General features: G+C 38.9%; 1 protein-coding gene and 1 pseudogene across 3 annotated transcripts; one reads left to right on the top strand and one right to left on the bottom strand.

Annotated features, from left to right (window-relative positions):
* Positions 1-27,989: 27,989 nt before the first annotated feature.
* LOC308346593 (translocon-associated protein subunit gamma-like) lies at positions 27,990-28,575 on the bottom strand (annotated as a pseudogene). The gene has a single exon. The product of its transcript is annotated as a translocon-associated protein subunit gamma-like (transcript).
* Positions 28,576-34,981: 6,406 nt separating this feature from the next.
* On the top strand, positions 34,982-113,726 carry TUBGCP5 (tubulin gamma complex component 5). 2 transcript variants are annotated; one of them, XM_080809542.1, is made up of 23 exons: positions 34,982-35,166; positions 37,528-37,581; positions 37,698-37,806; positions 43,460-43,556; positions 44,009-44,088; positions 44,493-44,628; positions 71,905-72,019; positions 72,830-72,919; positions 79,920-80,013; positions 80,495-80,741; positions 88,326-88,528; positions 90,227-90,342; positions 92,025-92,293; positions 92,651-92,849; positions 93,491-93,679; positions 94,467-94,649; positions 100,278-100,362; positions 100,470-100,590; positions 101,118-101,296; positions 102,444-102,569; positions 103,185-103,273; positions 112,128-112,228; positions 113,422-113,726. In XM_080809542.1, the coding sequence occupies exons 1-23, from the start codon at positions 35,021-35,023 to the stop codon at positions 113,466-113,468; spliced, it is 3,075 nt and encodes a 1,024-aa protein (XP_080665668.1). In that variant the 5' UTR covers positions 34,982-35,020; the 3' UTR covers positions 113,469-113,726. The 2 variants fall into 2 exon arrangements, with proteins under 2 accessions (XP_080665668.1, XP_080665667.1); XM_080809541.1 differs by having other exon boundaries at positions 71,902-72,019.
* The last annotated feature ends 30,453 nt before the right edge of the window (positions 113,727-144,179 follow it).

The following is a 144,179-nucleotide window of genomic DNA, read 5'->3' as shown; positions in this document are numbered from 1 at the left end:
GCTGCCAAGGGGAGAGAAAACAAATGAACAAACAAACAAAAAAACCTCCATATAACAAAAGCCTGAAAAACCGGTTTCTTCAGAGCCCAGCCCCTTGATGGGGGTAGGAGGACTCAACTCTAGCAAGACTGCCTGAAAAACAAAGCGGCAGGCCCCTCCCCCAGAAAGCCAGACCAAAAAAAAAAAAAAAAAGAAGAAAGAAAGAAAGAAAGAAAACAAAAACAAAAACGAAGAGGACAACCACCACTACTTCATAGATACAACTTTTATTTTCAATTCATTCCCACTATTCTGGTTCTTTTCATTTTTTTTATATAACTTTTTAACCTATTTACCATCACAGTGAGATGTTCAGTACATCAAATTCCATAATAACCTTTTAACCTGAACTTTTTCGATACATATACCTGTGTTTTTCTTTGCTTTTCTATTTTTTATTTATTTTAATTTATTTTATTTTAATATTCATTTGGAGACAAGCTTCAAGGTAATCCTCTTTCCCAAATAAATGCTACCCCTATATGTAAACCAGTTTTAATCCCCTTCTATCTCAGGAAAGTTGAGTCCCTTAACAAAGATATCAAGATACATCAAGGAAGAATCAAAATAACCTTCCTCGCCCACAATGAGAATTTATAACCATTCTCCCATCTTTTTCTTCTCTCAGTGTTTCTGTGTATTTGTTTTTGTTCTGGTAGTGTATAAGTCTTATACTTGGGCTCCATTTTGACAGGTTCCTTTTTTTATTTATTTATTTTTTGTCATCTACTTTTGTCGATCTATTTGTTTGTCTGTTTTTGTTTGAATACTTTATAAATCTTACCTTTGGGGCCTATTCGGGCTGGGCATCCTCTTTTATTTTTTCTTTCTTCCTTTTTCCTGTCTCTCTCTCTCTCTCTTTTTCTCTTTTTTCTTTCCTTTTGGTGGGGACTCTCAATTGCTCAGAAGTGTACCAGAGTGCACATTGCCTGCACCATGGTTGATACATTCAGTTACACATCCGTTCAGCCATCTCTCACCAAAATGACTAGGAGGAGGAATGCCCAACAGCAGAAAAATTCAGAGACTGTGCCCTCTCTATCAGAGCTATTGGGTGTGGACATAGACAGTATGTCAGAAAGGGAATTCTGGCTAACAATTATCCAGGCAATAGCTAGGTTGGAGAAAGCCATGGATGACAAAATGGAATTGATTAGGGCAGAAGTGAAAGCCACGAGGGAAGTGAGTTCCAATCTAATCTAAATTCTCTAAAAGTTAGGGTAACTGAGACAGAAGATAGAATTAGTGATCTGGAGGACAAACAGAGAAAAAGGATCTGGAGGAAGCCTGGGACAAACAGCTTAGAAGCCATGAAAACAGAATTAGGCAAATAAATGATGCCATGAATGTTCCAACGTCAGAATTATTGGAATCCCTGAGGGGGAGGAGAAAGAAAGAAGACTGGAAGATATAGTGGAACAAATTCTCCATGAAAATTTTCCCATTCTGGTGAATGGAACCACTGTTCCTCTCCTATATGCAGAAAGGTTTCCCCCAAGATCATAGATTTTAGAAAGACCTCGAGACACCTGATTGCGAAAATGATGAATCATAATTGTAGACAGGAGCTCTTGAAAGCAGCTAGGGGGAAGAGATTACTTACATACAGAGGAAAGCCCACCAAAATAACATCAGGCCTGTCCACAGAAACCTGGCAAGCCAGAAAGGGCTGGCAAGATGTATTCAGGGCACTAAATGAGAAGAACATGCAGCCAAGAATACTTTATCCAGCAAGACTGACATTCAAAATGGTTGGAGAGATAAAGAGCTTCCAAGACCAGCAAGGTTTAAAGGAATATGTGACCACCAAGCAGGCACTACAAGAAGTATTAAGGGGGGTTCCATAAAAGAGGAAAAATCCTAAGAATAGCATTGAACAGAAATATATGGAGACAATCTATAGAAACAAGGACTTCACAGGTAACACGATGTCAGTAAAAACGTATCTCTCAATGATCACTCTCAACGTGAATGGCCTAAATGTGCCCATAAAATGACACAGGGTTGGAGATTGGATAAAACGACAGGACCATCCATATGTTGTCTACAAGAGACCCATTTTGAACCTAAAGATACACCTAGACTGAAAGTAAAGGGATGGAGAAGCATCCTTCATGCCAATGGGCCTCAAAAGAAGGCCAGGGTACCGATTCTCATATCAGATCAATTAGATTTTTAACTAAAGACTGTAGTCAGAGATACAGAAGAACACTACATAATTCTTAAAGGGACTATCCACCAAGATGATCTAACAATTGTAAATATCTACACCCCCAATATGGGAGCAGCCAATTACATAAGAAAACTATTAATCAAGATGAAGAGTCATATTGATATGAATACATTAATAGTAGGAGATCTTAACATGCCTCTCTCAGAAATAGACAGATCATCCAAGCAGAAAATCAAAAAAGAAACGAGAGCATTGAATGATACATTGGGCCAGATGGCCCTCATAGATATATACAAAACATTCCACCCTAAAATAACAGAATACTCCTTCTTCTCGAGTGCACATGGAACCTTCTCCAGAATAGAGCACATACTGGGTTATAAATCAGGGCTCAACCAATACCAAAAGATTGAGATTATTCCCTACTTATTCTCAGATCACAATGCTTTGAAACTGGAGCTCAACCACAGGGAAAAGTTTGGATGGAATTCAAACACCTGGAAGCTAAAGACCACCTTGCTTAAGAATGCTCGGATCAACCAGGAAACCAAAGAAGAACTTAAACAATTCATGGAAACCAATGAGAATGAAGACACTTCACTCCAAAACCTATGGGATACAGCAAAGGCAGTCCTAAGGGAGAAATACATAGCCATCCAAGCCTCCCCCCCAAAATTTGAAAAATCCGGAATACACCAGCTGTCTTTACACCTTGAGAACTGGAGAACCAACAACAAATTAAGCCAACTCTACACACAAGAAGGGAAATAATCAAGACTAGAGCAGAGACCAATGAGATAGAAACTAGAGATACAGTAGAATGCATCAATGAAACTAGAAGCTGGTTTTTTGAAAGAATCAATAAGATTGATAAACCATTGGCCACACTAATCCAAAAGAAAAGAGAGAAGGCCCAAATTAATAAAATTATGAATGAAAAGGGAGAGATCACAACTAACACCAAGGAAATAGAAACAATCATCAGAAATTATTATCAACAGTTATATGCCAGTAAGTTAAACAACCTAGATGAAATGGATGCTTTCCTGGAAAGCTATAAACTTCCAAAACTGAATCAGGAAGAAATGGACACCCTGAATAGACCAATATTTAGTAACAAGACTGAAGCAGTGATCAAAAACCTCCCAAAAAACAAGAGCCCAGAGCCTGACAGATTCTCAGGGAAATTCTACCAAACTTTCAAAGAAGAAATAACACCTATTCTCCTGAAGCTGTTTCAAAAAATTGAAGCAGAAGGAAAACTTCCAGACTCTTTTTATGAAGCCAGTATTACCCTGATCCCCAAACCAGGCAAAGACCCCACCAAAAAGGAGAATTTCAGGTTAGTATCACTGATGAATATGGATGCTAAGATTCTCAACAAGATCCTAGCTAATAGGATCTAACAGCACATTAAAAATTATCCACTATGACCAAGTGGGATTCATCACTGGGTTGCAAGGGTGGTTCAACATTCGCAAATCAATCAATGTGATAGAGCAAATCAATAAGAGAAGAGAGAAGAATCACATGGTCCTCTCAGTTGATGCAGAAAAAGCATTTGACAAAATCCAGCATCCATTCCTGATTAAAACACTTCAAAGTATAGGTATAGCGGGAACATTCCTCAACTTCATTAAAATCTATCTATGAAAAACCCACAGCAAATATGGGAATGGGAAAAAGCTGACAGGCTTCCCTTTGAGATCAGGAACATGACAAGGATGCCCACTCTCACCACTCTTGTTCAACATAGTATTAGAAGTCCTAGCAACAGCAAAGAGAAATAAAAGGCATTCAAATTGACAATGAAGAAGTCAAACTCTCTCTCTTCACAGAGGACATGATACTTTATATGGAAAACCCAAAAGACTCCACCCCCATACTACTAGAACTCATTCAGCAAATCAGTAACATGGCAGGAAACAAAGTCAATGTACAGAAATCACTTGCTTTCTTATATACTAACAATGAAAATACAGAAAGGGAAATTAGAGAATTGATTCCATTTACAACCAAGAACCATAAGATACCTGGGAATAAACCTAACCAAAGGGGTAAAGGATCTGTACTGGAGGAACTGCAGAACACTCATGAAAGAAATCAAAGAAGACACAAAAAGATGGAAGACCATTCCATGCTCATGGATTGGAAGAATAAACATTGTTAAAATGTCTATACTGCCTAGAGCAATCTCTACTTTCAATGCCATTCCAATCAAAATTCCACAAGCATTTTCCAAAGAGCTGGTGCAAACAATCCTAAAATTTATATGGAATCCAAAGGGACCCTGAGTTGCTAAGGAAATGTTGAAAAAGAAACACAAAACTGAGGGCCTCACGTTGCCTGATTTCAAGCTTTACTACAAAGCTGTGATCACCAAGACAGCATGGTACTGGCATAAAAACAGACACATAGACCAGTGGAACAGAGTAGAGAGCCCAGATATGGACCCTAAACTCTATGGTCAAGTAATCTTCAACAAAGCAGGAAAAAATATCCAGTGGAAAAAAATACAGTCTCTTCAATAAATGGTGCTGGGAAAATTGGACAGCTGTATGTAGAAGAGTGAAACTCAACCTTTCCCTTACACCATACACAAAGATAAACTCGAAATGGATAAAAGACCTCAACGTGAGACAGAAATCCATCAGAATCCTAGAGGAGAACATAGGCAGTAACCTCTTTGATATCAGCCACAGCAACTTCTTTCAAGATATGTCTCTAGGGACGCCTGGGTGGCTCAGTTGGTTAAGCGGCTGCCTTCGGCTCAGGTCATGATCCCAGCGTCCTGGGATCGAGTCCTGCATCGGGCTCCTTGCTCCGCAGGGAGCCTGCTTCTCCCTCTGCCACTGTGTCTGCCTGTGCTCGCTTGCCCTCGCTCGCTCTCTCTCTCTTTCTCTCTGACAAATAAATAAATAAAATCTTAAAAAAAAAAAATATGTCTCCAAAGGCGAAGGAAACAAAAGCAAAAGTGAACTTTTGGGACTTCATCAATATCAAAACTTCTGCACAACAAAGGAAATAGTCAACAAAACAAAGAGGCAACCCACAGAATGGGAGAAGATAATTGCAAATGACAGTACAGACAAAAGGCTGATATCCAGAATCTATAAAGAACTCCTCAAAGTCAACATACACAAAACATATAATCATATCAAAAAAATGGGCAGAAGACATGAACAGACACTTCTCCAATGAAGACATACAAATGGGTAACAGACACATGATAAAATGATCATCATCACTAGCCATCAGGGAGATTCAAATCAAAACCACATTGAGATACCACCTTACACCAGTTAGAAGGGCCAAAATTAGCAACACAGGAAACAACGTGTGTTGGAGAGGATGTGGAGAAAGGGGAACCCTCTTACACTGTTGGTGGGAATGCAAACTGTTGCAGCCACTTTGGAGAACAGTGTGGAGATTCCTCAGGAAATTAAAAATAGAGCTTCCCTATGACCCTGCAATTGCACCACTGGGTATTTACCCCAAAGATACAGATGGAGTGACAAGAAGGGCCATCTGTACCCCAATGTTCCTAGCAGCAGTGGCCACGGCCGCCAAACTGTGGAAAGAACCAAGATGCCCTTCAACGGATGAATGGATAAGGAAGATGTGGTCCATATACACTATGGAGTAATTATGCCTCCATCAGAAAGGATGAATACCCAACTTTTGTAGCAACATGGACGGGACTGGAAGAGATTGTGCTGAGTGAAATAAGTCAAGCAGAGAGAGCCAAGTATCATATGGTTTCACTTATTTGTGGAGCATAACAAATAACACAGAGGACACGGGGAGATGGAGAGGAGAAGGGAGTTGAGGTAAATTGGAGGGGGAGATGAACCATGAGAGACTATGGACACTGAAAAACAATCTGAGGGTTTTGGAGGGGTGGGGTGTGGAAGGTTGGTTGAGCCTGGTGGTGGGTATTAGGGAGGGCACGTATTGCATGGAACGCTGGGTGTGGTACAAAAACAATGAATTTGGTACACTGAAAAGAAATTTAAAAAAAATAAATAATTTAATTTTTAAAAATGTGGTTCATACATACAATGGAATATTGCTCAGTCATCAGAAAGGATGAATACTTACCATTTGCATTTATGTGGGTGGAACTGAAAGTATTATGCCTAGCAAAATAAATCAAGTTCAGAAAGACAGTTATCATGTATGTTCAATCATATGTGGGATATAATAAATAGCACAGAGAATCATAGAGACAGCAAGGGAAACTGAATGGGAGGAAATCTGAGAGGGAGACAAACCATGAGAGACTCCTGACTCCAAGAAACAAACTGAGAGTTGAGAAAAGGGAGGTGGGTGGAGGGATGGGGTAACTGGGTGATGGACATGAAGAAAGGCACATGGTGTCATGAGCTTTAGGTGTTATATGAAACTAATGAATCATTGAACATTATGTCAAAAACTCATGATGGCTAATTGAATTTAAATAGCATTTATTTTATTTTATTTTATTTTATTTATTTTTATTACATTATGTAAGTCACCAAAAAGGAAAGGAAAAAAAAAATAAATTACCTAGGAATAAACCCAACTATAGCAGTAAAGTTTCTATACTCAAAAAACTACAGAACACTTATGAAAGAAATGGAGGAAGACACAAAGAAATGGAAAACTATTTCATGCTCATGGACTGTAAAAACAAATATTATTAAAATGTCTGTGCTACCTAAAGCAATCTACACATTCAATGCAATCCCTATCAAAATACCATCAATACTTTTCATAGAGCTGGAACGAACAACCCTAAAATTTGTTTGGGACCAGAAAAGACCCCAAATAGCCAAAGGAATGTTGAAAAAGAAAACCAAAACTGGTGGCATCACAATTTTGGACATCAAGCTGGAAGGGGAGGTGAACCATGAGAGACTATGGGCTCTGAAAAACAACCTGAGAGTTTTGAAGGGGCGGGGGATGGGAGGTTGGGGGAACCAGGTGGTGGGTATTAGGGAGGCACGGATTGCGTGGAGCACTGGGTGTGGTGAAAAAACAATGAATACTGTTACGCTGAAAAGAAATAAAAAATTTAATTTAAAAAAAAGCTGTAATCATCAAGAAATTATGCTACTGGCATAAGACCAGGCACATAGATCAATGTAACAGAATAGAAAACCCAGAAATTGACCCTCAATTCTATAGTCAGCTGATCTTTTCAAAGCAGGAAAAAATATCCAATGGAGAAAAGACAGTCTCTTCATCAAATGGTGCTGAAAAAATTGGGAAGCCACATGCAGAAGGATGAAACTGGACCATTTTCTTACACCATACTCAAAAAATAAACTCAAAACAGATGAAAGACCTCAATGTAAAACAGGAATCCATCAAAATCCTAGAGGAGAACATAAGCAGTAACCTCTTTGACATCAGCCACAGCAACTTCTTTCAAGATATGTGTCCAAAGGCAAGAGAAACAAAAGTGAAAATGAATGTTTGGGACTTCATCAGGATAAAAAGCTTCTGCACAGCAAAGGAAACAGTCAACAAAAGAGATGACATATAGAATGGGAGATCTTTGCAAATAACATTACAGATAAAAGGCTGGTATCCAAGATCTATAAAGAACTTCTCAACCTCAACACCCAAAAAACAAATACTCCAGTCAAGAAAAGGGCAGAGGACATGAATAGACACTTCTCTAAAGAAAACATACGAATGGCTAACAGATGCATAAAAAATGTTCAATATCATTAGCCATCAGGGAAATTCAAATCAAAACCACACTGAGATAACACCTTACATCAGTTAGGATGGTAAAAATTAACAAAACAGGAAACAACAAATGTTGGCAAGGATGTGGAGAAAGGGCAACCTTCTTACACTGTTGGTGAGATTGCATGCTGGTACAGCCACTCTGGAGAACATTATGAAGGTTCCTCAAAAAGTTAAAAATAGAGCTACCCTATGACCAGTAATTGCACTACTAGTTATTTACCCCAAAGATACAGATGTTTTGAAAAGAAGAGACACCTGCATCCCAATGTTCATAGCAGCAATGTCCACAATAGCCAAACTGTGGAAGGAGCTGAGAATCCCTTCAACAGATAAATGGATACATATGTACAATGGGCTATTACTCAGCCATCAGAAAGGATGAATACCCATCACTTGCATTGACATGGATGGAACTGGAGGAGATTATGCTAAGTGAAATATGTCAAGCAGAGAAAAACAATTATAATATGGTTTCACTCATATGTGGAACATAAAGAATAACACGGAGGACATTAAGAGATGGAAGGGGAAAATAAAAGGGGGAAATCAGAGGGGGGATAAGAACCATGAGAGACTATGGACTCTGGGAAACAAACTAAGGGTTTTGGGAGGGAGGGGGGGGTGGATTGGCCCAGTGATGGGTATTAAGGAGGCACATATTGCAATGAGCACTTGGGTGTTATATGCAAGTAATGAATCATGCAACACTACATCAAAAGCTAATGAAGTACTGTATGGTGACTAACATAATAAAAAAAAATGGATGAAAGAGTAAATATGAGAAAGGAATCCATCAAAATCCTAGAGGAGAACACAGGCAGCAACCTCTTTGATCTCAGCTGTCACGAATTCTTGCTAGAAAACTCTTCAAAAGCAAGGGAAACAAAATTGAAGTATTGAGACTTCATCCAAATAAAAAGCTTTTGAAGCAAAGCAAAGGAAACAGTCAACAAAACTAAAAGACAACCTACAGAATGGGAGGAGAGATTTGCAAACATCTTAATAGATAAAGGACTAGTATCCAAAATGTATAAAGTAGGAGGGTCTAAAGAACTTTGGGCCAGGTGGTGCATGAGCATGGTGATGTGTAGAAGTGCTCTGTTCTTTCATATCATCCTCCCAGAGTATCTGTCTCCAAGGCCCAATGCAGCAATAAATGTGAGAGTCCTTTTTCTGTTTTTCTAAGTTTAGATTGGCAGGAGAAAATATTTGTGAAACGATTTCATTGGGCTTAGCGACTTTTGGTAAATTTGGTACAATACTCTTGGTTTTACTGATCCATTTTCTTCCAGACCTGATTTTTTGTTTTTCCTTGCCTGAAACCACAGGAGTATCCCTTGGACTGGTCCCAGAGTTTGGACTCTTCAGGGCTCATTGGGACCATAGGTGGGACCGTCTTTCAGGAACTGCAGGGGACCACCAGGAGGAGGAAGCAACAGACTGTGGCCTTTGTGAGTGTTTAGACTGCCCTCAGGAGCTGCATTGCCAGCTCCACCAATGCCCCAAAGTTGTTCAGACCTTCCCACTGGAACCCCAGCCTTCTACCATCACCATTGCAGCTGCTTCAGCTTGAATTATTCAGTTTAAATGGGTGAAATGTATGATATGTTAATTGTATATCCATAAGTTGTTCAAAAAATGACAGACCAGCATATGAACACATAAATAGATTAAAAATAGACAGATGGACATAAAGATAGTTTGAAAGACAGACATACAAATAGTGAGAAAAAGAAACAAAAAGACAAAGATGGAAACACCTAGGAAAATACATAAAGAGAAATAGATGACAGGTAGATAAATGATGGATGGATATATAGATACATACATAGGGAGATAGGGAGATGATAAATCAATGGCCAGGTAGGGTGATAGGTAAATATATATATAGGCATTCATATGTCTAAACATTCATTTGTCTAGAAAAACAAATAGGCAAAAAAAAACAGATAGAAAGATAGAAAAACAGATATGATAGATATAGAAATATAAATATAGACAGAAAAGGAGGTAAAAAGCCAAAGAGACAGTCATACAGATACACAGATGAACAGTTAATTACTAGGATTGATAGAGACGTAGATATACAAGTAGTGCAAAGACAGACAGACAGATGGACTAATGAGCACCAAGAACAAAAAGAGAGATGATTTATGATAGCTGTATAGATAGATGATAGAAAGATAGATAGAGGCAGACATATAAACATATTTAAATACATACCTACATAGATGAAGGGATACATAGGAAAATGGATAGAAAATAGAAAGATAGAAAAATATAGAGACAGGCTGTCATAAAGACAGACAGATGCATGGACAAATAGCTAATTAAAAAATTATACTAATAGTAGTAATACAGAGAGAGATACACAGAGACAGACAGAAAATCAGGGAAAAGACCCAGAAAGATATTATTAAGATGGAATAATAGATGATGAGATGGATAAATTGATATATTGACAGACAAACTGACAGTTTGATACTGTCTGATACGGTCAGAGAGCAAAGAGGTAAACTATAGAAAAATAGAGAAACAGAAAAACAGGCAGAAAATCAGACAGAAAACCAATAGATAGACTGACAAACAATCATAAAAGTGAACAGAAATTAAGACATCTAGACAGACAGAAAACAAGACATACTGAAGATTATATAGACAAGTAGAAGTATATATGAATAGTTAGATAGGAAACACACCATAGACAGAGAGAAATGGAAAAAAATAGTTATGTATTCAGACAGACAGGTAGAAAGATAGATAAAGCCTAAAAAATAGAAATGGAAGGAAAATTTCCAAACTCATTCTATGAGGCTAGCATTACCTTGATTCCAAAAATGGAATCCACATTAGTGGATTCCCCCAATTAGTATCCCCCCAATTAGTGGGGACAAAGACCCCACTAAAAGGGAGAATTACAGACCAATATCCCTGAAGATAGTGGATGCAAAAACTCTCACCAAGATTCTAACTAAAGGACCCAACAGAACTTTAAAAGGATTATCCGCCATGAGCAACTGGGATTTATTCCTGGGCTGCTGGGCTCATTCAATATTCACAAACCAGTCAATGTGATACACCACATTTAAAGGACAAGAACCATACGATCCTCTCAGTAAATGCAGAAAAGCATATTTGACAAAATATAGCATCTTTTCTTGATAAAAACAATCAAGAAAGTAGGGATAGCTGGAACACACCTCAACATCATACAGGCCATATGCAAAAGACCCACAGTGAATATCACCCTCAATGGGGAAAAACTGAGAGCTTTTCCCCTAAGGTCAGGAACAAGACAAGGATGTCCACTCTCACCATTACTCTCTTTTTTTTTTCTTAATTTTTTATTTCTTTTCAGCGTGACAGTATTCATTGTTTTTGAACCACACCCAGTGCTCCATGCAATACCATTACTCTTTAACATAGTACTGGAAGTCTTAGCCTCAGCAATCACACAACAAAAAGAAATAAAAGGTATACGTTTTTGTTGACATTGTGTTATCTTTGAAGTCTTTCTTTCTGTTGATTGTCTCTATATTTCTGTTCAATGCTATTCTTAGGATTTTTCCTCTTTTATAGAACCCCCCTTAATATTTCCTGCAGTGTCGGCTTGGTGGTTGCATAGTCTTTTAAGCCTTGCCGGTCTTGGAAACTCTTTATCTCTCCATCCATTTTGAATGTCAGTCTTGCTGGATAAAGTATTCTTGGCTGCATGTTCTTCTCATTTAGTGCCCTGAATATATCTTGCCAGCCCTTTCTGGCTTGCCAGGTCTCTGTGGACAGGTCTGACGTTATTCTGATGGACTTTCCTCTGTACATAAGGAGCTTCTTTGTCCTAGCAGCTTTCAAGAGATTGTATCTACAATTATGATTTCTTAATTTTACTATCAGGTGCCTGGATGTTTTTTTGGAATCTATAATCTTGGGGGGAGACCGTTCTGCCTCTAGTACATGAACGCTGGTTCCATTCGCGAGGTTGGGAAAATTTTCATGAAGAACTTGTTCCACTATATCTTCTAGACTTCTTTCTTTCTCCTCCCCTTCAGGGATTCCAATAATTCTGACGTTGGAACGTTTCATGGCATCATTTATTTCCCTGATTCTGTTTTTGTGGCTTCTAAGCTGTTTGTTCCAGGCTTCCTCTTGATCCTTTCTCTCTATCTGTTTGTCCTCCAGATCACTAATTCTATCTTCTGTCTCAGTTACCCTAGCTTTTAGAGAATTTAGATTAGATTGGAACTCATTGAGAGCATTGTGAACCTCATCCCTGGTGGCCTTCAGCTCTGCCCTAACATTATGAACATCATCCCAGGTGGCTTTCAATTCTGCCTTAATCAATTCCTTTTGGTCATCCATGGCTTTCTCCAACCTAGCTATTGCCTGGATAATTGTTAGCCTGAATTCTCTTTCCGACATATTGTCTATGTCGATAGCCGTTAGCTCTGTTGCAGAAGGCCCATCCTCTGTATTTTTCTTCTGTTGGGGATTCCTCCTCCTAGTCATTTTGGTGAGAGATGACTGGACAGATGTAGCTGGATGTATCGACCGTGGTGCAGTCAAGGTGCACCCTGGAACGCTTCTGAGCACTCAGGATTCCCCACTCAAACGAGAGAAAAAAGAAAAGAAAAAGAAAAAAGAGAGAGAGAGAGATAGGAAAAAAAGGGAAGATAAAAGAGAAGGTTCAGCCCAAATGGGCCGCAAGGTAAGATTTATGACATATACAAACAAAAACAGACAGACAAAAAGACTGATAAAAGTATATGACAAGAGAAAAAATATATATATATATAAGCAAAAAAAGTAAGAACCTCATCAAAAAGAACCCCAAGTATAAGATTTATATACTATCAGGACAAACACCAATACACAGAAACACTGGCGGAAGTAAAAGATGGGAGCGTGGTTATAGATTCTCAGTGTGGGTGAGGAAGGTTATTTTGATTCTTCCTGGATGTATCTTGATATCTTTGTTAAAGGACTCAATTTTCCTAAGATAAAGGGGGATTAAAAATTGGTTTACCTATAGGGGTAGCATTGATAGGAGAAAGGGGGTTACCTTGAAGTTTAACTCTATATGAATATTAGAAAATAAAAATAAAAAAGGAATAAACTGGACTAAACTAAACTAAAATTTTTAAAAAAATAGAAAAGCAAAAGAAAAACACAGGTATATGTATCAAAAAGTTCAGGTTAGAAGTTTATTATGGAATTTCATGTACTGGACATCTCACTGTGATGGTAAATAGGTTAAAAAATTATCTATATAAAAAAAGAAAAAAAATGAACCAGAATAGTGAGAATGAGTTAGAAATAAAAGTTGTATCTATGAAGTAGTGGTGGTTGTTCTCTTGTAGTCTTTTTTTTTTTTTTCCTTTCCTGGTTTGTTTTCTGGGGGAGGGGGCTGCCACGTGGGTTTTCAGTCAATGATGTTCCCTGAGTTAAGTCCTCCCGCCCCCCTCAAGGGGGTGGGCTCTGAGGAAACCGGTTTTTTCAGGCTTTTGTTCTCTGGAGGTTTTTATGTTTGTTCACTTCTTTTCTCTCGCCTTGACAGCTTTTGATGGTTTTTGGAGGTTTAGAGGAAGGCAAACTGCACCCCAACCTCCCTCTCAGAGAGAAGCCTCAGTCTGCTCCCCTGTGGGTGCTGCAGAGCGCATATAAATTCCCCCTTGGCTGCTGGCAGAGCAGGTTCCTAGTTGCAGTCCCTGGGGATGCAGGATCTCCTGCTTGTACGCAAAACCACGGCAGTGGCGGCTGTCTGGGCAGCTCCAGACTGCCAGAGAGGTTCCAAGCAGCAATCGCACACTGAGATTTTCCCGCTGGCCAGGGCTGGGGGTGCCTGGTCTTTCCGGGTCTAAGAGCCGGGCTATCACGCACCTATCCCAGGGGAGTGTGTGGGGCACGCCCATCTCAGGCTGGTAGTTCATGCACGTTCTGCCGTCCGGCGCGGCTCCCAGCCCCTCACAGGAGCCGGACTCCATGCGTTCTCGGGCGCGCTGGTGGCTCAGGGACCAAGACCTGGTTTCTCCGCTGCACTCTCTCTGGCTCAGCGCCAGGGGAGGCTGTCCTGGGTCCGGGGACTTAAGCCCCTGTCCCCAGCCACCCCAATTCCCACAATTTCCCCCCGCGATCCTTTGCTCTTTTGAGTGCTTTCAACCAGACTCCAAGTTAATGCTGGTCCCCAGATGCAGGGCACTCTCGTATTGGGGTATTACTTTCCAATCAGTCTCCTCTGGTGGCTCCCTCCCCCTTTTGTTTTTCTTCTGATATCAGTCCGACGTTCCCACTCCACTTTACCTGCCCACCGGCATCTTCTGCCCCCCGTAGAGATCCAGACGTGTATAATTCTGATCTCAGGCTGATTTCATGGGTGATCAGAGTTCTTTGGTAGGTAATCAGCTCACTTTGGGGTACAGGTTGAAACGGTGCCTCCACCTACTTCCCTGCCATCTTGTCTCAGCAGAAATAAAAGGTATACAAATTGGCAAGGAAGAAGCCAAACTTTCACTATTTGCAGGTGACATGATACTTTATATAGAAAACCTGAATGACTCCACCAAAAAATTACTAGAATACATGAATTTGGCAAAGTTGTAGGATATAAAATCAATGTTCAGAAATCTGTTGCATACACCAATAATGAAGCAGAGGAAAAGAAATCAAAGAACTCGTCCCATTTGCAACCACCAGAAACAATAAGATATCTAGGTATAAACCTAACTAAAGAGGTAAAAGATCCGTGTTCTGAAGACTGTAGAACAATTACAAAAGAAATGGAAGAGGACACAAAGAAATGGAAAAGCAGTCCATCCACGATCATAGATTGGAAGAACAAATACTGTTAAAAATGTCTATATTACCCAAAGTAATCTACACATTTAATGCAATCCCTCTCAAAATACACTGGCATTTTTCACAGAGCTAGAACAAACAATCCTAAAATTTGTATGGAACCACAAAAGGCCCCAAAGAGCCAAAGCATTTCTGAAAAAGAAAAACAAAACTAGAGGCATCATGATTCTGGATTTCAAGCTATCTTATAAAGCTGCAGTCAAGACAGTATGATACTGGCATAAAAACAGACACATAGGGGCGCCTGGGTGGCTCAATGGGTTAAAGCCTCTGCCTTTGGCTCAGGTCATGATCCCAGGGCCCTGGGATTGAGCCCCACATCAGGCTCTCTGCTCACTGGGGAGCCTGCTTCCCCCGCCCCTCTGCCTGTCTCTCTGCCTACTTGTGATCTTTGTCTGTCAAATAAATAAATAAAATCTTTAAAAAAAAAACAGACACATAGATTAATGGAATAGAATAGAGAACCCAAAAATGGATCCACAACTAATATGGTCAAATAATCACTGACGAAGCAGGAAAGAATATCTGATGGAAAAAAGACAGTCTGTGAATAAACAGTGGTGGGAAAACCGGACAGATACATGCAGAAGAATGAAACTGAACCATTCTCTTAACCATACACACAGATAAACTTTAAATGGATGAAAGACCTTGATGTGAGACAGAAATTCATCAAAATGCTAGTGGAGAACATAGGCAGTAATCTCTCTGGCACTGGCCACAGCAATGTCTTTTAAGACACATCTCTAAACACAAGGGAAACAAAAGCAAAAATGAATTTTGGGGACTTCAACAAGATACATAGCTTCTGCACAGCAATGGAAACAATGAACAAAACTAAAACACAGCCTATGGAACCAGAGAAGATATTTGTAAATGACATATCTGATAATGGGCTAGTACCCAAAATCTATAAAGAACTTATCATACTCAACACCCCCCCCAAAAAAAATCCTTAAGAAATGGGCAGAAGACATGAATAGACACACTTCCAAATAAGACATCTAGATGGCTAAGAGACACATGAAAATATGCTCAATATCACTCATCATCAGGGAAATACAAATCAAAACCACAATGAGATACCACCTGTCAGAAAGGGGTAAAATTTAACAACATAAGAAACAACAAGTGTTGGCAAGGATGAAGAGAAAGGGCAACCTTCTTGCCCTATTGGTGGGACACTGGAGAACAGTTTGGAGGTTTCCTCAAAAAGTTAAAAATAGAACTACCCTACAACCTAGCAATTGCACTACTAGGTATTTACCCAAAGGATACAAAGATGCAGACTCACAGGGGTATGTGCACCCCGATGTTTATGGCATTATCAACAATATCCAAACTATGGAGAGAGCCCAAGTGTCCATTAACTGATTAATGGGTAAAGAAGATGTGGTATATATACACAATGGAATATTATTCAGCCCTCAAAAAGAATTAAATCTTGCCTTTAGCAATGAGGTGGAGCCAGTGTATCATGCTAAGTGAAATAAGTCAGTCAGAGAAAGATAAATATCATATGATCTCACTCATAAGTGGAATTTAAGAAGGAAAACAGATGAATATATGGGAAGGGGGAAATGAAAAAAAGGAAAGAGGGAAACAAGCCTTGAGAGATTCTTAATGACAGAGAACAAACTGAAGGTTGATGGAGGGAGGTGGGTGGGGGATGGGTATTACAGAGGGCATTTGTTATGATTAGCACTGGGTGTTGCATATAAATGATGAGTCACTGATTCTACTCCAGAAATTGATATTGCTCTGTATGTTAGCTAAGTAAATTTTTTTAAAAGACAAAAAAGTGTTCCATTTATGTAATGCTACCATAAGAAGCTCCATGAGCCAGCAAAAGAAGCAAAGCTGTGAAAACTATTTAAGAAAAATACATTTTAAATACCTGAAAATTGTCCTAAGGGCACAAAGAAAATGAAGAAACATTTATTTTTTTAAATCTACTCACTGGGTGTTGCATGCAAATGATGAATCACTAAATTTAAAAATAAATAAATAAATAACAAAAAAATAAAAATAAAAATCTTCTTAAAAAGGAGTGCATTGCTGGCTCAATCAGAAGAGCATGTGACTTGACCTTGAGATTGTGAGTGCAAGCCCAAACTGGGTGTAGAGATCACTAAAAAATAGAAACATATATATTATACATATTATATAATATATACGTACGTACACACACACACTAAAACACAACAAAAACAGTGAGAGTCTGTAGCATTTGAGCCACAGTCAGCTCCCTTCCTGCAACCCCCCCCCCCCCACCTTCTCAATTTGCTGGAAGCTCTACTCCAGGTACTTATCGGCTTCCACTCTCTTCAGTTTCCCATTGATCTATCAGGCACCCAGCATTTCCCATCCGCTGCAACTTCAAGTTGAAAAGGTTAAATTCCTGGTTTATGCAGCTGAGCAACTGAGGGGTCCCTTTCTCTACCCAGCCTCTATAAGGCTGAGAATACTGGAGTCCTGATCACCGCCCACCATCACCCCCCACCCCTCCGCCCCACTAACCCCCCACCTTCAACCCTGCTAGCTTTAATGACTAAAGTCTGCTCAGAGCAGTAGCTAAGGGCCCTTGAAAACTATAAACCTCTTAAGAACAAAAGTTCACTGCAGCCTGATCACCACCCAGAGCAGGGTGGAGGTAGCTAAAAGAGCCCTCCTGGGGACAAAACAAAGTGACTCATAAATGCATAAAACCATTAAACAGTCTCCCTCTCTCTCTCTCTCTTTCATTCTCTTTCTCTCTCTCTCTCTCACACACACACTCATACACACACTAATAAAATCAGTGCCTTCACACAGACACAAAGCCCTAACTAACCTAACAGTGTCTGACACACACAATGCTAAACAAAATTACACACACACACACACACACACACACACATCTCTAAATAGTATTTCAGACACTCAAACCATTAAGCAAATTGTCTTACACCCCAAGACACATTGTTCCACAAATAAGCAAAACACCATGAAACAGATTATCACACACCGTACTGATGAAGTTTTAGTATATAGGTGAGGTTGAGTGGGGTGGAGTCTGAGGCTGATGACCAAGAAAGAATTCTTGAGATATCTTTGTTGGAAAATAGTGGTTTATTAAAGCATGGGGACAGGACCCCGTGGGCAGAGAGAGCTGCCCCAGGGTTGTGAGGGGTGGCAGGTTATGTGGCAGGTTATGGGGTTGGGGGAGGATGGGGTTGGGGGAGATAAGGAAAAAGGGATGTCTCAATAGAACTTTCACATGCTAAAGAGGACCTATAAGATACCAGATGCCTTGAGGCCTTGTCATTGTCAACGTTTTTCCCTCTAGAAAGGTATTAACATTAAGATAGTTGTGAGACTCCTAAAGCATGTCACAATATGTCCCACCAAGGAGTGGGGCTAGGGGAAGGTTTCAGGGTGTCAGCTTTTGCTTTGTCCTCAGCTAGCCTTCTGTTACCTCATCATTCCCCCTTGAACGATTTTGACCCTTGAATCTTTAAGATTGTTGAAGGTGGAAGGTCTCAGCTTCTGTAACTTCTTCCTGATGAAGAGGGGCATAGAAATGGGTCAATATTGGCCACTTGGGAAATGTATAGGGGAGTTGTGAAAGGCAGCAGCAGCTGAGTCGAGGGGAGACTGCTCAAGTGATCTTCCCAAGTGTAAAGGATCATCTGTAGAAGTTATGACAGTGAAGTAGTCAACACCAGATGGAGAGACCTGGGAGAAAACAGCAAAACATGATTAGTGTAACAAAAAGAAAATGAAGCTCAAATAACTTTTCTGTAGTTGACAAGTGTTCTTTTCCAGTCCAGGAGTTTAATCAACCATTAAAGGACAGAGGGACTGTTTAATGTGCCAACTTGAGTATGTCAGAACCCCAGAAATATTTTGTGATAATCTGGAACATATACATAGTGTTTTGTTTTTGTGATAGTGCAACTTCCACCTTGTGTAGCAGTTAAAACATCCAATGTCATTCTATTTTTGCAAAGCTGCTTCACATTTGTATTACCATAGCATTTTTTTTCACATTATTACATGATTCCATTTATATGAAGAATCCAGAATAGATGTATCCATAGAGACAAGAAAGCAAATTCCAAATAATTTGGAACTTGACAGAGGTAATGGTTCTACAACATTGAGAATGCCTAAATGCCACTGAATTGTATACTTTAAAGTGCATAAAATGGTGAATTTTATGTTATATGCACTGTACTGAGAAAAAAACCCAGCTAAGTCTTTTAGGACACATCATTGCAGTTATTTTTATGAAGCCAGAATAACTTTAATATCCAGACCTAGATGTACAAAAAGAAAATCCAGCCTTACTTGGGTACCCATGATGATTACCATGCCGTTTTTATCTCTGGTGAAAAGATGCTGCTAGTTCTTTTCACTTCCTTATGGTTCCCATCATTCATTAAAATTGAGGAGTCCATTGCACTGTTGGCTTCCCTGACCTGCACTGCAGCGCTTCCAGTAGTGCTAGGAAAGGGAGTATCCTCTGGATTCTCTCTTTGAAGATAGTTAGGGGTTTGGTGAGCAATGATGTACCCATTCCAGTATTTGATCTCCTTGAATCTTTGATCTCCTTCCTCTAGTGTATACCAAGGATCAGTGGCATTTCTACATAGGTCACTGTAGAGTCCAGGTTTCAGTTAACTAGCTGGGCATACTGTGAGGGACACTCCCAACTGTTTGAGATAACACAGAGTCCAGAATTTCTGGTCTTGCATCCCTATCAGTGAATTCCTTTCTCATTGGAAATCTTGGAATCCATTCCCACATATATTCTTTAGAATTTGGTGATAAAAACTGACAAAATCTTACCATAGCATTTTAATAGAGAAATGCTACTTTAAGGGTCATTTAGGGCGGACCATTTACTTATAAGAGCTTTCATGTGTCAAACATCCTCCAGTCTCAAAGAGGAACAAGATGGATGCTAGGTGGTCATACCAATGTAACAAAATCCGTGTCCACCATTGTTTAAATTGGGGAAATTAGCTGGAGTGGTGATGGTTTTAGAAATGCTTCCATGGGGGGAGACAAGATGGCGGGGAAGTAGGAGGAGGTGCTGTTTCAACCTCTACCCTAAAGTGAGCTGATTACCTACCAAAGAACTCTGATCACCCATGAAATCAGACTGAGATTAGAATTATACACGTCTGGATCTCTACAGGGGCAGAAGATGCCAGTGGGCAGGTAAAGCGGAGTGGGAACATCAGATTGATATTGGAAGAAAAACAAAAGGGGGAGGGAGCCACCAGAGGTGACTGATTAGAAAGTAATACCCCAATACGAGAGTGCCCTGCGTCTGGGGACCAGCATTAACTTGGAGTCTGGTTGAAAGCACTCAAAAAGAGCAAAGGATCGCGGGGGCAAATTGTGGGAATCGGGGCGGTTAGGGACAGGGGCTTAAGTCCCCAGACCCAGGACAGCCACCCCTGGCGCTGAACTAGAGAAAGTGCAGTGGAGAAACCAGGTCTTGGACCCTGAGTCGCCAGTGCACCTGAGAACGCGTGGGGTCCGGGTCCCATGAGGGGCTGGGAGCCTCGCCAGATGGCAGAACACTGCACTGGGCTATCAGAGCCTGAGACGCGCATGCCCCACACCCTCCCCTAGGAGAGATGCGCGAGGGCGCCAGCCAGGTGCTCTTGGACCCAGAAAGACCAGACAATCCCAGCCCAGGCCAGCAGGAAAATCTCAGTGTGCGATTGCTGCTTGGAACCTCCCTGGCCATCTGGAGCTGCCCAGACAGCCGCCGCTGCCATGGTTTTGGGTACAAGCAGGAGATCCTGTGTGCCCAGGGACTGAAACTTGGAACCTGCTCTGCCAGCAGCCGAGGGGGAACTTATGTGCTTTGCAACACCCACAGGGGAGCAGACTGAGGCTTCTCTCTGAGAGGGAGGTCAGGGTGCAGTTTGCTTTCCTCTAAACCTCCAAAAACCATCAAAAGCTGTCAAGGCAAGAGAAAACAAATGAACAAACAAAAAAACCTCCAGAGAACAAAAGCCTGAAAAACTTGTTTCCTTAGAACCCACCCCCTTGAGGGGGGCGAGAGGACACAACTCAGGGAACATCATTGACTGAAAACCCACGTGGTGTCGCCAAACTGTGGGAAGAACCAAGATGCCCTTCAACGGATGAATGGATAAGGAAGATGTGGTCCATATACACTATGGAGTATTATGCCTCCATCAGAAAGGATGAAAACCCAACTTTGGATGGGACTGGAAGAGATTATGCTGAGTGAAATAAGTCAAGCAGAGAGAGCCAATTATCATATGGTTTCACTTATTTGTGGAGCATAACGAATAACATGGAGGACATAGGGAGATGGAGAGGACAAGGGAGTTGAGGGAAATTGGAAGGGGAGATGAACCATGAGAGGCTATGGACTCTGAAAAACAACCTGAGGGTTTTGAAGGGGCAGGGGGTGGGAGGTCAGAGGAACCAGGTGGTGGGTGTTAGGGAGGGCACGGATTGCATGGAGCACTGGGTGTGGTGAAAAAACAATGACTACTGTTATGCTGAAAAGAAATAAAAAATTTAGGGCGCCTGGGTGGCTCAGTGGGTTAAGCCTCTGCCTTCGGCTCAGGTCATGGTCTCAGGGTACTGGGATCAAGTCCCGCATCTGGCTCTCTGCTCCACAGGGAGCCTGCTTCCTCCTCTCTCTCTCTCTGCCTGCATCTCTGCCTACTTGTGATCTCTGCCTGTCAAATAAATAAATAAAATATTTTTAAAAAAGAAATAAAAAATTAAAAAAAAATAAAAATACTAATTCAAAAAGAAAAAAAATAAGAAAAAATTAATTCCACCAAGTAGTAGGCTGAGAATAATTGGCAAGAATCTTTAAATTATTGTTGGATTTTGACGATTTTAAAATAGTGAATACATATCATGTACTATTGATATGATTATGCAAAAAAGATGTTAATTTTAATCAATAGAGAAATGTTTAGGACCCACATAAAAATTGTGAAATAAATATAGATTTATATATTACACAATAAAATAAGATATTCAAAGCAGACATATGTCTGTTTTTAAAATCCATCCTTTCATTTATCTTTTTATGGAAAACCACTTATAGAGTACTTTACCTTATAAACATTACCTTTTTAAAAATTATTAAAATTTGTTTTTAAAGTGTAAAAAAAAAAAGAAAACCCACGTGGCAGGCCCCTCCCCCAACCAGAAAAAATTTTTAAAAAGACGACAAGAGAACAACCACCACTACTTCATAGATACAACTTTTATTTTTAACTCGTTCCTACTATTCTGGCTTATTTTTTCATATAGATAATTTTTTAACCTATTTACCATCACAGTGAGATGTCCAGTACATCAAATTCCATAATAACCTTTTAACCTGAACTTTCTGATACATAAAACCATGTTTTTCTTTTGCTTTTCTATTTTTTAAATTTTTTTTAAATTTTAGTTTATTTTAGTCTAGTTTACTCTTTTTTTATTTTTATTTTCTAATAGTCATATAGAGTTAAACTTCAAGGTAACCCCCTTTCCTCAATCAATGCTACTCCCATGGGTAAACCAATTTTTAATCCCCCTTTATCTTAGGAAAGTTGAGTCCTTTAACAAAGATATCAAGATGCATTCAGGAAGAATCAAAATAACCTTCCTTGCACACACTGAGAATTTACAACCACTCTCCCATCTTTTTCTTCCACCAGTGTTTCTGTGTATTGGTGTTTGTCCTGATAGTATATAAATCTTATCCTTGGGGTTCTTTTGACGAGGTTCTTCCTTTTTTTTGCTTTTATATATATTTTTTTTTCTCTTGTCATATATTTTTATCAGTCTTTTATTTGTCTGTTTTTGTTTGTATACTTCATAAATCTTACCTTGGGGTCCATTTGGGCTGAGCCTTCTCTTTTATCTTCCCTTTTTTCCTCTCTCTCTCTCTCTCTCTTTTATTTTTCTTTTATTTTTTCTCTCATTTGGGTGGGGACTCCTGACTGCTCAGAAGCATTCGGGGTGCACCTTGACTGCACCACAGTTGATACATCCAGTTACACCTGTTCAGCCAACTCTCACCAAAATGACTGGGAGGAGGAATGCCCAACAGAAGAAAAATACAGAGGATGGGCCTTCTGCAACAGAGCTAATGGCTATCGACATAGACAATATGTCGGAAAGAGAATTCAGGCTAACAATTATCCAGGCAATAGCTAGGTTGGAGAAAGCCACGGATGACCAAACGGAATTGATTAGAGCAGAACTGAAAGCCACCAGGGATGATGTTCACAATGCTCTCAATGAGTTCCAATCTAATCTAAATTCTCTAAAAGCTAGGGTGATTGAGACAGAAGATAAAATTAGTGATCTGGAGGACAAACAGATAGAGAGAAGGGATCAGGAGAAAGCCTGGAACAAACAGCCTAGAAGCCACAAAAACAGAATCAGGGAAATAAATGATGCCATGAAACGTTTCAATGTCAGAATTATTGGAATCCCTGAAGGGGAGGAGAAAGAAAGAAGTCTAGAAGATATAGTGGAACAAGTTTTCCATGAAAATTTCCCCAATCTCACGAATGGAACCAGCGTTCATGTACTAGAGGCAAAACGATCTCCCCCCAAGATTATAGATTCTCAAAAGTCCTCGAGACACATGACAGTAAGAACAAGGAATTACAATTGTAGACAGGCCCTCTAGAAAACAGCTAGGACAAAGAAGCTCCTTACGTACAGAGGAAAGCCCATCAGAATAACATCAGACCTGTCCACAGAGACCTGGCAAGCCAGAAAGGGTTGGCAAGATATAATCAGGGCACTAAATGAGAAGAACATGCAGCCAAAAATACTTTATCCAGCAAGACTGACATTCAAAATGGATGGAGAGATAAAGAGTTTCCAAGACCGGCAAGGCTTAAAAGAATATGTGACCACCAAGCCAACACTGCAGGAAATATTAAGGGGGGTTCTATAAAAGAGAAAAAATCCTAAAAATACCATTAAACAGAAAAATAGAGACAATTGACAGAAAGAAAGACTTCAAAGGTAACACGATGTCAATAAAAACGTATCTATCAATAATTACTTTCAATGTGAATGGCCTAAATGTGCCCATAAAATGACACAGGGTTGGAGATTGGATAAAACGACAGGACCATCCATATGTTGTCTACAAGAGACCCATTTTGAACCTAAAGATACACCCAGACTGAAAGTAAAAGGATGGAGAAGAATCCTTCATGCCAATGGGCCTCAAAAGAAGGCCGGGGTAGCGATTCTCATATCAGATCAATTAGATTTTTAACTAAAGACGGTAGTCAGGGATACAGAAGGACACTACATCATTCTTAAAGGGACGATCCACCAAGATGATCTAACAATTGTAAATATCTATGCCCCCAATATGGGAGCAGCCAATTACATAAGAAAATTATTAATCAAGATAAAGAGTCATATTGATATGAATACATTAATAGTAGGAGATCTTAACACGCCTCTCTCAGTGATAGACAGATCATCCAAGCAGAAAATCCATAAAGAAACAAGAGCATTGAATGACACATTGGACCAGATGGACTTCATAGATATATACAGAACATTCCACCCCAAAACAACAGAATACTTATTCTTCTCAAATGCACATGGAACCTTCTCCAGAATAGACCACATACTGGGTCACACGTCAGGTCTCAACCAATACCAAAAGACTGAGATTATTCCCTGCATATTCTCAGATCACAATGCTTTGAAACTGGAGCTCAATCACAAGGAAAAGTTCAGAAGGAACTCAAACACCGGAAGCTAAAGACCACCTTGCTTAAGAATGCTTGGATCAACCAGGAGATCAAAGAAAAACTTAAACAATTCATGGAAACCAATAAGAATGAAGACACTTCGGTCCAAAACCTATGGGATACAGCAAAGGCGGTCCTAAGGGGGAAATACATAGCCATCCAAGCCTCCCTCAAAAAAATTGAAAAATCCAGAATACACCAGCTATCTCTACACCTTAAAGAACTGGAGAATCAACAAAAAATCAAACCAACTCCACACGTAAGAAGGGAAATAATCAAGATTAGAGCAGAGATCAATGAGGTAGAAACCAGAGATACAGTAGAACGTATCAATGAAACTAGAAGCTGGTTTTTTGAAAGAATCAATAAAATCAATAAACCATTGGCCACACTAATCCAAAAGAAAAGAGAGAAAGCCCAAATTAATAAAATTAGGAATGAAAAGGGAGAGATCACAACTAACACCAAGGAAGTAGAGTTATTATCAGAAGTTATTATCAACAGTTATATGCCAATAAGCTAAGCAACCTAGATGAAATGGATGCATTCCTGGAAAACTATAAACTTCCAAAACTGAACCAGGAAGAAATTGACAACCTGAATAGACCGATATCTAGTAACGAGATTGAAGCAGTGATCAAAGCCTCCCAAAAAACAAGAGCCCAGGACCTGACGGATTCCCTGGGGGAATTCTATCAAACTTTCAAAGAAGAAATAACACCTATTCTCCTGAAGCTGTTTCAGAAAATTGAAGCAGAAGGAAAACTTCCAGACTCTTTTTATGAAGCCAGCATTACCCTGTTCCGCAAACCAGTCAAAGACCCCACCAAAAAGGAGAATTTCAGACCAATATCACTGATGAATATGAATGCTAAGATTCTCAACAAGATCCTAGCAAACAGGATCCAACAGCACATTAAAAAGATTATCCACCATGACCAGGTGGGATTCATCCTGGGTTACAAGGATGGTTCAACATTCGCAAATCAATCAATGTGATAGAACAAATCAATAAGAGAAGAGAGAGGAACCACATTGTCCTCTCAGTTGATGCAGAAAAAGCTTTTGACAAAATCCAGCATCCGTTCCTGATTAAAACGCTTCAAAGTATAGGGATAGAGGGAACATTCCTGAACTTCATCAAATCTATCTATGAAAGACCCACAGCAAATATCATCCTCAATGAGAAAGAGCTCACAGCATTCCCGTTGAGATCAGGAACACGACAAGGATGCCCACTCTCACCACTCTTGTTCAACATAGTATTAGAAGTCCTAGCAACAGCAATCAGACAACAAAGAGAAATAAAAGGCATCCAAATTAGCAAGGAAGAAGTCAAACTCTCTCTCTTCGCAGATGACATGACTCTTTATATGGAAAACCCGAAAGACTCCACCCCCAAACTACTAGAACTCATACAGCAATTCAGTAACGTGGCAGGATACAAAGTCAATGTACAGAAATCACTGACTTTCTTATACACTAACAATGAAAATACAGAAAGGCAAATTAGAGAATCGATTCGATTACTATAGCACCAAGAACCATAAGATACCTCGGAATAAACCTAACCAAAGAGGTAAGGGATCTGTACTTGAGGAACTACAGAACACTCATGAAAGAAATTGAAGAAGACACAAAAAGATGGAAGACCATTCCATGCTCTTGGATTGGAAGAATAAACATTGTCAAAATGTCTATACCGCCTAGAGCAATCTATACTTTTAATGGCATTCCGATCAAAATTCTACTGGTATTTTTCAAAGAGCTGGAGCAAATAATCCTAAAATTTGTATGGAATCAGAAGAGACCCTGAATCGCTAAGGAAATATTGAAAAACAAAATAAAACAAAATAAAAACAAAAATAAAACTGGCGGCATCATGTTACCTGATTTCTACAAAGCTGTGATCACCAAGACAGCATGGTACTGGCATAAGAACAGACACATAGACCAGTGGAACAGAGTAGAGTGCCCAGATATGGACCCTCAACTCTATGGTCAAATAATCTTCGACAAAACAGGGAAAAATATCCCGTGGGAAAAAGACAGTCTCTTCGATAAATGGTGCTGGGAAAACTGGAAAGCTATATGTAGAAGAATGAAACTCGACCATTCTCTTACACTGTACACAAGGATAAACTCGAAATGGATAAAAGACCTCAACATGAGACAGGAACCCATCGGAATCCTAGAGGAGAACATAGGCAGTAACCTCTTCGATACCACCCACAGCAACTTCTTTCAAGATGTGTCTCTAAAGACCAAGGAAACAAAAGAAAAATGAACTTTTGGGACTTCATCAAGATCAAAAGCTTCTGCACAGCAAAGGAAACAGTCAACAAAACAAAGAGGCAACCCACAGAATGGGAGAAGATATTTGCAAATGACAGTACAGACAAAAGGCTGATATCCAGGATCTATAAAGAACTTCTCAAACTCAAGACACACACAAAACAGATAATCATATCGAAAAATGGGCAGAAGATATGAACAGACACTTCTCCAATGAAGACATACAAATGGGTAACAGACACATGAAAAAATGTTCATCATCACTAGCCATCAGGGAGATTCAAATCAAAACCACATTGAGATACCACCTTACACCAGTTAGAAGGGCCAAAATTAGCAACACAGGAAACAACGTGTGTTGGAGAGGATGTGGAGAAAGGGGAACCCTCTTACACTGGGAATGCAAGTTGGTGCAGCCACTTTGGAGAAGAGTGTGGAGATTCCTCAAGAAATTAAAAAGAGAGCTTCCCTATGATCCTGCAATTGCACCACTGGGTATTTACCCCAAAGATACAGATGTAGTGAAAAGAAGGGCCATCTGTACCCCAACGTTTATAGCAGCAATGGCCACGGTCGCCAAACTGTGGAAAGAACCAAGATGCCCTTCAACGGATGAATGGATAAGGAAGATGTGGTCCATATACACTATGGAGTATTATGCCTCCATCAGAAAGGATGAATACCCAACTTTTGTATCAACATGGACGGGACTGGAAGAGATTATGCTGAATGAAATAAGTCAAGCAGAGAGAGTCAATTATCATATGGTTTCACTTATTTGTGGAGCATAACAAATAACATGGAGGACATGGGGAGATGGAGAGGAGAAGGGAGTTGAGGTAAATTGGAAGGGGAGGTGAACCACGAGAGACTGTGGACTCTGAAAAACAACCTGAGGGTTTTGAACGGATGGGGGGTGGGAGGTTGGGGGAACCAGGTGGTGGGTATTAGGGAGGGCTCATATTGCATGGAGCACTAGGTGTGATGCAAAAACAATGAATACTGTTATGCTGAAAATAAAAAAATAAATAAATAATAAATAAATAAATGAAAAAATAAAAATAAAAACATCTTCTGTGTCTCTCACTCTGACCACCCTGTTATTTTTCCATATACTATGGGCCACAAATAATTACAAATCCAGGGGGCAAAGCTGATATGTCCCATTTGGAGTCAGTAGGCAGGAGGGCAATGAGGACTGATGAAAGAGTTATGGACAAAATATAGTCCACTGTGGTGTTGAAGTTCATCACTATAAAGAAGGAAGCAACAATGACAAAGGCCAGGAATAGGAGGTTGTTATAGAAGATGGAAAATGTTGTAGCTTCATACCTGGTAACTTTGCTCTTCTTCCACAAGATTCTTTCATCTTGTTTCTCTTGAGACATCTTTATCATCTTCAGAAAGTTTTTGAGTCACTTCTTTGGAAATAGCATCCTTCCTCTTTTGTGCTACTTTGTGTTTGAGAACAAATTTCACATTTTTGTCTGCAAAGGCTACCAAGCAAGTGCTTACTAGGATCATCACACTATAGAGAACAGCAGACTGACTAGGATCCATATGCCATATTCACCAAGATAACTGGCCAGGGATGGTGGACATGATGAATGTATTCCCAAAAAAGAGCACTGAGGACATGGCCAAATCCTGCAGGAGCAGGTCCTCTTTGGATTGCTGCTTGGAACCACCTGTGGAAACCATGGTGCAGTTGAGGCATAAGCCTGGAAGCTTTTATGATTTTAGTAACATTTTCTTTTCTCCAATTTACCTTATTGTAGAATACAGTATACAATACATATAACATATGAAATATGCATTAATCAACTATTTGTGTTATTTGGTAAGGCTTCTGATCAATAGTCAGCTATTAGTAGTTGTTGGGGAATCAAAAGTTTTATTGGGATTTTCAATTTTGTGGGAGCCAGGAACCCTAGCCTCCAGATTGTTCAAGGGTCAACTGTATGTGCTACTGGCATAATTTTATAGTATAGTTTTGCTGGGGGATACATAGGAGTTGAATAGCATTAGAGAAAATGGAATCCACTAGATGTGCAAGGAGTCAAGTTGAATAGTATATGTTGGGCGTGCAAGGAGTGATAGCTAAATGATACAGAATGGTTCTGAATAGAGTTGTTGAATCACAAACAAGTTTGAGGGCTATGGTATTTAGTTGGGAAATTGTTGATGAACAGTAATTGGAAGTCAATGGTACAGTCTACGTGGGTATAAGTTGAATAGCACAGGGGTGGGCATCAAAGGGAAGTTGCAGTGAGTACAATGTGTGGGCAAGGAAAAGAGGGTTGAATGGCACCAACAAGGGTGTGCATGAAGTGTATGTTGGATAGTGCAGATGAATGAACAAGAAGTGACTATTGAGTCACACACAGTAGGAATGCAAGACTGATATCTGAATGAATGGCAGCAGGTGTGCAAGATGCAGACATGGCAGGGGGGCACCTGGGTGGTTCAGTCCTTAAGTGTCAGCCTTCAGCTCAGGTCATGATCCCAGGGTCCTAAGATCGAGTCCCGCATCGGGCTCTCTGCTTGGTGGGAAGCCTGCTTCTCCTCCTCCCACTCCCCCTGCTTGTGTTCCCTCTCTCGCCATGTCTTTCTCTGTCAAATAAATAAATAAAATCTTTAAAAAAAAATGCAAACATCGGTCATTGCCAATTGGTATTCAGACAGTGGTTTTGAGTCAACATAGCACAGGTACTGAAAGTGAAAGTTGATGTCCAAGAAGCAGAAGCGGATCTTCAAACAGCTAAAAAACTGTGTGCAATGGCTGGAAATGTGATGGCTCATAATGGACATGAGGCATATAAACTGGATAACACAATTCGTGAGCAAATTATTAGGTGCATGGAACATCTATATGTGCAAGGAGTCAGGTTAGGATGACGTAGAATGGGGAGCAAGGAGTTGCTATTTCTCTGTAAATTGTAATTGAAAGGCACAGTGTGTAGGAAAAGTATGGAAATGGAGAAAACACCTGGCTGTGCAACAGGTGCAAGGTGAATTCTACAGAGGGGCTCCAGCAGGTGGGTTTTGGGGTGGACAATTTGGGGAGTCATCCTAGGGATATAGCCTTATGCTGCAAAAAGCCATGCTAGAGTTTGGCCAAGTCTCTTACTGCAGGGGTTTAGAGGAAATTGTTATGTGCTGAGAGTTCTGCAGTCTTCACCCCCCAGGGCCTCCCAGAATACTCTGTTTCTATCAACAGAGAGGTGAGTGGGCCCCATGCAGGAGTTTGAGTGGGCTTGGAAATTCCATGACAAATCCCATGGTCACCCCTCTCTAGCCAGATCATTCCAGCACTCTAGGAAATGTTTTTTGAGGTACTGCCAACCCTGGAAGTGGGAAGCCGGTACCCAGACTCCCCTTCCAGGCCTCCCTGCCTGGTCCAGAAATGGACCTGGGAACATTTTCTAGATGGGCATGTGATGACAGGAGTCCAGGCAGGACTTTCACCAGACCACTGACCACTCCACAGATGTCTCTGGCTGGACACTCCAGAGATCTGAAAATTTTTATTTATTTATTTATTTTTATTTTTAAGATTTCTTTTCAGTGTTCCAGAATTCATTGTTTATGCACCACACCCAGTGCTCCATGCCCTCCATAATACCCACCACCAGGCTCACCCAACCTCCCACACCCCCAACCCTCCAAAACCTTCAGATTGTTTTTCAGGGTCCACAATCTCTCATGGTTCATCTCCCCCTCCAATTTCCCCCAACTCCCTTCTCCTCTCCATCTCCCCATGTCCTCCGTGTTGTTTCTTATGCACCATAAATAAGGGAAACCATATGATAATTGACTCTCTCTGCTTGACTTATTTCACTCAGCATAATCTCTTCCAGTCCCGTCCATGTTGATACAAAAGTTGGGTATTCATCCTTTCTGATGGAGGCATAATTACTCCATAGTATATATGGACCACATCTTCCTTATCCATTCGTCCGTTGAAGGGCATCTTGGTTCTTTCCACAGTTTGGCGACCGTGGCCATTGCTGCTATAAACGTTGGGGTACAGATGGCCCTTCTTTTCACTACATCTGTATCTTTGGGGTAAATACCCAGTGGTGCAATTGCAGGATCATAGGGAAGCTCTCTTTTTAATTTCTTGAGGAATCTCCACACTCTTCTCCAAAGTGGCTGCACCAACTTGCATTCTCAGTGTAAGAGGGTTCCCCTTTCTCCACATCCTCTCCAACACACGTTGTTTCCTGTCTTGCTAATTTTGGCCCTTCTAACTGGTGTAAGGTGGTATCTCAATGTGGTTTTGATTTGAATCTCCCTGATGGCTAGTGATGATGAAGATTTTGAAAAATATTTAGAAGGCACATCAGACCGTCTAAACATACCCAGGACTATGACCAAGACCATGCTATCACTGGGCCTCCTTGTCAATCACAGGCTGATCTCTACTTCAAAGTGGGACTAAAAAAAAATATAATAATAATACAGGAGCCCTATCTGGTAGCCAGGCCTCTCAGAGGACTGTGTTTGGGTTCCGGCACCATCCCAAGGCATCCCTACCAGTGCCACCTACAGGACTCAGAAATGTTTTCCACAGGCACATCAGGTAATGAGTACCCACACTTGACCATGATCAGGACACTTTCACAAGGCTCTCTACCCACTGAAGCCAGGCTGGGTCTCCAAAGAGAGCTTAAGAAATGTGTTGGGTGGGGGGCACCTGGGTGGCTCAGCTGGTTGGGTGACTGCCTTCGGCTCAGGTCATGATCCTGGCGTCCCGGGATCGAGTCCCACATCGGGCTCCCTGCTCAGTGGGGAGTCTGCTTCTCCCTCTGACCTCTCCCCTCTCATGCTCTCTCTCTCTCAAATAAATAAAATCTTAAAAAAAAAAAAAAAAGAAATGTGTTGGGTGGTACTTCCAATGACTGGCCCTACACAAGATCTCAATAAGCCTGGAGGGCAATCTCAGAGTGTATCTGACCTGTCTGTAGTGCTCCCTTCTCTGGTGAGAGACATGAAAATACGTGGGGGGCTACATGTGGCAAGCAGTCCCACATGGGAAACTGCAAGGCCTGGGATCCCCTTTTTGGTTCTCACTGGCTCCCCATCTTTCAAGTGGCACTTAGGAATGTTTTGGGAGTGCCTTATATGACTGGGTCCCATGCAGGGCCACAGCTGGGCCACAGGCACCCACTTAAAACCTCTCTGGCCAGCTTGGATCAATCTCTGTTTGCAAGGGGCATCTGGCAACCATGGCCAGGACCAAGATGCCCTGCTGTGGTCCCCATGTCAGTCACAGGCTGATGTCCACCTCGAGAGAGGACATAGAAAATATTTCTAGGGGCACAACCTAGATTTCATATGAGGTACCCTCCCTGGACAGCCCTTACTGGCCCAGCCGGTGCCCATATCCTCCCGAGAGGGATATCCAGACTGGCGTCTGGACCAATGACCACACAGGACCAGGGCATGAATCTTAGTGCCGTCTCAGACCTTCTTGGCAGGTTGTTTCCATCTCAGCCACTGGAGGTGGGTTGAGAAACATTTTTGGGAGGCATCTCTTTACTTTATAGGAATAAGCTCAAGCAGCTTTTTACAGGTTAACAGGGAGGCCCAAGAGGTCAATCCAGTTCTAGTGTGATCCCATTTGGGAGACTGGAAGCTAAATGCACATTCTGAAAAAGCTTATGCCTCCCTCCAAAGGGTGCAATCACTAGGGTAGGCCTGGGGGGTCTTAGAAGAGTACCATGGGCCTGGCTGTGGCCCTGCCTCGGAACTGGTCTTTGGAGGCACCCTGAAAACATTTCTAAGTTTCTCTCTGGTATGGAAAAGACTGGGCAGGCCACCAAGTTCTTGAGAAGGAGCTTTGATGGGTCCTGGTATTAGGAACTCCACCCAAAAAGTTTCTAATTCCCCCTCCAAAGACCAGGACCAGCTCACTTAGTACAGTCAGGCCTGGGGAGTGCACTCTGTCAGCCACAATTCCCATATAAGTCCAGGTCATTTACTCTGTCTTCCCAAAATATTTCCAATTTCCCTTCCAGAGGTAGGCACTGCCTCAGGCTGGTCATGGATGAAGAGAAGGGGATTAAATCTCCCCCAAATTTTGTAAGTCCCCTTCAAAAGCCAATACAGACTTGGGTGGGAATGCAGGTCTGTGATAGGTATCCCCAGACTGGCAAAGTCTCAAATGCAGTATATTTGACAGAAACACCCTTTAAACATATCTAAGACCCTTCAAGCAAGCATATGGTGGGGAGTGTTGGGACAAGATGGACAAGTAGGGCGAGGATGGCTCTTTTGGCCAGGCTGCAGTCATGCATGGAGCCCAGACTCTGCGTGCACTTCCAGAAAATTTAAGTGCCATTCCAGAGGACAACACTGATCCAGGTCAGCAAGGAAAAGGTGGCAGTGTGCTTGATTTGCTTGCTGTCCTATCTTCATCTGTACTTCCCAAAATTTCCATGTCCACTATAGAAGGGGTGACCAGCAAGAGCCAGCCTTAAAGGCCTACAGAAGGTATCTAGAGCCCTGTGGTATTTTGAGTGGGGCTTAGTCATCCAGGGCACCTCTGAAAATTTTTTTCCAACTCCCTCTTCAGAAAGAAGACACTGACTCAGGCCAACCAGAGAAGTTCAGGAGAGGGGCTTAGTCTTTAAGAGGTCCAAATTACTGGGAGTAACCTGTGGAAAGTTTTTTAAGACTCCCTCCAAAACCCAGAACCAACTATCTGGACAAGGAAATGGAGACACAGGCAAGTGTATGTACATACTTTGATTTTTAGAGATGTACAGTAAGCGATTAGATTATAGATTTGAGGAGCTAAGAAAAATGAGAACTTCTTACACAGATGTGAGAGTTATAAACATAGAGATGATAGGTGAAACTGGAGTAGAAAAGATTCCCCAAGAAAAGAGTAAAAATCCCCTTCCACAGAACCATTTCTAACACTAAGATTCTCTCCTTGTGAGATTCTCTCCTTGTGCAATCGCCTGCAGTCCACATTTTAGGTAGTTGCTATGGTGTCTTGAATGGTACCCCCAAAATTTATGTATTGAAATCTTAATGACCAGTGTATTAGCAGATTGGGCCTTTGGGAGGTGATCAGGTCATAAGGATGGAGCCCTCATGAATGGGATTAGTGCCCTTATAAAAGAGACCCTAGTTAGATCTCTTGCCCCTTTTACCACATTGAGGATACATCTAGAAGTCTGCTCCAGGAAGAAGGCCCTCACCAACTCCATGCTGACACACTTATCTTGAATTCCAGCCTCCAAAGCTGTGAGAACTATGAGCCGCCCAGTTTGTGGTATTTTGTTTCAAGAACCCCAAAGAATTGACAGTGGTGTATCAGCTATCCATCACTACAGTAATGCAATACGATAAACCCCATGAAAACCCAGCATATCACTAAAAGAAAAAATAGAGGTGTTTGTAACAGGTTTCTGGAATGGTTATATACAGTATTTAACAAAAGGTCAGTTCAAAGTTTTTAATTATGAACAACAAAGACAGTACTCCATCTTTGATCAACAGAGATTATAAAATCGCCTTCGGCTGCTCCCAATCACAGTGGAGCAGCGCTCAGCCTGTCTGCCTCTGCCAGACAAGCCTTTTCGCGGACATCTGCTGTAGTGTGGACCAGGTCGTGGGACCTGAGTAGACAGAGTGAAACTGAGAGATCATTAGAGATCACCACTAGAAGGAGAAACTAAAGCTGGGATAAGAATAGACAACGAACTGGTCACGGGATCTGGAAGGCAAATGCAAATAGGTGCACTGAATGAAAACTAACTGGCTGCTCTCGAAATATCGCAAGTTAAACCACAACCAAGGTTTGCCAGAGACGATCGATTATTTTATTATTGTTTTTATTAATCTAACGGCTACTTCCTTAAGCACGCTCTAATTATTATTATCATCATCATCATTATTATTAAACTAACGGCTAACTCTCTCAACACGCTCCTGAACATACCGAGACGAAGCTGGAAAACGCAACCCGGAACCGCCAGCAAGGACAAGCGCGCACACTCAACGCGGCAGGAGCGCGAACTCTCGCGACAGCGTCCTGAGCCTCTCGGAGTCGCAAAGCACCGGGAGTGTGAACTCTCGCGAGAGCGGGCACGACCCCGCCAAGGTGCTTTGCGGTTGGAGTTGCGCGAGTATGTCTCGGCTGACACTACCTTGGGGCCAGCTGGACCCGCAGCAGGAGCGCGACGTTCGCGAGCTCGTTCGCCATGTGGCGGGCCTTCAGGACGAGGCGGACCCTAACTTCCAGCTCGCCCTGCACTTTGCTTGGTCCAACTTCAGGTGGGGCGCGGCTCCCGGGCCGAGGCTAGGGACAGGGAGGGATCAAGCAGTATCCTGGGCGCGCGGCCGGGTTTCCCCACCCCCAGCCAAGCTCTCGCGGGCCCTGCTGCTCCCGCAGAGTCCTGGTGCCCTAATGCCCCCTGGATCCCTGTCGCTGTGACACAAGCATACTGAAAGAGTAGGTTGTGGGTTGTTGAGGTCCTTATCCTTAGAAGCGCGCTTCTGGAGAACGGGCCTGTGTTTGTCTGTGCCTTGCTCCATCCACGCGCTTAGCACGATCCGCTGCAGATCATTTTTTGAATGGATCGGTAAGTGAAGTTTTAGAGCAGAATAATGGTCACACTCTACTTAACACTGTATTCTTACTGATACCCTATCTCTTCTTGGGCCGCTCCAGATTTCTCTTACCTTGGTCTTTTTTTCTTTTTCAAAAACACACAGCATAATACACTGGATGACTTGTATGTTGTTTACTTGTTGTCTCCTTCACCACTACCTCCAGCTAGAATCTAAGTTCCACCAGGTTAGGGATCTTGGTCTGTTTTGTTCATTTCTTATCCCAACACGTAGAACAGTTCCTGGCACAGAGTCCTAAGCCACCCAATAATACAACTTCTAATATAGTTTCTTATGTAATTTTTCAAGATTTATCTGGTTTAGATACTTAGGTGAGGTCAGAGCTCTTATTTTTATTTATGGAAGTTGTCTACTGTCATAATCATTATCTTTAATGGAAGTATTTCTAAAAGAATGTTCAGTGTTAATATTCTGCCTGTTTAATTTCAGTAGAAATCTTTTTTTTTTTAAATAAAGATTTTATTTATTTATTTGTCAGAGTGAGAGCACAAGTAGGGGGAGCAGCAGGCGGAGGGAGAAGCAGGCTCCCCTTGAGCATGGAGCACAATGGGGAGGAACTTCATCCCAGAACCCTGAGATCACGACCTGAGCTGAAGGCAGGTGCTCAACCGAGTGAGCCATCTAGGCATCACTTCAGTAGAAATCTTGAATAATAAACAGTTTTTCAGTATCTGTAATCTTGAATATCAGCCTTAACAATGATACATACAGCACCTAGTTGGTTTATAATGAGAACAATTAGTCTAAAAGCTCACCAAGTTTCTGAAATAATAAGCTCAATTCTTAGGTGTAACCTGTAACTGTCTGAATAGGTCATATAAGGTAGAAATTTAAGTGCTATATCCCAAATAATTTCTCTTTTAATTAATTTCTCAATGGCATTAAGTAGATGGACATGATTTCAGACTTGGGAGAGACATTAGAATTTACTATCTCCTTTTACACATTGAGAAACTAAAGATTAAAAAAGAGAAACTAAATAATAATAGGTTAAAGTGGTGTTCTACTCAGCCATTTACTGGGAAATAATTAAGTATATTATTTAGTATGTAAATTCTTTTAAATACAGATTGTTGTCTTTGATACTAGAAAACGGAAAAGAAGAGTTGGTTGAGCTGTATTACAATTTTATAATGCTTTAATCCATCAGAAAAATGAACTATTCATGTTTGTTTGTTTGTTTGTTTTTAATTGTGGCCATGTTCTAGGCCCTAGAAATTCAGATAAGTGAGATCCAGCTTCTATCCTAAAGGAAAACAGAGACAAAAGTTAATTACATACAATGTAGAATAGGAGTTTTTAACCTGAGAGCCTGAAGATAGAATTTGGGTGTTACGAATTTGGACAAGGAAAACTTAACACTAATCTCTAACTAAAAAGTAGCATTTTCTTAAATTATGAATGAAAGCAACCAGCGATACTGGTTTACCTATGACTGTGTCAAATGTAGAAATCACGTAGTTCATATCACAAAGTTGTGGCAGATATTTCTAAATATTTTTTACTACTATTTTAATGATAGTTATGGATCTACTGCTAGATCTTGTTATTTAATGCTTTAATAAATATGTATCTTACTATATCAGCAAACTTTAAAAAATATTTCACAACTATATTTCAGTATACTTGGTTTTCTTTGTATCTCATTTTATGATTTAAAAACATTATTTTGAGAAGGGATCCCTAAACTTCTGTGGGCTTCACTATGGTATAAAAAGATAGGAACCCCTGCTATAGAATGTGCTGTGCTGGTCTTAGATGCAGGGCATTATGGGAAGATAAGGAAATCAGAGGACAAAGGAGGCTAAAATGACATGTGCTTGAGCAGTCTCTAAGACCACTGAGTGGCTGTTTGCCTGGATGGTAGAGGTGATAGGAGGACAGGGGCACTCCTGGAAGTAATATTGCTGAATATAGTATATCTGTAGGGATATGTAGGGCTCTGTGACTAGTCCACTTAGGTATATGACAAGATTCATATAAGAATTGCATTTTATCTTTTAGATTTCATCGTTTCTTGGATGTTAACAGCCACAAAGTGGAAAAGACAATTGAAGGGTAAGTTAGTTTCATATGTATATTCATATGTATATTCAGGAATATATGTATTTACTTGTAGATCTTTTTATTAATGTAAGTTTTTAACTATTGGTTTATTTTTGAATATATTTTAGAATTTATGAAAAATTCATCATTCATTCTGATCTCAGCAAAGCTGCTAGTTGGAAGAGATTAACTGAAGAATTTCTAAATGCATCACTTCTGAGCATAAAGGAAACAAAGGTATGCATTATATTGTGACATCTCCTATGTATTATACTGTTTCAAATCTATTATCATCACCTTTTTTCTGTTAACTATTTAAACATTCATTCTGTTTTATAATTACCTGATAATTGGAGCAGAACCTTCTGGAAACTGACTTAAGCATTGTCATCAAACCCCGTGTTGAAAAAGCATGTTTTTGTTTAATTCTCTCCTTAGCTGAACCTTCTCTGGAGATTGAGATCAGAGATCAGCACAAATAATAGTACCATCTGGCTGTCTTAAAACTTTTAAATGGCTTTGCAGCACTTGATAATAATAACTACTTACGTAATGCTAACCAAATGCCATGTACTATCCTAAGCACATTCATGTTCAGTTTTGGGTCTCTAAGATCACCCTTAGACGTGATGATTCAGTAGAAGGATTCACAGAACTTTAAAAATGCTGCTATCCTCACTGTTAGGTTTTTTGTAGTAAAAGGATATGGATTTAAAAATAATCAAAGGGACAAGATACATAGAATAAAGTTCAGAAGAAACCAGGTATAAGCTTCCAGGTATGCCTTCCCCATAGAGTTGCATGAGGATGCACTTAATTCTCCCAGTGATAACATATGACAACATGTGCAAAGTGTGCAAACCAAGGAAGTTCATCTGAGCCTTGGTGTCTAGCATCTTGGTTGGGGGTCATTCACATGGATGTGCAGTGCACATGTGGCTGACCATAGCTTTTCAGTCTCCAGCCCCCCAGAGGTCAAACCAAGGACCTCAGGCATAAGAAAATGCGTTCATGTAAGTCACATTGTTAGCATAAGCTAACTAGTCAAACTGATACTGCATGGCCCAAAGCCTCCGGCATACAGCAACACTCTTCTCAGGAGGATATTTCAAGAGCTCAGAGGTTATCTCTCAGGAGCTAGTCAAGGGCCAGTCCTAAAGACCTTTGAGATGTTCAGAGTTCGGGCAACTCAGGCATCCTGAGTAAACCCTTTATTGTGTATATGTTATTGTGTTATTGTGTATATGATACTCATCCTCACAATAAATACTGTGAGGTATTCAATAATCGTTAGGGTTTCCCTTTGTCTTTACTGTGGGAAGTGGTAAAGAAGAGAGCTTCCTTCTTCATAAGGAAGAGAGTTTTAGATAATTTTTGAAACTGTCTATCAATTTAGGGAAAGGCTATAAAAATACTTCTGGAAAAGAGAGCTGCATAGAGCTCTGAACCCATGCCCTAAAGATTAGAAATACACTTCTGTGTATTATTCCTGCAAGGACCACTTTAAAGAGAAGGTAAATCTTTTTTAGATCTTTTCTTGATTTATTTTATGTAGCTCCTTGGGTAGACTTTAGACTTTAGGATTTACTAATTTAAACCCTATGACACCATAATATTAATTTTTTAAAAATGGCAGGTCACCTGGGTGGCTCAGTCGATTAGGCATCCAACTTTTTTTTTTTTTAATGTTCAGTTAACCTCTGTGTAGTACATAATTAGTTTTTGATGTAGTGTTCATTGATTCATTAGTTAAGTATAACACGCAGTGCTCATCACAGCACATGCCCTCCTTAATACCCATCACCCTGTTACCACCTCCCCCAACCCTGCTCCCCTCTGAAAACCGTAGATTGTTTCTTGGGATCATAGTCTCTCATGGTTCATCTCCCTCTCTGATTTCTCCCCTTTTGGATTTTCCTCCCTTCCCCTATGGCCCTCTGTGCTATTGCTTATGTTCCATGTAAGAGTGAAACCATATGGTAATTGTCTTTCTCAGCTTGACTCACTTCACTTAACATAATCCTCTCCAGTTCCATCCATGTCGATGCAAATGATAGATATTCATCATTTCTGATGGGTAAGTAGTATTCTGTTGTTATATGTACCACATCTTCTTTATCCATTCATCTGTTGAAGGGCATCTCGGCTCCTTCCATAGTTTGGCTATTGTGGACATTGCTGGTATGAACATTGGGGTGCAGGTGCCCCTTCTTTTCACTGCATCTGTATCTTTGGGGTAAGTACCTATTAGTTCAACTAGTGGGTCATAGGGTAACTCTATTCGTAACATTTTGGGGAACATCCATACTGTTTTCCAGAGTGGCTGTACCAGCTTGCATTCCCACCATCAGTGTAAGAGGGTTCCCCTTTCTCCACATCCTCGCCAACAATTTGTTTCCTGTTTTGTTAGTTTTTGCCATTCTAACTGGTGTAAGGTGGTATCTCATTGTGGTTTTGATTTGTATTTGCCTGATGGCTAATGATGTTGAACATTTCTTCATGTGTCTGTGTAGCCATTCATATGTCTTTTTTTGGAGAAGTGTCTGTTCATGTCTTCTGCCCTTTTTTGACCGGGTTATTTATTTTTGAGTGTGAATTTGAAAAGTTCGTTATAGATCTTGGATATGAGCCCTTTATGTGTAATGTGATTTGCAAATATCTTCTCCCCTTCCGTGGGCTGCCTCTTAGTTTTGTTGAATGTTTCCTTTGCTGGGCAGAAGCTTTTTATCTTGGTGAAGTCCCAGCAGTTCATTTTTGCTTTTGTTTCCCTTGCCTTTGGAGATGTGTCTTGGAAGAAGTTACTGTGGCCGATGTCAAAGAGCTAACTGCCAGTGTTCTCTAGGATTTTGATAGAGTCCTGTCTCACATTGAAGTCTTTCATCTATTTAGAGTTTATCTTTGTGTATGTTGTGAGGCAATGGTCCAATTTTATTCTTCTATGTGTAGTTGTCCAATTTTCCCAGTACCATTTACTGAAGAAACTGTCTTTTTTCCATTGGATATTTTATCCTGATTTATCAAAGATTAGTTGACCATAGAGTGGAGGGTCCATATCTGGAGGCTCTGTTCTGTTCCCTTGGTCTATGTGTCTGTTTTTGTGCCAGTACCATGCTGTCTTTGTGATCACAGCTTTGTAATATATTTTGAAGTCAGGCAATGTGATACCCCCAGGTGTGGTTTTCTTTTTCATCCTTCCCTTGGTGATTTGGCATCTTTTTTGGTTTCATAAAAATAGGATTGTTTGTTCCAGCTCTTTGAAAAATGCCGATGGTATTTTAATAGGGATGGCATTGGAAGTATAAATTCCTTTGGGGATGATAGATATTTTCACAAAGTTTATTCTTCCAGTCCATGAGCATGGAATATTTTTCCATATTTTGTGTCTTCCTCAATTTCTTTCATCAGTGTTCTGTATTTCTAGAGTACTGGCCCATATACAGAACCCTTTCTGGCTTGCCATGTGTCTGTGGACAGGTCTGACATTATTCTGATGTTCCTTCCTCTGCACATAAGGAATCTCTTCCCCCTAACTGCGCTTAGGGTGGCTTCCTTGGTTCTAAGATTTGTGAGTTTTGGTATTACATGCGGGGGCATTGGTCTGTTCTTCCCAATCTTAGGAGGTGTCCTCTCTGCTTCTTGGACACAAATGCTTCTTTCCTACCCCACATTAGGGAAGTTCTCAGCTATGATTTGCTCCAATATATCTTCTAGTCCTCTCTCTTTCTTTATTCCCCCCCCCACCCACCCAGGGATCCCCAAAATTGTGACATTGGAATGTTTAATGGCGTCATTGATTTCTCTAAGTCTGTTCTCTTGGATTTTAAGCTGTTTGTTCCAGACCTCCTCCTGTTCCTTCCTTTCTATCAGTTTATCTTCTAGATCACTAATTTGTTCTTCTGCCTCATTTACCCTAGCAATTAGAGTATCTATGATAGACTCTTTCTCATTCATAGCATTTTTAAGTTTGGCCTGATTAGCTGTCATTTCTGCCCTTAGAGATTCTGTGTTGCCATCAGTGGTTTTCTCAGTGCTGACTATCATCTTCATAATTGTTACCATGAAGGCTATTTCAAACATCTTGCTTATATCCGTATCCATTAGGTCTGCAGGAGAGGCCATTATGTCTGTTTCTTTTCTTTTCCTTTCTTTTCTTTTTTTTGTTATTCTGTTGAGTGGTGGTTGAGGGGATATATGGAGTTGAAAATATCAACTACAATCCAGGCAAGGTGCACCCTGGGAAAATGCGGAGCAATCAGAAGCCTATCAAAAAAACCCAGCCAAAATGAAACCCAAGAATAAGATTTATAAAGTTCAAAAAAGGGGGGGGGGGATGGTGAGGTGAAGGGTGCTATAATCTCTCAGTTGAGGTAGGGTGTTTCAGTTCTTCCTGGGTGTATTTTTGTTCTCTTTGTTAGAGAGCACTACTTCCCAGAGTTACAGGGAGATTAAAAAAGGTAGTACTGAATAGGGAAAAAAGGACTACATGGAAGCTTATATCCCTATATATAAAAAAAGAAAAAGAAAAAAAAGTATGGGTGTGAAAAAGTACAAGTTAAAAATTACTATGAAATAAGTTGTATTAAACATCTAGTTGGAACGATAAGTAGGTAAAAAGAAAAAAAAAAACAGAAGAATCATGAGAAAGAATGAAAAAAAAATTGTATCTAAGAAATACACAGGCTATGAGGCAAGACCAGGTGCTCAATATACTATTTTCCCCTGGTGTAGGGGTTTTACAGTTTTGGAGGACCCTCAGGTTGGCTTCCTCTTGTTCTTCCAGCTTGTCTTCTGGGGGAGGGGCCTGCCACATTATTTTTCAGGCAACCCTGCTTGGGAGGATTTGCCCTGCCACCTATCAAGGGTTTGGGCTCCGTGGAAACTGGTGTTTTGGGCTTTTGTTCTCTGATGGCTTTTGTTCTCTGGCAGCTTTTTGTACCTTTTCAAGGGGTCAGAGCAAAGGAAAATGTCTGCATCCAGACCTCTGCCCCAGAGGAGAGAAGCCACAGTCTGCTCTTCTCTGAATCCTCTGGAATACACAGTTTCCCCCTCTGTAAGCACCGCTGAAAACTGCAGCCTTCCATAGGTGGTACACGTCCCCAACGATCCTCTCAGTGGTTGACCCAGGCCCCCAGTTGTCTCTGCCCCTTGTGCCTCCAAAACCATGATCGATCCCAGTCTGGGCAGGTGGCAGCAGCTAGCCCCCAGGTCTGCGCTGGGTCCTCTTGGGCACAGGCAGTCACAGAAGCGGTGGTGGTGGGCCCCTTGGGTCTGCAGACACAGGTCCACACCTGCAGCTGCCCAGGTCTGACATTTTCCCCTTAAGCTCCTAGATTCTGTTTAGGTGCTGTTACCAAGCCCTTCCCATGCCACCGCCACTACTCTGGAAGCTGTCACTGGTCCCCAGGCACAGGACGCTTTTACACTGGGGTATTGCTTTCCTGTGGCTAGCTTCTAGTAGCTCCCTCCCCTTTCTGTTTATCCTCTGACATCTGTCCATGCAGTCACAATTCTGTCCTTCATACCTCTTGACTGATGATCCTCTGCCCTCGTAGAGATTGAGACACATAATCTTACATCTCAGGTTAATTTCATGGATGTTCAGAGTGGCTTGGTAGATAATCTAGCTATTCAGGGGACTGGTTGAAATGGAGTCCCCCACTCCTCTGCCATCTTGCCTAGCCCAGGTAATGCATTTTTGACATTTTTTATGTGTACACATTTGAACTCTAAAAAAGGTTTAGAGATCAGGATTTATTTAGATACAATTCACATTTTCTCAAACTAGAAGAAATATTGGGGACATAATTGACAAGGGGTTATCTTTTCTTAAACTACTTTTGAAAGCTCTCACCAACCTCAGTGATTCATATCTTCATTTTTTGTTTTAAAGACAGATGCACATTATTCCATACTGTCACTTCTTCTGTGTCTATCTGATTCTCCTTCAAACAGCAATTATGTGGAAACACCAAGAGATAAAGAAGTGGGTATGTTGCCAAATGTTTAATACATAACAAAAGTGAAATTGTTTTTATTACTTATCAGACATTTTATAAAAACTTGTAAAAATTTCTCTTGCTTTGGATACATTTGCAAATTGTATTACAAATTTGTATTGCAAATTGTACAAATTTGTATTGCAAACATAATTTATATTGCAAATTGTATCACAGATTGCATATTACAAATAATTTAAAATTTTAAGTTCTGACTTTAAACTAGTTTTGATTATGTAAAGAGAAAAATCACTTTGAAGATAAAGTTAAATTTTAAAATGTATTAGAATATCAATTTATTGAGTGTTTCAGTATTTTTGAACTTTGTCATCTCCTGAGTGCATTTTATTTTGAATTTTGTTAGACTTTTTTCCTATAGTTTGGGGGTCTTTTCCCCCACATATTTGTGATAATGCTGATGAAATTTTTCTGTTACATTTTAGAAAAGAAAGATGATTTTGACTGGGGAAAATACTTGATGGAAGGTGAAGAAATTGATCTTGGTCCAAATGTAGACACACCAGTAAGTGGCAATAGTTTTGTTATTGAAAATATAAATATATGCCAAGGGATACATTATTTTTGTGGCTCCTTCCACCCTAGAGCAACTTAACTAAAGCAAAAACACTCTTCACTAAATTAGAGTATTTTATTATCAAAGATTTATTAAGATTTTGCACTGAATCAATAGTACTAGGAAGCTGAATGGAATGAAAAGGAAGTATCCTTGAAGGAGTATTGTTTAACCTTGGAGGTTTTGCCACCAAAAATAATTCCAGGCTATCATAGTAATTTTCAACACATTTAGAAAGAAGTGTCATTAGGTGTAGTTTTTGTTTTTTTTCTGAAATTTTCTTAATCTTTTCATCTAAATAGCTCCAGTCACCATACATTCTTAAGACTAAGATACATTCCCTTTTTAATCAGAATTGGTCTGAAGACAGCGAAGATGAAGATGGTCAACATCCCTTAAGTCGAGAAGACTCTGGGATTCAGGTAGACAGGACACCATTAGAAGAACAAGATCAAAACAGAAAACTGGGGCCTTCTGTCAGCTGGAAAGGTACTGTGTATTCTCAGATGCATCATTTTCTTGTGGTAGTACAAGCACGCTTTGAGAATCAGTTCTGTGTGATTTAAGATATGAAAAGCTCTGCCATCCTCATAAATCTTTTTAAACCATTAGTAGATCTGTAGTGTCTAAGAAGTGGCACTACAAAATTAATGTTGAAGTGATTTAGAGTGAAATTCTGGTTTTTTTTTTATAGTTCTGAGAACTTTACTAGTCCTAAATATTTCAGTTTGTTTTTTATTGGAGGAGGGTTGAGTTTGCTAAAGTTAGTAACCAAATAAAAGGAAAAAAAGATTGGTACAATTGAATTTTAAATTGCAATGTTTGAGTTTTAGTGAAGAACTATGAATAGGTAGACTCTAGAAAGAATTGGAAGCAACCTCAGAGATTAGATTATCTAATCCTACTCCTTCTTTTGTAGGTAAGGAAACAAAGTCCTAGTGACATTGGTATTTCTGTGATCATGTAGCTGTGAAACTAACCCCAGAAGCTGGGATATGTAACCAGACCGTGATCACTGAACTCGAACCTTGCTAAATAGACAAAGTATTTAAAGTTGATTTAGCATCCTAATGATTTTCTGGCTTATTTTTTCTATCCTTTCCTTTTTAATTTTTATATCAGACCTTTATGGCAGAGTGTGGCTATTATTAGTCCATGCAGGAACTTTTAGTTTGGTTTATGTCATCTGTTCTATTTCTGATTTTTGCTCCCCATTCCCTTTCTTGGCTAGCCCAGTTCTAGGTGCCTGTTGTAATGTATTTGATACCTGTGTTCTCACACAAGTTACATTCTTATAAAATACACTCTGTTGGTCGGTGCTTTCTGTTTTAAAATTATGTACTGGTATTATTCCATGTGCAGACTTTGTTCTGTTATTTATCTCTGTTTTAAATCTGCCTCTGTCAACTCTGTGAACATCTCTTCTGTTACCCCTAACTGCTGTATAGGTTTCTGCATTTTGCAGTACCACATTTAAATTATCACTTCCCTGTGGACAGTCCCTGAGCTGCTTTTGCCCCCTCTACCTAGTGCCATGCCCATTATGGACTTGGCCTACAGTCTACTCCCTACTTGGTAAGATCCACCTCTCTGATTTGGGCTGCTTTTGTTTTAATTTGCATTTGTCTGAGTGTTCAGGATAAGTACTTGTGGCTCCTCAGTTCCTTCAGTCTTGCCCCTTCTGTGAAGTTCCCATTGATACCCTCTGCCTGTTTTCTTTTGGGTTTCATTATTTCCTTCCCAACCCCATCCTTCAGAGTTCGTTGTATGTCTAGATATTAATTCCTAGGTGTAGACATTGCAGTTATCTAGTCACCTTACTATTAACATTTCTCATGAGATACTTCAAACAAAATCTGTGATATTTTTCACTATTTTGTTGTACTCAGACCTGTAAATTTTTTCATGATATGGTAAACATTTAGGTCTTGATATTTTTTTCTACAAAAACATTCCCTTGTATTTTCCTTGTTTGCTTTTTTATAGCTTATGTTTAGGTCTTTAGTGACCAGCAGGTCCACTTTTACATATGAACTGAGATTAAAGGGTCTAACTTACCTTTCTCCAATACCATGAGCCAGTTTTCCCAGAAGCATCTAGTAAATAACCCATCTATGCACATTGTTCTGTGATTCTACTATTATTATATATCAAATTTTCATATATATAGGTATTTCTGAACACTGTGTTCTCTCCCTTCAGTCTGAGTTGCTGAGGAACAGAATGTTTTTGTTTATCTGGCTTTATAATAATGTATTGCAACACAAGAAGGCAAGTTTCCCCATCACCTCCTTTATACTTTATCAAAATTGGCTTAGCAGCATTATCAACAATAGTCATTATGGAGAGAGCCCAAATGTCCAATAAAGAAGATATGGTAAGCGACAGAGGTAAGATGGCAAGGGAGTAGGAGATCTTAGTTTCCCTCAGGTGCTCTTGGTCCCTTAAAAGCATCTAGATGGTTGTAGGATCATTCTGAAAACCTGCAACCAGAGATCTGAGAAAAGAATTGCCACAATTCTACAAATAGAAAAATAACCACTTTTTGTAAGGTAGGAGGTGTGGAGACATGAATCTGAGGTGAAATATCCCAAGATAAACCACGTGGGGAGGGACTCTCCATAAGCCAGGTACCAAAATGTCTTACAAGCAGCAGAGTACAAAATTGGAACTTTTAGAAGTCTGCCTAAAAGGTGCTCAGGAGGCAGAACAGGGTGGAATCCCAGGTGAGACAGCATGGTCTCAGGATCCCTAGGGTCACAAAAAGAAAGGGAGTGCCTGAGTGCAGCAGAGATCCCAGGCTTTCAAGCAAAGAAGCCGGTTACAAACAGTGAGTTCAGGTGCTGGCTTTCTGCTTGGTGTTGGCATAAACTGCAAACCGCTGCATGGTCTTGCCACCACTTTCTGAGTAGGGGCCCAGCAAGAGGCAGAACCACAAGGAGACCCTCCTCCCTCCCCCAGGAGGTGTGGTATAGGTGCATGTCACAAGAGTCCATAAGTTTGGAAGCTTGAATCAGGGTCATGTGCCTGAGATAAAAATGTTCATCACAGGCTGGGTGAACACATAGTTTGGACAGAAGCCAGGGAGACATGAGTGATTGACTCCTCTTCTTTGAGGGCTCACTGACAAGTAGGAGGCATGAACTTTCAGCTCTGGGTCTAGAGATTGGGGCACTACCATTTTCATCCCCCACATCAGTGCAAAATGCCTTCAAGGTGCAAAATAGCACTACATAGTGCAGTCTGGATCTGTATACACTGAGCCTGGTCCCCTGGCAAGGGCGGTACGATTCCACCCAGGCGAAGACACCAGGGAATCTGCAACAGGCCCCTCACCCAGAAGACTAGCAGGAACTTCTGGTAAATAGCAAGTTTACTGTTAATACAGAACTATAAAACTCCAGTTTATGTAGCATTTGTGGTTTATTCTTATTATTCCTTAGTCTTTCAGTTTTATATTTTATTTGCCTTTTCAGCTATTTTCTTATTTTATCAATGCTTTCCTTAAGTCATTTTTAATTTTTATTTTTACACTTACGGTTTATATATGTATTTTTTATTTTTTGCTTCCTTTCGTTGTATTCAACTAAATTTTTATGTATATACGTAAGTTTATCTTACCTATTTTAGGATCTAGTTTCTTCTAACAGACCAAAATACACCCAGGATCTAGTTTAATATTCTGTTCAACTTCTTACCTGATTTTATTCCCATTTTTTTTTCCTTTTCTTTTCTTTTTGGTTTCTGTTCCCTTCTGATTAGTGTATGTTTTTCTACTCTCATTCTTTAGTCCTTCAGTTTTATATTTTATTATCCTTTTCAGCTGTTTTCTTATCATATCAATTCTTTACTTGTGTCTTTTTTAATTTTCATTTTTTCACTTAAGGTTTATAAATATTTTTTTTCATTTTTGGCTTCCTTTCATTATATTCAACCACATTTTTGTGTGTATATAAGTTTTTCTTTCCCATTTTGGGATCTAGTTTCTTCTAACAAACAAAATACACCCACGATATAGTTTATTCTTCTGTTCACCTTTCTGTTTGATTTATTCTTATTTTTCTTTCTTTCCTTTTCTTTGGTTTCTGTTTTCTACTGACTTGTATAGTGTGTATTTTTCTTGTTTCATTGTTGCTGTTTTTGTATCTTTCCTCTCTTTCATCTTTAGTTCTCTGGACATAATGACAAGGTAGAAGAACTCATTCCAAAAAAGAGGACAAAAGGCAGTACTCACTCCAGTTATTTAATCAATATGGAGATAAGTAAGATGTCAGAACTAGAATTCAAAACAACGAATATAAAGATGCTGCCTGAGTTTGAAAAAAGCATGGAAGACAGTAGAGAATCCCTTACTGGAGGAATAAAAGAACTAAAATATAATGTCAAAATCAAAAAGGGTATTACTGAAATGCAATTAAAAAATGGAGGCTCTGACTGCTAGGATAAATCAGGCAGAAGAGGGAGTCAGTGATACAGAAGACAAAATGATGGAGAATAAGGAAACTGAGAGAGATAAACAACTACTGAATCACAAGGGGAGGATTCGAGAGATCAGTAATAATATAAAGCAAAACAATATTAGAATTATTGGGGTCCCAAAGGAAGGTGGGGAGGCAGAGGTTTATTTGAACAAATTAAAGCAGAGAAATTCCCTAATCTGGGGAAGGAAATAGGCTTTCAAGTCCAGGAAGCACAGAAAATCACCCTCAAAATCAATAACCTTGACATAAAATAGTGAAACTTAGAAATTTCAGAAATAAAGAGAAAATCTTGAAAGCAACTCGGAACAAGAGGTTCTTAACCTCAAAGGGTAGAAACATAAGGTTGGCAGCAGACCTGGCCACACAGACCTGGCCGTTGAGACCTGACAGGCCAGAAAGGACCGGCATGATATATTCAACATGCTAAATGAGAAAAATAATGCAGCCAAGCATACTTGATCCAGCAAGGCTGTCATTCAGAATAGAAGGAGAGATAAAAAGCTGCCAAAACAAACAGAAACAAAAAGAATTTGTGATCACTAAACCAGCCCTGCAAGAAATATTAAAAGGGGTCCTATAAGCATAGAGAGAGCCCAAAAGTAACAAAGACCAGAAAGGAACAAAGACCTTACACTGAAACATTGACATTACAGGTGATAACAATGGCACTAAATTCATATCTTTCAGTAATTACTCTGAATGTAAATAGGCTAAATGCTCCAATCAAAAGGCACAGGGTAACAGAGTGGATTAAAAATGAACCCTAATATGCTGTCTACAAGAGATTCATTTTAGACCTAGTGACACCCCCAGATTGAAGGGGGAGGGAGGCATGTGGGTGGCTCAGTTGTAAAGTGTCTGCCTTTAGCTAAGGTCATGATCCCAGGGTCCTAGGATCAAGCCCCACATTGGGCTCCCTGCTCTGCAGGAAGCCTGCTTCTCCCTTCTCCCTCCCCCTGCTTGTGTTCCCTCTTTCACTCTCTCTCTCTCTGTCAAATAAATAAAATCTTAAAAAAAAAAAAAAAAGTGAGGGGATAGAGAACCATTTGTCATACTAATGTGCATCAAAGGAAAGTTGGAGTAGCAGTCCTTATATCAAGTTAGATTTTAAACCAAAGACTGTAATAAGAGATGAAGAGGGATACTGTATCATAATTAAAGGGTTTATCTAATAAGAAAATCTAACAGTTATAAATATTTATATTGCTAAATTGGGAGCAGCCAATTATACAAACCAAATAACAAAACTAGAGAAACTCATTGAAAATAATACACTAATAGTAGGGGACGTTAACACTCCACTCATAGCAAAGGACAGATCATCTAAGCAGAGATCAACAAGAAAAAAAGGGCTTTGAATGATACACTGGACTAGGTGGACTTCTTAGATCTATTCAGAACATTTCATCCTAAAGCAACAGAATATACATTCTTCTTGAGTGCATATGGGACATTCTCCAGAATAATTAACATACAGGATCACAAATCAGGTCTCAGCTGGTACCAAAATATTGGGATTATTGCCTGCATATTTTCAAACCAGCTTTGAAACTTGCTTTGAAACTTGAACTGAATCACAAGGAAAAATTTGGAAGAAACACAACTACATGGAGGATAAAGAGCATCCTACTAAGGAATAAACAGGTCAACCAGGAAATTAAAGAATTTAAAAATTCATGGAAGCAAATGAAAATGAAAACACGACAGTTCAGAACCTTTGGGAGGCAGCAAAGGTTGTCTTAAGAGGGAAGTATATAGCAATGCAAGCCTTTCTCAAGAAACAAGAAAAGTCTCAAATGCAAAACCTAATTTTATACCTGAAGGAACTAGAGAAAGACCAGCAAATGAAACCTAAATCCAGCAGGAGAAGAAAAATAATATAGATTAGAACAGAAATCAACGAGAGACAAACAAACAAAAAAACCAATAAATCAACAAAACAAGGAGCTGGTTCTTTGAAGGAATTAACAAAATTGATAAACCCCTAGCCATACTTATCAAAAAGAAAAGAGAAAGGACCCAAATAAATCATAAAGAGATCAGAACCAATACTGATAATACAAACAAAAACAACAACAACAAAAAAAGTAGAAGAGAACATTGTGAGCAACTGTATTGCAACAAATTAGGCAATCTGGAAGAAATGGATGCATTCCTAGAAACATAAACTACCAAAACTGAAACAGGAAGAAATAGAAAACCTGAACAGATGCATAACCAGCAAGGAAATTGAAGCAGTAATAAAAAATCTCCCAACAAAGGAGTCCAGGTCCAAGGGGCCTCCCAGTGGAATTCTACCCATCATTTAAAGAAGGATTAAAACCTATTATTCTGAAGCTGTTTGAAAAAGCAGAAATGGAAGGGAAACTTCCAGACTCAGTCTATAAGGCCAGCATTACCTTTTTTTTTTTTTTAAGATTTTATTTATTTATTTGAGAGAGTGAGTGAGAGAGAGCATGAGTAGGGGGTGGAGCAGAGGGAGAGGGAGAAGCAGACTCCCCACTGAGCAGGGAGCCTGATGTGGGGCTTGATTTCGGGACTCAGTCCCGGGACTTTGGGGTCATACCCTCAGTCAAAGACAGATGCTTAACCAACTGAGCCATCCAGGTACCCCAGCATTACCTTGGTCCCAAAACCAAAGACCCCACCAAAAAGAATTACAGACCAAATCTCTGTTGAAGATGGATACAAAAATTCTCATCAAGATACTAGCTGTTAGGATCCAACAATACAGTAAAAGGATTTTTCACTATGACCAAGTGGGATTTATTCCTGTGCTGGTTCAACATCTACAAATCAAGCAATGTACATACATCACACAAATAAAAGAAAGGACAAAAACCATATGATCCTCTTGATGCAGAAAAAGCATTTGACAATATAGCATCTGTTCTTGATAAAAACTGTGCAGTGTAGGGATAGAGAGAATGCACCTCAGTATCATAAAAGCCATCTACAAATAGCCCACAGTGAATATCCTCAAGGGGGAAAAACTGAGAGCTTTCCCCCCAAGGTCAGGAACACGACAAGCATGTCCACTCTCACCACTGTTGCTCAATATAGTACTAGAAGTCGTAGCCTCAGCATCAGACAACAAAAAGAAATAAGAGGCATCCAAATCAGCAAAAAAGATGTCAAAGTCTCACACTTCACAGATGACATGACACTCTATGTTGAAAATCCAAAGGCTCCACCTGAAAATTGCTAGCTCTCATACAGAATTTCAGTCATGTGGCAGGATGTAAAATCAATACACAGAAATCAGTTGCATTTCTGTACACCAACAATGAAGCAACAGAAAATGAAATCAAGGAATTGTTCCTATTTATACTTGCACCAAAAACCATAAGATACATAGGAATAAACCTAACTAAAGGGGTAAAGGATCTGTACTCTGAAAACTATTAGTACACTTATGAAAGAAATAGAGGAAGACACAAAGAAATGGAAAAACTTTCTATGTTCATGTATTGGAACAACAAACATTGTTGAAATGTCTGTGCTACCCAGAGTGATCTGCACATTAAATGCAATCCTTATGGAAATATCATCAATATTTTCCACAGAAGTGAAACAGACAATCCTAAAATTTGTATGGACTGAGAAAACACCCTGAGTAGCCAGAGGAAAGTTGTAAAAGCAAACCAAAGCTGGTGGCATCACAATTCTGGACCTTGAGCAAAATTACAAAGATGTAATCACCAAGATAGAATAGTACTGGCACAAAAACAGACATATAGATAAGTGGAACAGAATAGATAACCCAGAAATGGACCCTCCACAGTGAGGCTGGCTAATCTTCCACAAAGCAGGAAAGAATATCTGATGAGAAAAGGACAATCTCTTCAGCAAATGGTACTGGGAAAACTGGAGAGCCATGTGTAGAAGAATGAAAGTGAACCACTGTCTTACACCTTCACAAAAATTAACTCAAAATGGGTGAAAGACCTAAATGTGAGATAGGAATCTATCAAAATCCTAGAGGAGAACACAGGCAGCTTTTGACCTTGGCCACAGCAGTTTTTTGCTAGACACATCTTCAAAGGCAAGAGAAACAAAAGCAAAAATGAACTTTTGGGACTTTATCAAGAGAAAAGCTTTGCATAGCAAAGGACAAATTGACCAAACCAAAGACAGTCTACAAAATGGGAGAAGACATTTGCAAATGTTCTATCAGATAACGGGCTGGTATCTAATATCTTTAAAGAATTTTTCAAACTCATCACCCAAAAAACAAATAATCCAGTCAAGAAATGAGAAGAAGGCATGAAAAAAAAAAAAAAAAAAGAATTCATGAACAGACATTCTCCAAGGAAGACATACACATGGCAAACAGCCACATGAAAAAGTGCTCCACATCATTTGGCATCAGGGAAATACAAATCAAAACCACAGTGAGATACCAACTCACATAGTCCGAATGGCTAAAATGAACAAGTCAGGAAACAGCAAATGTTGGCGAGGCTGCAGAGAACAGGGAACCCTCTTACACTGCCTATGGGAATGCAAGCTGGTACAGCCACGCTGGAAAACGGTATGGACGTTCCTCAAAAAGTTAAAAATAGAGCCACCCTAGGACCCAGCAACTCCACCACTGGGTATTTACCCAAAGGATACAAACTTAGTGATCTGAAGAGGCACCTGCCCTCCACTGTTTATAGCAAACACACACACACACACACACACACACACACACACACACGATACTACCTAGCCATCAGAAAGTGAAATCTTGCCCTTCGCAGTGACGTGGCTAGAATTGGAGAGTGTTATGCTAAGAGAAATAAGTCAATCAGATAAAGACAATTATATGATTTCACTCATAAATGTGGAATTTATGATACAAAACAAAGTATCATAGAGAAAGGGAGTTAAAAATAAAATAAGACAAAATCATAGAGGGAAACAAACCATAAGAGACTCCTAACTATAGGAAGTAAATTGCAGGGTGCTGGAGGTGAAGTGAGTGGAGGGATGTAGTGGTGAGCATTAAGGAGGGCATGTAATGTAATGAACCTGGGTATTATACACAACTGATGAATCACTAAATTCTACATTTGAAATTAATAATGCACTGTATGTTAATTGAATATTTAAAAATTTTAAAAGATGTGGGACGCATGCACACACACACCTACACACAATGGGATATTATTTAACCACTGAAAGGAAAAGTAGTCTACCATTTGCAATAACATGCATAGAGCTAGAGTGTATTATGCTAAGTGAAATAAATCAGAGAAAGACAAATGCCATAAGATCTCATTCATATGTGGAACTTAAAGAAAGAAAAAAGATGAGCGATTGGGATGAGGGAAAAGAAAAAAAAGGAGAGAGGAAATCAAGCCATTAAAGACCTTTTTTTAATGTTCAGTTACCCAGCATACAGTACATCATTACATTTTGATGCAGTGTTCAACAACTCATTAGTTGTATATAACACCTTTAAGAGACTCTTAATGACAGAGAACAATGAAGTTTTAATGGAGGGAGGCAAGTAGGATTGAGCTAGATGGGTGATGGGTATTAAAGAGGGCACTTCTTTTGATGAGCACTGGGTGTTTCTTTTAGGTAATGAATCACTGAATTCTAATCCAGAAACTAATATTGCACTATATGTTAACTATCAAAATTTAAGTTAAAAAAAGGGAAAAAATTTATATACTGTATTTATATGTAGTATATGTCATATATAATATAATCTACACATGTATTTAAGTAATTTCAATGTATTAGAACCAAAAAATTGACTTTATTTGTGAACTCTTTTTTTTTTTTAAGATTTTATTTATTTATTTGATGGAGAAAAATCACAAGTAGGCCGAGAGGCAGGCAGAGAGAGAGAGAACCAGGCTCCCCGATGAGCAAAGAGCCCGATGTGGGGCTTGATCCCAGGGCCCTGAGATCATGACCTGAGCCGAAGGCAGCAGCTTAACCCACTGAGCCACCCAGGCGCCCCTGAACTCTTATTCTTCCATGACTTTTTAGAGGCAGTAAATTCTTCTTAAAAATCCAGCTGGAATTTTTTGGGATTGCATTGAATTTACATATTTAGCTTGGGGAGATTTGACATTTTTACTACGAGAATATCTACATTAATTCTAATTTTCCATTTTACTAGATTTGGAAATTGTTTTTATAAAAATTGTAAGTATTTGTTTATTTTGTTATCTGTTCATACTTTTTGCTGTGAATGATACCTTTTTTGTTTTATTGCTGGTGTACAAGAACACTGTTGGGTTTCGTAAAGTGCTCTTATATCCAGCATTCTTACTAAACTTACTTATTAATTATAGTTTATCGATTCCATGGGGCTTTTCTTTTTTTTTTTTTTTTCCTTTTTGAGACTGAAGAACTTAAGAAAGCTGAAGTTTTAAAGGTGTATCTAGAATTTTTAAACATTCTGTTTTCCTCACTGCCCCCCCCCCAAATTTTAACTGATTATTGGGCAGATTAATATGATGCTAATTTTATACCATTTGGGGTTGGGTTTTCCATCCTGAGGACAAGCGAAAGTCACATGTTCTTTTTAGAACTGGGATGTTTCATGTATTCATCTATTCATTTAACCAGATTCATTGAGCTCTTGCTCTTCATCAGATGTTGTTGGGCTCAAGATACAAAAACAAAAAGCATGATTACTTCCTATGAAGAACTCACAGTCTAGTGTGGAAAACTATATTGTTGACAGGTAAATTGTGATTCAGTGTGGTAAGTGCTAAAAATAAAGTGTAATGATTTAGAGAACCTAAAGGATGGAACAACTTTATCTGAGAGTCAGGAAAGGTTGACTAGAGTCAAGACAACTTAGAAGAATTTATATTTGTGGTCTTGAAAGTAATTATTTCTAAAATTTTATTATGCATAAGAAGCCACCTGGAGAAACTTTTAAAACACTGTTTCTGGGGCACCTAACTCAGGGAGTCTAATTTTTAGTAGGTTCAGTTTGAGGTATCTGTATGTTAAACTAACATTCCAGGTGATTCTGAAATCTGTCATAGATCACACTTTAGAAAACACTGAGATAGATGTTTATGTATTAGAATCCTACTTGAGATCCCAGAACTATTAGATCATTTAACTAAATGATTTTAGTTATATTTGAAAGTAGTGTGGCTCTCAGAAGAGTATTTTGATATGTTAATAGCTTTTTACTATTTTTGGCTGAACTCTTCTTAATACTGATTCATATTTAATGCCTGTATATTAAATTTTGGACTCATATAGAATTTATTGTTTGTAGAAGTATCTTAAAAGTTAACCGGTTTTTCAGGTGAGCATAAAGGAATGAAAAATAAAATAAGAGGAAATAATAGAGGGAAACAAACCATAAGAGGCTCTTCAACTGTAGGAAACAAATAGGGTTACTGGAGAGGAGGTGGTTGGAGGGATGGTGTAACTGAGTGATGGGCATTAAGGAGGGCACTTGATGTAATAAGCATTGGGTGTTATATGCAACTCTTGAATCACTAAATTCTACCTCTGAAACTAAGAACACACTATGTTATTTAATTCATTTTAAATTAGAAAAATAAAGTCACTGTTGTTTGGTAATATTTAAATTTTTTTTTGCACCAAAATTCAGTTTCACAGAAAGCCAACAGTATGCAAAGTGATATTTTAAAGAATGAGTTTGGGTAGGTAATTATTTGCCTCATAGGAGCTAATGAAAACCATTAACAAAAATTTTTAAACGTGTTTACCAACATGTGAAAATGTCAGTAAGCAAATAAATGTAAACAAAAACATAATTTTGAATTGCCAAGATTTTTGAAGCAGGCAAACCACAAATTAGGGTTTACCTGGTTCTTCATTTAGTCTTTTTTACTTTCTTTTGATTTTTTTAAAATGAAGTATAGTTGATACAATATTATATTAGTTTTAGGCTACAGCTAGTGACTTGATATTGTATTCATTAGAGAATGCTCACCACCAATAAACATAGTTACCATCTGTCACCATACAAAGTTATTACAATATTTTTTACTATATACCCTATGCTGTAGTCTTCATCCCTATAACTTATTTTATCACTGGAAGTTTGTACCTCTAAATCCCTTCCACCTGTTTCACCTATCCACCCCCCCTCGGCAACCACTGGTTAGTTCTCTATATTTATGAGTCTATTTCTGTTTTTTGTTTGTTTCGTTTTTTAGATTCCACTTATAAGTGAAATCATATGATATTTGTCTTTCTCTCTTGACTTACTTCATTTAGCATAAGACCCTCTAGGTCCATCATTGTTATCATGAATAGTGAGACTTCATTATCCTTTATTACAGAATAATAGTTCATTCTCTATTTATATACCACATCTTTTTTATCCATTTATCTATTGACAGTCACTTAGATGACTTAGATTACTTCCACATCTTGGCTATTGTAAATAATGCTGCAACAAAAATAGAGGTGCGTATATTTTCTCAAATTAATGTTCTCATTTTCTTCAGGTAAATACCCAGAACTGAAATTACTGTGTCATTGGTATTTCTACTTTAACTTTCTAAGGAAATATTCCATACTGTTTTCTCCCATCAATTTACACTCCCACCAGCTATGCAGAAGGGTTCCCTTTATTCCATATCCTCAGCAAAACCTTTTATTATTTGTCGTTTTGATACTAGGCATTCTGCCCATTTACTTCTTATCTTTTTGATACTAGCCCCTCTGCATAGCTCTTCTGCATAGTAAGATTATAGCTCATTGTGGTTTTGATTTACATTTCCTTGATTTACATTGCCTTCCTACATTTCCTTTGATTAACTTCCTTGAAAGTTAGTAATGCTCAGCATCTTTTCATGTGTCTGGCACCTGCATTTCTTCTTTGGAGAATTGTCTATTTGGGACCTCTGCCCATTTTTTTATCCGACTCTTTGGGGGTGTTTTGTATTGGGTTGTATAAGCTCTTTATATATTTTGGATATTAATCCCTTATTGATTGGATATATCATTTGCATGTATCTTATTCTATTCTGTAGGTTTCCCTTTTATTTTGTTGGTGGTTTCATTCTCTGTGCAAAAGTTTTTTATTTTGATATAATCCACGTAGTTTATTTTTTATTTTGTTTCCTTTGCCTTAGGAGACCTATCTAGAGAAATATTGCTAGGGCTGATGTCTAGGAGATACCGCCTATGTTTTGTTTTTGGTTTTGTTTCTGTTTTATTTTTAGGAGTTTTGTAGTTTCAGGTCTTCCATTAGATTTTTAATCCATTTTTTGGTTTATCTTTGTGATAGTGGTCCAGTTTCATTATTTTGCATGTAGCTACCCAGGCTTTCTAATTTCATGTCTTTTCCCCATTGTATATTCTTGCCTCGTTTGTCATAGATTAATTGAGTATGTGAGTTTTGATTTATTTCTGGTCTCTCAGTTCTATTCTGTTAATCTTTGTGTCAGTATCATACTGTTTTGATTACTGTTAACTTTGTACTATAGTTTGAAATCTGGGATTGTGATACCTCCAGTTTTGTTGTTCCCTCAAGGTTACTTTGGCTATTGGGGAATTGTGTGGTTCTGTACAAAGTTTAGTATTCTAGTTCTATGAAAAACACTCTTGGTATTTTGATAGGGATTGCATTGACTCAGTAGACTGCTTTGGGTGATATGGACATTTTAGCAATATTCTTCCGGGAATGCCTGGTGGCTCAGTCAGCTAAGCGCCTGCCTTTGGCTCAGGTCATGATAGCTGGGTCGTGGGATCGAGTCCTGCATCGGGCTCCTTACTTCTCAGTGAGCCTGCTTCTCCTTCTGCCTGCCATCCCCCTGCTTGTGTTTTCTCTCTCTCTCTCTAACAAATAAATAAATGAAATTTTTAAAAAAACAACATAGTGTTCTTCCAATCCATGAGCAGGGTATGTTTCTATTTCTTTGTGTCATCTTCAGGTCCTTTCATCAGTATTTTATGGTTTTTAGAATACAGGTCTTTTGCCTCATTGGTTAGTTTTATTCCTAAGTATTTTATTATTTTTGGCGCAATTTTAAATGGGATTGTTTTCTTAAATTTTTTCTCTATAAAACTCAATAGTTTTCTTTACATTAATTCTGTCTCCTGAAATGTTACTGAATTCATTTATTAGTTCTTTTTCTTTAATCTTTTTCTTTTTGTTTAAATTCAAATACCCAAGGTATTTTATTTTATTTTATTTTATTTGGCTTTTGATATAATGTTCGATGACTCATCAGTTCAGTGTTAACACCCAGTGCTGATCACATTACGTGGCCTCCTAACTGCCCATCACCAAGTTACCACATCCCCCCACTGGCCTTTCTTTCTGCAACACTGAGTTTGTTTCCTAGTGTCAAGAGTCTCAAATGGTATTTTATTCTTATTTCTTCCCATTTAGCTTCCCCCCAGCCTCTATTGTCCTCTGCATTAGTCTTTATGTTCCCCTTATGAGTGAAACTATATGATAATTGTCATTCTCTGACTAATTTCATTTAGCATAATACCCTCTAGTTCCAGCCATGTCAATGTAAATGGTAGCTGTTCATCCTTTTGATGGCGGAGTAATATTACATTGTGTATATGAGCCACATCTTCTTTATCTATTCATCTGTTGAAGAACATCTTGCCTCCTTCCACAGTTGGGCTGTTGTGGACATTGGGGTACACGTGCTCCTCCTTTGCACTACATCTGTATCTTTGGGGTAAATACCTAATATTGCAATTGCTGGGTCGAGGGTAGCTCTATTTTTTTTTTAAGACTTTATTTATTTATTTGACAGAGAGATCACAAGTAGGCATAGAGGCAGGCAGAGAGAGAGGAGGAATCACTCTCCCTGCTGAGCAGAGAGCCCGATGCAGGGCTCAATCCCAGGACCCTGAGATGATGATCTGAGCTAAAGGCAGAGGCGCTTAACCCACTGAGCCACCCAGGTACCCCAAGAATAGCTCTATTTTTAACTTTTTGAGGAAGATGCATAGTGTTCTCCAGAGTAGCTGTACCAGCTTGCATTCCCACCAACAGTGTAAGAGGGTTCCCCTTTCTCCACATCCTCGCAACATTTGTTGTTTCCTGCCTTGTTAATTTTTGCCATTCTGAGTGGTGTAAAGTGGTATCTCGTTGTGGTTTTGATTTGTATTTCCCTGATGCCAAGTGATGTGGAGCATTTTTTCATGTGTCTGTTGGCCTTTTGTATGTCTTCTTTGGAGAAGTGTCTGTTTATGTGATGTCTCATGTGAGACATCCCTGTCGTGTTCCTGACCTTAGAGGAAAAGGTCTCAGTTTTTCTCCATTGAGAATGATATTCGCTGTAGGCTTTTCATAGATGGCATTTAAGATATTGAGGTAAGTTCCTTCTATCCCTACACTGTGGAGAGTTTTATTCAAGAAAGCATGTTGTATTTTGTCAAATGCTTTCTCTGATCAATTGAATCATATGGCTCTTGCCCTTTCTTTTATTAATGTGATGTATCACATTGATTGATACCCGAATGTCAAACCACCCTTACAGCCAAGGAATAAATTCCACTTGGCTGTGGGGAATAATCCTTTTATTATATGTGCTGCCGAAGCGAGCACGGGAATAATCCTTTTAATGTACTGTTGGTTTTTGTTGAGAGTGTTATAAGATTGATAAGCCTCTGGCCAGACTTATCCAAAAGAAAAGAGAAAGGACCCGAATTAATAAAATCATGGATGAGATGGGAGAGATCACGACCAACACCAAGGATACAGAAACAATTGTTAGAAATTTTTTTATCAGTAAGTGTATGCCAACAAATTAAGCTAGTATCTTGGCGAGTATCTTGGTGAGTATGTTGGCATCCATGTTCATCAGGGACATTGGTCTGTAATTCTCCTTTTTGATGGGGTCTTTGCCTGGTTTTGGAATCACAGTAATGCTGGCCTCATAGAACAAGTTTGGGAGTTTTCCTTCCATTTCTGTTTTTTGAGACAGCTTCAGACGAATAGGTATTAATTTCTTCTGTAAATGTTTGGTGGAATTCCCCTGGGAAGCCATCTGGCCCTGGACACTTGGGTTTTTTTGGACTTTTTATATTACTGCTTCAATTTCTTGCTGGTTATTGGTCTGTTCAGATTTTTCTTCCTGTTTCAGTCTTGGTAGTTTATAAGTGTCCAGGAATGCATCCATTTCTTCCAGATTGCTTAATTTGTTGTCACATAGTTACTCATAATATGTTCCTAACATTGTTTTTGTATCCTTGGTGTTGGTCGTGATCTCTCCCCTCTCATTCATGATTTTATTAATTTGGGTCCTTTCTCTTTTCTTTTGGATTAGTCTGGCCACAGGTTTATCAATCTTATTAATGCTTTCAAAGAACCAGCTTCTAGTTTTGTTGATCTTTTCTGTTTTTCTGGCTTCTGTTATATTGATTTCTGCTCTAATCATTACTTCTCTTCTCCTACTTGATTTAGGCTTTATTTGCTGTTCTTTCTCTAGGTCCTTTAGGTATGAGGTTAGCTGTGCGTTTGGGATTTTTCTAACTTTTTGAAAGAGCCTTGGACGGCTAGGTACTTCCCTCTTAGGACCACTTTTGCAGTATCTCATAGGTTTTGAACCAATGAGTTTTCATTCTCATTAGTTTCAATGAATTGTTTAAGTTCTTCTTTAAGTTCTGGTTGACCTATTTGTTCTTTAGTAGGCTGGTTTTTAGGCTTCAGGTGTTTGTGTTCCTTCTAAATTTCTTCTTGTGATTGAGTTCCAGTTTCAAAGCACTGTGGTGTGAAAATATGCAGGGAATAATCTGAGTCTTTTGCCTTTTGGCAAATCACCTGATTTGTGACCCAGTATGTGGTTTGTTCTGGAGAAATTTCCCTGTGTACTTTAGAAGAATGTATATTCTGTTGTTTTAGGATGGAATGTTCTATATATGTCTGTGAAGTCCCATCTGGTCCAATGTCTCATTCAAAGTTCTTTCTTTATTGACCTGCTTGAATGATCTGTCCATTGCTGTGAGTGAGGTGTTGAAGTCCCTTAGTATTAATATATTATTATCAATATGTTTCTTTTCCTTCGTTATTAATTGGTTTATATAATTGGCTGCTCCCACGTTGGGGGCATAGATATTTACAATAATTAGATCTTCTTGTTGGATAGACCCTTTAAGTAGGATATGGTGGCCCTCTACTCTCTTACTACAGTCTTTGGTTTGAAATCTTATTTGTCTGATAGGAGGGTTGTTATCCCAGCTTTCTTTTGAGGTCCAATTGTTCTGCATCCTCTCACTTTCAATCTAGAGGTGTCTTTAGGTTCAAATGTGTCTCTCATAGACACATATTGATGGGTCCTGCTTTTTATCCAATCTGATATCCGGGGTTTTTTAAAATTACTATTATTGGAGCATTCAGTCCATTTTCATTTAGACTAACTATTGAATATTTATGTAGTGCTATTGTATTGCCTGTAAAGTACCTGTTTTGTAGATTGTCTCTGACACTTTCTGGTCTATATTACTTTTGTTGTCTCTGCTTATAGTATTGCCCTTAATATTTCTTGTGGGGCTGTCTTGGTGGTCCTATATTCTTCCAGTTTCTTTCTGTTGGGGAAACTCTTTATCTCTCCTTCCATTCTAAATGATACCCTTGTTGGATAAAGTATCCTTGGCTGCTATTTCTTCTCATTTAATACCCTGTGTATATGTTGCCAGTACTTTCTGGCCTGCCGGGTTTTTGTGGCTAGGTCTGATGTTATTCTGATGTCCTCCCTCCATATGTAAGAAATCTCTTCCCCCTAGCTGCTCTCAGGATAGTTTGCCTGGCTCTAAGATTTGCAAGCTTCACTAACATATATCAGGGTGTTGATCTATTTTTATTGATCTTGGGAGGAGTCCTTTCTGCCTCTTGGATGTGAACCCTTGTTTTCTTCCCCAGAGTAGGGACGTTCTCAGACATAATTAGCTCAAATAGGCCTAGCCCTCTCCACCCCCTCTTGGATCCCAATGACCTTGATATTGGTTCTTTTCAATGTATCATTAAATTCTCTTAAGTTTCTCTTCAGGTGCTATGAGTTGTTTTTCTCTCTTTTCTTCAATTTCCTTCCTTTCCATCAGTCTGTCTTCTAGATCCCTTATTCTCTCTTCTGCCCTACTTACCCTATCCATTAGAGCATCTGGCTTAGACTACATCTCATTCATAGCATTTTTAAAAAACTTTTTATTTCTTTTCAGCGTAACAGTATTCGTTGTTTTTTCACCACACCCAGTGTTCCATGCAATCCGTGCCCTCCCTAATACCCACCACCTGGTTCTTCCAACGTCCCACCCCCCGCCCCTTCAAAACCCTCAGGTTGTTTTTCAGAGTCCATAGTCTCTCATGGTTCACCTCCCCTTCCAATTTCCCTCAACTCCCATTCATAGCATTTTTAAGTTTGCCTTGATTAAATCTCATTTCTGCCCTTAGAAAGTCTGTATTGTCATGTATGCTTTTTTCAAGCCTAGCTGTTAGCTTTATAATTACTATCCTGAATTCTGTCTCTGACATCTTGCTTATATCCATATCCATTAGCTCTGTGGCAGAGGACATTGTCTCTGGTTCTTTCCTTTGTTGAGAGTTCCTCCTCCCAGTCATTCTGTTGAGGGGATGGTTGAGTGAATGAACAGGGTCCAAAATATCAAACATGACCCAAACAAAATGCACCCTAGAAAAAAATTCAAAGTGTTCGGAAACTACCACAGATCCGCATAGCCAAGATGATCCAAAAAAAAGGAGAGAGGAAACTATAATCTCTTGGGGGGACAAAGCAGAGTGATCTGCCTGTTCTTGATTAATTTTTGGTCTCCGTGTTAGAAGACGCTATATCCCAAAATTGCAAAGAAATCAGAATTTGTATATATATCAAGATAAAATTAAATAGAGTGGACTTGTATGGGGAGTAAATCTATAAAACATAGATGTGGTGGGGGAGTTAAAAAGTACTTAAAAACATAAGTTGGGAAATAATCTATGTGAAACCGGAAGAGGGTAAAAAAATTGAAGGGGAGAAAAACTAAAAAGAAATGTAAAATTCTAGCCTCAAGTACAAGTGAGTCATGAGGGAATACTTGAAGCTCAGTATATTATTTTCTCCTGGCGCTGGAGTTTTACAGTCCAGTGGGAAATAAGCTTGTCATTCACCTGTTCTTCCAGTCTATCTTTTGGGGGAGGGGCCTGCTGCTCAGCTGCTCTGTGTCTTTGCCTGGGTGGAGTTGCCCCACCCCTTGTCAAGGGGATGGGCTGTCTGTGTGGCTTCCGTTCCCTGGCAGCTTTCCACTCCTCTTTAGAGAGTCAGAGAAAATATGGCCATGCAGGAGTCTCTGGCCCAGAGCTGCAGGGTTTCGGTCTCCTTTCTTCCGATAAAACCTCCAGGTCAAACAGTTTCCACATCTGTGTGTACCAGTCTCCATAGACCGCGCTATTCACACCGCTGCAACTCTCCCCGGGAGAGTTCCAGGGAACCATGAGTGTCTGTGTCCTTTGCACCTTTGCAGTTGCAAGCAGCTGTGGGCTTGTGCATGCAGCTCTCTTCCACAGCTCCCAGGTAATGGTTGGGTGCTGCCCCAGTGTCCTTTTGGGGCCACACCACCCTGTTGCCCTGTTGTGGGTGCAAGCCATTTCATATCTCCCTTAGGATATTAAACAGCCTGAACCTTCTAGTCCTTTTCAGGGTGCTCAGGCAGAGAGTGGTCTCCCTACCAGCCCGGCTCACAGTTTATGGTGACTAGAGCTAAGAGTCCCTTCTGGGCTCACTAACCGTAACCAGTCTCCCTACTCCACTGCTTGGACACTCTATCAGTTCTGGCTCCCCATTCTTTCTGAGTCTCCTGGGATCCTGAGACCACAGTGATCCACTTAGAATTCTGCCCTATTCTTCATCCCCTCTGCCCTTTTCAGAAAGGGATATCACCGGAGCAGATTTCTAAGGGTCCCGATTTTGTGCTCTCATGTTTTATCATTTTCTGGTGACCAGCTTATGGAGGCTCCCTCCCCACTGTTTATCTTCCATTTCCTCCCAAAGATTCAAGGTTCTATACCTCCTACCTTGCAAAAAGTGGTTTCTCTGCTTGTAGAGATTCAGATAAATTTTCTTACATCTCACGTTGAATTTATATGTGTTCAGAATGGTTTAATAGATACCCAGCTAAATTTGAGGGGTTAGATGAAACAAGGTCCCCTACTCTGTCATCATCTTGCCTCTTCATTTATTAGTTCTAATAGTTTTCTTTTGGTGGAGCCTTCAGGGTTTTTAATATATGGTATCATATCTGCAAATAGTGACAATTTTACTTCTTCCTCACCAATTTGGATGACTTTTAGCTCTCTCTCTTCTGGTTGCTATGGCTAGGACTTCCAGTATTGTGTTGAATAAAAGTGGCAAGTCTTGTTCCTTATTTTAAAGGAAAAACTTTCAGCTTTCAGCTGATGTTACTTGAGGGGTTTTTTATATCCAGCCTTTATTATGTTGAGGTATGTTCCCTCTAAACTACTTTATTGAGAATTTTTATTATGAATGGATATTGAATTTTATCACATGCTTTTTCTGCTTCCACTGAGATGATCATATGAGTTTTATCCTTCATTTTGTTAATGTGTATCATTAACAAATGATAATGTGGATTGATTTGCAAATATGTATCCATCCTTGCATTTCTGGGAAAAAATCTACTTGATGGTGGTGGGTGATCCCCTTAATGTATGTTGAATTTACCTTGCTAGTATTTTGTTGAGGATTTTTGCATTTGTGTTCATCAGGGATGTTGGCCTGTAAGTTTAGTTTGTAGTGTCTTTATCTGGTTTTGGTATCAGGGTAATACTGGCCTCATGGAATGTATTTGGTATCATTTTTTTTTTCTATTTTGAAATAGTTTGAGAAGAATAATTATTCACTATTCTTTAAATGTTTGGTAAAATTACCTGGGAAGTTATCTGGTACTAGACCTCTGTTTATTGGGAGTTTTTGTATTACTGATTCAGTTTTGTTACTAGTAATTAGTCCATCCAGATTTTCTATTTCTTCCTTATTCACTGTTGGAAAATTGTGTGTTTCTAGGAATTTATTCATTTCTTCTAGGTTGTCCAGTTGGTTGGCATATAGTTGTTGGTTTTTTTTTAAGAATTTTATTTATTTATTCATGAGAGAGAGAGAGAGGCAGAGGGAGAAGCAGGCTCCCCACTGAGCAGGGAACATGATGCAGGACTTGATCCCAGGACCCCGGGATCATGACCTGAGCCGAAGGCAGACACTTAACCATCTGAACCACCCAGATCTGAGCCTGGCATGTAATTTTTCTTAATAGTCTCTTATAATCCTTTGTAGTTATGTGTTTTGATTGTAACTTCTCTTTCATTTCTGATTTTATTAATTTAAATTGTTTCTTCACTTTTTTTTTTTTTTTTTGAGGATTCTGGCTGAAGGTTTATCAGTTTTTTTATCTTTTCAAAAATCAGCTTCTAATTTCATTAATCTTTTCTGTTGTTTTTTTAGTCTCTATTTCACTTATTTCTGTTGTAATTTTTATTGGTTCTGCTAACTGGGTTTTATGTGTTCTTGGGTTTTTGTTTTGTTTTGTTTTTGTTTTTATTTCTTTAAATATAAGGTTCAATTGCTTATTTGAGATTTCCCTTTTTTCTTTAGGAAAGCCTGTACTATTATGAACTTCCCTCAGAGAACTACTTTTATGACATCCCACAGATTTTGAACTCTTATGTTTCCATTTTCTTTGCGTGTATTTTTTAATTTTCTCCTTGTTCTCTTCATTGACCCATTGGTTGTTTAATTACATGTTGTTTAGCCTGCATATGTGTGTTTTTTTCCAGTTTTCTTATAATTAATTTCTGGTTTCATACTGTTGTGCTCAGAAAAGATATTTGATATGATTTCCATCTTAAATTTATTGGGACTTGTTTTGTGGCCTGACATGTGATCTGTCCTGGAGAATGTTCCATGTACCCTCAAGAAGAAAGTATATTTTGCTGATTTGCGATGAATGTTCTGCATGCATCTATTACGTTCATCTGATCTGTTGTGTGGTTCAAAGCTGCTGTTTCCATATTGATTTTCTGTCTGAATGATCTATCCATTGATGTAAATATGGTGTTAAAGTCTTCTACTGTTGTATTATTGTCAGTTTCTCCCTTTATGTCTGTTAATATTTGCTTTATATTAGGTGCATAAATATGTGTAATTGTTAAGTCCTTTTGTTAGCCATTGATCCCTTTATCATTACATCATGCCCTTTGTCTCTTATTACAGAATCTATTTAAAAAGTGTTTTCCTTCGTGGGAGGGCACGGATTGCATGGAGCACTGGGTGTGGTGAAAAAACAGTGAATACTGTTACGCTGAAAAGAAATAAAAAATTTTAAAAAAAAAAAAGTGTTTTCCTTCGTGTACGTATTGCTGCCCCAGCTTCTTTTTTTTTTTTTTTGTCTCTTGTCCTTTGTCTTACATTTACATTGAATATCTTTTTCATCCTCTCATTTTTGATAGTCTGAATGTGTCTTAAGATCTGAAGTGAATCTCTTGTAGGCAGCATATAGATGGGTCTTGTTTTTTTTATCCACTCAATTATCCTGTGTTTTTTGATTGGAGTATTGACTCCATTTTCATTTGAAGTAATTACTGACAGGTATATAGGTACATACAAAATGATATTGCCATTTTGTCAGTTGTTTTGTTTGTTCTTGTGGTTTTTTCATGTTCTTTCCTCTCTTGCTGTCTTCCCTCATGACTGATGACTTTCTTTAGTTTTATAAAAGTTGGATTCTTTTCTCTTTTTTTGTGTGTATATCTTTTTTATATTTTTTTGGTTTTTGGTTACCATGAGGTTCATATATAACATCCTAGGTATATAACATTTTGTACTTAAATTGGTGGTTGCTGAAGTTTGAACACATTTGAAAGGCACATTTTTACTCCTTAATGTTTTATATATGTCATATTTTACATCTTTTTCTTTTATGAGTCCTTAACTAATTTTTATGTAGTTTACTACTTTTGTCTTTTCAACTTTCATACTAGCTTTATAAGTGATTGATCCACCAACTTTATTGTTTACCAGTGAGATTGTTTTCCTTTCATAATTTTCTTCTACTCATAGGCCAGTTTAGTCATGATGAACTACTTTAACTTTTGTTTTAGAAAATATCTCTCCATCAATTCTGAATGATAATCTTGCTAGGTAGGGTATTCTTGGTTGTAGGTTTTTCTTTCAGCACTTGGAATATATACATATATATATATATAATCTATATATATGTGATCTAGATAGATAGATATATATAATCTAGATATATATATATAATCTATATAATGCCACTCTCTTCTTATCTGTAAGGTTTCTGCTGAAAAGTCAGCTGATAGTGTTATGGGGTTCCACTTGTACAAAACTAGTTGTTTTTCTCTTACTGCTTTTAAGAGCCTCTCTTAATCTTTAATTTTTGACATTTTCCTTGTTATGTGACTTGGCGTGATCCTCCTTGGGTTCATCTTTTTTGGGGTTCTCTGTGCTTCTTGGACTTGGATGTCCATTTCCTTTCCCAGGTTAGGAAAGTTTTCAACTATTATTTTTTCAAGGTTTTTTTTTGCTCCTTTCCCTCTCTCTTCTTCTGAGATTACTATAATATTAATGTTAGTATGCTTATTGTTTCAGCAGTATTTTAACCTATCCTTGGTGGGCTTTTTCTTAATTCTTTTTTTTCTTTTTGCTCTTCAGCTTAGATACTCTCCAGTATTCTGTATTCTAGGTAGCTGCTCCATTGTTATATGTCCTCTAATATGCTGCTGATTCCTTCTAATATATATAGTTCATTTAAGTTATTGTATTCTTCAGCTCTGATTGGTTCTTTTTTATATTTTCTGCCTCTTTGTTGAAGTTCTGAGTTCCTCCAGTCCTCTCTCAAGTCCAGTGAGGCTCTTTATGATTATTACTTTCAACTCTATCAGCTAGATTGCATATCTCTATTTCATTTGGTTCTTTAGTCTTGTTCTCTCATTTACTTTTTTAAAGACTTATTTATTTTAGAGAGAATGAGAATGGGAGGAGAAGGGGTAGAGGCAGAAGGAGAGAAGCAGACTCCCCACTGAGCATGGAGGCTGACGCAGGGCTCAATCTTATGATCCTGAAATCATGACCTGAGCCAAAATCAAGAGTTGGACACTTAACTGACTGGGCTGCCCAGGGGGCCCTTGTTCTTTCGTTTGGAGCATATTTCTTTGTCTCATTGTTTTACTTTCTGTGTTTGATTCTATGAATTAGATGGAACAGCTGCATCTCCCAGTCTGGAAGGTATGGCCAAGTGTAGGAATATCCCCTGCATAGACTGTGTTTGCCTGGCAACTTGGGCTGGCTGGCTGGAGCTGAGGAGCTGGAGCTAGGGGCGTGAGGGCACTCTGCAGAGGGCACTCTGCATCAGGGACACCCTGATGGACAGGTGAACAGCCACAAACCTGGCTGCACCACATAGGGGGTATCATTTCAGAAAAGCTGCTGCTGGACCAGGCACAGGCCAGGGAGTCCCCGAGGTGCTCCACATCAGGGCCATTTTGGTAAGAGGGTTGGAACTATAGTCAGTGCAGGCTAGGGTTGTTCCATTACCTACCACACTGGGATTGCCTTACTGGGAGACTAGAGCTGGGATGGTACAGGCAGGGGTACCATCCTGGGTATGCAGCTGGAGTTGGTGTAGAGTGGGTGCCCAAGACTCACCAAGGCAACAGGCTACCTGAAGCACCCAGACTCTGCTCCCGTCTGTATATCAAGGTGGAGAAGGAACATAAACAATGGTGTTCACCAGCACCTCTGATCTAGAGAGAGTTCTAGCTATTCCTCTGCTGTTTGTTGGACACTCTGGGGTAGTAAAAGGGTTTCCATCACTTCTAGTGTAGTTGCCCTTTAATCTGCAGCTTTTTTCTGTGACCTAGGGTGGGCATCTCTTCTACTGGTCCCTCAGTACTCTCACCCCCATTGCATTTCACAGCATCAGAGGTCAGATTCCTATCATTACTGTGTTTTTGTCTCTCCTACTCCTCTCTCTGTGGTCCCTCTATCTTTTGTTGTGCAGAAGCTATTCAATCAGTCCTGTTCTTCAGGAGGAATTGCTCCATATACAGGTATACATTTGGTGTGTTTGTGGGAGGAGGGGAGTTCAGAGTCTTCCTACACTGCCATCTTGGACTTCTCTCCCATTAGTTTTTTAATATAAATGATGATTATCAGCTACAGTTTTGTCTCATGTAAATTCTTATATCTTGTATTTTCTTTGTGACACATTAATGGTGTCTGTTCTGGCCAGGCCTTTAGTCTGCAGAGGAAGCATCAGCAGTCAGAGCAGTTTTCCTGGACTGGGTCTCAGTCTAAGAGGGTTGCACCTGAAATTCCTCTGTTAAGTGTGTTGGGTTTTGGTATAGGTTCTGGGTATGTGGTCTTTATCAAATTAAGACAGTTTCCTCCTATTCCTGTTTTTCTAGGAGCCTTTAATCATAAATATTGAACTTTATCAAATGTTCTTTATCTGTGAGATAATCCTATATATAATCTTTCTCTTTTGTTCTATTCCTACATAGATAGATTTTGATAGTAAATCATCCTTGAATTCCTGAGCTGAATTCCCATAATGATTCTGTTACTTTTTACTACATTAAAAAAAAATAATAATAAGCTCTATGCCAAATGTGGGGCTCAATCAAACTCAAGACCCTGAGATCAAGAGTCACATGATCCACCAACTGAGCCACCCTGGTGCCCCTGGGTTAGCTCTTCTTTAATTTAGGATTTTCCATTTTTATTCTATGAACTTTTTTTTCTGTCTTTATCTGGTTTTAGAAGCAAGGTTATATTAGCCTTATAATATTAATAAGAGAGTATAATTCTTTTTTTTTTTTTTCAATTTAAAAAAAATTTTTTTTTTTTTTAAGATTTTATTTATTTGCCAGAGAGAGAGAGAGTACACACAAGCAGGCAGAGAGGCAGGCAGAGGCAGCGAGAGAAGCAGGCTCCCTGCCGAGCAAGGAACCCCATGTGGGACTCGATCCCAGGACCCTGGGACCATGACCTGAGCTGAAGGCAGCGGCTTAACCAACTGAGCCACCCAGGCGTCCCAAGAGAGTATAATTCTTTAAAGCTTACTACCAGTCCTGAGAGTTTGGGAGTTCTCGAGAATATCTTTGGTTACCATTTCAATTTCTTTCATGATTATTGAACTATTTGAATATACTGTTCGTGCCTTCTTATTCATGGGGTCATTTAAAATTGAGTAATTTTTTTCTTTATAGCCAGTGATATTTAATTACATTTTGTATGTGCATTTCTATATATGTATATATAAAGAGCCTTTTTATTTTTTAATTTAAATTTTGTTAGTTAACATACAGTGCAGTATTAATTTCTGGGGTAGAATTCAGTGATTCATCACTTTCATACAACACCCAGTGCTCATCACCAGCGCCCTTTTTAATACTCATCTAACCCATCCCCCACCCATCTCCCTCAACCCTCAGTTTGTTCTCTGTTGTTAAGAGTCTCTTATGGCTTGTTTTCCTCCTTTTTTTTCTGTTCCCCCTTCCCATATGTTCATCTCTATTCTTTCTTAAATTCCACATATGAATGAGATCATATGGTATTTGTCTCTCTCTGACTTATTTTACTTGCATAATACACTCTAGTTCCATCCACCTGCTGCTAATGACAAGATTTCATTCTTTTTTATAGCTGAATAATATTCCATTGTGTATAGATACCATATCTTCTTTATCCATCGGTTGATCAACATTTGGGTTCTCTCCGTAGTTTGGCTATTGTTGATAATGCTGCTCTAAATGTCGGGGTGTGTTATATACTCCTTTGAATCTGTATTTTTATATACTGGTAAATACCTAGTAGTGCAATTGCCAGATCATAGGGTGGTTCTGTTCTTAACTTTTTGAGGAACCTCCAAACTGTTCTCCAGAGTGGCTATACCAGTTTGCATTCCTACCAACAGTGCAAGAGGGTTCCCGTTGTCTGTATCCTTGCCAACACCCATTGTTTCTTCTTGTGTTGTTAATTTTACCCCTTTCTGACAGGTATAATGTGGTTTAGATTTGTATTTCCCTGATGATGGTGATGTTGAGTATCTTTTCATGTGTCTATTAGCCATCTGGGTGTCTTATTTGGAAACACGTCTATTCATGTTTTCTGCCCATTTAGTAACGTATTATTTGTTTCATAGGTGTTGAGTTTGATAAGAAAAAGAGCCTTTCTCAATTGACTATTTGAATGGAGTCATAAATCCAGAATTGTGGCATAGTTGCTCAAGCATTTTTTTGTTAATTCTTATAATTTGAACTTTTTAAATATCCTTCCAGTAGATGAGACAGATGGCCGAAGCTGGCTGGAACAGCATGTGGTTCATCAGTACTGGACAGCCAGATGCTCAAGGTTTCCTCATAGTTTACATTTGCACTCCAATTTAGCTGCTGTCTGGTAAGAAGCTAAGTTTTTCATTTAATGTGTTAAGAAACTTTTATATTTTAATATTTGCTTTTGATTTATGATTTAAATAAAAAACTTCCCTGAAATTTAAAAATTTTTTAGCAATTCTAATTTAACACATTTTCAGTTATTTATTTTTAAAATGAGATTATTATTTAATTATAGTCTGTTTTTTGGTTTGTTACTTTCATAGCTAATGGATTGGTAGCTAATGAATTAAGTCATCTATTTGATTTCTTTTTTAAAATCTAATATACCTAATAAAACCTAATATACCTTTTTTAAAATCTAATATACCTAATCTAAAACATTACATAGTTTTAAACACTTGACTAAATCAGCAAAGACTATAATAATTGGAATTATTCTGGGTTGCCTGGATGGCTCAGTTGGTTAAGTATCTGCCTTTACTTCCAGTCATGGTTCCAGCATCCTGGGATTAAGCCCCATCATCAAGCTCCCTGCTCAGCAGAAAGCCTTCTTCTCCCTCTCTCCCCAACTCACCACCCCCACCCCCAGCTTATGCTTTCTCTACCTATTTCTCTCTACCTATTTCTCTCTCTCTGAAATAAATAAATACTATCTTCTTAAAAAAATGGAATTGTTCTGAAAGTACTTCTCTGAGAATATTACGGTTGACATATAGAAATGAGTATGCGAGGGCATTTAAAACATATTATTATGTTTATTTGCTTATTGATTACTGGTTAAATTACCACTAAATGCATGTATTCCTTAACGCATGTAATTTTACTTCATGAGAAACCTTTTTATTGACATTTGATGTTTGCTGTCTAATAGGGACCAACACTTGTATAGCAGTGACCTGTTATATGTTCCAGATGACAGAGTTTTTGTTACTGAGACACAGGTTATTCGAGAAACCTTATGGTAAGACCTGTTAAGCTAATTACTAGTATAGAAGACTTTCTTACTAAGAGGCAGAATTATTTTTTTTTATGTTTTTTTAAGGAAAAGTATTCATTGTTTCTTCACATGCATACCAGAAATAGGCCATTGGGTTTAACCCAAAACTGTTTCTAATGGGCACCTAAAGCATAAATTGCGGGACTGAGAAAACCTAAACTTCAAAGTCAGTTGTAGAGATTGTGAGAATTTGATGTTTACTTCTTTTCTGTTTTAAATCATGTAGTATGCTATTTAATTAGGTTACACCATTATTATTTTTTTTAATTACTCAGTCTGACTGAGTAAACGAAAGACTCCTAGTTTGCTAGGCAGAGTATATCAGTGAGAGCCTGTGTCCTATACCTGGAAACCAGGAATCTATGAATTTACTTTGTGGAAAAAACAAAAAGAAAGAATTTAAATTGTGTTCACATAAAAATGAAAATGAGAAATGCAACATGCAGTGCTAGTACTACTAAGATTTCCAGATTCTGGTGCTCTCAGCCACAAAGGATAATATTGACATTCTTTTTTTCTTTTTTTTTCCCCAATACTTCTGCAACTTCTGCAGCTTTATATTTTTAATTCAATTAGCCAACATATAGTACATACTTAGTTTCAGATGTATTGTTCAACAGTTCATCAGCTGCATGTAACACCCAGTGATCATCATATCACGTGCCCGCATTAATGCCTGTCACCAAATCACCCCATCCTCCCACCCACCTTCCTTCCAGCAACCCTCAGTTTTGCTTCTTATAGTCAAGAGTCTCTCATGGTTCTCCCTCTCGATGACTTCCCATTCAGTTTTCGCTCCCCTACCCCATGATCCTCTATGATGTTTCCTGTACTCTGCATATGAGTGAAACCACATGATAATTGTCTTTCTCTGACTCATTTCGCGAGAATAATATCCTCCAGTTCATTCATATTGATGTGAATAGTGTGTTCATCCTTTCTTATGGCCAAGTAATATTCCATTGTATATACATACCACATCTCCTTTATCCATTATCCATTCAACTGTCGGGAGACATCTTGGCTCTTTCCACAGTTTGGCTATTGCTACCAGAACACTGGGGTGTAGGTGCCCCTTCTTTTTACTCCATCTGTAACTTTGGGGTAAATACCCAGTAGTGCAGTTGCAGGGTTGTAGGGTAGCTCTATTTTTTACATCCTGAGGAGATAAAGTATCATGTCATCTGTGGAGAGAGAGTTTGACTTCTTCTTTGCCAGTTTGAATGCCTTTTATTACTTTTTGTTGTCTGACTGCTGAGGCTAGAATTTACAGTACTGTGTTAAACAACAGTGGTGAGAGTGGACATCCCTGTCATGCTCCTGACCTTAGAGGAAAAGGTCTCAGTTTTTCCCCATTGAGAATGATACTCTCTGTAGGCTTTTCGTAGATGGCATTTAAAATATTGAGGTATGTTCTTTCTATCCCTACACTGTGGAGTTTTATTCAAGAAAGCATGCTGTATTTTGTCAAATGCTTTCTCTGATGCAATGTTTTCTCTGATCAGTTGAATCATATGGCTCTTGCCCTTTCTTTTATTAATGTATCACATTGATTAATACCCGAATGTTGAACCACCCTTATAGCCAAGGAATAAATTCCACTTGGCTGTGGGGAATAATCCTTTTAATGTACTGTTGGTATTTGTTGAGAGCGTTGTAAGATTGATAAGCCTCTGGCCAGACTTATCCAAAAGAAAAGAGAAAGGACCCAAATTAATAAAATCATGGATGAGAGGGGAGAGATCACGACCAACACCAAGGATACAGAAACAATTGTTAGAAATTTTTTATCAGCAAGTGTATGCCAACAAATTAAGCTAGTATCTTGGTGAGTATGTTGGCATCCATGTTCATCAGGGACATTGGTCTGTAATTCTCCTTTTTGATGGGGTCTTTGCTTGGTTTTGGAATCACAGTAATGCTGGCCTCATAGAACAAGTTTGGGAGTTTTCCTTCCATTTCTGTTTTTTGAGACAGCTTCAGACGAATAGGTATTAATTTCTTCTGTAAATGTTTGGTGGAATTCCCCTGGGAAGCCATCTGGCCCTGGACACTTGGTTTTTTTTTGGACTTTTTATATTACTGCTTCAATTTCTTGCTGGTTATTGGTCTGTTCAGATTTTTCTTCCTGTTTCAGTCTTGGTAGTTTATAAGTATCCAGGAATGCATTCATTTCTTCCAGATTGCTTAATTTATTGGCATATAGTTACACATAATATGTTCCTAACATTGTTTCTGTATCCTTGGTGTTGGTCATGATCTCTCCCCTCTCATTCATGATTTTATTAATTTGGGTCCTTTCTCTTTTCTTTTTGATAAGAAGCTAGGGGTTTATCAATCTTACTAATTCTTTCAAAGAACCAGATTCTAGTTTCTTTAATCTGTTCTACTGTTCTTCTGGTTTCTCTTTCATTAATTTCTGCTCTAATCTTTATTATTTCTCTTCTCCTGGTTGTTTGGGGCTTTATTTGCTGTTCTTTTTCCAGCTTCTTTAGGTTCAGGGTTAGCTTGTGTATTTGAGATTTTTCTAATTTTGTGAGAAAGGTTTATATGGCAGTGTCCTCTTAGGACCACCTTTGCTATATCCCAGAAGTTTTGAACTGTTATTTTCATTTTCATACGTTTTTATGAATTTTTTACATTGTTCTTCAATTTCCTGGTTGACCCATTCATTCCTTAGTAGGATGCTCTTTAACCTCCAGTTGTTTGCGTTCCTTCCAGATTTCTGCTTGTGATTGAGTTTAAGGTTAAGGAATTATGGTCTGAAAATATTAAGGGAATAATCCCAAACTTTTGGTATTGGTTGACACCTGATTTATGATCCTGTATATGATCTATTCTGGAGAATGTTTCATGTGCACTGGAGAAGAATGCATTTTCTGTTACCTTAGGATGGAATTCTCTGAATATATCTGTGAAGTCCATCTGGTCCATTATGTCTTTCAAAGCCCTTGTTTCCTTGTTGATCTCTGCTTAGATGATCTGTCCATTACTGTGAGTGGGGTGTTAAAGTCCCCTTCCTATCAATGTGTTTCTTTAATCTTGTTATTAATTCGTTTATATTATTAGCTGCTCCCAAGTTAGGAGCATAAATATTTATAATTGTTAGATCTTAAAGGGTTGAGAAGACCCTTGAAGTATGATATAGTATCCCTCTTTATCCCATACTTTAGTCTTTGGTTTAAAGTCTAATTTGTCTGATATGAGGATTGCTACCCCAGCTTTCTTTTGATGCCCATTAGCATGATAAATGGTTCTGCACCCCCTCATTCTCATTCTGAAGGTATCTTTAAGTCTAAAATGAGTCTCTTGTTGAAAGCATATGGATGGGTTTTTGCTTTTTTATCCAATCTGATACCCTCTGTCTTTTGATTGTAACATTTAGCCCATTTACACTCAGAGTAATTGTTGAAAGGTAGAAACTTAGTGCCATCGTATTACCTGTAAAGTCCCTGTTTCTTTAGATTATCTCCATTTCTTTCTGGTCTTTTTACTTTTGGGCTCTCTCTTTGCTTACAGGATTCCCCCTTAATATTTCTTAAATAGCTGGTTTAGTGGTTACATGTTCTTTCAGTTTCTGTCTGTCCTGGAAGCTCTTTATCTCTTTCCATTCTGAATGACAGTCTTCCTGGATAAAGTATTTTTGGCTGCATATTTTTCTCATTTAGCACCCTGAATATATCATGCCAGTCCCTTTTGGCCTGCCAGGTCTTTGTGGATAGGTCTGTTGCCAGCCTAATGTTTCTACCAATGTATGTTAAAAACCTATTGTCTTGAGCTGCTTTCAGGATTTTCTCTTTATCTCTGAAATTTGCAAGCTTCCTTATTACATGTTGGGGTGTTAATCTGTTTTTATTGATTTGGGGAGGAGCCCTCACTACCTCTTGGACTTGAATGCCTGTTTCCTTCCCCAACGTAGGGAAGTTCTCAGCTATGATTTCTTCAAATATACCTTCTGTCCCTCTTTTTAATTTTATTTCATTTTTTTTCAGTGTTTCAAGATTCATTGTTTATGCACACATCCAGTGCTCTATGCAATACGTTTCCTCCTCAATACCCACCACCAGGCTCACCTATCCCCCCTGACTCCAAAACCCTCAGTTTGTTTCTCAGAGTCCTAAGTCTCTCATGGTTCGTCTACCCCTCCAATTTACCCCAGTTACTTTTCCTTTCATTCTCCTAATGTCCTCCTTTTTCTTTCTTTTCCCTCACGGACTCCAATAATTCTTTTTTGTTGTTGTTTGCTTTTTTTCCCCCTAAAATATCATTTATTGAGTACAAATTGCTTACATAGTATAATAAGAGCTCTTTACATGCTTTATAAATGTCTTAGAAACAAATAAGATCAAGTAAAACATTTATTTTTTGCTATGTTAATCACTATATAGTATTTCATTCGTTTTTGATGTAGTGGTCCATGAATCATTATTTGTGTATAGCACCCAGTGCTCATTACAACATGTGCCCTCCTTAATACCCATCACCGGGCTACCGCATCCCTCCACCCCCCTCTCCTCTGAAACCCTCAGATTGTTTCCCAGAGTCCATAGTCTCTCATGGTTTATCTCCCCCTCTCTTTCCCCCCCTTTGTTTTTCCCTTCCTTCTCTTAATGTTCTCCATGCTATTCCTTATGTGCCACATATGGGGACTCCAGTAATTCTAATATTATTTCATTTTATGGCATTGCTGATTTGATGCCTCCCTCATGGTCCATTAGTTGTTTTTCCTCTCTTTTCCTTGGCTTCCTTCCTTTCTGTCAGCTTGTCTTCTATGTTACTTACTCTTTCTTCTGCTTCATTTACCCTAGCTGTTAGAGCATCCAATTTAGACTGCATCACAGTTAGAGCATTTTTTATTTTGGCCTGATTAGATTTCATTTCTGTACTAAGATTCTCTTGTTTCTTTTATGCGATTTTCAAGCCTAGCTAGTAACTTCATAATTGTTATCCTGAATTCCAGCTCTGCTGTCTTACTTATAGCCTTATTTGTTAGATCTGTAGCAGAGAGTATTATTACCTCTTGTTCTTTCTTTTGTTGTGAATTCCTCCTTCTAGTCATTTTGCCCAGAGAAGAATGGATGAATGAATGAACAAAATAAAAAAATATCAACCACAACCCAGTAAAATACACACTAGACAAATCCCAGGAGGTCAGAAACCGAAACAGAAAAGAAAAAGAAGGAAAGAGAAGGGGCAGAGGAAGAAAGAATATAATCTCAGGGTGGACAAGACAGGGTGATCCACTTGGTCCTGAATGTATTTTGGTCTGTGTGTTAGAAGACACTAGATCCCAAAATTGTAAAGAGAATTGTCTTACAGAGAGAACTTATATACGTGAAAAATAGAAATGAATACAGTGAGTAGAACCCAAAGTTGAAGAATATATCTCAAAAAAGCAAATGCAAAAAAATGAAAGTTAAGGCTTAAAAACAAAGAGTTTATAAAATAAGAAACTAGTTGAAAAGGGAAAAAGAGGAAAAAATGGAAAATTTTAAACTGAAAGATAAACGCATCATGAGAAAAAACCTCAAATTCTATATACTATTTTCCCCTACCACTGGAGTTCTACAGTCCTGTTTCATCCATAAACTTGCTCTTCACCTGTTCTTCCAGCTGGTCCTCTGGGGGAGGGCCCTGCTGTGCTGATAATCAGGTGTCTTTGCCTGGGTAGAATTGCACTGCCCCCTTACCAGTGGGGTGGTCTCGGTGTAAGCTGGTTCTCTGTGTGGCTTTTGTTCCCAGAAGGCTTTCCATTCACCTCTTTAGAGTGTGAAAATAAAAATGGCCACACCCCCATCTCCAGCTCTAGAGCTGAAAAATTTCACTATGTGCCAAATTCTGCAGGCTTCTGCTGTGCGTGCCCACACTGATCCTTCTGGGGAAAGGCAGAGGGTTGCTGGGTTACTGTCCTTTGCAGGGCCCCCAAACAGAGAGCAGTCACCAGATCAGGCATTGGTTTGCAGTTTTTGGTGAACTGAGCTGAGAACCCCCTCCTGGGTTCCTGACTATAATTGGCTTTGCAGCTCCAGTGCTTGGGAACTCTACCAGCTCAGGCACCCCTATTCTTCCTGTCATCCCAGGGATATTGAGCCCCTCATGTCCCACCTAGGATTCTGCCCCTTTTCATCACAGCACCTTTCAGGCAGGGAGGTCTCTCACTGACGCAGATTTCTAAAGGTTCTGCCTTTTTGTGCTTGGAGGCTACTATATCACTTTCCAGTAGCTGACTTTCAGAGGCTCCCTACCCTGCCATTTGTCTTCCAGTATATCCCATCAGTTTCATTTCTCCACACCCCTACCTTGCAAAAAGTGTTCGCTTTTCTATTTGCAGAATTCCAGCAATTATTTTCTTATATCTCAGGTTGAATTAATAGGTGCTTAGAATGATTTGATAGTTATCAGCTTAATTCAGGGAACCAGATGAAATGAGGTCCCTTACTCTTCCACCATCATTCCTCTCTGAGTACTGACATTTTTGAAAATGGGAAGATCTGTCCAACTCCCAACTCTGAATCTTTCATTAAAATTTCTTAAGCATTGTTTGCAATCACAAGGATGGAGCTAAGAGTATATTATGCGAAGTGAGTAAGTCAGAGAAAGACAATATCATATGATTTCATTCATATGTGGAATTTGGGAAACAACAGATGAATGTGTGGAAAGGGAGAAAAAAAGAGGAGAGGTGGGGAGGGAAACCATAAGTGCCTCATAACAATAGAGAACAAACAAGGTTATTGGAGGGAGATGGGTGGGGGATGGGCTAATAAGGAAGTCAGTTGTTATGATGAGTGCTGTGTATTAGATGTAAGTAATGAATCACTAAATTCTACTCCTGAAACCAATATTACACTATATGTTAACTAACTATAATTTAAATAAAAGTTTATAAGAAAAGAATTTCTTAGGCATTACTGTAATATTTTTATAAACTTAAAGTACATTCATCTTTTTTATTTCATTTCAGGTTACTTTCGGGGGTAAAAAAGCTCTTTATATTTCAGTTGACAGATGGGAAGGTAACTGTGAGAAACAGTATTGTAGTAACTCATTTGACACATGTAAGTTATTTGTACTTATTGCAAATAATATTAAATAATAGGATTTATGTAACTTTAAAACATTTTGCAGTATTAAAATTAATTATGAAATACACTGAAGATCCAAAAGGCAGAATTAAATTGTGCATCTTTACAGTGTTAAGAGAATTCTAAATATTTTTGTTACAGTTACATTTAGTTTCATTTTGTGTTTTCTCCTTTTTAATTCTGTCTATATTGGGAAGCTCTGTACTATAAATTTTTTTGATTGTAGTACATTTATTTACTTTATATGTGTTTTTTAAGCCAGAATAAGCCAGAATTCTGTATTCTGTAGAAATTAATGCTTACCTTATTTCCTTTGAGTATGAAACTATTTGTTTTATTTTCTTATACTAAGCGTACTATTTAAAACAGTCACAAAATAAATATTTTAGTGAAAGAGTATGTATATGAATGTTTATAAAAGGCTTCAAATGTTTGTGGTTTTTTTCTATTACAGAGCTGTTTACGATCAGTGCTAGAACAAATGGCAGCATATGGCCAGGTTGTGTTTCGACTCCAGGAATTCATTGATGAGGTTATGGGGCACAGCTCTGAAGGCATGTTACCTGGAAATGGTTCTCTTCCTAAGAAGTTGACTGAAGCTCCCTTTAGGACATACCAGGCTTTCATGTGGGCCCTATACAAATACTTCATTAGTTTCAAAAAGGAACTTACGGACATTGAGAAGTACATCATTAATAATGGTATTTAAATTTCCTTCCCTTTTGCTCATAGGACACATAAGTCATATTTTGAATGCCATCTATGTTATTAATTGATGCAATGTTTGTAAATAACATGACAAATAAGTAATACTAATGATCATTTTAAATTTGTGTTTTAAGCCATTCGTTCTCTAAAAATGCAAATAGTACAGAAAGTTTACAGTGAAAACTTCCTATGCTAGTTCTCCAGCCAAGTACTCAGTTCCTCTGCCCTGAGGCAACCAGGTCTTAAGTTTCTTTTGCATCCTTCCAGAAATAACGTAAACATATGCAAGCAATACATATTCATATATACATACCTAGTAGTCCATTAACTTCTCCTTTCAAATTATTGTCTAATTTAAATTGTGGGGATTATACCATACAAAAATGTAAAGAGTCTCCTCGTTCTTTTTTACAAATTGAGTATTTAATTCTATGAATATATCATAGACCAGTCCTGTTTTGATGAACGTTTAAGTTGTTTCTGAACTTCAGTTGCCAACACTGCTATAGTGATAACCACTTACATGTAAGTAATTATATACATGTGCAGCAAGTTACAGCATAATTCTTTTCAAGATATTTTTTTATTTTTGTTTTATTTTTTTTATTGTTATGTTAGTCACTATATACAGTACTTCCCTTTTGATGTAGTGTTCTGTGATTCATTGTTTGCATATAACACCAAGTGCTCATTGCAGTAAACGCCCTCCTTAATACCCATCACTGGGCTACCCCATCCTCCCAGGCCCCCTCCCTTCTGAAACCCTCATATTGTTTCCCAGAGTCCATAGTCTCTCATGGTTTTATCTCCCCCTCTGATTCCCCACCTTCTTTGTCTTTTCCTTCTCCTAATGTCCTCCATGCTATTCTTTATCTTCCACATATAAGTGAAACCATATTTTCTCTGCTTGACTTATTTCACTTAGCATAATCCCCTCCAGTTCCATCCATGTCAATGCACATGATGTGTATTCATCCTTTCTGATGGCTAAGTAATATTCCATTGTGTACCACCTCTTTATCCATTCACTGTTGAAGGGCATCTCAGCTCCTTCCATAGTTTGGCTATTGTGGACATTGCTGCTATGAACATTGGGGTGCATGTGCCCCTTCTTTTCACAATGCCTGTATCTTTGGGGTAAATACCCATTAGTGCCATTGCTGGGTCATAGGGTAGCTCTATTTTTAACTTTTTGAGGAAACTCCATAGTGTTTTCCAGAGTGGCTGTACCAGCTTGCAATCCCACCAACAGTGTGAGAGGGTTCACATCCTCTCGAACATTTGTTGTTTCCTGCCTTGTTAGTTTTTGACATTCTAATTGGTGTAAAGTGGTATCTCAATGTGGTTTTGATTTTAATTTCCCTGATGGCTAATGATGTCGAACATTTTTTCATGTGTCTGTTAGCCATTTGTATGTCTTCTCTGGAGAAGGGTCTGTTCATGTCTTCTACCCATTTTTTGACTGGATTATTTGGTTTTTTGGGTGTTGAGTTTGAGATGTTCTTTATACATCTTGAATACTAGCCTGTTATCTGTAGTGTCATTTGCAAAGATCTTCTCCCATTCCATATGTTGCCTCTTTGTTTTGTTGACTGTTTCCTTTGCTGTGCAAAAGCTCTTTATCTTGATGAAGTCCCAGAAGTTCATTTCTGGTTTTGTTTCCCTTGCCATTGGAGACGTGTCTTGAAAGAAGTTGCTGTGGCCAGTGTCAAAGAGGTTAGTGCTCTGTTCTACTCTAGGATTTTGATGGATTCCTGTTTCACATGGAGGTTTTTAATCCATTTAGTTTATCTCTGTATGGTGTAAGAGAGTGGTCGAGTTTCATTCTTTTGTACATAGCTGTCGAATTTTCCCAGCACATTTGTTAAAGAGACGGTGTTTTTTCCATTGGATATTTTTTCCAGCTTTGTCGAAGATTATTTGACCATAGAGTTGAGGGTCCATATCTGATCTCTGTATTCTGTTCCATTGATCTGTATGTCTGTTTTTGTGCCAATACCATGCTGTTATAGTGATCACAGCTTTGTAATACAGCTTGAAATCGGGCAATGATTGAAACAGAGTCCCCTAGTCCATCTTGTGTCTTCTTCAATTTCTTTCATAGTTTTTCTGAAGTTTCTAGAGTATAGATCCTTTACCTCTTTGGTTAGGTTTATTCGTAGGTATCTTGTGGGTTTTGGTGCTATTATAAATGAAATTGATTCTCTAATTTCTCTTTGTACAGTTACATTGTTAGTGTATAGAAGAGCAGCTGATTTCTGTGCATTGGTTTTGTATCCTGCCACATTACTGAATTGCTGTGTGAGTTCTAGTAAGCTGGGGGCGGAGTCTTTGGGTTTTCCACATAAAGTATCATGTCATCTATGAAGAGAGAGAGTTTGACTTCTTTACCAATATGAATACCGCTTACTAGACATCCTAGTACTGTGCTAAACAATAGTGGTGAGAGAAGGCCTCCTTGTCATATTCCTGATCTTAACAGAAAGACTCTCAGCTTTTCCCCACTTGAGAATAATGTTCACCATGGGCTTTTCATAGATGGCTTTTATGATATTGAGAAATATTCCCTCTTTCCCTACACTGAAGAGTTTTAATTAGGAAAGGATACTGTATTTCGTCAGATGCTTTTTCTGCATCAATTGAAAGGACCACGTGATTCTTCTCTCTTATTGATTTGTTCTGTCATAATGATTGATTTGTGAATGTTGAACCACCCTTGCATCCTAGGAATAAATCCCACTTGGTCATGGTGAATAATCTTTTTAATGTACTGTTGGATCCTATTGGCTAGGATCTTGGTGAGTATTTTGGCATCCACGTTCATCAGGAATATTAGTCTGTAAGTCTCCTTTTTGATGGTTCTTTGCCTGGTTTGGGGACCAAGGTAATGGTGGTCTCATAGAACAAGTTTGGAGGTTTCTGCTTCTATTTTTTAAAACAGGTTCCATAGAGTAGGATTATTTCTTGTTTAAACATTTGGTAGAATTCCCCAGGGAATCCATCAGGTCCTGGACTCTGTTGTTTTGGGGGAGGTTTTTGATCACTGCTTCAATTTCATTACTGGTTATTGGTCTGTTCAGATTGTCAATATTTTTCCTGTTTCAGTCTAGGTAGTCCGTAGGTTTCAAAGAAGGCATCCATTTCTTCTAGGTTGCTTAATGTATTGGCATATAGTTGTTGATAGTAATTTCCAAACATTGTTTCTGTTTCCTTGGTGTTAATTGTGATTTCTCCCCTTTCATTCATAATTTTATTAATTTGGGTCCTTTCTCTTTTCTTTTGGATAAGTCTGGGCAGTGGTTTATCAATCTTACTGATTCTTTCAAAGAATCAGCTTCTAATTTCGTTGATGTATTCTACTGTATTTATTTCTGGTTTCTATCATTGATCTCTGCTCTGATCTTAATTATATCTCTTTTTTATGGGTGGTTTAAGGTCTATTTGTTGTTCTTCTTCTGGTTCTTTAAGGTGCAAGTTAGTTTGTATATTTGGGATTTTTCTATTTTTTTGAGTTGGGCTTAGATGGATATCTGTTTCCCCCTTAGGACCGCCTTTGCCATATCCCAGAGGTTTTGGACTGATGTGTTTTTGTTCTCATTGATTTCCATGAATTGTTTGAGTTCTTCTTTAATTTCCTGGTCAACCCAAACATTCTTAAGCATGATGGACTTTCGTTTCCAATTGTTTGAATTCCTTCCATATTTTTTCTTGTGGTTGAGTTCCAGTTTCAAAGCACTGTGGTCTGAGAATATGCAGGGAATAATCTTAATCTTTTGGTATCTGTTGAGTCCATATTTGTGACCCACTATATGTTCCATTCTGGAGAAAGTTCCATGTGCGTTTAAGAAGAATGAGTGTTTTATTGTTTTAGGTTGGAATGTTCTATATATATCTATGAAGTCCTTCTGGCCCAGCGTGTCATTCAAAGTTCTTGTTTCTTTTACTTAAGCTTAGATGACCTGTCTGTTGCTGAGAGTGAAATGTTGAGGTCTTCTACTATAAAAGTATTTCAATATTTTTCTTTATTTTAGTTAACAGTTGGCTTATGTAGTTTCCTGCTCCTGTGTTTGGGGCATAGATATTTATAACTGTTAAATCTTCTTGTTGGATAGATCCTTTAAGAATGATACAGTGTCCTTCTGTATCTCTTACTACAGTCTTTAGCTTAAAATCTAATTTGTCTGATCTGAGAATTGCTACCCCAGCTTTCTTTTGCGGTCATTTGGCATGAAAGATGTTTCTCCATTCCTTCAGTCTGGATTTATCTTTAGGTTCAAAATGAGTTTCTTGTATAGAGCATATGGATGGGTCCTGTCTTTTCATCCAGTTTGCAACCCCTGTGCCATTTCATGGGAGCATTGAGGCCATTCACATTGAGAGTGATTATTGAAAGATATGATTTTTATTGCCATCATGTTGTCTGTGAAGTCCTTGTTTCTATAGATTGTATCTGTAAATCATCTGTGGGGGCATCTTTCTTCTTTTATAGAGCCCCCCCCCCTTAATATTTCTTATGGGGCCAGCTTGGTGGTCACATGTTCTTTCGGTTTCTGCCAGTCTTGGAAGCTCCTTGTCGCTCCATCCATTCTGAATGGTAGCCTTGGTGGATAAAGTATTCTTGGCTGCATGTTCTTCTCATTTAGTACCCTGAATATGTCTTGCCACCCCTTTCCGGCCTGCGAGGTCTCTGTGGACAGGTCTGACATTATCCTGATGTTCCTCCCTCTGTACATAAGAAGTCTCTAGGGGAACTTAGCTGTTTTCAAGATTGTTTCTTTGGACCTAAGATTTCCAAATTGTACAATCATATGTCAGGAAGTCAGTCTGTTCTCATTGATCTTGGGAGGGGTCCTCTCTGCTTCATCGATAAGAATGCTTGTTTTCTTCTCCAGATTATGGAAATTCTCAGCTATGATTTGCTCAAATATATTTTCTAGACCTCTCTCTCTCCCCCCAGCACTCAGGGATTCTAATACTTCCGACGTTAAAATGATTCATTGCATTATTTATCCTATCAGTCTGATCTCTTGGGCTTTAATCTGTTTTTCCCATGCCTCCTTGGTTTCCTTCTTTTCTATCATCTTATCCTCTAGCTCACTAATTCATTCTTCTGCCTCTTCTGCCTTCTATCCTGGCAGTCAGAATATCCAGTTTAGAGAGCATCTCATTCACAGCATTTTTTTTTTTAAGATTTTATTTATTTATTTATTTATTTGACAGATAGAGGTCACAAGTAGACAGAGAGGCTGGCAGAGAGAGAGAGAGAGGAGGAAGCAGGCTCCCTGCCGAGCAGAGACCCCGATGTGGGGCTCGATCCCAGGACCCTGGGATCGTGACCTGAGCCGAAGGCAGAGGCTTTAACCCACTGAGCCACCCAGGTGCCCCTCATTCACAGCATTTTAAGTTCGGCCTGATTAGATCTCATTTCTGTCCTTAAAGATTCTATATTGTCACTAATATTTTTCTCAAGGCTAGATACAGACTTCATAATTATTACTCTGAAGTCTATTTCTGACATCTTGCTTATCCACCGAATATCCATTCAGTCTGTGACAGAGGCCACAGTCTCTGATTCTTCTCTTTGTTGGGGGTTGCTCTTCTTAGTCATTCAGTTGGGGGGTGGTTGTGGAAATGTACAGAGTCCAAAGTATTAACCATGACGCAAGCAAGATGCACCTGGTTTAAAGGAACCTTAGGGCTGTCATCGTTTTATTCTTCCAGCCTGTCTTCTGGGGGAGGGGCCTGCCGCACTGTTACTCAGGCAACCTTGCTTGGGCAGACTTACCTTGCCCCCTGGTCGGGGGGCGGGGGAAGGAGGCCCTCAGTGAAAACCATTTTTTGAGGGACTTTTGTTCTCTGATGACATCTCTTCCCAGAGCCAGAGCATAAGTGACTGATTTCAAACCTCTGTCTCAGAACAGAGAAATCAACAGTGTGCTCTTCACTGAGCTCACCAGACTACACTGTCTCCCTTTCTGTCTGTGCTGCTAAAAACCACAGCCTCTCCAGTTGTGCATCTCACAGCAACACTCCCAGTGGTGGAATCCAGGCCTGGGCCCATCTCTGCCCTTTGTGCCTCTAAAACCACAGGCTGCCCAGGTTCACACACGCACACCCACGGCTCCTGGATCCTGTCTGGGGGCTGCACTAAAGTCCTTTCCCCACCACTAGGGGTCTGCAAGTCTGTGCCCAGGCCCCAGCCCAGGAGCCTTTGTGCTCCAGTGTTATATCCCTCCCCCTTCTATTTATCTTCCGATATCTACATGCAGAATTGTGGCTCCCTGCTTCATACCTCAAGATCGTGGGAGATATTCTGTTTGTAGAGATCTAGATATATGTTCTTAGATGTCAGGCTGATTTCGTGGGTATTCAGAATCATTTGGTAGATATCCAACTAAATTCAGGGGACCAATTGGAATCAGATTCCCCTAGTCCTCCTCCATCTTTTCCCATCCCTATAGCATAAATTCTTAATGGAATTCCTATGTTATGTGATGGCATGTGATGTGTGTGTGTGATGGCATGTGTGATTTTGATACATATTGCCGCATGGTTCTCCATAGAGACTAGTTGCCAGCAATGTATATGAATATCTGTTTCCTCACCCTCTTGCCAATGAACAGTGTGTTTGCAACAGTGTATCATCAAACAGGTATAAAATGTTAACCAGTGTTAGCTTTCCCCTGCCCTCTACTTTCATTTTCAACTACTACAAAGAATAGTACCCAGAAGTCCTGGGTTCCCATCACCTAACTTCTCCCAGTAATTCCCACCCTAACATAATCATATTATGTTATCCAAACTAGGAAATTGACATTGGCACAATACATTAATTGGTCTGCAGACCTGACATGAGTTTCACCAGTTTTATAGGTATTTGCTGTTTTGTGGGGAGGGGAGTAATATCTTCATGTATAGTTCTCTGACACTTTATCACATGTATATATTTGTATATCCTCTTCCATCTTCAGGATACAGAGTTCTGCCATCCCCATGAAAAAACTTGTTCTTGTTCCCCTTTGTAATAACTACCCCCTCACTAATAAAGTAGCCCATTGAAGTCTGTTTTTTATTTGCCCAGTGTAGTTTTAATTTGTTTTCTTTTATTATAATTGAGGTTGAATATCTCTATATGTTTAAGAATCACTTTTATTTCCTCTCCCCTTAACTCTCAGTTCCTTTACACATTATTTTTCTTCTGAGCTGTTTTTTCTTCTTTTAGGGAAATTAGCTCCTTATGATATGAGATTAAAACCCACCAGTTTGCCATGTCTCTCCATAAGTGACTTAGCATTTATATCACATTCTCAATGCAGATAGTCTTCCTTGCTAATGAGTTTGATTTCTTTTTTTTTAATTTTTTTAAAGATTTTATTTATTTATTTGACAGAGATCACAAGTAGTTAGAGAGGCAGGCAGAGAGAGAGAGAGGGGGAAGCAGGCTCCCTGCTGAGCAGAGAGCCCAATGCGGGGCTCAATCCCAGGACCCTGGAATCATGACCTAAGCTGAATGCAGAGGCTTTAACCCACTGAGCCACCCAGGCGCCCCATGAGTTTGATTTCTTAATATTTTGCAGACACTACAATAACTCTTGCAATAGTGGTGGACAAGTTGTCACCTCGACTGGCTCAGCTCAAGGTTCTGCATAAAGTATTTAGTACTGGAGTAGCAGAAGTTCCACCTGACACTCGAAATGTTGTTCGGGCATCTCACCTACTCAACACACTGTACAAGGCCATTCTCGAATATGACAATGTTGGAGAAGCCTCTGAGCAAACAGTACGTAAGACCTTCATCCTAAGTTGTATGACTCCATTCTATTCAGCCGAAGGAGTGGTGGATAGCCTATTATAGCTCTTTGTAAAAATAGGGCTTAAATCACGCCGTGTCAGACAGCTGTTCAGAATTTTTAAACACTGAAAAAATAAAAAATTAGTTTAAAAATTAGCTTCTAAATTCAAGGCTACAAGAAACCAGCTTCTTGGCTTTAATCACAGAGATCATGGGGAGGGTGCAACAAGGACAAAGCAAAACATAAAAGCTAGATTTGAAAAATAGCTAGCTGACTTATATAGATATTTGCAACAGCTCTTTTTTCAATAAAAATACAAATTTATTATATAAGGTATCTAGAGTAGTCAAATTTCATAGAAACAGAGTCGTTCTGCCACAGACTGGGGAGAGGAGAAAAGGGAAGATGTTTAATAGGTACAGAGTTTCAGTTTCTTAGCATATTGCCAGAGATCTGTTTTCACAACAGTATAAATATACTTAACACTACTGAATTGTACACTTAAAAATGCTTAAGATAGTGTATTTTTGTGTTACTTTTTTTGGTCACAATTTTTTAAAAATTCAAGAGAATATAATCTAGAAAGCTGCATGTTTGTTTGGATACACATTTTAGGTCTTTCCTAGCTTATTGATATAACTGTTTTCTCACCATTTTGGTACTGCACTTCAGTATAAAACAGGTTGATTTCTTTCAGCTATGAAGATTTTTTCCTATTGGGAACTGTAGTAAAATGAAATCATTTCCTTATTCTTTTTAAGACTTTATTTATTTGTCAGAGAGAGCAGAAGCAGAGGGAGAATGCAGGCAGAGGGAGAGGGAGGCAGAGGGAGATGCAGACTCCCTAGCTGAGCAAGGAGCCTGATATGGGACTTGATCCCAGGACCCTGGGATCCTGACCTAAGCTAATGGCAGCCGCTTAACTGACTGAGCCACCCAGGCATCTCTCATTTCCTCATTCTTAATGGACATTTTGCTAATAGCGTACGTTAGGTAGGGTAGCTGTACCGGATTTTGGATTATCCAGCTTAGAGCTGTTGTCCCTCTTTAACTTTCACTCTCAAGAGAGTCTTGGTATGGACTACAGACAATGTGGTCATCTCATATTTTATAGGGTATGTTTTGGATTTTTACTTTCTTTGTGTCAAAAAACAGAAATCCGGGGCGCCTGGGTGGCTCAGTGGGTTAAGCCTCTGCCTTCGGCTTAGGTCATGATCTCAGGGTCCTGGGATCGAGTCCTGCATTGGGCTCTCTAATCAGCAGGGAGCCTGCTTCCTCCTCTCTCTCTCTCTGCCTGAGTCTCTGCCTACTTGTGATCTCTCTTTGTCAAATAAATAAATAAAATCTTAAAAAAAAAAAAAAAAACAGAAATCCGATCACTTTTTAAAAGGTGTTTCAGAGGGGTGCCTGGATGGCTCAGTTGGTTAAGCATCTGACTTGATTTTGGCTCGGGTCATAATCTCAGGTTTGTTAAGATCAACCCCCCTCCCACCCCCGTCAAGCTCCATGCTCTGCATGGAGCCTGCTCAAGATTCTCTCTCCCTCTCGGTATCTGCCCCCTCATGCACATGCTCTTTCTCTCTCTCCCTCTCTTTAAAAAAAAAAAAAAAAATAGTGTATCAGAAATGTTTAAACTTCATTTTATCCAGAGACAAGGGAGTTCTGAGAATTGACTCTGTCCTCAGGTTTCACTGCTGTTCTCTCTCTGGGTGGAAACGGTGCGACCCTACCTACAGATTGTGGACGAGTGGATCGTGCATGGACACCTATGTGACTGCGCAAGGGAGTTCATCATCCAGAGGTCAGGTCCCACACATAGCTTGGGAAGTGTGGGGTGCTGCTTGTACCTCTTTTCTCTCACAGGAAAATCATGCAATTTTGTTAGTTCAGGTAGTACTGAGGGAGACCAGTGTGAGTGACAGAGCTGTGTTTTTACCATAAACAAGTTCTTTTGCATTTTTATAGGAGATGTCAGGTACCAAAAAAAGTTTCCAAATTTTAATGTCCGTTTACAGCTTTTCTTAGCAAATTCTTTTTTTTTTTTTAAGATTTTATTTATTTATTTGACAGACGGAGATCACAAATAGGCAGAGAAGCAGGCAGAGAGAGAGGAGGAAGCAGGCTCCCTGCTGAGCAGAGAGCCCAATGCGGGGCTCGATCCCAGGACCCCAGGATCATGACCTGAGCCGAAGGCAGAGGCTTTAACCCCCCGAGCCACCCAGGCGCCCCCAAATTCTTTTTTTTTAAGTGGTAGTGTGTTTATGGTTCGCTGGTACTATAAAAGGCACATTGCTTTCCATAGAATGAATTTAGGTGATATCAAATGGCTTCAACTAATTCCCATTATAAATTATCGATAGGATAAAAGATATGAAAATATTACAAAAAAATATTATTTCTCCAAATTAGCTATGGTTTTTTGTTAACCTTCTTAGTATAATGTTAAATAAAACAATTATGGAAAATCATAATTCATTTATTATGATTTCCCCTTCAGTTAATTGATTTTTCTGTTTAGATATATGGTTTTTATGGATAGCTATCCATTTAACTTATCAGGAAGGAGAATATTAAGTCCTTACAGCTCTGAAAAGGTAACACTGTTTATGCAGTGCTCATATAAATTAGCAGGCCTTCTCTGAGTCATGTCTGTCATTATATTGTTCTTCATTGATTTTACATGATAATTTTTGTGAAAATGGGATTCTGGTTGTTCTTAAAGGGTGATGAGTGAGCACTGTTTCATTGTTAAAAGCAGTTCAGTTAAGAATCTATGTGGAGGGACGTCTGGGTGGCTCAGTTGGGTAAGCATCTGCCTTTGGCTCAGGTCATGATCCCAGGGTCCTGGGATAGAGTCCTGCATCATGCTTCCTGCACAGCTGGGAGTCTGCTTCTCTCTCTGACTTCTGCTCCCCCTGCTTGTCCCCTCACTCTCTCTCTGACAAATAAATAAAATCATTTTCTTAAAAAAAAAAAATCTATGTTGAGGGCCACCTAGGTGGTTCAGTCAGTCAAGTGTCCAACTCTTGATTTCAGCTCAGGTCTTAATCTCAGGATCTTGAGATCAAGCCCCATGTTGGACTCCATGCTGGGTGTGGAGCCTACATTTAAAAAAAAAAAAAAAATCTATGTAGAAAAAAAGAGCAGTCTAGAGATTATTTTTGTAAGAAATGACAAAATAGGTAAATTTTTATTCCTCCAGTAAAGAGAATCAAAGTAATCATATTTTGTTTAATTCCAGTTCAGGAAACTTTCTACTTAGTTAAATTTTACCTGTGCCATTCAGAGTATTTATCCACTTCTCTGTGTTGAACTGAAGTCAAATAAAACCTCTGCACCATTTGCCTGAAGATTGCTTCATTTTACTAATAATAGATATTACTGTGTTTTGGAATGTTTGGGCAGTGTTCTCAGCTAGAACAGACATATTGTTGTTTTTACGGCAGAAAAGTTGAATTTTATAATTCTTTTGAATCTCTATAGAAACAAAAATGTTCCAGTAAATCACAGAGACTTTTGGTATGCAACTTATACACTATACAGCGTATCGGAAAAGACAGAAAATGAAGAAAAAATGAGTGATAATGCTAGTGCAAGTTCTGGCAGTGACCAGGGGCCCTCCAGCAGGCAGCATACCATGGTGTCCTTCCTCAAACCTGTCCTTAAGCAGATAATTATGGCTGGCAAGTCAATGCAGCTGCTGAAGAACCTGCAGTGTGTGGAGAGCACCACATCCCAGGACACAGCCAGAGGTAGCGTTTTCTTCTTCCTGTATCCTTCAGCATTCAGGCATCTGTTCTCTCTTTACTCTTGTCATCCTGAGATAGAGAGTAATTATTCTGTAGTTTGAAAATTATCAAAGCCTTTTATTTTTGTGGAAATTATGCCCTTGATCAAATTAGTGCTCCTGATTAAAAAGATTGTCCTCACTGGAAACTTTTAGCACTGTGTTTCAAAGGCAGTGATAGCAGTGATAATAAGTTCGACATAACAAATACCAAATTATACCAAAAATACTATATTAAGATAAAACTACTTAATATTTCTTAACATTACTTACTATTATATACCAGAACACAGTTCACTGTACATATTTTTTTATGTTTCAGATGCAGAAAGAAAAAGCTTATATACCCTGTTTCTGGAATCTGTACAGTCGCGTCTTCGACATGGAGAAGATTCTACTGCACAGGTCCTCACTGAGCAGCAGGCAACCAAAGAGAACCTAATTAAGATGCAGTCCATTGCTGAAAGACATCTTGAACTGGATGATGTTCATGATCCACTCCTGGCAATTAACTTTGCAAGGTGATACATACCTGCAAGATTTTGGATGATTGAAATAGAATCTGTGCAGTTACTATTTAGTAACCATTTATTTCTGCTGGGTAGGGCTTTTCAACTAAAAATAAAAACCTTTGTAGCTTATCCTTTCTAATGAATGGAATGCAAGAAGACATTGCATTCAATTTGGTCTCCTTGTTTGTTAAAGTCCACAGACTTTCATGTGCCCTGTATCCGTTGGGAGTTGCCGTTGCTCAAACAGAAGATATTTCTAAAAGTCTGGGTCGTGTGCAGGCATCAGATACACACACACACACACACACACACACACACACACACCCTGCTTAAAATGCATCTTGGCCCTTAGGTGCTTTTAGGTGCATAGCCTAATGAAGTAAATCATTAATACCCACACAGCACCCTATTATCTAATGGCCATTTCACTGCCTGAGGCCAGGTAGCTAAAAAAGACCTACCCAGTACTTGACCCTTAAGGCAGAAGTGGCTGAAAAACTTTCATTGAAGGATATTTTGGGGGGAAAAGTTTCTTTCTGTAATAGTTGGTACGTTTAACACTAAATATAAAAATGGGACTCTGAAGTTTTGATTAAGGGAATTCTGTTGATAGCAGCTCATAAAAAGAGACTCACATTTTTTTCTTAAAGGTTGTATTTGGAACAGAGTGACTTTCATGAGAAGTTTGCTGGTGGAGATATATGTGTGGATAGATCATCAGAATCTGTGACATGCCAGACTTTTGAGTTAACACTGAGATCTTGCCTCTATCCTCATATTGATAAGCAATACCTAGAGTGCTGTGGAAACCTCATGCGAACTCTAAAAAAAGATTACAGGTATAAGGGAGTAGTTTAGATAGCTTATTGTACTTAAAGAATAGTTGAAATTATTTTAAAACCTGTATTTCAAGTTAATTGTTAATTTTAATTGAGTAGGAAATGGGTATTTAGTAAACGGTTTTCTTTTGAGAAAATCAACTAATCGTCAGTGTTTCACACCATTATATTGCAAAATTTAATCTTTTGTATCTGAGACTCTGTCCTGAAAGTAATACAGAAAAAGCTTGTTGCACAAAAGTACCCATCGGAAAGTTTGCTGTCAGAGGGAAGAACATGAAATTACTTAGTAATGGATGACTAGTTCTTTAAATAAAAGCATATCCATGTGTATGAACTTTTTAAAGTTCATGTTACAAATTATGTTTATCCAGAGTTTTAAATAATGTAAAATGTTCTTAAAGCTTAAAAAGCAGAATATATAATATGGTGGGAACTATATTTTTTAATGCATAGAAAAAAAGATGGGAAAGAAATACCCCAATATTAAAAATAGAAAATCACTATGAATGGCAGGATTTGGACTAACTTTAGTTTGTTTTACTGTTTTGACATTTCCTATCCTTCTACAATGTTATAGAAAAGTAATTTATTTCTTTCTATTAAAGGCAGCCATATACTATTTTTGTTATTTTAGAACTCTTTAAAAGTTGTTAATGTTTCTGTTTTTACTAAATGTAGAATGTAAACCTATTTCAAAATTAGTAGTTTACAAAAACTGGTACTTGTCCAGAGTTTTGTCTCATGAGTATAAGATCTTTCTGTTGCTTATTTTCTCTCCATTTAGGTTGGTTGAGTACTTGCAGGCCATGAGGAATTTTTTCTTAATGGAAGGTGGAGATACCATGTATGACTTCTATACATCAATTTTTGATAAAATAAGAGAAAAGGAAACCTGGCAGAATGTGTCTTTTCTTAACGTCCAGCTTCAAGAAGCAGTAGGACAACGGTATCCTGAAGATAGTTCACGGTAAAATATAGGAGGCACCTTTTTATTTTAAATAATGTAAAATTATCCATGCACAACAGATTTTGGTTTTTTTTACTTATGAATTTTTACATATATGTATTTTCTTCTATGAATTTTTGTTCTATGAATTTTTACATATATTATTTCTGTGAATTTTTACATGTATTATTTAATCCTCACACTAACCCATGAATTTTGCTGTATTATTTTTCATATTATAAAACCGAAGCAGAAGATAGCTAAATGATTTGTCCACTAAATAAAAGATGATAAGATGAGGCCATGTAGGCTGTCAGGGTTTCCTGGCCTCCCTCACAAGACTGGAGTCAGTGCTAGCCACTGGGTGTGGCACCTCTCTGTTCCACTGGCCTTGCCCTCCAGCCAGCTGTGCTGGCCTCCTTACATAGGAGTCTTAGGCGATGTTCTGAGACAATGAGAACAAAACCGTAAGGGCTTGCTGAGGCCTGAGCTCCAGGCTTTATAGACCTTCACTTCCACCACATGCTGTTGGTCAAATCGAGTCACAGGTCAGCCCAGGTTTAGGAGTGGAAAATAAATTCCACCACTTACTGGACAGAGTTGCAAGTTTTCAGACTGTTACATCATCCCTAGTGGTCTAGTGGCTCTCTCAAGCTGTTATGTCAGCTTATGCCCAGCCGTGGAGCTAATCAGCCCTGTCTCCCTATCAGTGTACCTGCTGAACATTCAACTCACCCAGGTCTGTGGGCTGGTACCACCAGATCTTTGTGAAGCAGACTCATTTTCTACACTGCCTGGCGATCCTTTTTCCTTCTCCATGTCCCTGCTCGGCTCTCTTACTTGGCTCCCTTTCTTGGCTCTCTCACTGGTCCTTCAAAAATAGTAGTCCTAATAATTAACGTGACATGCCAGACAAAGCATTCTTTTCCTCACAGCCATGCCAGGTTACCAAGCTACTACTTAGTGGATTCATTCCTTATTTATTACCTTTAATTCATCCATAAAAGCAGAATTTTTATCTGTTATGTAGTTAGTAAAAGCAGACTAACAGCTGGATTGTTTCCATAAGAAGGAATTGGTGCCCAGCAACCCCCCAGGAAAAGTTGTTTTTCACTACCAGCAGAAACTCATGGATTTGTTATGTTTAATGCCACAGTCTATTATAGTTTTTGTTTTTTGTTGCTCAGACTTGCATTTTTACCCAGAGGGAACCCCTTCATGTGACCCTAGTAACTTCAGAGTGTCCTTACTTTCAGGACTAGACAGATGTACAGGCTTGTCCTGTGCACCTTCCGCCTTAGACCTGTACACCTCTCCCAGGAGCACTGAGCCCATCTGGTGGCTTAAAAAGCCCTTTATCGGGTGCCAGAGTATTCATCAGTATTGGATTGTCAGTACTACTAGGTTTTCTCAGTGGAGAGAGAAATGAAATGTGTAGGAAAAGTAAATTAATCATAATTTCATATTGATATTTCCAATTTATATTAAAGATTAGTTTTCACTTCTTTCTTTGTATTTCTTCTCTTGAGTGCTTATTAACACACTGACATAACTAATGGTTTTTTTAATTCTATAATATGTAATAGTTCCAAAGTAACCATAATAGCAACAAGCCCACTGAGAGTTTAAATTACTGTTTGTGATTGTTTTCTCTTCCTACACTGTTAAATCATCAGAATATTTTTTTTTAAGATTTTATTTATTTATTTGTCAGAGAGAGAGGGGGAGAGAGAGTGAGCGAGCACAAGCAGAGGCAGAGAGAGAAGCAGGCTCCCTGCCAAGCTCCCTGTCAAGTCCCGATGCGGGACTCGATCCCAGGACGGATCATGACCCGAGCCGAAGGCAGCCGCTTAACCAACTGAGCCACCCAGGCGTCCCTCATCAGAATATTCTATTTCAAGGTCACATGGAATAATTCTCCATGTGATTATGCCACCAGCTTAACATAGGTCAAGTTCATTTGCTTTAGTTTATTTTCTACTTTTAGGAACTGCTTTGTTTTGTTTTGTTTATTTCTTGATTCAATTTTGTTTCTTAATTATATAAACAGCTGTATATTTCCTAAGTTAAAATCATTGGTACATTGGTACTTCTAGGAAGATCTGTCTTCTGTTTCTGTTTCTGCCCTTTTCCTCCCTTTCCTTTAGGCAACTGTTGCATGTAATACAAAAGGTAACATGCATTGCTCACTCTGGCATCTTTATTTTTCTTATGTTACTAATGTATCTCACACCCACTCCATTTATAAGCTAGAGAGCTTGTCCTTACTCCTTTACAGCTGACTGGCTTTCCACTGTATTCTTTCAGTCAGTTGTTCTGTTGGTGGGCATTTGGGTTTCTGTTCTTCTGCTGTGCATATCTGCAATGACTGAATAGTCTTGTACATCTCACTTCATATTTTTGCCAGTGTAACTTTGGAATATATTCCTAGAATGGGATTGCTGGGTAAAAGGGTAAATGTGTATATAATTCTGCTAGCTATTCCCAAATTTCTCTTCATATGGACTGTCTTATTTCTGATTCCCAACAACAACATGTAGAGTGGCTTTCTCCACAGCCTCACCAACAGAATAGGTTGTCAGACTTTTGGAATTTTACCAGTCTGATGAGAAACGGTATCTCAGTATAGTTTTCATTTTAATTTTTCTAATAAGAGTGAGCTTTATCATCTTTCCATATGTTAATTTTTGAATTTTTTAATGTAAACTATCCATATCTTTTGCCACCATTTCTGTTAGTATCAGGTTACTGGTCTCTTATTCTCTACATTTTTAGAAGCTGTTTATATTATATATGTTTCCCAGTTAGACATTTGTCCTTTCATTCTGCTTATGGTGTAATAATTTGTTGTTGTTTTGTGATACAGATTTTTTTAGTTCTATAACTTACCAGTCTTTTCTCTTACTACTTTTAGGTTTTGAGTTAAGAAAGTTTTACCTGGGGCACCTGGTGCTCAGTTGGTTAGGCAGCATGACCTGCCTTCAGCTCAGGTCATGATCCTGGAGGTCCGGGATTGAGTCCCACACCAGGTTCCCTGCTCAGCAGGGATCTGCTTCTCCCTCTCACCTCTCCCGTCTCATGGTCTCTCTCTCTCAAATAAATAAATAAAATCTTTTAAAAAAAAGTTTTACTTTTTCCCAGGTTACAAAGAAATTTACCCATCTTTTCTTCTAATACTTGAATAGATTGTTTTTACATTTGATATTGATCCATTTGGAATTTATCCAGCTAAAAACATGAGAAATAGATCTAGTTTTATCTTTTTCTTTTTCTTTTTTTTTAAAGATTTCATTTATTCATTTGACAGACAAAGATCACAAGTAGGCAGAGAGGCAGGCAGAGAGAGAGGGGGAAGCAGGTTCCCCGCCGAGCAGAGAACCCGATGCGAGGCTCGATCCCAGGACCCTGGGATCATGACCTGAGCCGAAGGCAGAGGCTCCAACCCACTGAGCCACCCAGGCGCCCTAGTTTTATCTTTTTCTAAATGACTGATTGGTTCCCATCACTTATTTCTTTTCTTTCCCCATCACTTATTTCTTTAAAAAAAAATCCATCTTTCCTGCATTTATTTGACATGCCCCTTTATCATTAAATTTTCATATGTACTTGAGTATCTTTCTAGATTTTCCATTCTATTTCCCTGTTCTGCTTATTGATGTGCTGATAACATCCTGTTTTAATAATAGGGTTTTCTTGGCTGTTCTTGTTTATTTTTCCAAATGTACTTTATTGTCAACTTGTCTGGCTCCACCAAAACCAAAACTCTGATGGTATTTTTATTGAGATTGCATTCTTTTCCTAGATTGATTCAGGAGAAGTGAGCCACCCCTTCTGCTGTGGCTTCCATATGTTGTAAGCAGCGGTCTGCATCCTCAGGCTTGCTGAGTCTGGCCCTCCAGTCTCCCTCTCAATTCCAGCATCAGTGCCAGTGCTGCTCCCCTGCCCTGCCTAGAATCCCTGCCTTACAACCCTTCTACATCCCTCTTGCTCTTTCTGTAATCTCTCTCTGGGCCTCGTGCTTCCCACCTGCCTTTGGCACAGCCTCAGTACTCCTGCCTTGGACTTCCAGTCCCTGTTAATGGCTTTAGTGACCCCTTATGCACCATCAGTACCTTTAGCCCAGGTGCCTGCACAGGCAGCAGCTTGTGGCTACACTCAGTTGTCATGTTTCCAAAACTGAGCTCATCGCTGTCAAGCACCATTGTTCATCCCAACGCCCAAAAGCAGTGTGGCTCGCCCTAGATTCCTTCCTCTGTCCTAGCTCCCACACCTCCCTGGTTGTTCAGTTCTGCCTCCTAGGTAACATTTCCCCTTACTGCTCAGTGCTCACTCAAGAGCTCCTCCCTGACACCTCCTGTCTCTGTGTCTCAGCTTCACTCCCTTCCATTTGACCCAGACAAGGCCACCAGAGTGACTACAGTGTTACAGCAACTCCCTCCACCAGTTGTATTCAGGCTCATTGGCTCCTTGTTACAGATGGGCTGAGCTCCTTCTCATGAGAGGGCAAGTTTTACTATCTGGTTCATTTCCCAGCCTCAATTCTAGTATGTGTACACATACAGACACATCATATTCTCCTACCAAACTTTTCATTTCAGGAATTTGAAATATTTCTGGTTTGCTGAAGAGCTATACTTTCCCTGCTTCATAGCTTCCTCCAGTTTTATGTTCTTCTATTTGCATGGCCTGGCAATGGTCTGCTCTCCTACAAAGTCCTGCTTGGCCTGGATTGGTGCAGCACCATGTGTCTGTTCTGGGATTTTCTCTGGGGATTGACTTTCTTTCACCTGCGTGGCATGATGACTGACAAATAAGGTATTCTGTAAGTGCCTACTAAGTACGCAGTGGAGGCACATAACTTACAAGCTAAAAAAAAATACTAACTAGTACCTGTGACATGGAATGAACTGACTGATTTATAAGTAACACACTGTGCTTTCCATCTCTGGTTGTAAGGCTGCCTCCCCACCTCTGTGTTACACTTAAAACTTTCATGGTCTGCATCCTGGTTTCATCACTTGATGCCCGTGTTATTGTGGGAAAGTTATATCATTTCCCAGTCCACTTACAGGACTACTGTGAGAATTAAATGAGTAAGGGCAGTTAAGTGCCCGTGTGGCACCTGGTACAAAGATGTTTCCATGCACATTTGTTGCTTCTTTCTTTTGAGAGTCACATTCAAACCAGTGTTAGAAAAGAGTAGGTAAAGCAGTATGTATACACCTTTGCTTTAGAAGCAGGCCCCACTGCCGTCAACGGACTTGAACACACTGTCCAGGGCAATGAGAGCAATCTCCCTCCACTGCCCTGTTGCCTGAATTTTATCTGAATTAAGCACCCAGCCTGTTACCATTATATCTTCTTCCCTGAGGTCATCTTTTTTCCTAACTTAATATATATAAGTGTCTCTTCTCTTTCACAGCTAAACCCATTATTAAAAAACTTTGCTCCTCTTACTTACTTCTAAAACCAAATTTCTATTCTGGAGTACATGATAAAGAACCTTTATTGAAGTATTTGCATTCCTTTTATGATATATGTCTTCCTTGAAATATGATATAAATGTTAAAATGCTGATGGTTTTCTAAAGAGTATTTTTATTTGCGCTTTGTACTTTTCACAAACTAAAACTGAAATTTCTTTGTCTAGTCTGTCTATATCTTATGAAAATGTTGACACAACCAAGAAGAAACTCCCTGTTCATATCTTAGATGGTCTGACCCTGAGCTATAAGGTATGTGCTGATACATTTTGTAAGAATATTGTTTTCTATTAAAATTACACCATGCAAGTAATAGGTAGGTTACTTTCTACTCTAATTTTCTGTTTTTGTTTTCATAGATCCCATGGCCTGTGGATATTGTTATAAGTTTGGAATGTCAAAAAATTTATAATCAGGTGTTCCTTCTCTTATTGCAAATAAAATGGGCAAAATATAGTCTGGATGTTTTACTATTTGGTGGTAAGATTTGTTTTCAACAGATAAATTATAGTTGCATTTTAGCCCTGAAATAAAGAAATGGGTAATCTTTGGTCATTTTTTATGTATACACAAGTGCCCAGATAACAAGTATTTATAACAACAGTTTTGCAGTTGTCAAAATTAACTTCCCTGAATGAAATACCAGGGAATTGTGCTGCAGTCAGTCTGAAATATAACAGTTTGATGAGGAATTTAGCCAGAATAAATATTCTTAAATTATGAAAAAATAATTTAATGACAGAGTATTGGGACTTGGCATTTAGTTGTTTTTTTGCCTTTTTTTTTTTTTTTCTTAAGTTGGCATTTAGGTTGTAATGTCAGTGATAAGGGGAAATTTTCACTACTTTACCTTCCAGAGACACTGAAGGTAGGGTCCCTAATGTGCTTCCTGTAGAGTGCCCTTTGCAGGTGATGACCACATCAGAAGTCCCACCCCTGTACAGTGGCACAGGTGCAATTGGAGTAGATGTTCTTCTCACTTACTCTGCTCTTTCAATCTTGTACAGAGCTAGCTAGTACTGCTGGAAAACCACAACTCAGAGAAGGATTTTTATGTGAACAAGGCACAACTGCTCAGTTTGGATCACAAAAGGAACCAATAAGACAGCAGATTCATCGTATGTTTCTCTTGAGAGTAAAGCTCATGCACTTTGTGAACAGCTTACACAACTACATCATGACCAGGGTTTGTGTCTGGATTACTTGTGATATATTTATAAGAGCCCACAAAGTACTTGTAGACAGTAAGTGTAACAATAGCGCATATAAAATATTTGATCATAAAATAACATGACAGTGGGGGAAAATGTTTTTTTAAACATGCCAGAGCACATGCATCTGGAGACTCCTGTCCCTCCTGTCCAGCAGCCTCTTAGGACAGGCATACCCAGAGCTCCTCTTCTGGAATTGCCTTCGGAACTTGCAGTATAGTCTTTTAAACTTTATCAGTGGTGACAGATCTGTCCCTAGAAAATGGCTTCAAATTTTAGTAACAGCCAGTTACTGTCAGGCTAGTGTTAGTGTGTAAGGAGGAAGATGCAGCCAGATTTTATATATATATATATATATATTTTTTTTTTTTCCTACAAACAAGAAACAACTCATTACAAAGTAAATGAAACTGCTTTTCTTATACATCTTAAAACCAGATCTAGAGGAGGTCTGAAAGAGGAGTTCAAATAATTGAACAATAGCAGAATTCTAAGAAGACAGTACTCATTTGGGATTTAAAATGATTGGTTTAAAAAGAAAAACTTATTTGTATACAAGTCCTAAAACTCGTTTTATTTGGAAGAAGTGAGCCTTTGAAGCCTGTGTTTTAGATGTGATGCATATGGCAGAGGTGCTTTCTGCTTACCATGCATTGGCTTTCAGAGACAGCCTTAAACCCTTATTATTGAGAGTATATGGTAGGAGTTTAAGTTTTTGCTTCTTATTTTCTAGTTAAAGTACGTCTATGCTCCTTTTAAAGAAGATTATTATAAAAACATTGGAACTTCTGAAAACATATAAGTTCAATTTACCTGATAATTTTTAAAAAAATGCTTTTTGTATGTGATTTGATATACTTGCCCCTTCCCACCAGGAACAGTCTGTTAGTCCAGAGTAAGGCATTTGTATACTCTGTGAATGGATTTCCTAAAGAACTGGCCCCCATCATTATTCTAAGATAAAAATGTCAGCCTTTAAAGAAGGCATTTTGTAAATTTTACAGATGTAATTATTGAAGAAAGAATTTGAGAGGAGTAGAAGAGATTGATACAAAGTTTTGTGTCTAGCGTACACATCCTCAAAGAAGTCTGATGATTAAACTTTTCATCTTTCTCTTCAAGATTCTTCACAGTACAGGGCTGGAGTTTCAACATCAAGTCGAGGAAGCCAAGGATTTAGATCAGTTGATTAAGATTCACTATAGATACTTATCAACCATCCATGATCGTTGTTTGCTGAGAGAAAAGGTATGTGAGATGGCATCTGCAGATTTGGCCACTGAGGCAGGAATGAAGCTGGCCAAGGGAGGTTGTCTCTCCACTTCAGAATTTTATACTTATTAAGCAGAATAGTCTATCAGGAATGACCAAATTAAGTTACAAATTTGTGCCATATTACAAGAAATTATATCTAAGAGAAACAGGTGTGAACTGTATTACGATCATCTGCACCCTGCACTGCACTCAGATTCAATTGGAAAATTGTGTCTGCAGTTGTGGAATAGTAGTGCTTTAGTCAGGAAGTGCAACCAGCTTAGTGAGAATATACAGAATTAAGTTAATTTGTAGCCATTAGATTACTTGCTCCCTTTTATTGGTGAATTTAAATGGCCATCCTAGGAAATAGTCACTTGCTCTGTTGGTCAGACTCTGCTGCTAATACTCCCTGTATCACAGGTGCATTAGATTTGTGGCCTGATTCCAGGTGCACTTACTCACAGCCAGCACCCTTCCATATTATATTGAAGGCTGTCATTGCATTGATGAACTTTTTCTGTGACTCATGTAGATTAAATAAAAGTGTTGGTGTCTGTCCAAACATAGTTACAGAGCCTATATTCTGTCTGTGGCTTTAATCTCCAGGTCAGTTTTGTGAAAGAAGCCATCATGAAGGTATTGAATTTGGCTCTCATGTTTGCAGATGGTTGGCAAGCAGGTCTGGGGGCATGGCAGTAAGTATGTAGCTTGTGGAACCTCTACGTTTTGACCATTTCAGTTTCCCTTTTAAAACTGGCTTATGAATGACTTCTTTTCTTTGAGGGCTCACTGAAGAGTGGGTGGCACAAACTTTCAGCTCTGGGGCTAGAGAATGGGGCGCCGCCATTTTCATCCCCTGTCCCCATTGGTGCTGAAACCCTTCAAGGAGCAAAACAGCACCACAAAGTGGAATCCAGAGCCACTAACACTGAGCTTGGCTCCCTAGCAAGGGAGGTGCAATTTCACCACCACAAGGGCACCTGAGAATCAGCACAATAGGCCTCTCCCCAAGATGACCAACAGGAACATCCAACCAGCACCAAATTCACTGATCATACAGAACTGCAAAACTTCAGCTTAGGGGAAAACAGTATATAACATTTGCAGTTTATTATTCTTTAGTCTTTCAGTTTTATTTTTTCTATGCTGTTTTCTTATTTTTTCAATCATTTTAACTTTTACATGTATGTTTTATATACATATATTTACTTTCTATGCATTGTATATTTTATTTTACTTTACTTTTATTTTACTTTATTTTCATACATATATTCCTTTCTTTCCTATTTAGGAATCTAGTTTCTTTTAATAAGCAGACCAAAATAAACCCAGGATCTAGTATTTTGTTTCATTCAGTTCATTTGTGGTTTGTTTTTTTTCTTATTTTCTTATTTTTCTTATTTCTTATTTTCTTATTTTTATTGTCTTGTTTTTATTTTCTTCTGGTTTGTTTTGTTGTTTTTTCTGTTGTTCTTGTTGGTATGTTGTCTTTTCTCTTTCTTTTATTCTTTTCTGGACATAATGACCAGATGGAGACATTCACCATGAAAGAACAGGGCGTAGCACTCAATGCCAGGTATTTATATATGGATATAAGTAAGATGTCTGAACTAGAATTTGAAGTGATTATAAAGATACTGGCTGGGCTTGAAAAACCCATAGGAGACACTACAAAATCCCTTACTGGAGAAATAAAAGCTAAAATTTAATCAGGCCAAAACTAAAAATGCTATTACTGGGATGCAGTCAAAAATAGAGTCTCTAATGCCAAGGATGAATGAGGCAGAGGAGAAGTCAGTGATACAGAAGACAAAATGATGGGAAATAAAGAAGCTGAAAAGAAGAGAGAAAGATAACTACTGGATCACAAAAGGAGACTGCAAGAAATTAGCAGTTCCTGAAAGCAAAATAATATGCAGATAATAGGGGTCCCCAAAAATGAAGAGAGACAGGGGCAGAAGGTTTATTTGAACAAATTATAGCGAGAACTTCCCTAATCTGGGGAAGAAAACAAGCATTCAAATCCAGGAACCACAGAGAACTCCACCCTCAAAAATCAATAAAAATAGGTCAACCCCTTGATATATAATAGTGAAGCTTGCAAATTTCAGAAATAGAGAGAATCCTGAAAGCCACTCGGGAAAAGAGGTCCTGAATCTGCAAGGATAGAAATATAAGGCTGGTGGCAGACCTGGGCACAGAGACCTGGCAGTCCAAAAGGACTGGCATGTTATATAATCAGTGTACTAAGTGGGAGAAATATGCAGCCAAGAATATCCAGCAAGGCTGTCATTCAGAATAGGAGAGATAAAGAGTATCCAGGAAAACAAAAACCAAAGGAATTTGTGAACACTAAACCAGTCCTGCAAGATAAAGAGAATCCTTTGAGCAAAGACAGAGCCCAGAACTAACAAAGACCAAGAAGTAACAGGCAGTCTACAAGTACAGTGACTTTGCAAGTAATACAATGACACTAAATTCGTATCTTTCAATAATAACTCTGAATGTAAATGGATTAAATAATCATAAGACATAGGGTATTAGTTTATAAAAGAACAAGACTCATCAATATGCTGATTACAAGAGACTCATTTTAGATCCAGCAACACCTCCAGATTGAAAGGGAGGGGGTGGAGAACCATTTATCATGTTAATGGACATCAAAAGAAAGCCAGAGGAGTCATCCTTAGACAAACTAGATTTTCAATCTAAGACTGTAATAAGAGATGAAGGATACTGTATCATAATTAAAGGGTCTATCCAATAAGAAGATCTAACAGTTGTAAGTATTTATCTCCTAACATGGGTACAGCCAAATATATAAACCAATTAATAACAAAATTGAAGAAATACATTGATGATAATATAATAATAGTAGGGGACTTTAAACTCCACTCAAAGCAATGGACAGATCATCTAAGCAGAAAATCAACAAGGAAACAAGGGCTTTGTAAGACATAATGGACCAGATGGACTTCACAGATATATTCAGAGCATTTCATCCTAAAGCAACAGAATACACATTCTTCTCAAGTACACATGGAACATTCTCCAGAATAGATCACATACTGGGTCACAAATCAGGTCTCAGCTGGTACTAGAAGACTGAGATTTATGCCATGCCTATTTCAGACCATAGTGCTTTAAAATTTGAATTTAATCACCAGAGAAAATGTCTATACTGCCTAGAGCAATCTATACTTTTAATGCCATTCTGATCAAAATTCCACCGGTATTTTTCAAAGAGCTGGAGAAAATAATCCTAAAATTTGTATGGAATCAGAAGAGACCCCGAATCGCTAAGGAAATGTTGAAAAACAAAAATAAAACTGGCGGCATCACGTCACCTGTTTTCAAACTTTACTACAAAGCTGTGATCACCAAGACAGCATGGTACTGGCATAAAAACAGACACATAGACCAGTGGAACAGAGTAGAGAGCCCAGATATGGACCCTCAACTCTATGGTCAAATAATCTTCAACAAAGCAGGAAAAAATATCCAGTGGAAAAAAGACAGCCTTTTCAATAAATGGTGCTGGGAAAACTGGACAGCTATATGTAGAAGAATGAAACTCGACCATTCTCTTACACCGTACACAAAGATAAACTCGAAATGGATAAAAGACCTCAACGTGAGACAGGAATCCATCAGAATCCTAGAGGAGAACATAGGCAGTAACCTCTTTGATATCAGCCACAGCAACTTCTTTCAAGATATGTCTCCAAAGGTGATGGAAACAAAAGCGAAAATGAACTTTTGGAACTTCATCAATATCAAAAGCTTCTGCACAGCAAAGGAAACAGTCAACAAAACAAAGAGGCAACCCACAGAATGGGAGAAGATATTTGCAAATGACAGTACAGACAAAAGATTGATATCCAGGATCTATAAAGAACTCCTCAAACTCAACACACACAAAACAGACAATCATATTAAAAAATGGGCAGAAGATATGAACAGACACTTCTCCAATGAAAATTTGGAAGGAACACAAACACTTGGAGGTTAAAGAGCATCCTATTAAGGAATGAATGGGTCAACCATGAAATTAAGAAGAATTTAAAAAACGTGGAAGAAAATGAAAACACGACAGTTCAGAAACACTTCAGATACAGCAAAACTGATTATAAGAGGGAAGTATATAGCAATATAAGCCTTCCTCAAGTAGCAAGAAAAGTTTCAAATTCAGAACCTAGCCTTACACCTAAAGGATCTGGGAAAAGAGTAGCAAATAAAGCCTAACCATCAGGAGATGAGAAATAATAAAGATTATAGCAGAAATCAATGACATAGAAATAAAAAAATAATAAATCAATGAAACTAGTAGCTGGTTCCTTCAAAGAATTACTAAGATTGATAACCCACTAGCCAGATGATCAAAAAGAAAAGAAAAAGGACCCAAAGCAATAAAATCATGAATGAAAGAGGAGAAATCAGAACCAACACTGAAAAAAAACAATTATAAGAGAATATTATGAACAACTATATGGCAACACATTGGGCCATCTGGAAGAAATGAATGCATTCCAAACTTAAAACTACCAAAATTAGGGGCGCCTGGGTGGCTCAGTGGGTTAAAGCCTCTGCCTTCGGCTCAGGTCATGATCTCAGGGTCCTGGGATCGAGCCCCGCATCGGGCTCTCTGCTCAGCGGGGAGCCTGCTTCTCCCTCTCTCTCTGCCTGCCTCTCTGCCTACTTGTGATCTCTGTCTGTCAAATAAATAAATAAAATCTTTAAAAAAAAAAAAAAACTACCAAAATTAAAACAGGAAGAAATAGAAAACCTGAATAGACCCATAACTAGCAAAGAAATTGAAGCAGTAATCTAAAATCTCCCAACAAGCAAGAGTCCAGGGCCAGATGGCCTCCCAGCAGAATTCTACCAAACATTTAATAAGAGTTAATACCTATTCTTGTGAAGCTGTTTGAAAAAACAGAAATGAAAGGAAAACTTCCACACTCACTCTATGAGGCCAGCATTACCTTGATCCCAAACACTAAAGACCCCACCAAAAGAGAATTACAGACCAAATCTCGGTGATGGATGGATGAAGATGGATGCAAAAATTCTCACCAAGATACTAGCTAATAGAATCCAACCATACAAATAATATATTATATGTTAATAAAAAATATAAGAAAAAGAATCCAACAATACATTAAAAGGATTATTCAGCAGGACCAAGTGGGATTTATTCCTGGTCTGCGGATGTTGTTCAACATCCACAAATCAATCAAGATCATGCGCCATATTAATAAAAGAAAAGACAAGAACCACATGATTCTCTCAATCGATGCAGAAAAAGCATTTGACAAAATAGAGTATCCTTTCTATATTAAAACCCTCAAAAAGTATGGATAGAGGGAACATTCCTCAACTTTCAGAAGACCCACAGCAAATGTCATCCTCAAGGGGGAAAAACTCAGAGCGTGTCCCTTAGTGTCAGAAACACGACAGGGATGTCCATTCTCACCACTGTTGTTCAACATAGTACTGGCAGTTCTAGCCTCAACAGTCAGAAAATAAAAAGAAATAAAAGGTATCCAAATTGGCAAAGAAGTCAAACTTTCACTCACAGATGACATGATAATCTATGTTGAAAACCTAAAAGACTCCACCCAGAAACTGTTAGGACTCATACAGGAATTCAGCAAAGTGGCAGATATAAAATCAATGTACAGAAGTTGATCACATTTCTGCATACCAACAATGAGAAGAAAGAGAAATCAAGGAATTGATCCCATTTACAATTGCACCAAAACCCATAAGATACCTAGGAATAAACCTAACCAAAGAGGAAAAGGATCTGTACTCTGAAAACTATAGAACACTTAAGAAAGAAATGGAAAAACAATCCATGCTCATGTATTAGAAGAACAAATACTGTTAAAATGTCTGCTACCCAGAGCAATCTACACATTCAGTGTAATCCCTACTGAAACACTGCTCACATTTTTCACAGAGCTGTAGCAATCCTGAAATTTGTATGGAAGCTAGAAAAGACCCTGAGTAGCCAAAACATTTCAACCAAAATGTTGAAAAAGCCAGAGCTGGAGGCATCACAGTTCCAGACTTCACATAGTATTACAAACTGTAATCAACAAAACAGTATGGTACTGCCATAAGAACAGACACAAAGATCAATGGAACAGAGTAGATAACCCAGAAATGGACCCTCAACTGTATGGTCAACTAATCAACAAAGCAGGAAAGAATATCCGGTGGAGAAAAGACAGTCTCTTCAACAGATGGTATTGGGAAAATTGGACAGCCACATGCAGAATGAAACTGGACCACTTTCTTACCCCATACACAAAAATAAACTCAAAATGAATGAAAGAGCTAAATGTGAAACCGGAATCCATTAAATTCCTAAAAGAGAACACAGGTAGCAACCTCTTGCTAGACACATCTCCAAAGGCAGGGGAAACAAAAGCAAAAATTAACTATTGGGACTTCATCAAGATAAAAAGTTTCTGCACAGCAAAAGCTTCAGCAAAACTAAAGGCAGCCTATGGAATGGGAGAAGATATTCACAAACGACATCAGATAAAGGGCTAGTATCCAAACTTAAAAGATCTTATGGGGACACCTGGGTGCCTCAGTCGTTAAGCGTCTGGCTTCAGCTCAGGTCATGATCCCAGGACCCTTCTTCTCCACTGTCTGCCACTCCCCCTGCTTGTGCTCTCTCACTCTCTCAGTCTGTCTCTGACAAATAAAATCTTATTAAAAAAAAAAAAAAACTTATCAAACAACACCCAAAAAACAATCCAGTCAAGAAATGGGCAGAAAACGTGAAAGAGATTTCTCCAAAGAAGACATACAAATGGCCAGTAGTCACAGGAAAAAATGCTCAACATCACTCAGTATGAGGGAAATAGAAATCAAAACCACAATGAGATACCACCTCATACCAGGCAGAATGGCTACAAATTAACCAGTCAGGAAGGAACAGATATTGGCAAGGATGTGGAGAAAGGGGAATCCTCTTACATTGTTGGTGGGAATGCAAATTGGTGCAGTCACTCTGGAAAACAGTATGGAAGTTCCTCAAAAAGTTAAAATAGAGCTACCCTACAGCCCAGCAGTTGTACCACTACATATTTATCCAAAGGGTACATACATAGTGATTTGAAAGGACACATGCACCCCCATGTTTATACTAGCAATGTCCACAATAACCAAAATATGGAAAGAGCCCAGATGTCCATCGACAGATGAATGAGCGAAGATGTGGTGTATACACATACACACACACAGAGAGTGGTATATTACTCAAACATCAAAAAGAATGAAATCTTGCTGTTTGCAACAACATGTGGATGGAGCTAGAGGGTATCATGCTAAGCAAAATAAAAATAAGAGGAAAAGAGGGAGACAAACCATAACGAACAACTATAGGGAACAAACAGGATTGCTGGTGGGGAGGTGGGTTTAGGGATGGGGTAACTAGGTGATGGACATTAAGGAAAGGACTTGAAGTTAAGAGCAGTGGATGTTGTATGCAATTGAGGAATCACTAATTCTACCACAGAAACTAATAATACAGAATATGTTAATTAAATTGAATTTAAATTAAAAATATTTTTTTTAAACTGGCTTTATTCTCGAAACTCTTTTTCGTAAAGTACATTCTGGGAGCCTTTTTACATCCTGGTGCGATATATTACAAATCACTTATATCACATATCCCATGTCACATATCACATATCATATATTACATATTATATTAAAGTAAGAGTTGAACTTTTTCATTTTAACTAGGCAGCATCAAAAGTGTGCAGTTTTTTTATGAGTTGTAAAACAATTATCTGAAATTTTTAATTGGAACAAGTAGATATTCTTAGATTGCATTCATGTTTACTTGTGTAGGTTTTGTTAATTATGAACACTTTGAAACATATACACAATTAGAGCAAACTGCCTAACAAATTCTGGGTGTTCACCCCCATTCATAACTTGCTGAATTATTTTAAAGCAAATTCTGGATGTCTCGATAGAGTATTGTCCAGAATCATATAGAAAGACAGATGCCATAAAGTCAGAGGACAGTTGTGGAGCCAGGAGCTTGCTTTTCATATCTAAAGTACCGTCCTGTACTGTTAATGTACAGTTCAGTAGTTTGTCCTTGTCTTATTCATAAAGTTAATGATAATGCCTCTGTTACTTCCCTAAAATGAAAGTACAGGTCTGGTTGACCAGACTGTTGGAATAATAGCTTGTACATGTCAGTAAGGAGGTAAGAATTCATGATAGTGCTAATCAAAATTAAAACCTTAATCTATGCTGTTTCAGAATGCTCTGAATAAAGAAACTAAGTGTAGTTTAGAATTCTTAATTACAGGATGAAAATAAAATTCTTACTTGCTTTGTTATGGCTTTCTCAAAGTATGTAAAGCACATTTTTTTTTCCATATCACTGGGACGTAGAGGTGGAAATAATAACACTGCTGCATTTGCTTGGCTTAAATTGAATTGTTTCAGTTTCTTTAAAAAGTAAATTGTGAGAAGAACAACACGGAGTGAGGAGGACTTTAGAAGCATTATGAGCCATTATAGTTTATGGAAATTAATTGATTTTGATTCAGACTTAGAGCAGAAGAGTGAAAAATTTCAAAAGCAATGTGAATTTTGAACACTGGTTATTTGATGATATTAAAAAATCATTGTTAAATATTTTCAAGCAAACGGTATTGTGGCTGTTTTAAAAGGAGTCTGTACCGTTAATGTATACATACTGAAATATTTATGACCAAAGGGCTATGAGGTCTCAAATTTGTTTCTAAATGTGGTGAATCTGGGCTGTGCACAGAGCCTCTTTGCAGTAGATGACTGCTGAGGCTGGATGTGGGTATGTGAGTGTCCTCTGCACTCTCTCCTATGTATGTTCCATATTGTCCATAATAAAGTTTTTATTTTTTTTTAAGATTTTATTTTTTATAACATTTTATTTAAATTCAATTTGTTAACATATAGTGTATCATTAGTTTCAGAGTTAGAGTTCAGTAATTCATTAGTTGCATATAACACCCAGTACTCATTTCATCATGCAGCCTCCTTAATGCCCATCACCCAATTACCCTATCCTCCCACCCGCCCCCCCCCACAACTCTGTTTGTTCCCTGTAATTAAGAGTCTCTGATGGTTTGTCTCCTTCTCTGATTTTGTCTTACTTGATTTTTCCTTCCCATTTTTTAATAACTTTAAAATGTAGGGTTTTATATCCTTAATGTATTTGTTGTTTCAAAAAGAAGATATGCAAATGAAAAATACAGAAATATGTAATGGAAAACGGAACATCCCCAGTCATCCCAGCTTCAGAACTAAGTACCACCCAAAAAGAGCATAGTTTTATGTCATAATGACTTTTTCCTTCAAATATTTGGAAAGTTTATATTTTAAAGTGGGGGAGGAAGTTTTATATTTCATAATCTTTAGACTTAGGAAATTAAACTGAAGTACATTTGAAATTAATCCGAAGGCATTTTGTAGCCTACCCTTAATCCTTTATATACTTACTAAATTGAAATTTACTTTCTTTCCTAGAATGGAATCTATAGAGAAAATGGAGTCCGATTTTAAAAACTGCCATATGTTTCTTGTAACCATTTTAAACAAAGCTGTCTGTAGAGGATCCTTTCCCCATCGTGAGTATACCATGTTAAATTATTAACCACTTTTATATTTTCTTGTAGCTAAGGCTACTGTTACTGTTTTGGTACTAATCTCATGAAGAATTAGAAAATATCACCATTTCCAACATAGAAAATCCCTCAGCAGTTGTGCCATGCTTTGACTTGTTTTTTCAGAATTACAATGTGGTGAGTGAATATTGGATGTAAAATGCTGAGACTAAAGATACTGCTTTTTAGTATATGATATGTTACACTAGTGGATTTCTAGAACTATTTTTTTTAAAGATTTTATTTATTTATTTGACAGACAGAGATCACAAGTAGGCAGAGAGGCAGGCAGAGAGAGAGGAAGGGAAGCAGGTGCCCCGCTGAGCCCGATGCGGGGCTCGATCCCAGGACTCTGGGATCATGACCTGAGCCGAAGGCAGAGGCTTTAACCCACTGAGCCACCCAGGCGCCCCTCTAGAACTATTTATTATTAAGTAAAGCAAATGGCAGACTAGATCTCAGTCATATTTTACTATTATGTGTAGATTTTATAATTATTACTTTTCAAAAAATAAGCATTGAGTTTTTTGTTTTGTTTTGGCAATTTCAAAAACTCCAGGAAAGTACAGGTCTAACAGTTCAAAATACCATGTGAGGAGACAGGTCTGTGGATTGAGTCACAGGGAGAAGAGAGCTGTTTCATTTGTAGAAACAGAGGACTAAGTAATATCTCTTTGCACAGCTTTTTTTTTTTTAAAGCATGCAGGGTTAATCTCTTTCCTTTTTCTGCATATTCTAATCATGATGTACTAATTAAGAATAGCTGAACATTTAAAAAAAAATTCTGTTAGAAACATGTTAGAGGAAACACTGACTTATTTGTCCATTTTTGCACTGGGTGATTGTTACACAAATAGGATCCATTCATAGGTTAGAACATAGCATTTTGTTATGAACTGACTCCAGATTCTATGACATAGGGGACAACTGTGATTTGTTCAGTGAAATGCCAGGAGTTTTGTTTTCAACATTAATTTGAAATATAAAATAAATGCTACTTTTTCAATTTGTATTTGATAAGCCAATTATCATCTTTATGTACATTTAAAATAAAATTAAAAATTGGAAAGTCAAATACTTTCAGTTCTGAAATTATTGAAGCCTTATTTTCAAATATTTAAACCTATTTTTTAACCTTATTTTTATTCTTTCCACAGTGGAGTCTCTCGCACTGTCACTCATGGCTGGCATGGAACAAAGTTAAATCTCTTTAATGTAGTAAATACCTAAGATTTGATCTTTATACATAAATAATTCCACCACATGCAGCTGAGAAATCAGAATCTCTATTTTGGTTCATTTTAAAAACTTGTCTATACTGTCTAGACAAGTACGTTTATAGGTGTTTTCTTTGGAGATTATCGGATAGTATATAAGCTTATGTGTATAAAATTATATCAATAAAGCAAAATGTATATAAACTGTTTATATGTCCTACTGTAAAATACATTTATGTGTATTTAAGTGTGAATTATGTCATATTTGGAAATGCAGTCTAAAAAGAAAGCATTTTAGATTCTATTCTCCTTTTACTTGGCCACAGAAGCTTTGTATAGTTTTTCTTTGTTTCTGTTTTTATTTTTTTTTTAGGTCTTATTTAAATTCAAGTAGGTTAACATGTACTCTATTATTAATTTCAGGGGTAGAATTTAGTGATTCATCACCCACAGCTCTACTTCAAGCGCTTTCCTTAATTCCCATCACCCAGTTACCCATCCCTAAAACCCACCTCCCCTCCAGCAACCCTCAATTTGTTCCCTATAGTTAAGAGTCTCTTATGGTCCCTCTCTGATTTTGTCTTATTTTATTTTTCCTTCCCTTCCCCTATGTTCATCTGTTTTGTTTCTTAAATTCCACATAGAAATGAAATCATATGGTATTTGTCTTTCTCTGACTGACTTATTTCCCTTAGCCTAATCCCCTCTAGTTCCATCCACATGTCATTGAAAATGGCAAGATTTCATTCTTTTTGATGGCTGAGTAATATACCACTCTCTCTATATATAACACATCTTTATTCATTCATCTATTGATGGACATTTGTGCTCTTTCCATATTTTGGCTATTGTGGATATTGCTGTAAACATTGGGGTGCATGTGCCCCCTTTGAATCACCATGTCTGTACCTTTAGAGAAATATGTAGTGGTGCAATTGCTGAGTCATAGGGCAGATCTGTTTTAACTTTTTGAGGAACCTCCATACTGTTTTCCAGAGTGGCTGCACCAATTTGCGTTCCCACCAACAGTGTAAGAGGGTTCCCCTTTTTCCACATTCTTGCCAACATCTGTTCTTTCCTGAGTTGTGATTTTACCCATCCTGACCAGCTCATAGTTTCATTGATCTGTTTTATTGGTGTTTGTTGTTGTTTCTTTTTTTTTTTTTTAAACATTTATTTATTTATTTATTTATTTATTTGAGAGAGAAAGCACAGTAGGCAGGGGCAGAGAGTGAGGGAGAGAGAGTCTTAAGCAGACTGCACACTGAGCACAAATCCCAATGCAGGGCTCAATCTCAAAACCTCAAGATCACGATCTTTGCCTAAACCAGTTGTCGGACATTTAACTGACTGTGCCACCCAGGCAGACTTCTATATCATTATTTCTGTTCTATATTATTTCCCTTCTCCTGGCTTTAGGCTTTATTTGGTGTTCTTTTCTTAGCTCCTTAAGGTGTAAGATTAGGTAGTGTTTGAGATTCTTCTTGCTTCTTGGGGAAGGCCTGTATTACAATATACTTACCTCTTAGGGCCACTTTTGCCGCATCCCAAAGGTTTTGGACTGTCGTGTTTTCATTCTGATTTGCTTCCATATATTTTTTAATTTCTTCTTTTATTTCCTGGTTTACCCATTCATTCATTAGTATGATGTTCTTTCATCTTCATGCATTTGCAGTCTTTTCAAATTTTTTCATGTGGTTGACTTCAAGTTTCATAGTGTTGTGATCTGAAAATATGCATGGTATGATCTTGATCTTTTTATACTTGTGGAGTCCTGATTTATGACCCAGTATGTGATCTGTTCTGGAGAATGTTCCACGTGCACTTGAAAAGAATGTGTTTTCCTCTGCTTTAGGATGAAATGTTCTGAATATATCTGTTAGGTCCATCTGGTTCAGTATCACTCAAAGCCATTGTCGTTGTTGATTTTCTGCCTAAATGATCTGTCTGTTGCTGTGAGTGGGGTGTTAAAATCCTCTGTTATTACTGTATTATTATCAGTGAGTTTCTTTATGTTTGTTATTAATTGATTTATATGTTTGGGTGCTCCCAAGTTGGGGGCATAAATATTTACAATTATTAGATATACTTGTTTGATAGACCCCCTTAATTATAATATAGTACCCTTCTTCATCTCTTATCACAGTCTTTGGCTTAAAATGTAGTCTGAGGGCACCTGGGTGTCTCAGTCATTAAGCATCTGCCTTTGGCTCAGGTCATGATCCCGGGGTCGGGCTCCCTGCTCAGCAGGAGACCTGCTTTTCTCTCTCCCACTCCCCCTGCTTGTGTTCCCTCTCTCTGTCAAATGAATAAAATCTTTAAAAAATAAAAAAAATGTAGTCTGTTATAAATATGGCTACTCTGGCTTTCTTTTGATATCCAGTAACGATAAATGGTTCTCCACTCCCTCACCTTAAATCTGTAGGTATCTTTAGGTCTAAAATGAGTCTCTTGTAGGCAGCATATAGATGGTCTTGTTTTTTATTACTTCTGATACTCTGTGTCTTTTGATTGGAGCATTTAGTCCGTTTTACATTCAGTGTGACTATTTAAAGATACTAATTCAGTGCTGATGGGCGGGGGTGGAAGGGCAGTAGGGGGAATGGGGTTGCCATCTTCTCTTGACCCCTGAGCGTGAGTTCACACCCACCACTCTTCAGGAGGCTCTCACAAAAGATCAAACAATCACCTCTCTTGTGTCCCCAGCTTCCTTCAGATCCCTGCCTTCACCATGCCTGCCTCCGAGCTGTCCGCCTGCTAGGTGGTACTGTACTCCTGTGTTTTATCTCAGGCACGGGGCTGAGTTTCAAAACTCCAAATTTTAGAGATCCCTGAGGCGCAATGCTGATTCTCTGGGTGAGGGTCTCCCCACGGTTTTGCCATTTGCCAGTTTGTCCCAGAAGTCTGTGTGATAGCTTAGCAGTTTGGAGTTTATGGTAAAGATGGCAAAAAGACAGCACCATGGTTTGCTGCCCTCACCCGGTATCTTTGTTCCTATGCAAGGGAACAGGGCAGCTCAGTAGTGCCCATGAGGTCTTTTGTCCCCAGAGCGATTGTGTCTCCTCTCCCAAAGCACTGTAAGCAGGAAAATTTCCCCCCGTGGGACTGTGGGGATCCTGAGACCACACGGCCTGCTCCCAGGCGTCCACCCTCCTTTCTTACCAGAGCACTGCCAAACCTACCAGGCAAAACCTCCAAAACTTCAGACTTTGCGCTCCGCTGCTTATCAGTGTTTGCGGTAGTAAGCCCCTTTCCTTTTCCCAGGCAGTAGTTTTGGGGAAGAGTTTTTCTTGTGAAATGCCCTGCATGCTGATTCACTGTATGTGTGTGTGTGTGTGTGTGTGTGTGTCTCCCCTGCCCCCTCACCCCCGCTTTCCATGATCAGGGCTCCCTCCCCATTACAACACCCTCAGTTCTTTTCTCCCCCAAATCAACTCTCCACAGCTCCCACCTTCCATGATATGGTCATTTTTTTGCTTCCTCTTTTGCAGTTTTGCTCACTTAGATCAATGTCTTGGGTGTTCAAAACAATTTGATATTTATTCAGTTGTGTTCAAGGGATGAAGCAAGCTTAGGGCTCCCCCATCCATCCTCCACCATCTTAACTACTCTGCAAAGGGATTTTTAAATTGACTTGTATTTTAAGTTGACATCTGACTAAAATAAACAACGGAAACATACAAAGCATAGGACTTCAGGTAACCAAATTGCCATTTAGGATGTATTATAATGAATGTGGACATTCCTATGTCTGATGGTGAAAATGACAAGGTATAATTAATTTATTGAAGATAAATCTGCCTTCTTGTTTATGATGTATTTGTTTCTTCTTTGTCCTCTTCACTGCACTGTGAGATCTTTGAGACTAGACCTCTATCTGACAATGTTATGGTCGGCATCTATCATGGGGCAAGGTGTACAGTAAGTGCTCAGTGTTTGTTGGATGAGTGAATACCTAGCACAGTGGGTCATCTATACCATGAACTTGTACATCCTCATGTAAACCAGAATCAGAGCTACATGCCGTAGTCCAGCATATGAGAAGAACTGCAGGTATGCTCTTGTTTTTGTTTGTTTGCTTTTACAAATCAGGTCACATTCTTTGCATTGAGTTAGTTAGAACTTCAGTTTGAATTAAGTTTTCCATTTACTGGTTTGTAAATTGACTTTCTCTTTTTATTTTTTCTATTTTTTCAACTTTTATTTTTAATAATCTCTACACCCAACATGGGGCTCAAACTTAAAACTCCAAGATCAAGAGTCACATGCTCTACTAACTGAGCCAGACAGGTTCCTCTACTTTCTACCTTAAAGTCAAGTTTATTGAGGTAAAACTTGGGTAAAAGTTAATCTTTTTAGATGTACAGCTCTGTGAATCCTGATGTACCCATTACTCCAGTCAAAATAGAGAAGTTTTATAATCTCCAGAAGTTCTCACATGCCCTTTTGTGTCAGTCTTCCCCCAGCCCCTGGCAACAACTTAATCTGTTCTCTGTCCTATGGTGTTGTCTTTTCCAGAATATCATATAATATCATATACACATATTTCTGGGTAGCCATTTGAGGATGGGTTAACCTAACACTGCTTTTGAGATTCATCCAGGTTGTTAATTTATGTCTTCTCATTGCTGAACAGTATTGTGTTGTATGAATTGGTACTATTTATTCATAGACCAAGTGATGGACGTGTGGATGGTCTCTTGGTTTGGGCCCTCCTGAATAGAGCTGCTGTAAACATTTGTGTCAGGTTTTCATGTGAACATAATTTTACTTCCTCTTGGGTAGATGCCTGGGACTGAGATTGGTAGGCCATGATAAGTACTTAATATTATAGAAAACCTTTTTCCAAAGTGGTTATACCATTCTATATTCCCACCAGCAAAGTGTGAAAATTCCAGTTGTTCTGCATTCACGTCAGGTCTCCATATTGTCAGTTTCTTGTTTTATTTTGCCACTTTAATAGGTGTGTAAATGGTATGTAATTGTGCCGAATTTTTTTAATCTATTTTTTAGTAATCTCTACACCCAGTGTGGGGCTTGAACTCACAACCCTGAGATTAAGAGTTGCATGCTCTTCTGACTGAGCCAGGCAGGTGCCCCTAATTATGTTGAATTTTCTAAAAATTTACTTTTTAGGGGACCTACGTGGCTCAGTCTTTTAAGTGTCTGCCTTTGGCTCGGGTCATGATCCCAGAGTCCTAGGTTCGAGTGCCACATTAGGCTCCCCACTCAGCAAGGTGTCTGCTTCGCCCTCTGCCCCTCCTCCTGCTTGTGCTTGCTCTTTCTCTCTTCCAAATACATAAATAAAATCTTATAAATAAATAAAAATTAAAATTTACTTTTTAGAATTGAAATATAACATATATAGTAAAACATACAGATCTTACAGCTGTAGTTTGATAACTTTTGACACATGTGGATACCTGTGTAACCAAAAAAGCTATAGAACATTTCCATTACCCTAGAAAGCTGCCCCTTGCCCCTTTGGCACCATGCCCTACCCAGAGGCAACCACTGCTACAGTTTACATCAATATACATTAGTTTTGCTTGTTGTTAACTTTATATAAATGGAATCATATACCATGAATCCTTTTAAGTCTGGTTTCTTTTTCATCAATATAAAGATCTTGAAATGGTTGTTGTGTGTGTCAGCAATGTGTTACTTTTTTAGAAATGGACTTTATTTTGGGGGACAGTTCTGGGTTCACAGCAAAATTCGCTGAGGAAGGTAGAGATTTCCCATATACCCGCTCTCCTTGCACATCCTCCCATACTATCAACATCTTGTACCAGAGCTATACATTTATTTATATATTTATTATAGTCAGTGAACCTACATTAACACATTCTCACTCAAAGTCCATCCTTTACATTAGGATTAACTTTTGGTGTTACACATTCGGTGGTTTTTGACAAATGTATAGCGACTTGTACCTACCATTAGAGTGTCCTACAGAATAGTTTTACTGCCCTAAAAATCCTCTGTGTTCCATCTGTTCATTCCTCTACCCTCCAGCCCTTGACCTTTTTACTTTCTCTGGTTTTGCTGTTTCCAGAATGTCATATAATTTAAATAATCCAGTTCTAGCACCATTTGTTTAAAAACCGTTCTTTCTCCATTAACTTTTTTGGCATTTTAGTTTAAAAAAATCAATCTATAAGTCTATTTCTAGACTCCTCTGTTTCATTAATCTGTTTGTCTTTTTGCCAGTACCACACTAATCTTGATTACTGTAGCTTTATAGAAAGTCTTGAAATGAGGTAATGAAGTCCTCTAATGTTGTCCTTCGAGATTACTTTGATTATTCCAGGTCTTTTGCATATTCATAAAAATTTTAGAATCAGCCTGTCATTGACAAAATGCCTGCTGGAATTAATTTGGGTTCTACTGATTTTGTAGGTCAGTTGGAAAGAACTGACATCCACATGGAATCTTCTAATTCATAAATATGGTATATCTTTTCATTTTGGTATTTAATCTCTCTGAATAATCCTTTATAGTTGCTCTGAACAGCTTTATAGTTGTCAATGTAAAGATCTTGTATATCTTGTATTAAATGCATCCCTATAAGTTAATATTTTCAATGTTATATTTTAGGATCTTTGGCTTCTAATATTTTATTATAAAAATTTCAAACATACAGGAAAGTTGAAAGAATTTTACAGTGAACCCACCACCTAGTTTTATCCTATAAATACCACTTTATTATATTTGCTTATTTAAAATTTTTCAGTATGTTGCTCTAATATAGAAATACTTTTTATATTGACCTTGAATCTTACAAACTTATTAAATTCACTTATTTGTTTTAGTAGTTTGAGATTCCTTTATATTTTCAACATACACAATTATGTCACTTATGAATAAAGACAGTTTTTACTTATTTTCCAATCTTTATGCCTTTTATTTCTTTTCCTCTTTATTACACTGGCTAGACCCTCCAGTATAATATTGCAGAAGTATTGGGAGCAAATAGGTTTACCTTGTTCCTGACCTTAGAAGTAAAAGCATTTGATCTACCATTAAGTATGGCATTTTTTTAAAGGTGTTTTTTTATTAGGTTGAAAAAGTACTTTTCTATTTTTCTATTCCTAGTTTGTTGAGAGTTTTTAATCATGAATGGTGGTTGGCTTTTTTTCAAACATACTTCCACATCTAGATGATTAGATGGTTTTTGTCCCTTCTGTTGTTAATATGTGATTACATTGTTTGATTTTCAAATGTTGAACCAACCCTGCATTTATGAGATAAATCCTTTGGTGAATTTGATTTACTTAAATACTTGATATCATTAGGGAATTTGGGGTCCATCTAATGAGGGATTTTTTTCTGAAATTTTCTTTTCTTGCAGTCCCCTGTAAATTTGTTATCAGGGTTATGTTGTACTCATAAAATGTTTTATCCCTTTTATCGCCTATTGCCTTAATTGTTCTCATTATTTAGCCTCAACTTTCTTTTGGTTTAATTTGCTTTTTTTTTTTTTTCTTGAGTCTAACCAAATGGGCCTCCAACTTAACACTTTCTCTTCAGGGAGTATCTTTCAGAATCTTTGTTCAGTTTTTTTGACTACCAGCTGTTGTGCTACTTACTCCTTGGATCTTTGATTATCTTACCATATACCTGCATAGGTTAGGAATCAAAGATCCAAGAAGAGTTTAATACCTGAAGTCCAAGGTCAATGAGACTTCAGCTTTCTGGTTGACATTGGTCTGCTCTGTGCTGTGCATTCTGGAAGTACTCTTAGAAAAAGCCATATAGATGTGGGTCTCACCCAGTATCATTCCCTTTTCAAGGGTAAGTACCCTTAATTTTTGCCTTTTGTTCATTCTCTAATTTTTAGTGACCTGTCAAGTTTATTAACCTTTTGTCAGAATAATGTTTTAAATTTCAGAATTTGTATTTTCAGTTCTAAAATTGTTTTTTTTTTAATTTCCCATTTCTGTCCTGAAATACCTATTTTCTTTGCCATGTATGCCATCTATTCCTGCAAATTCCTCAACACACCTATAATTATTTCAAAGTACTTGGCTGTTTTTCCTCAATTATGACTTTTTTTTTTATGTATCACACTTAGTTACATATCTTTAAGTTTTGAGAGTTTATTCTAGATGTCTATAAAAGAACATTGCACAACTATTGGGTATTTACCCCAAAGATACAGATGTAGTGAAAAGTGGGCATTCTGTACCCCAGTGTTCATAGCAGCAATGGCAACAGTTGCCAAACTGTGGAAAGAGTCAAGATGTCCTTCAATGGACAAATGGATAAAGAAGATTTGGTCCACAAGCAGAGAGTCAATTATCGTATGGTTTTGCTTACTTGTGGAGCATAAGGAGTAACACCGAGGACATGGGGAGATGGAGAGGAAAAGTGAATTGGGGGAAATTGGTGGGGGAGACAAACCCTGAGAGACTGTGGACTCTGAGAAGCAAACTGAGGGTTTTGGAGGGGAGGATGGGGGGGTTGGGTGAGCCTGGTGGTGGGTATTATGGAGGGCACGTATTGCATGGAGCACCGGGTGTGGTACATAAACAATGAATTCTGGAACACTGAAAAGAAATTTTAAAAATATATATTGTACATTATAACATAATATTACTTTATTCCAGAGAATACAAGTCTGTCCTTGGCAGTATTGTGATTTAGAATAAGAAAATACATATATTTGGTCTTTGTCCCATTCCTGGCACAGATCTCCTAAAAACCCTTAGGATTTCCTGTGATGGAAACAATAAATGTATCTTTTGCTATGTTAATGAGGTGACTTTTGTAAACTTTCTGGTTAACCTAAGGATGAAGGTTAGTCACCAGAGAAACCAACTATGTGATTAGGGAGTTGGAACTTTCAGTCTTACTTCTCGCCTTTGGGGAAGGGAGAAGAACTAAATATTGACTTCAATAACAAATAGCTAAGACTTAAATCATTATCATGCTTATGTAACAAATCCTTCTTAAATACCTAAAATCAACAGAGTTCAGAGAGAACTTTTGGATTGGTGAACACATGGAGGTTCTAGAATTGTGGAGTGCCCAGAGAGGGCATGGAAGCTATGTGCCCCTTCCCCTGTGTCTTTTGCAGTATGAGTCTCTCAAATCTGGCTGTTGCAGAATTACATCCTTTCATAATAAACTGGTAACCTACTAAGTAAAATGTTTCTCTGAGTTCTATGAGCTGCTTTAGCAAACTAACCAAACCCAAACAGGGGATTGTTGGAACATCTGATCTATATCTGGTAAGTCAGAAGTGACAAATCTGCACTTCCAATTGGTGTCTGAAGTGGGAGTGGGAGGCATTCTTGTAGGACTGTGCCCTTAACTTACAGGAAGCTATCTGCAGGTAGATAGTGTCAGAATTGAGTTGAACTGTAAGACAGCTAGCTGGTGTTGGAAAATTGCTTTGTGTGGGGAAAAAACACATACACATCAGAAATGGAATGCAAAATCTGAGTCCTATATTTTGTGACAGGAAAGAATTTCTCAGATTCCTTCTAGATTTGAGTTGAATTGCAGCTGGACTTCAGCTTTATATTGAAGTCAGCTGAATTTCCAATCTCTACTCTCCAATATCACTACCTTTTTATCTCATGAGTTTTTGAAATAGGAGGGGTTGAGCTACCTTTTCAGATATTGTTGGTTTGCCTTTGGATTTAGCTTTGTTAGGGCTCCAGAATGCAGTCACTCTGAAAATGCACAGGCCTACACTCCCAGCTTTCTATCTACTGCCACTTTAGCAATATTAGGGCAGGATTGGGGAAGAAAATTGTTAGAACAAGTGATTGATTTTGTATTTGCAATTTTTGTGTTCCCATCCATCTTAGCAGACCACACTGCTTGTTAAAGGCTCAACTGATTTAATCCTTCTCATCCCTGTCTGTTCCCTCCATTGATGGCAAACTAGATCCTACTGCCAACCCACATCTTCCCCATTCATTCCTCCCAGGGTATGGACGTTACAAAGTTCTTCACTCTCTTACAAAGGGCTTATCTCTCTCTGGAATTCAGTTCAAGTTTCCTGTATAGACCATCTGCATTAATCTCATAGAAGAGTATAAATTTTATTTTGCCTTATTAACCACAGGAGTGAAGGTCTTTAGCATCTTATATCCTAACCCCAAGCAGAAGTGTGCAGAACATTTTCTGAGATAGAATTTGAATCAAGTCTCAGACAAATCTCTGATAAAACTGAATAATTGTAGGGTGCCTGGGTGGCTCAGTCGCTTCAGCTCAGGTCATGATCCCAGGATCCTGGGATCAGGGCCTGCATCAGGCCCCCTGCTCAACAGGGAGTCTGCTTCTCCCTCTCCCTCTGCCCTTCCCCACACCCCAGTGGCCCCACTTGTGCTGGCTGATGCACTTGCTTTCTCACACATGCTCACTCTCTCAGATAAAATCTTTTTTAGAAAGTGAGTACTTGTGGGACGCCTGGGTGGCTCAGTGGGTTAAGCCTCTGCTTTCGGCTCAAGCTCATGGTCTCAGGGTCCTGGGATCGAGCCCCGCATCGGGCTCTCTGCTCAGCAGGGAGCCTGCTTCCCTCTCTCTCAGCCTATCTTGCTGCCTAGTTGTGATCTCTCTCTCTGTCAAATAAAATTAGAAAAGAAAATTAAAAAAAAAAGAAAGTGAGTACTTGTGAATAACTTATATCAGTATTTTAAAAAACCTGGAACTCTAAATACCTTAACTAAATTTTCAACCTCCTTGCAACTAGGTATAACCATGTAAGAAAGTTCCTTGCCCTCTGCTTCTCTTCCTTCCTCCTATGGGCTGGAAGGTGGACAGTTCTGCCAACCAGAACTCCATTTCCATTTGACCTTGGAAACAAGGGCACCACCAAAGGCAATGGCAGAGCAAATTTAAGGAACCTGCATTGTGAACAACCTTATGGTGTGGAGCCACTCATCCACCCTGAATCACCCTCTGATCTCTGCACTATTATGGGAGAGAGAATATACTACTTTCTTTACAGAAATGTACTTTGGTCTGTTACAAAAGTTGAACCTTGTGCTCTAACTCAGTGGTTTCCCAACATTTTGTCTCCTAAGTAAAAATTTAGAAATCTGTACTCTCTGACTTTATACCATATCTATATTTGACCTATTTTAATGATTTTAAGAGTTACCAAGGAAATATTAGCAATTTTAAATTGGAGAAAAAGGAGTGCCTGGGCGGGTCAGTCGGTTAAGTGTCCGACTTCGGCTTGGATCTTAATCTCAGGGTCCTGGGATGGAGGCCTGCAATGGGCTCCCAGCTCACCAGGGAGTCTGCTTGTCCTTCTTCCTCTCCCTCTGCCCCTCCCCCAACTCCTGCACAAGCTCACTCTCTCTGTCTCTCGCTCTCAAATAAAATCTTTTTAAAAAATAAAATAAATTTAAAGAAGAATAAACTATAACTGTCACCAGTTGGTTTCTTTGAGAAGCAGCCTCCAAGATGGAGTTAGACATGCAGACTGCCCAGTGGAAAGAGGGGGAAAGGTAGACTGGCCAAAGAGAAAAGCCAGCCTGTGGTATAAGTCAGCAGAATTAGCCCATCAGTTTATCTTATTTGAAGAAATTGCCACTGCTCCCAACACCTTCCGCAACTACCACCCGGATTAGTCGGTAGCCATCAACATCAAGGCAGGACCCTCCACCAGCAAAAGATTATGATTCATTGGAAGCTCAGATGATGGTCAACATTTTTTAGCAATAAAGTCTTTTATAATTGACATGTGTATATTGCTTTTTTTAGACACCTAACACTTGCTATTGGAAACTTAATAGATACAGTATAGTGTAAACATGACTATTATATGCACTGGGAAATCAAAAAATTAATTTGACTTACTTTATTACAAAATTTGCTTTGTTGCTATGGACTGGAACTGAACCTGTGATTATCTATGAGGTATGCTTGTAAAAAGAACTTTACCAGAAGAGTCAACCCATCATTGTTTAAAACTCAAGTCCATCATGACTGCTTTATGGAAGATGTTGACATAACAGGACCAGGTCTCAAGAAATTTCACATATCTTATACTTGTTAGGTTATACTGGAGTATTTTCCTGAGACATGGAAGTAATTCTCCATCCTCTGACATCTGAAGGCCCCCTCACTGAATTTCTCCAAAACCTCAGAGTAAAGCCCCAGATCTTTGCTGCTCCCAGGAGGAGTTGTTCCCAGACTTTGCCATCTACATGCAGGAAATGCTGATGCTGCAAGATGACAGATAGTATCTTAGGTGGAGACTGGGAACATGGGGGAGGGTGGATCCCTGGTGCTCAGCTCTGAGGCTACTTGGATTTTAGTGGTTGCTTTTAAAAATAAGTGGCATATATAGTGTTGAGTCATAAGTACTAAAAAAAATACCAAGAAGTCTACGAAGAAAATGGAAATTTTGAAGAGGAAGATTAATTTCATTTAAGATATAATAGCTAGTTTACAAAAATTCCTCAGAACTAAGAGTATGTACCAACAGTTGGCCCAAAGTGAAGCTGGATTTTATATTTATTGATAATGGTCAAAGTTATTTTCCATTTTGAAACTTCCCAGGCACGTGAAAATACATTTTTCAGACAGCCAAATCTAAGACAACATTTATGGGCAACAGCATGTAAAACTCTATGTAGGAGAGAGGAGTTAAAACAGTGGAGAAGTAGGGGGACCCTGGATTTTCCTTATCCATCAAACATAGCTGTGTTGAGGTTAGATCACTTAGAATACCCAGGAAATCCATCTGAGGATTGGAAGAAGGATTTCCACTATTAGAGGGAGACAATGTGACAGGAGCAAAATATGTGGACGTGAATTGGCGGAGAAAAAAACTGTCATGGTGCAAAGAGAGGGAGTCCCTTCCATTGGGAGAATAAAGGGAGAGAAGGAATGGTCGAGAGAGTATGGCCTTGGGTCGACACCAGAAGAGAGCCCTCTCAGTACCACCAACTGGTGAGTAAAGAGAAAGTATCACAGGTTTTTTGCAAACAGTATGTATGGATCTCAAACTTTGGTTTTGGAAGTACATGACTTTTGCTGGAGCAGAGCTGTTTCTCGTGCACAAAGTGGTATAGGGTTCTGGGTTGCACTGGGAGAAGACATCCCCCCTCCTGGAATACATTTGGAGGAGGATATATTGCCTCTCCAAGGACAAAAGACCCTATAGGCACCAGCAAACGGCCTTCTATTGGCAGGGGACAGAGGGTGGCTAACCTAGTCGATGCTTTTTACAGCCCTACAACATACATTCTGTACACCGTGCAGGTATGGGATTGTTTTTCTGGGACAAAGTACACTAGACATAGCATGGCAGGGAGCCTCTACTCCAGAGAAGTGAGTGGATCCACGTGGTAACTGGTCGTTTAAGATTTGGAGTTTTGAATCCTAGCCATGTGCCAAAGGTAAGATGCAAGAGAGCTGTGGGGCCAGATGTGCTGGCAGCCCTTGCTTTTCTGGGAGGGCTTTCTGAATAGTTGAAGGGGGTGGTGGGAGCCTCTGTCCAGGGACAAGAGTGAGATGACACCATTGTCCCTCGAGACCAACATGATCAAAATACAGAGAACAACACGACAGCCTGCAGTAGAGGTGGGAGCTGCTTATACCAAACCCCATCCCCCAGTGCCTGAAAGTGCGTATATACTGGAGCAGGAATATGAGCCAGCGAGTAGGCCTCTTCCTCAGAAGACCAGCACAGGCAGCAAATGCAACAAATCTACTGATCATACACCACTTCAAAGCGTCGCTGGCAGTTCTGGTGGAAATAGGATCAGGCTCTATATTTTTTCTTTTGCAATCAGGTTGTTTGTTTTTTAGTTTGTTTTTTCATTTCCTTTTCTCTTAAAAAAGAGAGAAGGGGAGATATCAGAAGATAAACAGAATGGAGAGAAAGCCTCCATAAGCTGGTGCCTGGAAAGTGATAACACCAGAGCACAAAAGCATCCTGTACCAGGGACCAGGCAAAAACTCGCAGAGTGGTAGTGGCAGGGAAAGAGCCCTAGAGAAGTACTCAGAGAGGATCCAGGAGCTGCTAGTGGCCCTCTGCAAGCACAGGCTGCTTGCAATTGAATTGTATTTTATTTTTTCATTTTATTTTATTTTTTCAGTGTTCCGAGATGCATTGTTTATGCACCACACACAGTGCTCCATGCAGTACGTGCCCTCCTTTATACCCACCACCAGGCTCACGCATCCTTCCAATCCCCTCCCTTCCAAAACCCTCAGTTTGTCTCTGAGTCCACAGTCTCTCATGGTTCTTCTCCCCCAATTTCCCCCAATTCACTTTCCCCCAATTTCCTTTCCTTCTCCTCATCTCCTCCGTGTTATTCCTTATGCTTCACATGTAAGTGAAACCATATGATAATTGACTATCTCTGCTTGAATTATTTCACTCAACATAATATCCTCCAGTCCCATCCATGTTGATACGGAAGTTGGGTATTCATCCTTTCTGATGGAGGTGTAATATTCCATTGTGTATATGGACCATATCTTCTCTATCCCTTCATCCATTGAAGGGCATCTTGGCTCTTTTCATAGTTTGGTATTGTGGCTATTGCTGTTATGAACATTGGGGTACATATGGTCCTTCTTTTCACTACATCTGTATCTTTGGGGTAAATACCCAATAGTGCAATTGCAGAGTCATAGAGTAGCTCTATTTTTAATTTCTTAAGGAATCTCCACACTCTTTTCCAAGGTGGCTGCACCAATGTACATTCCCACTAACAGTGTAAGAGGGTTCCCCTTTCTCCACAATCTCTCCAACACTTGTTGTTCCCTGTCCTGTTAATTTTTGTCATTCTAACTGGTGTAAGGTGGTATCTCAATGTGGTATTGATTTTAATTTCCGTGATGGCTAATGATGATGAACATTTTTTCATGTGTCTGTTAGCCATTTGTATGTCTTCTTTGGAGAAGTGCCTGTTCATGGCTTCTGCCCATTTTTTGACATGTTATCTGTTTTTGGGGTGTTGAGTTTGAGGAGTTCTTTATAGATCTTGGATATCAACCCTTTGCCTGTAGCGTCATTTGCGAATATCTTCTCCCATTCCGTGGGTTGTCTCTCTGTTTTGTTGATTGTTTCCTTTGCTGTGCAGAAGCTTTTGATCTTGATGAAGTCCCAAAAGTTCATTTTCACTTTTGTTTCCTTTTACCTTTGGAGACATATCTTGAAAGAAGTTGCTCTGGCCGATGTCGAGGAGGTTACTGCCTATGTTCTCCTCTAGGTTTTGATAGATTCCTGCCTCATGTTGAGGTCTTTTATCCATTTCAAGTTTATCTTTGAGTATGATGTAAGAGAATGGTCAAGATTCATTCTTCTATTCATAGCTGTCCAATTTTCCCAACACCGTGTCTTAAAGAGACTGTCTTCTTTTCGCTGGATATTTTTTCCCGCTTTGTTGAAGATTATTTGACCATAGAGTTAAGGGTCTGTATCTGGACTCTCCTCTGTTCGACTGGTCTATATGTGTCTGTTTTTGTGCCAGTGCCATGCTGTCGCGGAGACCACAGCTTTGTAGTAAAGCTTCAAATCAGGCAACGTGATGCCCCCTGTTTTGTTTTTCTTTTTCAACATTTCCTTAGTGATTTGGGGTCTTTTCTGGTTCCATACAAATTTTAGGATTGTTTTTTTCAGCACTTTGAAGAATGCTGGGGGAATTTTGATCGGGATGGCTTTGAAAATATAGATTGCTCTGGGCAGTATAGATATTTTAACAATATTTATTCTTCTGATCCATAAGCATGGAATACTTCTCCATCTTTTTGTGTCTTCTCCAATTTCTTTCATGAGTGCTCTGTAGTTCCTCGAGTACAGATCCTTTACCTCTTTGGTTAGGTTTATTCCTAGGTATGGTTATGGTTCTTGGTGCTATAGTAAATGAAATCTCTTCTCTAATTGCCCTTTTGATAGTTTCATTGTGAGTGTATAAGAAAGCAACTTATTTCCGTGCATTGATTTTGTATCTTGTCACATTACTGAATTGCTGTGTGAGTTTTAGTAGATTGGGGGTGGAGTCTTTAGGATTTTTCATAGAAAATGTCATGTCACCTGCAAAAAGAGAGAGTTTGACTTCTTGTCAGTTTAAACACCTTGTATTTCTTTTTGTTGTCTGATTGCTGTTGCTAGGACTTCTAGTTTTATGTTGAACAACAGTGGCGAGAGTGGGCATCCTTGTCGTGTTCCTGATCTCGATGGGAAGACTGTCGACTTTTCCCCATGGAGAATAATATTCGCTGTGGGTTTTTCATAGATAGATTTTATGAGTTGAGGAATATTCCCTCTATTCGTATACTTTGAAGAGTTTTAATCAGGAACAGATGCTCTACTTTGTCAAATACTTTTTCTGCAATAATTTAAAGGACTGTGTGGTTCTTCTCTCTTATCAATTTGTTCTATCATGTTGATTGTTTTGCAAATGTTGAACCACCCTTGCATCTAAGGGATAAATCCCCCTGGTCATGGTGGATAATCTTTTTAATGTACTGTTGGATCCTATTAGCTAGGATCTTGTTGAGAATCTTGGCATCCATGTTCATCAGAGATATGGTTCTGAAATTCTCCTTTTTGCTGGGGTCTTTGCCTGGTTTGGGGATCAGGGTAATGCTGGCTTCATAGAAAGAGTCTGGAAATTTTCCTTCTGTTTCCATTTTTTGAAACAGCTTCAGGAGAATAGTTGTTCTTTCTTCTTTGAATGTTTGGTAGACCTCCCCAGGGAATCTGTCTGCTCTTGGACTTTTGTTTTGGGGGGAGGTTTTTGATCACTGCTTCAATCTCCTTACTAAATATTGGTCTATTCATGCTGTCAATATCTTCCTGTTTCAGTCTTGGAATTTTATAGGTTTCCAGGAATGCATCCATTTCTTCTAGGTTCCTTAATTTATTGGCATATAACTGTTGATAATAATTTCTGATGATTTCTATTTCCTTGATAATATTTTCTGATGATTGTTTCTATTTCCTTGCTGTTTGTCATGATCTCTCCCCTCTGGTTCATAATTTTATTAATTTGGGTTCTCTCTTTTCTTTTGGATTAGTTTCGCCAGCGTTTTTTTTAATCTTACTGATTCTTTCAAAGAATCAGTGCTAGTTTCATTGATGTATTCTTCTTTATCTCTAGTTTCTAACTCATTGATCTTTCCTCTAATCTTAATTATTTCCCCTCTTGTGAGTGGGGTTGGCTTAATTTGTTGTTGACTTTGCAGTTCTTTAAGGTGTAAAGAGAGTTGGTGTATTCAGGATTTTTCCATTTTTGTTTAAGTGAGGCTTGGATGGCTATGAATATCCCCCTTAGCACTGTCTTTGCTGTATCTCAGAGGTTTTGAACTGGTGTGTCTTCATTCTCATTGGTTTCCATGAATTGTTAAAATTCTTCTTTGATTTCCTGGTTGATCCAAACCTTCTTGAGCAGGATGGTCTTTAGCTACCTAGTTTTTTAATTCCTTCCAAACTTTTTCTTGTGGTTGAGTTCTAGTATCAAAGAACTGTGGGCTGAGATTATGCAGGGAATAATCTCAATCTTTTGGTATTGGTTGAGATCTGATTTGTGACCCAGTATGTGGTGTATTCTGGAGAAAGTTCCATATGTGCTTGAGAAGAATGAGTATTCTCTTGTTTTAGGGTGAAATGTCCTGTATATATCCATGAGGTCCATCTAGTCCAATGTGTCAATCAAAGCTTTTGCTTTTTTTTTAAATTAAATTAAATTTGATTTTTATTTATTTATTTATTTGACAGAGAGAGAGAGAGAGGGATCACAGGTAGGCAGAGAGGAAAGTGAAGGGAGGGGGAAGCAGGTTCCCTGCTGAGCAGAGAGCCCAATGTGGGATTGATCCCAGGACCCTGAGATCATGACCTGAGCCGAAGGCAGAGGCTTAACCCACTAAGCCACCCAGGCACCCAACACTTTTGTTTCTTTGTTGATTTTCTGCTTAGATGATCTGTCAACCACTGAGAGTGGCATGTTAAGATACGCTACAGTTAATGTATTCATATCAATATGTCTCTTTATTTTGATTAACAGTTGGCTTATATAGTTGGCTACTCCCATGTTGGTAGCATAAATATTCACAAGTGTTAGATCTTCTTGGTGAATAGACCCATTAAGAATGAGGCAGTGTCCTTCTGTATCACTGACTACTGTCTTCAACTTAAAATCTAATTTATCTGATATGAGAATCGTTACCCCAGCTTTCTTTTGAGGCCTGTTGGCATGAATGATGATTCTTCATCCCTCACTTTCAGTCTGGATGTATCTTTAGGTTCAAAATGCATCTCTTGCAGGGTACCTGCATGGCTCAGTTGATATAGCAACTGCCTTCAGCTCTGGTCATGACCCTGGATTCCTAGGATTGAGTCTCACATTGGGCTCCCTGTTCAGTGGGGAGTCTGCTTCTCCCTCTGACACTCTCCCCTCTCATACTCTCTCTCTCTCTCTCTCTCTCATTCTCTCTCTCAAATAAATAAATAAAATCTTTTTAAAAATGTGTCTCTTGTAGACATCATATGAACAGATCCTGTTGTTTTATCCAGTCTGCAACCCTGTGCCTTTTTATGGGAGCATTTAGGCCATACACGTTGAGAGTGATTATTGAAAGATAAGTTTTTATTGACATCATGTTGCCTGGGAAGTCCTTGTTTCTATAGATTGTCTCCATAAACTTCTTCTCTATGTCACTCCTGGGTTGTTTCTTCTCTTATAGACACCCCCCTTACTATTTCTTGTAGTGTCATCTTGGTGGTCACATACTCTTTTAATCCTTGCCAGTCTTGGAAGCTCTTTATCTCTCTATCCATTGTGAATGTCAGCCTTCCCATTCTCCAGATTAGGGAAATTTTCATCCAGGATTTGTTCAACTGTATCTTCAAGTCTTCTCTCTCTCTCTCTCTCTCTCTCTACACCCCTCAGGGATCCCAATAATTCTGGCACTGGAATGTTTCATAGTGTCATTTAGTTCCCTAATTCTGCTTTCATGACTTCTAAGCTGTTTGTTCCAGGCTTCCTCCTGATCCTTCTTTTCGACAGTGTGTATTCTAGATCACTAATTCAATCTTCTGCCTCTTTTACCCTAGCTGTTAGAGTATTTAGATTATATTGGATCTCATTGATAGCATTTTTTAGTTCTCCCAGGTCAGCTCTCAATTCCCCCCTTAGAGATTCTATGTTGCCACTAATGGTCTTCTCCAACCTTGCCATTGCCTGGATAATTGTTACCCTGAATTCCATTTCCAACATACTTTTTATGTCCATAAACCATAGTTCTGTGGCAGAGATCACAGTTCCTGAATTTTTCTCCTGTTTGGTGTTCCTCCTCCTAGTCATTTTGATGAGAGGTGGTTGAGGGGATGTATAGCTGAATGAATCAACCACAATCCAGGCAAGATGGACCTTGGAAATTTTTTGAGCAATCAGAAGTCACCAGCTGAAAGAAAGAGAGAAGAAAAAGAGAGAAAGAGGAAAAAAAAAAGAAAGAAAGAAAAAACCCAGCCAAAATGAGCTCCCAAATTAAGATTTATTAGGTAAAAAAACAAAAAGGGACAAACAAAAAGACTGACAAAAGTTTAAAAAAAAAAAAAAGAAAAAGAAAAACCCAGCCAAAACGAACCCCCCAAATATTATTTATATAGCACAAAAACAAAAACAAATACACAGAAACACTTACAGAAGAATAAGATGAGAAGGTGATTATAAACCCTCAATGTGGGCAAAGAAGATTATTTCAGTTCTCCATGGGTATATCTTCTTGTCTTTGTTAAAGGACTCGATTTTCCAGAGATACAGGGAAATTAAAACTGGTTTATATATAGGGGTAGTATTGAATACTGGAAAAGGATTATCTTAAAGCTTATATCTATATGCTCATTAATTTTAAAAAAAAAGAAAAGAAAATAGAAAGAAACACAGTTATATGAATGAAAAAAGTTCAAGCTAAAAAGTTTTCATGGAATATACTGTATTAAACATCTAGTTGTAGTGGTAAATAGGTTAAAAAGTAAAAGAAGAAGAATCGTGAGAATGAATTTTTTTTAATAACATATAATGTATTATTAGCCCCAGAGGTACAGGTCTGTGAATAGCAATGCTTACACACTTCACAGCACTCACCATAGCACATACCCTCCCCAATGTCCATAAACTCACCTCGCTCTCCCTACCCGCCCATTCCCTCCGCAACCCTCACTTTATTTTGTGAGCTTAAGAGTCTCTTATGGTTTGTCTGTCTCCTGATCCCATCTTGTTTCATTTATTCTTTTCCTATCCCCCAAACCCCCCATGTTGCATCTCCACTTCCTCATATCAGGGAGATCCTATGATAGTTGTCTTTCTCCGATTGACTTATTTCACTAAGCATAATACCCTCTAGTTCCATTCACATCGTCGCAAATGGCAAGATTTCATTTCTTTTGATGGCTGCATAGTATTCCATTGTATATATATACCACCTCTTCTTTATCCATTCATCTGTTGATAGACATCTAGGTTCTTTCCATAGTTAGGCTATTGTGGACATTGCTGCTATAAACATTCAGGTGCACGTGCCCCTTCGGATCACTACATTTGTATCTTAAGGGTAAATACCCAGTAGTGCAATTGCTGGGTCATAGGGTAGCTCTATTTTCAACTTTTTGAGGAAACTCCAAGCTGTTTTCCAGAGTGGTTGCACCAGCTTACATTCCCACCAACAGTGTAGGAGGGTTCTCCTTTCTCTGCATCCTCACCAGCATCTGTCATTTCCTGACTTGTTAATTTTAGCCATTCTGACTGGTGTAAGGTGGTATCTCATTGCAGTTTTGAGTTGTATTTCCCTGATGCCGAGTGATGTGGAGCACTTTTTCATGTGTCTGTTGGCCATCTGGGTGTCTTCTTTACAGAAATATCTGTTCATGTCCTCTGCCCATTTCTTGATTGGATTATTGGTTCTTTGGGCGTTGAGTTTGATAAGTTCTTCATAGATTTTGGATATTAGCCCTTTATCTGATATGTCATTTGCAAATATCTTCTCCCATTCTGTCAGTTGTCTTTTGGTTTTGTTAACTGTTTCCTTTGCTGGGCAAAATCTTTTGATCTTGATGAAGTCCCAGTAGTTCATTTTTGCCCTTGCTTCCCTTGCCTTTGGCAATGTTCCTAGGAAGAAGTTGCTGCGGCTGAGGTCGAAGAGGTTGCCACTTGTGTTCTCCTCAAGGATTTTGATGGATTCCTTTCTCACATTGAGGTCCTTCAACCATTTTGAGTCTATTTTCATGTGTGGTGTAAGAAAATGGTCCAGTTTCATTTTTCTGCATGCGGCTGTCCAATTTTCCCAACACCATTTGTTGAAGAGACTGTCTTTTTTCCATTGGACATTCTTTCCCGTTTTGTTGAAGATTAGTTGACCATAGAGTTGAGGGTCTATTTCTGGGCTCTCTAATCTGTTCCATTGATCTATGTGTCTGTTTTGTGCCAGTACCATACTGTCTTGATGATGGCAGCTTTGTAATAGAGCTTGAAGTCTGGAATTGTGATGCCACCAACTTTAGCTTTCTTTTTCAACATTCCTCTGGCTATTTGGGGTCTTTTCTGGTTTCATATAAATTTTAGGATTATTTATTCCATTTCTTTCAAAAAATGGATGGGATTTTGATAGGGATTGCATTAAATGTGTAGATTGCTTTAGGTAGCTTAGACATTTTCACAACATTTGTTCTTCCAATCCGTGAGCATGGAACATTTTTCCATTTCTTTGTGTCTTCCTCATTTTCTTTCATGAGTACTTTATACTTTTTTTTTTAAAGATTTTATTTATTTATTTGACAGACAGATCACAAGTAGGCAGAGAGGCAGGCAGAGAGAGAAGGGAGGAAGCAGGCTCCCTGCTGGGCAGAGAGCCCGACGCGGGGCTCGATCCCAGGACGCTGGGATCATGACCTGAGCCGAAGGCAGCGGCTTTAACCCACTGAGCCACCCAGGCGCCCCTACTTTATACTTTTCTGAGTATAGATTCTTTGCCTCTTTGGTTAGGATTATTCCTAGGTATCTTATGGTTTTGGGTGCAATTGTAAATGGCATTGACTCCTTCATTTCACTTTCCTCTGTCTCGTTGTTGGTGTAAAGAAATGCAACTGATTTCTGTGCATTGATTTTATATACTGACGTTTTACTGAATTCCTGTACAAGTTCTAGCAGATTTGGAGTGGAGTCTTTTGGGTTTTCCACATATAGTACCATATCATCAGAAAAGAGTGATAGTTTGACTTCTTTTTGCTGATTTGGATGCCTTTAATTTCTTTTTGTTGTCTGATTGTCTGTTGTCTGTTGTCTGAGGCTAGGACTTCTAATACTATGTTGAATAGCAGTGGTGATAATAGACATCCCTGTCGTGTTCCTGACCTTATTGGAAAAGCTCTCAGTTTTTCTCCATTGAGAATGATATTAGCGGTGGGTTTTTCATAGATGGCTTTGATGATATTGAGGTATGTACCCTCTATCCCTACACTTTGCAGAGTTTTGATCAGGAAAGTATGCTGTACTTTGTCAAATGCTTTTCATCATCTATTGAGAGTATCATATGGTTATTGTTCTTTCTTTTGTTAATGTATTGTATCACATTGATTGATTTGCAGATGTTGAACCAAACTTGCAGCCCTGGAATAAATCCCACTTGGTCGTGGTGAATAATCCTTTTAATGTACTGTTGGATCCCATTGGCCAGTATTTTGGTGAGAATTTTCGCATCTGTGTTCATTGGTCTGTAATTCTCTTTTTTGATGGGATCCTTATCTGGTTTTGGGATCAAGGTAATGCTGGCCTCATAGAATGAGTTTGGAAGTTTTCCTTCCATTTCTATTTTTTGGAACAGTTTCAGGAGAATAGGAATTAATTCTTCTTTAAACGTTTGGTAGAATTCCCCTGGGAAGCTGTCTGGCCCTGGACTCTTGTTTTTTTGCGAGATTTTTGATGACTGCTTCAATCTCCTTACTGGTTATGGATCTGTTCAGGCTTTCTATTTCTTCCTGGTTCAGTTGTGGTAGTTTATAAGTCTCTAGGAATACATCCATTTCTTCCAGATTGTCAAATTTCCTGGCATATAGTTGCTCATAATATGTTCTTGTAATTGTTTGTATTTCTTTGGTGTTGGTTGTGATCTTTCCACTTGCATTCATGATCTTATTTATTTGGGTCCTTTGTCTTTTCTTTTTATATGTCTGGCCAGGGGTTTATCAATCTTATTAATTCTTTCAAAGAACCAGCTCCTAGTTTCGTTGATTTGTTCTTTTGGTTTTTTTTTGTTTCTATTTCATTGATTTCTACTCTGACCTTTATTATTTCTCTTCTCCTGCTGGGTTTAGGCTTTCTTTATTGTTCTTTCTCCAGCTCCTTTAGGTGTAGGGTTATGTTGTGTATTTGAGACTTTCTTGTTTCTTGAGAAAGGCTTGTATCACTATATATTTTCTTCTCAGGACTGCCTTTGCTGTGTCCCACGGATTTTGAACTGTTGTGTTTTCATTATCATTTGTTTCCATGAATTTTTTCAATTATTTTTTAATTTCCTGGTTGACCCATTCATTCTTTAGAAGGACGCTCTTTATTCTCCATGTGTTTGGATTCTTTCCAAATTTCCTCTTGTGATTGAGTTCTAGCTTCAGAGCATTGTGGTCTGAAAATATGCAGGGAATGATCCCCATCTTTCGATACAGGTTGAGACCTGATTTATGACCCAGGATGTGATCTATTCTGGAGAATGTTCCATGTGCACTAAAGCAGAATGTGTATTCTGTTGCTTTGGGATGGAATGTTCTGAATATATCTGTGATGTCCTTCTCGTGCAGTGTGTCATTTAAGGCCTTTAGTTCCTTGTTGATCTTTTGCTTGGATGATCTGTCCATTTCAGTGAGGGGAGTGTCAAAGTTCCCTATTATTATTGTATTATTATCAATGTGTTTCTTTTATTTTGTTCTTAATTGGTTTATATAGTTGGCTGCTCCCATGTTAGGGACATAGATATTTAAAATTATTAGATCTTCTTGCTGGACAGACCCTTTGAGTATGACATAGTGTCCTTCCTCATCTCTTATTATAGTCTTTGGCTTAAAATCTAATTGATCTGACATAAAATTGCCATGCCAGCGTTCTTTTGATGTCCATTAGCATGGTAAATTGTTTTCCACCCCCTCACTTTAAATCTGGAGGTGTCTTTGGGTCTAAAATGAGTTTCTTGTAGACAGCATATTGGTGGCTCTTTTTTGTCCATTCTCATACTCTGTGTCTTTTGATTGGAGCATTTAGGCCATTTCATTCAGGGTAACTATTGAGAGATATGAATTTAGTGCCATTGTATTGCCTGTAAGGTGACTATTACTGTATATTGTCTCTGTTCCTTTCTGATCTACTACTTTTAGGCTCTCTCTTGGCTTAGAGGACCCTTTCAATATTTCCTGTAGAGTTGGTTTGGTGTTTACAAATTCTTTTAGTTTTAGTTTTTGTTTTTGTTTTTGTTTTTTTTGTCCTGGAAGCTTTCTTATCTCTCCTTCTATCTAGTTTAGTGCTCTGAATATATCATGCCAGTTCTTTCTGGCCTGCTGGGTCTCTGTGGATAAGTCTGCTGCCAATGTAATATTTTTACCACTGTATGTTACAGACTTCTTTTCCCGGGCTGCTTTCAGGATTTTCTCTTTGTCGCTAAGATTTGTAAATTTTACTATTGGATGACAGGCTGTGGACCTATTCTTATTGATTTTGGGGGGGGGGTTCTCTGTACCTCCTGGATTTTGATGCTTTTTCCCTTTGCCATATTAGGTAAATTCTCTACAATAATTCTCTCCAATATACCTTCTGCTCCCATCTCTCTTTCTTCTTCTTCTGGAATCCCAATTATGCTAATGTTGTTTCATCTTATGGTCTTGCTTATCTCTCAAATTCTCCCCCCGAGGTCCAGTAGTTGTTTGTCTCTCTTTTGCTCAGCTTCTTTATTCTCTGTCATTTAGTCTTCTATATCACTAATTCTCTCTTCTGCCTCATTTATCCTAGCAGTCAGAGCCTCCATTTTTTATTGCACCTCATTAATAGCTTTTTTTTTTTATTTCAACTTGCTTAGATTTTAGTTCTTTTATTTCTCCAGAAAGGACTTTTATTTCTCCAGAGAGAGTTTCTCTAGTATCTCCCATGCCTTTTTCAAGCCTGGCTAACACCTTGAGAATCATCATTCTGAACTCTAGATCTGACATATTACCAATGTCCGTATTGATTAGGTCCCTAGCCTTCGGTACTGCCTCTTGGTTTTTTTGTTTGTTTGTTTGTTTGTTTTTATGGTGAGTTTTTCCACCTTGTCATTTTATCCAGATAAGAATATATGAAGGAGCAAATAAAATACTAAAAGGGTGGCAAAGACCCCAGGAAAATGTGCTTTAACCAAATCAGAAGAGACCCCAAATCATGGGGGGAAGTAAGGGGGTGACAAGAAATTCAGAAAAAAAAATTTTAAAGAAAAAATATAAAAAAGAAAATATATATATATTAGACTGGTGAGTAGAACAGGGTCACCCACTTAATTTGGGGAGTATTTGGTCTCTTAGAAGAAACTACTTCCCAAAATTTTAAAGAATGAAAAACATATGTAAGGGTAAACATGATGAAGGGATGGAATATGACTATAATGATGAAAAAAAATTTTTTAATTTCTAAAAAAGGAGTTGATAAGATAGGTTTGTTGGGAAAATAAAGAAAAAGAAAGAGAATTTGCTCAGGCTGGAGACCAGAACAAAGCCCTGTGCTAGATTTGGGGTATATTTTGATCTATTAGAAGAAGTTGTATCCCACATTTTTTTAGAAGAAAAAACCCTATGTGTATACTAAAAATAAAGTTAGATACAATGAAGGATAAAATATGAGCATAATAGTGAAGATTCAAAAAAAAAATTTTTATGAAAGGTATTGTTAAGATAAACTAGTTAAAAAATGTTAAAAGAGAAAAGGTTAAAATTAAAAAAATTACTAGAAGAAAAAATAAAATTAAAAAAATTAATTAACTTTGCAAGAGTAAAGAATCATGGGGAGAAAGCCATGAATTCCATGGTTTGCTTTCTCCTCCTCTGGAATTCCGCTGTTCTCCTTGGTAAGTGAACTTGGTCTTGGCTGGATTTCTTGCTGATCTTCTGGGGGAGGGGCCTGTGGTAGTGATTCTCAAGTGTCTTTGCCCGAGGCAGAAATGAGTCGCCCTTCCCAGGGGCCCCGCTAAGTAATCCATTCAGGTTCGCTTTTGGGAGCTTTTGTTCCCTGAATGCTTTCCGTAGAGTTCTGGAGGATGGGAAAGAAAATGGCGGCCTCCCAATCTCCAGCCAGGAGGAGCTGAGAGCTTGGGGCCCCACTCCTCATTGTGCCCTCGGAGAAAAGTGCTCAATCACGCCAGTCTCCCTGGCCTCCAGCTGCACTCCAAGCTCACCCAGCCTATGACCAAGTGTCTCTGTCTCTGGCACACAGTCTCCAAACCCTGCATATCCCTGTGCTCTTCCAGGGGGGGTCTCCCCAGATCTTGTGGAATCCCTGCTCACAGAGCAGTGGCCTGTGCCATGGATCACAATTTAAGGTAACCCCATCATTGAGAGCTCACTCCTCGGCTCCGTCTCTGTAGCCGGCTTCCCCACTCTAATACCTGTGAGCTCTGGGACACTCAGACACCCCCAATCCTTCTGTGACCCTGCGGGACCTGAGACCACACTGTCCCCACGTGGGCTTCACCCCAGATTAGCCTCTGGAGCGATGTCCCTCAGTGGAGCAGACTTTTAAAAGTTCTGATTTTGTGCTCCATTGCTCCACTGCTTGCCGGGAGCTGGCCCCTCCCCCCGTGGTCCATCTTCCCGTCGCTTTGGGTTCACATCTCCGCCAGTCCTACCTTTCAGAAAGTGGTCAATTTTCTGTTTCTAGAATTGTTGCTCTTCTTCTCTTCAATCTTCTGTTGGATTTGTAGGTGTTCAGAATAGTTTGATAAGCTGTCTAGCTGATCTCCTGCTACTTGATATCATCTGAGCCTGCTACTTCTCCGCCATCTTGACTCCTCCCCCTCATGAGAACGAATTTAAAAATAAAAGAAGACAAAACAACAACAAAAAAAAAGTTGTATGTATGAAATATACTGGTTTGGGGGCAATACCAGGGCTTAATATATTGTTTTCCCCTGATTGGGGTTTTACAGTTATATGGGGACCCATAGTGGTTGTCCTCTTGTTCTTTTGGCTTGTCTTCTGGGGGAGGGGCCTGCCAGTGTTGTTTTCAGTCAGTCTTGCTTGGACTGAGTCACCCTGCTCCCATCAATGGGTTCTGCTCTGTGGAACTTTTCAGGCTTTTGTTCTTTGGAGGTTTTTGTTGTTTGGTGGCTTTTTGTGGCTTTTCAAAGGGTAAAATGTCCACATCTAGACCTCTGCCTCAGAGAGAAGACTCAGTCTGCTCCCCTCTGGATGGTCCAGAACACACAGACTCCCCCTTTGCAAACTGCATTGAACACGCCGCAACCTCCCCCAGGCAATGCGTACCCCCAGCAATTGTCTCAGTGGTCGCCCAAGGTCCCTGTTTACCTCTCCACCCCCGTGCCTCTAAAAAAGTGATATTGGTCCAGGGAGCCTGAAGCTGGTGGCTGCTGTTGCTGGGACTGCTGTCTGGAGTCCACACCCATGCTGGGTGCACTCACACTGTGGGTATGAGGCTGCGGGTCCAGGGGCCTTAGGCCAGAGCCTGTGCTGTGCTCTCTCAGGCATGAGCAGCAGTGCCCTCAGGCTGAGCAGTGGTGCCACAGGAAGCCACAGGCTCCAGGACCATGGACTGGAGCTCCTGCCAGGCTCTCTTACATCTCGGGCTGATTTCATGGGTGTTCAGAGTGTTTTGGTAGATATTTAGCTCACTTCAGGAGACCAGTTGAAACAAGGTCTCCTACTTCTCCACCATCTTGCCCCTTCTCCTGTCTCTGCTCACAATTTTAGAAGCTCAAAGGACAGAACCACATCCAGTCCCGTGGTTCAACCGCTGGGAGAGTGGCTGTGAGCACACATCAGGAGGCTGTGGTTTTCAGCAGCACATACAGAAATAGAGACTGTCCTGGAGGGCTCATTGAAGAGCAGACTGATTTTTCTGCACAGGGACAGAGGTTTGGGTGCAGTCATTTTTGCTCTGACCCTCAGAAGAGACATAAAAAGCCACAAGAGAACAAAAGCTCAAAAAACCCATTTCCACTGAACCCAGTCTCCCAATAGGGGGCAGAGTCTGAAAAACAATATGGCAAACCTCTCCCCAAAAGGCAGGTTGAAGGAACAAGAGGATTTCTTGTTCAACCTTATTGAACAACCCTAGCATCCCTATGAAACTGTAAAATCCCAACACAAGGGGAAAATACTATATTGTGCTCCAGATAATGCCTCACAGCTTTTTTTTTTTAAAGATTTTATTTATTTATTTGACAGAGAGAGAGAGAGATCACAAGTAGGCAGAGAGGCAGGCAGAGAGAGTGAGAGAGGGAAGCAGGCTCCCTGCTGAGCAGAGAGCCCGATGTGGGACTCGATCCCAGGACCCTGAGATCATGACCCGAGCCGAAGGCAGCGGCTTAAACCACTGAGCCACCCAGGCACCCCTCTCACAGCTTATTTTTGATGTAAAACTATCTTTTTCTTTTTATTCTTTCTCTTACCCTTCTCTGTTTTTTGTTTTTTACCTTTTTCTTAGATCAATTAGATGTTTAATATATCAACTTATAAGTCATAGTAGCTTTTTTAACCTAAACTTTTTCACACCTATACTTTTTATATAGATATATAATTCGCTGCAGTCCTTTTTCCCCTATTCAATATTATTTTTATATATATACAAATTTTTCTTTCCCTGTAATTTTGGGAGGTAGTGTCCTCTAACAAACAGAACAAAATACAACCAGAACAACTGAAATACCTTTCTTTGCCCACACTGATAAATTATAATTCCCCTTGCCTTCACCCCCTTTTTTTTATTTTTTAATTTTATAAATTGTATTCTTGTGTTTTGTTTTGGTTTTTTTCTTTTGGTGGTGGCTTCTGACCACTCCAGATTTTCCTAGGGTTCATCTTCCTTGGGTCGTGGTTGATATTTTGGATTCTGTACATTCCCTCAACCACCCCTCAGTATTATGACTTGGAGGAGGAACTCCCAACAGAGAAAAGACAATGGCCTCTGCCACAGACCTAATGGATATGGATATCAGAGATATCAGAGATAGACTTTAGGGTAGCAATTATGATGTCTAGATTATGAATATCTAGGCTTGAGAAAATGATTAGCAACAATGTAGAACCTTTAAGAGCAGAAATGAGATCTAATCAGGCCAAATGTAAAAAATGCTATGAATCAGATGCAGTCTAAACTGGATCCTCTAACAGCCAGGGTAAATGAGGCAGAAGAACAAATTAGTGATCTACAAGATAAGCTGGTAAGCTCATAAGAACCAGACATAGATCAATGATGCCATGAAATGTTTCAATGTCAGAATTACTGGGATCTCTGAGGGAGTGGATAGAGGGTATGAGAAGGTATGTTTGAGCAAATCATAATTGAGAACCTCTCTAATCTGGGGAAGGAAATAAGCATTGATGTCCAAGAGGCAGAGAAGACCCCTCCCAAGGTCAATAATAGTAAAACTTGAGCTAAGAAAACTATCTTGAGAGCAACAAGAAAGGAGATTTCAGAAGGAAGAACATAAGAATAATGTCAGACCTGTCCACAGAGACCTGCCAAGCCAGTAAGGGCTGGCAAGCCATATTCTGGGTACTAAATGAAAAGAACATGCAGCCAAGAATACTTTATCCAGCGAGGCTATCATTCAGAATGGATGGAGAGAAAAGAAACTTCCAGGACCAGCAGAAACTGAAAGAATATGTGACCACCAAGCTGGCCCTGCAAAAAATATTAAAGGGGGTTCTATAAAAGAAGAAAGACCCCAAGAGTAATATAGACCAGAAATTTAGAGAGAAAATCTATAGAAACAGGGACTTCACAGGCAATATGATGGCACTGAAATCATATCTTTAAATAGTCACTCTCAATGCGAACAGCCTAAATGTTCTAATGAAGCAACACAGAGTTGCAGATTGGATAAAAAGAGATGACCCAACCATATTCTGTCTAGAAAAGACTCATTTTGAACCTAAAGATACTTCCAGATTGAAAGTGAGGGGATGGAGAACCATTTATCATGCCAATGGACCTCAAAAGCAAGCTGGGGTAGCAATTCTCACATCAGACAAGTTAGATTTTAAACTAAAGACTGTAGTAAGAGATGTAGAGAGACAGTATATCATACTTAAAGAGTCTATCCAACAAGAAGATCTAACACTTGTTAATATCTATGCCCCCAACATGGGAGTGGCCAACTACATAAGCCAGCTGTTAACCAAAATAAAAAATCAGATCAAAAATAATATATCAACAGTAGGAGATTTTAACATTCTGCTTTCAGCATTAGACAGATCATCTAAACAGAATATCAACAAAGAAACAAGAGCTTTGAATGACACATTGGACAGGATGGACAGCACAGATATATACAGAACATTCCACCCTAAAACAACAGAATACTCATTCTTCTTGAATGCACATGGAACTTTCTCCAAAATAAACCACATACTAGGTCACAAATCAGGTCTCAGTCAATACCAGAAGAGTGGGATTATTCCCTGCATGATATCAGACCATAATGTCTTGAAACTGGAACTCAATCACAAGAAAAAAATTTGGAAGGAATTC

The sequence above is a fragment of the Martes martes genome (assembly GCF_963455335.1).
Source record: "Martes martes genome assembly, chromosome: 7".
NCBI classification, from domain to species: Eukaryota; Metazoa; Chordata; class Mammalia; order Carnivora; family Mustelidae; genus Martes; species Martes martes.
Note: the sequence above shows the minus strand (reverse complement) of the source record. Positions and strands in the feature narration are given on the sequence as shown.

What these genes read in the sequence shown, in the direction of transcription:
- TUBGCP5 (XM_080809541.1), top strand. Translation starts at nt 35,021, where the DNA reads ATGTCTCGGCTGACACTACCTTGGGGCCAGCTGGACCCGCAGCAGGAG. An exon ending in GTGGAAAAGACAATTGAAGG is followed by an intron (nt 37,582 to 37,697) that starts GTAAGTTAGTTT and finishes AATATATTTTAG; the next exon opens with AATTTATGAAAAATTCATCA. An exon ending in ACAACTACATCATGACCAGG is followed by an intron (nt 101,297 to 102,443) that starts GTTTGTGTCTGG and finishes TTTCTCTTCAAG; the next exon opens with ATTCTTCACAGTACAGGGCT.